This window comes from Nelumbo nucifera, chromosome 3 (genome assembly GCF_055504915.1).
Source record: "Nelumbo nucifera cultivar China Antique chromosome 3, China Antique-T2T, whole genome shotgun sequence".
Classification (NCBI taxonomy): Eukaryota; Viridiplantae; Streptophyta; class Magnoliopsida; order Proteales; family Nelumbonaceae; genus Nelumbo; species Nelumbo nucifera.
Genome location: NC_142651.1, coordinates 46,320,609 through 46,464,787, shown reverse-complemented (window position 1 = coordinate 46,464,787; position 144,179 = coordinate 46,320,609). Strand labels below are relative to the sequence as shown.

The window sequence follows — 144,179 nt, the reverse complement described above, 5'->3', positions numbered from 1 at the left end:
ATGAATACTAGCACAAAAATTTTTTAAGAATAAAAATGAACAACATGGGACACTTATTACTCTGAAAAAAAAAATCATTTTTAGGAAAAAATGTTTGGTTCATGACAATATTTTCTCATATTGCCTATTTTACCCACTCTTGTCCATTTTAGAATTTCATCTCGAGTAAGAATGAGAAAGAATGAGAATTGAACCAAACATGGCCTTAATTGTAACATTATGGAAGAGCTTTGTCCAATTAAAACCCCCGGTGAACTTTGATAAATACCACTTAATAGGTTACCACATTTATGATACTGGTTGATTGGTCAAAAAGATTTTTAAATATCATGTTTCTAATATCATAGTCAAACCATACCCTAGATAGAATGGTTTATATATTTCTTACCTGATTTGACCCTAAAGGCTTAGTTTGTTTGTGGTGTGGGTTTCATGTGAACTCGTGTAAATGTGTGAGATTAAAAAGAGGCTGAGTGTAAATTATGGTTTACTTTTGCTTCAGATTTAACTTTATCAATTTATCTTATTTGTTTGTAAAAAATAAAATGGTATCCGCTTTAACTGAAAGAAGAATGGAGGTAGGAGGATGGTATCTATTTGGGAACGAGGTAGGAAGTAACATGATGTGGTCCTCAATTTACATACATGAGAGAGAATTGAGGTAGGAGTAAGATCAGCTTTAATTTTGAGATGCAAAATTTGCACTGGTAATGGGTGAAAATAAGACAAAAAGTACAAAATTTGTATTGAATAAAAGAGCAAATGGATGCAAAACTGAACTGGGTGCAAAATTTGTATCCAATTCAACTTTGCAGTGCAAATTAACAAATAGAGACAAGGTCCTAAAAACTTAGTTGCAGCTAAAACTACGAATCATAAGCAGCACATATGCATTATTTGTAATAGGGATAGCTAGACAATATACCTTAGTCACTGTTGTTAGACGTAATGAAGTCAAAACTAGGTTAATTATTTTGGTTATATGTGGCAAGTAAATATATACTTAAGGTTAATAAATCATTTTTAATAGAAGATAACAAAGAGTGATCAATTATGAAATAAGTCAAGGGGGTTAAAACTTTATTGTTTTATTTCATACGACTTTTAATAAAAAGTAGTAGTATTGTAAATAATTCCTTATTGTGACTAAGATAGGAAATTAGTATCCATTACTAATAATTCCCAAAATCTTGGATCCATTATTAATATAGAAAAATAAATAAACTAAAAAGAAACCATCAATCCATTGATTGGTACTTACATCTCTTATTACTTCTATAGTGGATATTAATGAAGGTATGGAAACCTTGATGACCATGATGATGTCTAGATATCTATCCTCCATCTGGGTCGCACATAATATCTCTATATCTTTTAGGAGAACATCCTCTAATACTTAAATTTACAAATGCATTTGGTACACTAATGTGATAAAGAAGTAGTAATCAATAGAAATTCTTGACAAATTATTAGTTAATACAATTAGAGAATATTAGTTATAAACCATAGAACCAAGTTCATTTTTAAGTAATAAAAATTATTCATTTTATAAAAATAGTAATTATAAGGGAATAGTTTTCAGTATTTAGAGGGAGGCTCAAAACTTAATTTTTTGTATTTTCAAAATTTAAAATATAAGGGGGTGTTTTTTTTTTTATTTTGAGAGGAGGAAGTTGGTCAATGAGATTTTGGTTTCCATTCATCAAGATTTTCATGTTTTTTTTTTTCAGATTTATGTGGGGAGTAGGGAAGTTGATCAGTGGGTATTACATTTCTAGGTATTAGTAACCCAAGAAAGTAATACCCATCTCCTAAGTGGATAAATAACTTCCCCACATAGGAGAAAAGTTGCCAAAACTTGATTGAGACAAAAATGCCCCTTTTAATAATAAATTTCTATGGCTAAAATAACCATTGCCTTATTAACCTCAGAAATAAGAAATAAAAAAAAAACATGGGTAAATGCACTTACTGGGGTAAATGTTTCCTAGGAAAAACTTACCCAAATAATTACATTTATCCGGATAAATAACTTACCGAAAAACGAATGAATCTAAATAATATTTTAAAAATACTTGATATATTACTAGAGGTCAAGTTGAGGTGGGGAATTCACTCCTCATTCCCGTCCTCATTTTCAATCAGGTCTCTGAATTAATCCCTATCTTTGTCCTCGTTCCTATTAGAGCAGTCTCCATAACCAACCCAATTGGGTCGATAAGGTTGGATACCCAATAGGTACTTATAAAATTATATTAATATATATATAATATAAAAGATAACACAAAATAACCGACATAAATACCTAAAAATAATATATAACATATATAAATAAATTGTATACTGAAATTTCCGGGTCGGATTGAAAATCATCACCCATTCACCCACTGATACAGGCTCAGCAACAAATACTAGGGAAGTAGGGAGAGAGGAAAAGAGAGGGACTAAAACACTTGAGCTACAAACCCTATGCATGGAAGGAACCGTACAAAATAAGTGCAGCAGGAGAGACAGAGCGGAGACTCAAATTATTTAATAATGATTACACTATCATTTATACTCAGTCCCCATTCTGAGTACACGTGCCAATACCCACTCATCTTGATCTTTGGGATCCTGTCATCCGTCAGATCACGTCAAGCAACAGTTGAGAAAAGGACTCGTCAGAAGTGACTCACGTATTTTTGACGCCTTGTTTTCACCGAATCGGTGCCCAATTTGCAGAGATGAGTATCTCGAGAAACTTCTCCCCCTGGGGAAAGCATTCCCACCGTCAGATGTCCCCTCGATATCCGTGCAGTGTCAACTTCGAGGATTATCCAACGGCGTGGATTACAGGAGTACGTGCTTCTGTGCTGCATATTTTCCAAAATGTTCTGCCTTTACAGAGGGTCCAGGGTCCAGGGTCCCCACTCAATCTAAGGGAGGTGGAATTAATTGGGTACAAAAAGCCTTTGACATCCGTTTGGGAAATGTGGCCTAGGGTTTTGGTGGATCCCACTTAACCCATTTTTTTTCATTTCTGTGCTTTTGTGCTTTCTGTTGGTTCAACTTTTGGGCCCTGTTAAAAGAAAAAAAAATATATGCCCAAAGTTTGACCCCCCAAGTAGGCTAGGACAGAATAAAAGTGTACATCCGAGCCTGTGAAACTCACTTTATGGGCCCACTACCACTTGGTGGGTCCAGATTCCAGACTAATTAAGAGGTGTCTTTGGCTGAAATTTGATCCAACCATTGATTTTTAGTTAAATGATCTGCAATGTAAATCTATTTGGAATGGTTGAAAAGTTCTTTTATCAGGGTGATATAGTACATAGTACCACCACTAAATCAGTTCCATTTTGAGCTATTTGGTAGGTTGTGGCTCTTTACATTGACAACTCAGGCCCAAGGATGTCTCAGACTTCCTCATTAAGAAATTGTAAACAAAATAACAAATGGGTCTTAATTGTGTGAAAGCTACTTATCAAAAGCAGTGAAGATACCCAACTTGTATATTATAAACCCAATAAATCATTTTGAAATTAGGGCTTTCTTTCTTATCCCAAAAGAAAAGAAAGAAATTAGGACTCTCTTGATTTCTTGAACAACATTAACTTGTTTACAATGGCCACAATGATAGAATTAAAGAACAGAAGAATGGATGGTGACTTACCTCATTGTGTTGTAAGAAATTATAAGAGGGAAAAAATTAAAATTAGAAGGAAAGTGTATAAAAGTTCTTCAAAAGCAATATTAAAACTATGGAAGATGTTTTTCTAGTCTTTGAGCTTTCCTTCATGAAGCAACTAACATTCTTGAATAGTTGAATTACCCAAAATATTAGCATATTTTTTAAGGCATGAGAGATTTCTTAAACCAAACTTGTCTGTATTGACCAGTTACACACCAGTTGAGCCACCTTCTATAGGTTTTAATCATGAAAATAAAAATGGTGGATAGCCATGGTTATCAAATCAATTCAATGTTCAGATTCTGTTTATATTTGGAAAATGATATTTGATTGAATGTACAAGAGTTTTCTTTCATGCCTTGGAGATAAAGTTCTTAACACATGATGTCATAAGTACTGTGGCATGTTGAAAAGCTATAAACTTACATTTAATGTCCACAGGTTTAAGGCCACCTGAATTTAAACTTGCATATTTTAAAAGAAAGAAAGAAAAGGAACTCAGAGATAACAATGGAGAAACTGAGATGCTACCTTAATTTGAACATCTACTGCACCAATTGATTCTTACATGAATATGGACTTGATTTCATTGAAAAGCACTGCACTATTCAGGACCAGTCCTATTGGTCATCAACTCATTCTATTTGATCCACATAAACCATTGGGTTTAGTTCCTTTTAGGAGTGGTCCCCTGGCTACTAGTCTCATTTCCTAGAAAGTCTTTTGGCTTAAACTCATTGTTACAAATCAAGCAAGTTGTGGGCACAACAAGATAATCTTCCAACCCATGGAGGCTGTTTCTTTTAACACAAGGATGAGATGAGAATACAAATTTCAAATTATATATATATATATATATTAATTTTATGAAGACTTCACAAGCTCTTCTAAAAATTTATTATTGGAATCCTTTAATATGGATATCTTACCAACACCTGACCCCTTTAAAATATTAAATATAACAAAAATAAAATAAAATAAAAAGCAAGAAAAGTAGTCATTTTTATTTATTTTACTATACAAACATATTTAGGGTGCCAATTATTTTAATATATAAATTAATTATAGAATGATCCAAAAAAGTAGCTCTTTGTGTTTATGCCATTAAATAACTAAACTTAATTTTCAAGAATATCTAAGCCCCAAATCAATGACATTGGTATCCAACAGATGATTACTTTTGTATGGATCACTTGCCAATAACATGTGAAAGTGATATTTAATCTACCCTAACTTGTGTCACAGAAACAGACACATCTCCACCTAATGTGCTAACATAAGCATCCATCATCATCAACAGAATGGACAACACAAAACCAGCCAGAGTTAAAGAAAGGACCCTCACTGAAGCTGTCGTTTTCTTTAACCGTTGGATCAATATCCGAGTCGGATCATGGTCGGACATGTGTTGGTTGGCTTTCAGCCGGTACGAAAAGGCGACTTGTCAAAGCAAGGGACCCCTCATTGAACCCAAACCCATGTCTCATTTCTTCAGCCTTATTTTATAATGCCATGACTATTACAATGCATTCTCTCTTTTTCTCTTAAACTTTGTTTTTCTCCTTCATGTCTCTTTATGTTAACAATTATGTATGAAGCAAAGCTCTCAAACGTGACATTTTTCTAAATCTCCTTTCTATAACGAAGAATAAGGCGGGAATCTCGCGGGAGCCAACGGTAATATTCCTCTTGACACACACATGCAAACGAAGGTTTGTAGAAAGAAGAAAGAATAGAGAAAGAGGGAGGGGGCGAATGAATGTATTTGAGAGCTGAGAGAACAAACAGCATATGGGCATAAACGGTCCTTTTCGTTTAAATTTTTACTTTACACGTGTCAAGAGCAGATGAGGCGACGACGTCGGTATAAACGAAAACAGTCAAGGAACGAACGGTCAGACCGGGCAGAGGGAGTGACCAATTGGAGGAGAGAGAAGGCGCGGGAATCGAGCAATGATTTTGCACTCCATTGCTTTATGATTGACGCCTCGCTGACCGGGCGGTCAGCAATGGTGTCCTATCAAATCAGACGGGCAGGTCGGGCAGCCATCCCTTTGGGGATGGGACTCGGGAGCCGGGAGGGAGGATAGCGACCATACTGCCCTTCCTGTCGTTGTCTGCCCGGCATTCAAGGCGGGCTCTTAGTGGTCTTCTTTTATGGGTTTTAATATATATATTTTTTTTCTAATTTCTGATTTGAATCATTCAGCCCATAATTAATTCGACTTTTGCTTCCTGAACGTACGGTGATAAGCAGGCCCACGATGTGACAAGTCTGTGGAAGGTTTTGTCAGTAATATAAATAGCGCTCGAGTGAGTCAAGGTTTTGCCGGGAATTCGCGATATTTTGAGGTTTTTTTGGTTTGATGTAATATTTATTCACGAGATGCACGAAACTGAGTTCTTTTTTTCTTTTTTTTTACATGTAATTTATCAGTTGGTTTAATCGTGTAAAATTGACTTTTTTTTTTTTTAAAGAACAAGGTCTTGGTAATTTCGAGTACAAAATGTAGCTTGGTTTATGTAGACTTTTTTTGATAGATATGCAGATTTTTTGTTAACAATTCACTTTCTTTGAGTGGACCGGGACCTGAACCTGGTCTGGTTCATTAGGGTAGATTTGTGGTTGGACCACAATAACTCTATACTTGGTTCTCTTTGTTGGAATTTGATTAATTAAATGGTCTACATCCAGATATGTTTGGATACATTGATACGAAAATTTATAAAAATAGTAGGTAGGAAGGACCCTCTAATATTTATAAGATTAAAAAGAGTAAATATCAAAGGGTAAGTTATATCAATACATAGAGATACCGACTTGACATATCAATATTTGTTCAAAATAGACTTTTAATGTCTTTTATTATGGAAATTTTGATTTTATTTTTATGATTCCATATGGTCATTTAAGGTTAAATCATTATATTGGCCAATTAAACAAAAGAGAACATATTATGACAAACAGGAGACACTTTGTTTTATTTTTTGAAGCAATGCAAAGCAATAGTTCATGTCTTGCCTCAAATTTGCTTTTACAAACAACCCTTCAACTTCAATGGGTCTGTTTAGAAGACCATCTACAGAGCAGTGAAGTAAGAAGTAATCTATTACGATTTGAAAGGACCAAGGCTACATTTGACATTCCTTATTTTAAGGATTTATCTCCTTTTTGCATGTAAAATTCCCCTATGAACACTAAATTTTTAGATGCAAAAAGGAGATAAGTCCTTAAATACCATATGCAGCCTCAAAGAGTGAAGGACAGGCGGAAAAGGACATGGATTGAAGTATTGAGAATTAATGACCCAGTAGTTGAGACGGCGACTTGGCATCCTTTCGATTATGGAGGTGTAAGATCAAACCCATATAACTGAAGGCTATCCATGGTTAATGTTCCCACCCATAATACCAAAAAATAAGTAATGAGAAATGATTTAAGAGCCTATAGTTAAGAAATGGACATGGCACTTGATAATATGGAATGATTTAAGAGCCTACAACATGATGATGACCTAACTAGGATAGCAATTGCTGCCCCTTTGAGGCATTTTGCTGAGCTTCATTTTGAAACAAGGACCAGGGTTAGAAGAGGCCCAACAGCCCATTATCTACCATTCCAAGGATGGGTTTATAGTTGAACATGGGCTGAGAATTAAGGGATTTTAGATTTTGATGAAGGTCAAGCATGGGGCAAAGGACCGTATGCAGTTGAAATTCAAGATTTAAATTGTTAATTTGTTCATAGAAATCCCAGTAAACCCGTCTTGGTCATGCAAATCTGACATGGTTATTAGAAGCGATTTCCCGCATCGCTCTTTAAGCCCACATACCGAGTTTAGCTTGGAATATCCAGGAACTTTAAGCCCAAATACCGATATGTTCTGCCCAGCCCATAGAAGGATCAGGCTGGGCTTCCATCTAAGTCTTAGTACCCCCAGGACCCAGGTTGATCCCATATTCCTTATATCCATCCTTGGCTTTAGGGATGTCAATTGGACTGGATTTGGTCCAATCCAATCCAGTCCAATGTGAGTCCATAACAAATGGACCAGGGTTCAATCCAATCCAATGGATATTTTGGATTGGTCCAATTCAATGTCTAGACCGTCCAATCTGTTCAAATTTGTTTTAATTTAGATTAATTCTAACTCAAACCTGGTCTATTGACACCTATATCCCTATCTTCTATCAATGGACTAGATATTAGCTCAATCCAATATAAATTCATTATGGATGGACTAGGTTCAATCCAATCCAATAAATACTTTGAATCATTAAGTCTGGATTAATCCAATTTAATATGTCTTGTTGGCCCGTTCAATCCGTTCAAATTGGTTTTGGTTTGGACAGGGTCCAATCCACAACCAATCCATTGACACCCCTTAGTTGGCTTGATTGGATTGACCCATATCCACTAATTACCAGACCCAAAACCTCTCTCTCTTATGGGTTTCTTAGTATTTATGCCTCCATTATCAATATGAATAGAAAAAGTAGCACTTAGTTTTCAGAAAAAAGATCATATACCTTATCAACTTTGTCTCTTTGGAGTGGACTATGTCTGTCTCCCTCTTCATATTTTCCCAAATTAAAAACAGATTTCGAAAGTCGAAACCTTCATCCTAACTTGATAGGCAGAAAGTAAGTTATGCCTAAAAATTCAATGTTTCTAAGTTTCTTCTTCCAATCAATGATATGTCATCTCCTCTTTCATTTGTTTTAAGTCAAAAGAACAATTCTAAGAATTCTATCACACACATCCCTCCAAAATCCACCCAGGAGTCCATTGAATTGGAATTATCTACACATCCAAAAAAAAAATAACATAATTAAAACTAAGCAATATCTCTATAACTAAACCAGGAGACACTAGGAGTCTCTTTTCACTTTTCCATTTCACAATAATTTTCTCAAAGTGCAGTACTCATCCATCATGTTTAGAATGGGATGATCCAATTAAAATATGCCACGTGGAGATGGACTATGATCGGTGGAAAAAAGAAGCGGTAGGGTTTTTTTTTTCAAATAATTAAATCCATCATCTTTTGTTTGCATGTATAACACTTTCCCATTAAAAAATTACATTTTGATTTAGGAACTTCAGCATATGCTTTGGAATAGTAACATATTCCTAGCAAAAGCAAGCTTGTGTGGAGCCAAATTTCAATATCAATCTCCATAAAAGTAAGAAAGTTAGACTGAAAACTTGCATGCTAATATGAATTGATTAAAGCAAACCCAAGGTCCAAGCTGTCTGGCATGGCCAAGTGCTGTGAATATAGCTTGGACCTTGGGTTTCTTGTATGTTTTGGCTTCTTATATATTCAACATTATCCTGCTCCATTGGATTTCTTGTATGTTTTGGCTTCTTATACCTCATTCTGGTGTGGTCGATCACATCTACCTGTTATAAGTTTTTAAAAAAGTAATAGGCACGTGTCTATGTTTTAGGGAAAATCTATGATGTTGGAAAGACATTTTTTTAAAGCCAATCTATGCTGCAAATTGGCTTATTAATCATGCTTATTCTAATGAAATCTGCAATAGTTTCATTCCTAGGGATTTAATTGATATCTACTGTTGTGACTTTTGAGGACGTGCTACCCCCCATTCTGTGTAGCCCCCCCTTTTAGTTCTATCAAAAAAAAAAAAAAAGGAAAGATTTGTTTTTTTAATCCACTGGAACACTAAATAGGGGGATTTAGGGCATGTGGTCATTTCTGAAGGTTAATATTCTCCCCAATGATGCCCTGGTTCAATTCTTGAAATTTGAAACACTTTTAATAATATCACTCTTTTAGGGAGCATTCTACAACATGAATGTTTTTGTTTTCATTTGTTTTTGGAATCACCACATCAGTAAAAAGACATATACATGTTCTTGAACTGTTTTTGTTTTCAAAGTGAAAAATAAGTTGGATTTGTTTTGAAAAACAAGACATGTTTTTGAAACCAAGAAAATATTGGTTTTTAAAACGAAAACAAATCTTTTAGTATAGAAATTAGATGATTTGTAGAACATGATGCTGAATAATCAGATGAAAACATGTTTTTGAAACCAGATTAAGAACATGTTTTTTGTTTCAATTTTGAAAACAGAAAACATGTACACAACCAACAACATGTTTCTTATGTTTTTGTTTTAAGAAACAATTTGTTTTCAAACAAAATCGTTTTGATTTACTTATAGAACCAGTAACAAAAAAAACAATTCATGTTGTAGAATGCCCCTTTAATTTGCATGATATGCAATTTTTATATACATGCTTGATTGGTCAAAATTCTTTCGGTACCACATCTTTCCGGCATCATAGATTTCCCAAAAAGTTGTTAAAATCTTGATTTTCTCTTAATCATTCGTTTATTATGTGGACAATGTCAAAAAAAGTTGTTAAAATCTTGATTTTCTCTTAATCATTTTGAAATATCTATAGATGATATTAATACCATATAGGGAAAATCTATGATGCAGAAAAGATATAATATGGAAAAAAATTTTGACCAATCAAAACTCACTCATGATTTTTGATAAATAACACCATTTTCCCTACCACGTTTATGATTCTGATTCATTGGTCAGTTGTTTTTCAGATATCATATCTTTTCCATATCACAGTCAAACCCATATTATATATATATATATATTAATAAATGACTTGGCATTCTATGTCCTTGGGAACAGGGATGTCAGTGGATTGTGTTAACTAATAAACCCACACTGACCCAACCCTCCCGGGTTAGGGTCAGGTTGGGCTTACTCAAATCTTTGGTCAGGTTTGGGTTGAGATGGGCCAGTGTTAAATCTGACCTGTTTGCATTGCAACGTTTGAATATTTATATATATAGCCTTGGTTGAATACAAGTGTATCATATATGAGATGGGTTGGGTTGGGTTCAATATTCCATCGCCTTTTAGTCGGGGCAGGGCGAGTTCGGATTGAGGTTGCATCGGGTCGGAATTTGACTACTGAGTCAAATCCATACCAAACCCCACACCTTGACATCCCGATTTCTGGATGATTGATTCAATAGTGAATCTACTTATTGGCATGAAGAGAATGTCAATGAGGTTTTCACAAAATTGGGATTTAGAATATAGGTGGAATTATTTTGAATAAATGATTTGATTTATGATAACACTTGTGGATATTAAGGTTGTTTTTTATAACACTTTTCAGACGTCTGGTGTCTAGAAAACTTGTTTTGCAGACATCAGACACGTTTGGTGATGCATTTGAAAACAAATTTGAATCTCGTTTTTATATCTGAAATTTTAATCGCATGGGCTGGCTCTTAACACGCTCATATGTGTTTTAGAGCTAGTAAAAGGTTAAAACTACTCCCCTAGAATTTTCTAAATGACACGTAGATGCCCCTGTTTACCCCCAAACCAAAAAAAAAAAAATAAACCTAGACCATTTTGTTTCAGATGCGAAAGAACTTTGCGCTCATGAACATTGTAGAAGGTATGGTCGTAAGAACTTTTCTAACATGTTTGTTGTTTCTTCTTTGGATTTCTCACCGTAAAATTTTCATTTTTTTAGGGGTTATAGTTGCACCAGGTGCCTAGTGATGGTATCTTCTTTCCTATTTACAGTTTATTTATTGAATATCTTAACCATTTTGTACGATGCCTTGGTTGTTTATTGAATCTGAAAACATCCATGCTTTGCTTATTGAATCTCGACTCCTCTTCTTTTTCCCATTTCCCCATCTAGTAGTCTGGTTATGGACCAACTCCATTACATCGTCTTCATGGGGTTACACAAGTACCCATAACACCCACCCCCACCTGATAGATAGATCATACAATTCTTTTCTCTTTTGCTTTTCAAATTACAAGTTCATTATACCATTTTCTTCCTAATTGGATCTTTATTGTCCTGTTGAAAGCTAAAATGTTGTTATTAGTTGTAGAAACTAGTTAATTTTTATGTGTAAATTATTAATTATTAATTATTTTTTATTAATTAATAATTATTTTAATTTTTAGTAAGTATTAATTATGTAAATATCTTTTAGTCATTAATTTTTTTAATTTTAATTGTGTTATTTTTAATTATTAATTTTTTATTTTTTATTTGTATTATTTCAATATTATTTTAAATTTCATAAATTATTTGATATGAAATAATGCATATTGAACCCAAAACTATCAAATAGTATGTTATGGGGACAAAATAGTAAAATTAGAAAACTTCAAATATTGAAGGGTTAATCCAACACAAACAACCTTATCTATTCAGAGCATCTAAAAAGTAAAAAGCATCATAGCTCTTTTCAGATTTCAAACACTTTTAATATCTTTTTAACTTTTTAGATTTCAGATTTATCAAACACTACCTAAGTTTTGAAATGCTTTTGCAAAAGCAACTTTTCAGAATCCCATAAGTTTTGCAAAAGGAACTAAGCTATAAATGTTTAGTAGCTTCACAATTTTCAAAAGGCTTAGGTGGCATTTGATAAATCTAAAATCTAAAAAATTAAAAAGATATTAAAAGTGTTTGAAATCTAAAAAGAGACATAGATGCTTTTCGACTTTGTAGAGGTTCTAAATAGAGAAGGTTGTTTGTGTTGGATCAAACCTTCAACATCTGAAATTCCCTAATTTGATTATATTACCCCTAAAATAGACTATTTGGTAATTTTGAGTTCAATTTGTACTATTTAATAAAAATAATTTATTAAATTCAAAATAATATTGAAAAATATGAATAAATTATAAAAATAAAAAAAATAATTTATAAAAATAAGAATAAAATTGAAAATACATATAAAGTTATAAATTAAAAATAAATTATTGAAGTTAAAATAATAATGAAAATAGTAATAAAGTCCATGAAGCAATGAAAAAATATTTAATAATTAGCAAATTAATAACTTAAAACTATTAAAATATTTAATAATTAATACAAATTAATAAAAAATAAAGAATAATTATTTATTAATATCTTAAAACTATTAAATACAAATTAATTATAAAAATAAAAAAAAAATATTTATTAAAATAAGAATAAAATTGGAAAGTATGTATAAGAAGACAAGGGAGAGGGTGTTAACTGCCATTGCTAAGAATTGTAGCAGCGGTGGCGAGAAGACAAGGGAGAGAGACCACAAGCAGCTCATCACGGAAGAAGTGTAGATTGATTTCCCTCTTTCATTTGCATGGGATATAAACTCAACTGCAAACCAATCGAAGCCATCAACCCCCACCAGAAGAAGTAAAACCCTGCCAAAACCCTAAGGAGTAGAAAACACAATGTCCACTTAAAAAATCTATTCCAGCAATCAAATGGTTTTCTGGTGATTAACTAAGAGCAAAAATCTCCATTTCTCTCTCTCTCTCTCTTTGCTGTCACAGTTGTTGGGTCAACAAAAATGTACTAAGAAATGAGTCACCAATGGTCACCAGGAGAACGGAATATAGATCACCTAACGGTCGTTGATCGCTGGAATATAGATAGCCAGGAGAATGGAAACCTAGATTGTTTGGAGACTTGTCCATTATGTCACTGATGGTTAGGCATTCATCGGCCAGGCAATGTGATGATTGGATAGTGTGAAAAGTCCCTTTGTCATTCAAGAGCTTGAATGAGAAGAAATTTGGGTTTAAAAAGGGACATGCATTGTCTATTCGAATATTATTAGGGTCATTTTAAACTTTTGTCCCACAGTTTAAACATTTCAGATCTAAAATGCAATTTCGTATCAACTTTCAGACACATACCCAAACACTTTTGGTGTCTGAAAAGAAATGTTTTCAAATTTCAAACCTCTTAAAAGCATTATCAAACGCCACCTTAGAGGCAATGATTATTAAGCTTCTCTTAAATTTTAGAATGGTTATAATCTTATTAGAAAAGAATTATATGTTTCTAAGGCTGCATTTGACATTCGTTATTTTAAGGACTTATCTCCTTTTTGTGGTTAAAATGCCCCTATGAACACTGAGTTGTTAACTATAAAAAAAGAGATAAGTCCTTAAAATAATGAATGCCAAATGCAACCTAAGGTGGCATTTGATAAATTTAAAATATAAAAAGTTAAAAAAAATATTATTTGTGTTTAATGGTGCTTTTCTACTTTTAGAGGCTCTGAATAGGTAAGGCTATTTGTGCTGGATCAATCCTTCAACATCTAAGATTCTTTGATTTTACTATTTTACACCTATAAGTATTCTGCAATTCATCCATTAACAACCGCTAGTCAACTAGAACTCCATCCATTCTTTGGGAAATAACAAATAACCACTTAAATTATATACTGAAATAGCATAAACGGCAATTAAGTTGTTGCCGTTCAACGATCTTGTAGAGGATAGCCTCGTAGGGAGTTTCAGCATTGTCTCTGACATCAATCACCGCTGACTATCGATTGGTTTTATACCGGAAATTTAGTAAAGAAATTTACTCGAAATGCTATTGTGGTGCAGGTTTGGAGATGGTGTGAATCATTGATGATGGACAAGAATAAAACACTAGATTGATGTATTGGTTGATCAACTGAGGTTTTGGACTTTCTTCACAAAGGGCCTAGACTCCATTGAGTTTCTCAAGGATGATTGAACCATATCATAGCATCTAACCAGTTGGTAAAAGGTCCAAGATGAAACCAGATAGTTGTAGTGGTGGAATAGTAGCGGTGACGACAAAGGGGCGATGGGAACAAGGGGAGTGATGAAGGGATATTTCAAGAAAAATGGTCAAAGCCGGCGGTCTTTGTGACCGCCACTATAGGGATAGGCAGTGGACTTTCAAAGACCGCCGCCTACATTCGTTTTAAAAACTGGCGCGGCGGTCATTAACGTACATTCGACGGATTTTTATGGGAACCGGAATTAAACCGGTTTAACCTTATAATGGACCAGTGTGGAGAAACGCAAGTCGGCAGGGAGGAAAAATTTTCATTCTCCCGCGCGCGAATTCCCCTTCCTGTTCGACCAAAAAATTTTTTCTCCCGCCTACAAGTTATTCTTCACGAGCAAGAAAATCTAGGTTTTTGCTATTTTATGGGCGATTCAGAGCAAGAAAGTTGGGAAGAAAATCTCGTTGTCACTTCAAGAGTCCCAAAGAGGAGACTGGTTCTGAGCCCTCTTCGAGAGTTTCAGAGTTTGAGAGTTTGAAGGTTCGAGAGTTTGATAGAGGTCTGCCTTCGAATTTGATTTTTTTTCACTTCCAGGTTGCTTCCCTCGTCAGAATAAATCTTATTCTTATTCTTATTTCGATCTCAACTTTTCTCATCACAAACATACTCAAATCTGAGCCTAGAACTTCACTATCGTGGTTCCATTCTCAACGGTAAGTTTGTTAGATTTGTTTCATTGTTTTTTGTTGATGGTTCTTTGTTTTTCATTATCGTGGTTAACCGGTGGTTGTTTTGTTTTGTTTTAGTGTGGCAATTGTTTTACTATTCACGATCTTTTTGTTTTGTTTTCTTTTTACTATTCACGAATCTGTTCCCAGAAACCTTGTTTGTTTGATGGTTAACCGGTGGTTCAATCATTCAACCCATAACATAACAATGTCCAAAAAAAGAAAAATGAAAAACAGAAGTTGAAAAGCTCAATGGATCACCCCTCATCTGTTCGATCTTAAGTTTAGGTGAATTGCCTGTATTTTTTGGGGGATTTAATTCTTTTGAGACTGAGAGTTTTCAAACCACCCAATGGCCTCCCATTGTCCCAGTTCAAATTGGCAATCCGTCATTTAAGGCACTCAGAGATATGATTGCAAGGGAAACATCATTGTTTATTTTTCTTTTATTTTTCTTTTCCTTTGTTTGCTTCTTTTAATTTTGTGCTATATCATTAAGTTTTGTTTGACATTGTTCTGATTATCTGCAACCATTTTTTGTATTTTGCACTTCCACAAGATGCACCTTATCTTATTGCTTGGAGTTGAGTTCATCAATTTTTCTTTTTGATAATTGGGTATGTATATGAAGTTCCACAACAAACCCAACCTCTTCATTGGCCTCAAGAATTACTAATTTTCTGATTGCTTACATTTTTTGGCCAAAAACTACAACAGTATGGGTTGTCATTGCAACGATTCAACCTTGGACAAAACAGAGAGCACCTGATTACTCTCAAATGAACATAAGCAATGAACGATTTTCGGGCATGACGGCTCAAATGAACATAAGCAATGAATGATTTTCGGGCATGTCGCCAATGAACCCTTGCATCATATCTGATAAGCTTTAAAAATATTGAAAATCAACAGCTTCTCACAGATCATCCAATTTAATGATAAACTCATTATTCCAGCATATCCCCTGGGGTTCTGATCTGGACTTAGCTACCCAGTCATGAGGGTACTCATCTGACAATGCCTTGTCTAATGAGTCAGCTAAATGCAACTCCCATAAACGCATCCTGCAGACTCTCTTGTAAGCCTCATAACCAGCTGCTCTTAGTCCTTCTGAAATCATGAGGGTACTCATCTGACAATGCCTTGTCTAATGAGTCAACTAAATGCAACTCCCATAAACGCATCCTGCAGACTCTCTTGTAAGCCTCATAACCAGCTGCTCTTAGTCCTTCTGAAATCATGAGGGTACTCATCTGACAATGCCTTGTCTAATGAGTCAGCTAAATGCAACTCCCATAAACGCATCCTGCAGACTCTCTTGTAAGCCTCATAACCAGCTGCTCTTAGTCCTTCTGAAATCATATCCATCAAAGCACTAGAACCAACTCCCCCTGAACTGATTACCTTGAGTAACACCTCAGCCAAACCAGGTGTCTAGAAAACTACAACAACACAGCTCTTATCAACTAACTTGACCTCAAAATCTTCAGAGAAAACATCATGAGATGCATGGAGGATCTTCTTCAACACTCCAACAGTCATCCCAGCCCTGAATCCCCACAAGAAAACCAAATCCTCTGTGATCACTTTTCTTGTTTTATTTGTCAAGACCAAGATGTCTGTCAATTGGTTCTTTGAGACTGGAACAGCAAGGATAAAATATGTTACCATGGTCTTCCATGACTTTATCTATATCACCATTCATGGTTTTGCAAGAACCATGAGTTATTTTCAGTATTGAGCCAAGTTTAGCAAACAAATGTGTGATTCTTAACACATTATGTCCGTGCTTTTTGCTTTCATTTTCTTCAGTTGATATGCGCTTAATTAACAATTTGTCTAGATCAAGGTACCTGATGCAAACTTTTTTTTTCAATTTTTTATTCCATTTGATAACTAAGTCCTTGATGATCCCAACATGATATGATTGTCTAAGCACATTTTGTCCTTATTATCACTTTAGTTATGAATAGACTATTGGACTTCAGTGGTAAATTTATTGATTGGGATTAGAGGATTCTCCTTGTACTGTATTGAGGACCATATTAGTTCTTTGTCCTTGTGGCTTCTACAGATTTTGTGGATTTCTATGCGTACGTTATGCCACATTTATCAATATGAAGGTTGTTTCAAGGAAGCAGTGGAATCCATGGAAACTTATGAAACTTATTTTCATAAAAAAAAGAGATTGTAAAAAATTCCATTGTTAGTTCCATTTACCATCATAGTTTGAGACAACTAAATGAAACTTATTTTCAAGTACACACAATTGGTGGCACGTTGTTGTTTGTTGCTTAGAATGTCATTCCCCAATCAGCAAAGTATTAGAAGTTTATGACAAATATATGGAAAGAATTCATGAAAGTTATCTTAATTAAATTGGATCAATATGCAGGTATATGTCAAAGCAAAGGAGCATGGAAGTTCTTTCTGTGGAAGATTTTGCAGTTGAACTTGGGCAGCACTTCACATCATTTTATCAGCAGGTATATTCCATTCCGACTTTGTAGCTATTGAAAATTTGTCTCAGTCTCTATACACACAGGCTGGCTGTCAAGAAAGGGTGTTCCAAGGTTTAAAACTTTATTGGAATTTCTGGAATGCCAATGTTTCTTTACAGTTTCAAGCTAAGTTCTCCCTCTCTCTCTCTCTCTCTCTATCTATCTATCTATATATATATATATATATATATAATTCTGGTACAAAATAAAGAGAGATGGCAAGAAATCATAGGCAATTAAAAAGATAAGATAAACATGAAAATTCTGGAATTCCAATATTTCTATTTTGGTTTTGTTGAATTTGAGTGCAATTGAGGTATATGCTCTGTGCTTTCTCATTTTTATCTGTGGTTGCTTTTAGAATTTCCTCCTTGGTATGGTTTCAAAATCATGATCATTGGATTTGAACTCTTTAATAAATTACATACTTCTCAGCAGCTTAGTTAGAGTAGGGAGAGCAAGTTTTGTTGGGATGATTCAATACCATAATGATAACAGAATTCTATTTTCTCTTTTGCTACTACTGTTCTATTTTCTATTGTTGTTTCATCAATACTAAGACTTCCCAATTTCTTGCAGAGTATTGGATATGCTAATTTAGCAAAGCTTGATCCTCAGTATGGGCTCTGTAAGTATTGGATATACTAAGACTTCCCAATTTCTTATTTTCTATGCTTATGTAACTAAGATTTTATTTTAAGTTAATAGCTACTTTTTCTTTTTCCTTTTTTGGGCTGGCTAAAATGTAAGAATATCTATAAAGATCTGCATGCTGCACAAAGTTTTTGTTAGAATAAGGTTCAAATCAATGAAGTTATTTTACTCTTTGGTTTATACTCTTGCATTGTTATGTGAAACTAGATGTTTGTTGTGGTTTCTTATCTACTTCTATACTAAAAGTTCTTAGATTAGTGAATATGTATATTTAATGAGGCACCAAGTGATGTGGACCAATTATTTCTAAGAAAACATCTCAACTTCAAGCTCTTTACATGTCCTTCAAAGTTTAAACAGGAAGAAGGCATTTATGATTTTCCATATAATTAATGGAACAGGAAGGGGGGGGGGTGAAATAAGCATTAACAATGTTTGATGTCTTTTGGTTCATTGTTGTTTATAAGAGTTGATGATAACGAAACCATGAAAGTATATAGAAGTGGTGGATCAGATCCTGTAGGCAATCAACCCGGTGATCTTTATGCTACAATTAAGGCAAGCAAATAATTTCTTTAATCATCTGTTATATTTCAGCTTGTTGCCAATGGTTTATTGCCATACCTTGTTTGGTTCTAAGAGTTTGATGGCATTTTTTTATAGTTGCATTGCTCTTCTTTCAGGGAAAGGGACAAGTTGCTATTTATTATCTCCCATTTGGCTATAATTTTAGGCATTTAATGAAAAGCTGTAAATAAAAAATCCTTCATTGTTTCTTAATGAACTAGAAAGGACAGAATCAGAATAAACTTATTTAAAGGAGCCTAAGAGTAGCTTCAATAGGTGATAAAATGAGGAAACATAGGACAAGATGGTTTGGTCATGTCTAGATGACTCCATATACAGCATGAGTAGAAGAATGATCTATTACAAGTTTATGATTCTAGAAGGGCAAAGGCAGACCAAAGAGGACAAGGTTTGAAGTAGTAGGAAATGGTAGGAAATGGTTTAACGGCCCAGAATTTAGCAATGGATATTGTACTGAATAGAGTAGAAAGATGGAATAGGATTCATATAGCCGGTCCCATGTAGTTGGGGCTGTGACTCTTGGATGTTTCTTGGCCTCCCAATTGGTGCTAAAGCTTATTTAGTTTCTACATGGCAACCTTTATCAGTAAGTTTGGAAAGAGCTGGTTGGAAGTGCAAGCATCTTTCCTTGGTATCAAAGCTACTGTTATAAAGAATGTATTGACAATAATGTCCACCATTACCTATCTCTGCTTAAAGTTCTAGCCTCCATGGATGATACGACTAGAAAAGGTTCAATTCTGTAATGTCAAATAAAAGAGAAGGTAAGATTCGATAGTGTTTAGAAGAATTAGGGTTGAGTAAAGCTATTTTGGGAAAGTGGCTTTGGAAGTTTGGGTCGAAATGGGAAGCTTTATGTATAAAGGTATTGATCCGCAAGTATAGGTTGACCTGATTTGAATGGGACTCTAGGACTCTTGCATGCAGTTGTGTGTTTCATGTTTTGAAAGTTATAATAAGCTTTTATTTTTCATTAGTTGAATGAACTATTTTATATTTGCAGTTTTTCTATATTTAGATTTGTTTCAAGACTTTATTGTCTTAATTCCAAGGATAATTCTGTTAGCAAACACTTCCAGATTGGAAATGAGCAGGTATTTTTCTGATGCAACAGGTTTCATATAGTTCCTTTGTTTATTTATTGAAGCTATGTAGATCTGATGCAATCTATTGGGCATTTTGGTTCAGGTTATAATTTATGCAGTACTGTATTTAAAGCTCTGAGCAGAGCTTGTCAATCAAGCGAATAAAGAACAAAGATTATTAGATATCTTAAATTATGATAGAAGTGGAAAGAAAGGAAGATGTGTTATATTATTTGACAAATTGATTTTTTTTAAGTCCTTGGTATTTTTTATGTCAATTGGATATTGTATCTGAATAATTCTTTTGGAAATAATAATAATAACTAGTTTTTTAAATTTAATACATTAATATTGTTTCAAATTACATTTTTATTTAAGGTATTTTTAATTATCATGAGATTTTCACTAAGCAGGTATTAAAGTGATGAATTAGTAAAAGTGCTAGTGCAAAAAAAAATCAGAATAAATCTGATATAAAAATATAAAAAAAAACACCTAAGCCGGCGGTCATATAAAATCTAACCCGGCGGTTTGAACCGCCACCTAAAGGTGGCAAAGATGTTTGAAAATAGCTAAGGCGGCGGTCTTTTAGGACCTAAGCCAGCGGTCCAAACTGCCGCCTTAGATCAACTTGAACTGCCTTTGCCCAGTCATCAAAAGCGGCGGTCATGTTAACTTAAGCCGGTGGTCCTGACCTAAGGCAGCAGCTTTTTAGGGGGTGGATGCATGACCGCCGCCTTAGACCTAAGCTGGCGGTCATAAGATCGTCGACTTTGATCTTTTTTCTTGTTGTGGGAAGAAAAGAGAAACAAAGGGAAGAGAGAAAGAACGAGTGGCTAGAAGTTGCAACAGCGATGATGTGAAGAAGAAGAAGAAGAAAGAAAGAAAGAAAGAAGAGAGAGAAAGAGAGAGCCGGAGGGAGAAGCTTGTCGCTATGTCGAGTGGAGAAAATGAACAATGGCAAAAAATTTCAAAAAGGAGATCGATGGTGGTGGATCTCCTTTCCCGTTCCAGCTGAAGAGTTTGAATGGATTGATCTTTGAGTTAAAAGAGGGGCATAACGAGTCATTTTAAAAATAAATAAGGTTGTGTTGGACTTTCAATACTTGGCTTGCATCTTACCTATTCAAATCTAATAGTTCGTTTCAAATTCAAACACACATCCAAACACATATGATGTTTGAAAAGCAAGTTTTTCAGACGTCTGACATCTGAAAAGAGTTATCAAACTCCACCCAAGTATTCTCTAATTTTAAGCCTTAAGTGATAATTTGGTATAGGCTATTACAATTAGTGGCAAACCAACATTAAAGATACTTTCTCTCCTAAGACTAAAATTGTTTGAGAACAATTAAAGAGGTTATTGTTACAATAAAGCACAATGATGATGAAATACACCTGGGAATCTTAGGCTGGTGGGTCCTTCACCATCACTAGGGATGCCTCTTGGGAGAGGTGGGGCAAAGATTAAGGTCGCATCGGAGTAGGGGTGTCCATGGACCAGTTTTGGGTTGGACTCCCCTCCAAATCAAAATCAATTTGGACAGATTGGATGATCTGAAGGGATGAGAGATCCATCCCATGGACGTCCAAAGATTGCGGAATAAGGGGTGAATTTCAAAAATTTTTCTCTCCCTTCAATTGGGAATCATATTCCCTATTTAGAAAATCATATTCCCTATTTAGAAAATCATATTTTCAATGATCATTCGTGAACCTTAAATTGAACCAGATCTAAACCAAAAGGAGTAGGTGAGAATTATACCTGATATGGAGAAGTAGAATCTCCCAACGAAGGTGTTCACGCCCAAGGAAATCCAAAGACTGCTCCCACTGAAAATGGCGCAGTGCAGGTGGAGCAGAATCAGTAGTGTTCTTCTCTAAGAACTCTGTCATTCGCAAGAATCAGCAAGATGGTACGTGAGCACAGCTTCCTTTCAATCCTTTCTCAAAGAACTGATGTCAAGATCCAATCTTGACTTCTCCCACAACTGGAGATCGAACTGGCAAACAGGGCAGCAAGAACAGGGAGGCGGCAAGAGAGTATTCGCAGGGAGCAGAGTTCTCTCTTCTTGATTTCAGCACTAGAGAAAATTTGTTGTTGTGTTTAAAAGTTGCCGCCCCCTTCTTCTTTTATAATCTTAAAGGGATCAGCTCCTAATCAGATTAGGAGTTGCTAATCCAAATCATATTTGGGTTAGAAGTCCCTTTAAGTGATAAGGGATAATCCTTATCTTATCTGCAGATCAGATCAGCCATCTCCTAATCTAATTAGGAGGTTTCCAGATCTAAATCTTATTTAGATCTTGGACTCTCTAAGTGGATAGGGTCTAAGCCCAATCCTATTAGTTGATCCACTTCAGAATTCGCCCCTTTATTAACTAAATAAACAGCCCAGTTCAAAATGGGCTTTAGGCCCATTAAGCTTATGTGCTCACTTAACCTTCTTAACCGCTGCCCAGTTGGGCTTCCTTGTATGGCGTGGGACCCAAGCATTGATCTACACATCAGCCACATGGGTTCGGCCCAACCTTTGTTACAAGGCCTGGCCGAATACACTATTAAAGACAATGCACCCCCTGAAACCCATCGAATGGGCTCTATGGGCCCAACACTTACCCTAAGTGGTCCCTGGGCCAAGCCACCTTGTAACACCCAGGGACTGTGGGCAGATGCAAGATTAGCTCATCAGGTATTATCCTCAATGGTCTTACACTTAACCTCTCAGCCCATAATGATCATACACTGCCCGACAAGAGAGGACCTCTCCCTCGGCTGCAAGGAACAGTGTTGCACTCTCCACTTATATGGATCCCGGGAATTAAAACATTTTGCAAACATTTTAGAAACCATAATATATATACTTTTATATCTCATATAAAATATACTTTGCAAAAACAAATCTCAACGGTTGAAATCGGCTGCCGGTAGTCTTAGTTTCCATCAGTGAGAGTGCATCCCCGATCATTACCTTTGTCCGACAAAGGGGCTGATCCTTTCACTATGATCACCCACTCAGATGAATTCTCAGATTGTCCCAACATACCCAGGTTTTGACCTTTGCTAAGGATCTCACTGATTGGTACATCAAAGACAACCCGATCCGACACCTAGTGCAGTATCATAATCGAGTCTAGGGGTTGGGTGTAACTTTCCAGTTTTGCCCATCAATCTCCAAGGTCCAGGGCAATACTGGAAATCTGGTCCAGTTCATAGATTCAATTAATCATACATTGTATGTTCCTAGGGTCTCACCCTGGCAGCTGAGACAGGCCATCCCAACCGACTTGGTGGCACCACAGTGTCAGCCTTGCCAGGATAGGTCTCCCCAGACCGATCCACTGGCTGTGAACATTCTAAACTAACACGAGTCTCATTAAGTGTCCAGTTTAAGGGTATTACATAGAAACATACCAAGGGAACATGAATCAAATATGTACTTTTATTCATTTGCAATAAACTCATAAAGTACATCATTCTGATTGAAGCTAAGGGCATACAAAACTGTCTAACATGATCTCATTGCCATGTGGCATTTGTCCTAAAATACTATATGTAAGTAAGTTTATCAAATAAACATTTGTCTTGATTTATGTGTAAGTCAACTGTTGGGGAAAGCTTCATTTTAGCTATTCCCCAACATCAAGGCGTTTATTTATTGTTTTGCATATATGGCACCTAATGGCCTCTAATGGTGCCTAACTGTCAAGTAATAGTAGAAAAACGTTTATCAACCACTTTCTCTCGGTTTTGATGATAAATCAAGTACAAATGTTTTTCAAATAAATGGAAACCATGCCAAACATTAGGGGTGTTCACGGGTCGGTTTATTGGGGTTTTCCCAACCGACCCGACCTGGTCGGGTTACCTAAGGAGGAAACCGAAACCGACCCACTGATAGGCCAAACCGACCTAGTCGGTTTGAGTCGGGTTGGGTCGGTTTCGGTTGGTTTCGGTTTTGCTCCTGTACAAAAGGACACCTAATTGAATTCTAATTGTACTTGCTTAATGGGTTGCCTATTTGGTGTAAAAGATTATAGAAAGTTAGAAACTATGATAGATTGCCTATTCTAATTGTAATTGCCTAATGGGCCTTCTAGTTCTAGTAGAAGACTAGTTATAGTTAAGTAGGAAACTACTCAAAGTAGGAACTACCGAACTAGTAGAAGACTAGTTCGGTTCGGGTCGGGTTGGTTTTGATTTTCACACAAGAAAACCGAAACCGACCCGATATATCGGTTTATATATTTGCCCAACTCGAAACCGACTGGTACTGATGAAAACCCGGCTGACTCAGGTTGGGTTAGTCTGGGTTGGTCGGTTTGGTCGGGTTGGGCATTCTTATGAACAGCCCTACCAAACATCACCTTAATGGTCCGAAGTATTTATTGGATTAGATTAGACCTGGTCCATCCACAATGAATTTATATTAGATTGAGTTGGATTGGACAAATATCTAGTCCATTGATAAAAAATAAGAAGACGAATGTCAATGGACCGGACCGGTTTGGGTTGGAATTGGTCTAAATTAAAACCAATTTAAATATATTGGACCAAATTCGGTCCAATGGAAACCTCTACACCCGAGTAAGTTCTATGCATTATCGGAAGCTAATGAGAAAATGGAGACAGAGGTGAACTGATTGGTTAACTGAATGCCCAAAGCATCCTGAGTGCAAAATTGGATTTTTGAAAATATTTTACCAGTAGGTGAGATAACATCCATGACAGAATTCTAACTGAGGGCATGTTTTTGTGTGACGAGGTCACCCAAAAGGGGAGGCATTAGTCATTTTGAGAAAAAGAAAGGTCGGTAGTGTTCAAGTCTTTTATTCTTAGGGTCTATTTGGTTTAGAATCGGAATTAATATCTAAATTCTTCCAAATTGGAATTAGAATGGTTTATTCCCATAGTCTGTATAGGAATGGGAATGAGAATTAGAATCTGGAATTGGATTTCATTCCCAAAGGAGAGAGGGAATGAGTAATGACCATTCACTCAAATGGGAAAATGCATTCCACCAAGAATGGAAATGGGATTCTGATTCTGCCCAACCAAACAGTTGAATCAGAATAGCCCACTCCTGCGAACTAAATGGGACCTTAATTAATTTGTTACTTGGGATCCAAGGTCCATCATAAGGAATGACTTGCCGACCAAACTAGATCAGCATCTTGACTTTGATAATTAAATAAACTTGGCGTCCACCTACTGAGCGCGTATACTTTAATCTCATTCCTCTTGTTATATAGTTGTAGGAAGTAGGAAATTTGTACAATGAATCCAGAGGAGAGTTGTTTCATCCTCCAAACCATCACCAAAACAAGAGCTAGCAACCCAGAAGCCAGAACTCTAGCCAGTACACTGAAATCATCAACTGAATCGATGGCTTCATTCAGTTCAAAAGCATCAAACATGTTCTCACTCTCCAACCTGCCTTCGGCATCAACAATGTTCTCCACCTACGCCTCCTTGGCCACTTCCACCATGCTCATTCGATCCATGGTCAATGACTTCATACCCCACCAACTGCAATCCTACATTCTCTCCGCCCTCCGCTCCCTCTTCGCCCCCCGCCAGGCTTCTCAGCTCACACTCATCGTCGAAGAGTATTTCAGTGGGATGAACCGCAACCAGGTCTACGAGGCCGCCGAGATGTACGTAAGCGCTATAGTCTCACCCTCAGTCGAGCGTCTGAAGGTGTGCAAAGCTCCGAGAGAAAAGAACTTCACCTTCACAATAGATAAAGGCGAAGAGGTGGTTGATTGCTTCGAGGGAGTTCAGCTCAAATGGAGGTTTGTCTGCTCTGTTGACGAGAAGAGTAGCAGCACAGAGCAGCGATACTTTGAGATTAGCTTCAACAAGAGAGACAAGGAAAAGGTGTTGGGTTCCTACTTGCCACATGTCTTAAACAAATCAAAGGATTTGAGGGAAGAGAACAAGGTGGTAAATCTCTATACTCTTGGCTGCTTCTACGACGACATGGGAGGAGGAGGTGGTGGTGGTGTATGGGGATCAATCAATCTGGATCACCCAGCAACCTTCGACACACTGGCCATGGATCCTGAGCTCAAGAAGGCTCTGATAGATGATTTGGACAGGTTTGTGAAGAGAAAAGACTTTTACAAGAAAGTGGGCAAAGCTTGGAAACGAGGGTATCTGTTATATGGTCCACCGGGCACCGGAAAATCCAGCTTGATTGCTGCCATGGCCAATTACCTTAAGTTCGACATCTATGATTTGGAGCTTTCGCAGCTCCGGTATGATTCAGAACTCAGGAGACTGTTGGTTGCCACGGCGAATCGATCCATACTTGTGATTGAAGACATTGATTGCAGTGTTCAGTTGCATGATCGGCAGTTTGATGGGACATACGAGGTTCCAAACGATCAAGTGAGCTTCTGGTTCTGGGCATTCATATTAGACAACTGACGATTATGGCTTGACGTATTCTTTTGATAGCTTCTGATTGAATTAACGATTTATTTGTTTTTGCTGCTGCAGCTGACTCTGTCAGGGGTGCTGAACTTCATCGACGGCCTATGGTCGAGCTGCGGGGATGAGCGGATAATTGTCTTCACAAGCAACCACAAGGATCGGCTGGACCCTGCACTGTTGCGCCCTGGTCGCATGGACATGCACATCCACATGTCCTACTGCACCATGGAAGGGTTCAAGCTTCTAGCCTTCAATTACCATGGCGTGAAGGAAGATCACCCCTTGCTTGGAGAGATTGAAGGCCTGATGGAGAACACAGAGGTCACTCCGGCAGAAGTGGCTGAGGAGCTAATGAAGAGTGATCAAGCAGACACGGCCCTCAATGGGGTGATCGATTTTCTTAGAAGAAAGAAAATGGAAGAAGAAAAAATAAAGGCGGATGAGAAAGGAAAAGAACCAGCTGACTGTCAAGAACCGAATAAAGAGCAGAAAAGTGAGAATGAAGGTGGAAAGAAACAGGAAAAAACAAATAAAAGAAGGAACACAAAATCAAGAAAATCGTATTCTAGGAACCGCCGCCGGCCGACAAAGGCGAACCCAGAAATCTTTTCCCAGTGACAATCCGCTGGCATCGTTATCATTCAATAACAATGAAAAAAAAAAGTTCTTAATTTGAATTTTTGTGCCAATCAATGAGAGACACCACAGCGTTCCCAATGGTTGTCCAGTGAGGTTGAAAGCTTTTCCATAAATTAATGATCACTTTTTTCTTTTCCGGTCAAAACACAGTAACGTTTAGTGAAATTCCTGATTTGGGCTAAAAGGAAATTGAATTTGATCCATGCCATTTATCATCAATTTGGCAGAATTTTCTCGGAATCATCATTACAGATCAATTCGATTGTGTTTAGTGGCTGTGGAATTGATTCCTATTGAATCAGATATTCTAATTCCATTGTCCAATTTTGAATTCTAATTGATCTTTCACAAATCCGTTGGATATACGAGGGATACATTTATTGAACTGAATTTGAATATACCCCTATTAAAATTAGGGCTTCAAATAATATCCATTTGTCTAAGTTCATATTTGTTCCACTTAGAGGGTTGATCCAAATTTTATCCATCAATACTTGGATCGAATATGTACTCACCCCACCTGAATATACAAAATTAATTTATATTTTATATTGTATATAGCCTTCACCTAAGGGATACACCACCTTCACCAAAAGGGCATTATGGGATTGGGGGGATGGGATACGCCCATTATGTAGCCTCATAAAACTAAAAGAAGGTTCAAACAAGTTATTTTCAATTAATCTTGTTTATGATATATAATAATAAAGCTATTCTGGTTAATTTTATCAATAATAAATAAGTTGAAATTATCAATACTATTTAATATCTAAACTAGATTCAAATTCGATGCATTTGATAAAACTGAATTCTCATGCATCTGAAATCAAAAAAGATCTAGGGTGGCTTTTGCTTTTTTTTGTTTGTTCTTTGATATAGTTTTAAGCGTTTAGAATATGATCTGAATGTAGTGATTTCTGAGAAAGAAATTGTTTTTACATGTGAGTAATTTTTATAGATATGAATAAAAAAAAAAGAGGAAAATGATATTGATTCCATTAAATGCAGATAAAGAGAAGCAAAAGATAAATGGTGGTGTGAGAGAGGTATGGTTTTAAGTAAGAGTAAAAGGTAGGGGTGCAATCGAATCTGATATTATACGATTTGAGGTGTGCTGAACTAAATACGCAACAGATACATCCTACCAACTAGATGAAGCCAAGATGGAAGAACGAAGTCGTACACCAAGGAAATTTGCAATTAGAGAAGAATCAGAGGCCCGAGGATGAGGTCCCCAGGAAGGCACTTCGATGCTCAAGTCAGTAATAAAATGATGAAATCAACCGGGTTGAGTTGTAAATGACGAGTTAGAGTTTAGAAAGTTGAAGATCCTTTACAATGAGGGGGAGATGCCTTTAAATAGAAAAGTGTCCGAGTTGTAGTTGGACAAATCCTTGTGTGGTTATCAGGATGAGGCCACCCATCGAGGTCTTCGAGAGGCTTTGCCTTTCCCAACAAGGGCATTTCTCCTTGTCCATGTAGGAATCTACTTCTCTATGATATCTTCAATGATGTAGTTGTCCACTTAGGTGGGCAACGTGATGATATGGTCCGAATATGTTGACCACGGAAGCATCCACGTGGCAGCTTCGGCTAGCTAGGACACCACCCGAACAGAACCAAACTCTAATCAAATAGTTTTGGCTCAAGTTTGATTCTAATCAAGTTCGAATTGATCTCAAATCTCAAGGTAAGCTCAATTAGTTATTTGAACCCGAGTTTAACCAATAAAAAGTTTGCGACCCTGGCTCGATTTATATGTATAGAATATAAAAATATATTTTATGAAAATATTTTTAGGTAAAATATAATATAAGAGTATTATATTATAAAAATATATTCACTTTCAAGCTTTTGAGCTAGATTCGAGCTCATTGGATATTTAATTAAATCAAGCTCGAACCTAATGGTATTTTAGTTGAACTGAACCAAGACATGCCAAACGTTTGGTTTAGCTCGGCTTGATTGCACCCCTAGTAAAAGTTATAGGCATTTCTATCAAAGTGTGAATTTACTTTTCAATACTTAGTTTGGAAAGAGTATAAATACAAAAACAAGGTTTAGAAATAATGCATATTAAGCTTTTGCACCATACATATTTGTATTTGTTGTTGGAGATGTAGTTTAGAAGTTTGGTGGAAAAATTGTGTATCTAAAGATACTTTTTAGAACACTATTTGTCTCTACTCAAATGATTGAGTTTGTTATTTGGTTGTAAGTAAACCCATTCCCAAGATACAATAAAACCTCGGATAAGAAATTGCAACCAAGAAAATTAAAGGATTTCTAGGAAACCTCCTGTGAAATGATAGCAATTTAGATTAAAAGAGACAAGAGTGTGTTTGTGTTGTGAACTTGTGTGCAAAACAGCTTGCTTACACTCTTTTTATAAATTTTGGAGATTCACCACGAAAATGAATAATTTTGTTTGAAGAGGCTCTTTGTACAATCACATATTTAAATTATATAATTATTCATAGTTAGTTAATAGTTAATGAATGTTGGCATTTAAATGATGTTTTTTGGTCATATTTGATCAAGCCATGACTATTGGATTTAACTTAAAATGTCAACAATCATAATTTAGCCTCCCAAAAGTGTTTAGTTGCAGCTTTTGTGTAAGTTTGTGCGTTTCATAACCCAACTCAAATGCGATTTACGATTTGTGATTTCTATATCACAATGAAAATCTCACTTGCGATTTGTGATGAGATGGTTGTGATGATCATCTCATCTCACCTGTGACATTTGGCCTACCTCATCGCACTACACGCAGGTGCAAGTAAAATGTGCCTCATTGTGCTATACGCATGTGTGCTTGCATTGTGTGGTAGCAAGTCTCTATATTCTTTTCGTTATATTTTCATTTGCTAATTTCACAAGGAGTATAAGTTGGTCAACCAGGTAATTGACTAGCTTCCCATGTTCTTGGCCATGGGTTCCACAAAAAGCTAGCAAATATTTCAGAGAGTATTGGCTACCCTTCTTAGAGGGTAGCCACCCGCCCCTCTTTTTACTCGAGTAAGTGAAAGCCATAAGAACACTGGCACCAAAATTATTCAGAAAACTATCCAAGTACATTATCCAAGGTAAGTGCATTATATGGGATAAAACTACCCTTCCTAGGTAAGTGCATTATCCAAGTACCAAAAAATGAACAACGCCTAAGGAGTATAAGTAAGCTTCTACTTAAAAACGACAAGTTTTATAATTTTTTAATATGGGATAAAACTCCAACAAGAAAAAAAGAAAACAAAACAAAATAATAATTTTGATGAGAACTTTGAAAACTACCAAGTGCATGCGTTAAATGTGCTCAACTATATAATTAATTAATCAAACCCATTAAGATGCAATTGGGCATCTTAGCCACAAGGAATCTTCAAATTTAAGAATCTGGATCTAGATTGAGTTGGGATTTCTCAAAACTCTTCTAATATGATTTGTGTTCACACATCTCACCATAAACACTCTTCACTATGTCCACACATCTCACCATAAAACTAGGACCAACCATGTATAAGATGTGTGGGCACGGATTGTGTTGGAACATGTTTTTGTTAAGAAGAGATTCAGACTCATTCAGTTGTTGTGTACCAATGGGTTTGGGTGTTTTCTTCTCAAACTTCATGCATCCATTCAATACAAACAAACGAATCCCAAGTAAATTCGAATCTACCTATATGTTGTTTAATCCAATCCATTTTGCAGCCTTAAACAAATTCAATTCAACCCATTTACAGCCCCTTTCTTCCTAAGGATGCATGCTTGGATGATCAAATTGAAGTAGGGCTGCAAGTCGGGCCAAGTTAGGTCGGGTTGAGCCCAACCCTACATTCTAAACCCCCAATCCAACCTACCTAACCCTAACTAAATTCCTTCAACCCTAGCCCAACCCAATCTTCTTCCCATCCCTTAAAATCTCGTGCAAACTTCTTAATCTTATATTTTAATTCAACTTTCACTACATATATTAATCATATGTTTTATTAAATGTTTGTTGATGTTTTTATCGGTTCTTTAAATACCACAATTTAGAAAAAAAATGTGTTGGAAATGACTATAGTTTATTATGAGTTATGACTTATAATAGGTCTTTTTGGGCAGCAAGCTATGGGTGGAAAATAATAGATAAGTGATAAAGAATAAAATATTCAAAAAGCATAAAATATGTTACTAAGGTTTCAGTATTTCTGATTAGGATTAAGGGTTATTCGTTTTTTCTTAACTCTTATTTCTTAAAAAGAATTTTTTAATTTTAAGAGAAAAATGGTTGTTCGCTTCCTCTTATCACTTATCTCTTAAAGTGCAATCATACAACTTTTTGTTTTCCAATGATATCCCCAAAAAGATAAACAAAAACTCTCATATATGGGGTCAAAATGGATATTTGATCATTTTCATAATTCAAAATTCAGAACAATATATCTCTTAATGTAATTATTGCATTTTCAGATATCAAACTTCAAAGTGATTATCTTAAAAGAAATAAATGATAGTATGTGGTGGGAGTTATACAACTATCATACATATAAACAACTCAATGTATGACATATCATATATATATAACATATATTTATATATGATATGTACTATAAAATAGGGTTTCAAGCAACCCTAATCCAAACTGAAGTAAAATCAGTTCATAAATTTCAACCCTAACCCGAACATCAACTAGACTGGGGTTGGGTTTGGCCAATTCGGCCCAAGTTGCAACTTTAAATTGAAGAATGAAGAATTCAAATTCGTCTAAGACACAATTTTGGCCTTGCTGGTTCAAAATTTTTCCATGATTTAACAAATTCTCAACGTACCCGGACTCTTATTTTTTTTTCTTTTTGTGACTATAAAAACTCCATTACCATATTGGCGCTTACCCGAATTTCACAACCGGGAAGCAGTTATAACTTAGAAACCGGATTGGATATGGGTCGCGGGTTACTTGATGGATTCTCCGATCCGATACCGCACTTTCTTTTCTGGCGATATATCATTTGAGTCAAGAATCGCTTCATGCTCTGCAGTTTGTTCTTGAGTTGTTGGAGTGAAGAAGGATGGGTGGTGAGTTAAGGTACGAGATCGGACAGAACGCTTACATCAAGCTCGTCCTCCACGCCCTAAAGCACAAGACCTCCGCCACTAATGGCGTTCTCCTCGGCCGTCTCGTTGACGAGGACCTCGTTCAAATCTCGGACTCAGTTCCTCTTTCCCACTCTCAGATCGGTCTCCTCCCAGCTCTCGAAATTGCTCTACTTCAGGTCAGGTCTCGCTTCTCTACTCAGTAATTTCTCACTCCTCTAATTCGCAATCTAAGCTGTATCATTCAATGACGTCGAAAGATGCTTGATTGCTGCTCATCAGATTGAGGAGCATTTTGGTGCGCAAGGGTTGAGTATTGTAGGCTACTATCATGCGAACGAGAGGTATGATGATTTCGACCTGGGGAGTGCAGCCAGGAATATTGGAGATCACATACATCGATACTTTCCCCAGGCTGCGGTGCTTTTGGTACGTTCTGCTGTGGTATCTGCCTATCCTTCTTTATTGGCTTTGGGAATTTTGATCTGCTTGGGGTCGATTAGTAGTTTTTAGTTGGTTTCTTTCTTTTGATTTCTTCTATTTCGTTTTTTAGTTGGATAACAGAAAACTTGAAACGCTGTCGGAGGGGAAAGACCGAAGCCCCGTTGTGCAGGTTTGTTTTCATTCTTCCCTTTTTTTTTCCCAAAACTGGTGCTTTTGATTTTTAGAAAAATATACAGAGCATGGTTGTTCCCATGCACTGTAAAAAAATCTTCACAAGTTTTAATAGTGTTTTATAATAATTACAAACTACGTCTTATACTTATAAAAAAAAGTTTGTGCTTAAAGTTGCAAATTCTATCGAACTGATCTTACTTTGAGTCATTATAATGCTTTACTTGCCAGTGCGGAGTTAGTTATAGATACATTTTGTAGGGTTGCTTATCCAATTTGCAAGGGTTGTGAATAAAAAAAAAACCATCTCAGTGGTCATCATGCTATGGTGAATATATGGTTCTTATTGAAAAGGAAGATTGAAGCTGGGAACAGTGGGGTATTGTTCCATGGTGGATTTGATAGGGTTTTACATAAGGAGATTTTCGAAGTGGTAAATAACACTTTATGACTTTTATAAATAGGAAATGGTGGCATTAGTTGCTTGGAGTAGTAGACATTTTCATTAGGACAAGTTGAAAATTTTCAGTGCCTTCTATTGGCCAAAATTTTGTTGAATGATATTCACAACCAAAAGAGCAACCTGAACCTATGTAATGATCTGGTGCAAGAGAATGTTGTTCCATGGTGATTTTTAACATTCAGTGCTACACTGTAAAACTAACTTCTGTATCCCTCCCATCCCAGTGTTTACAGACAAATAGATGATAAATGCATCGAATAGGTGCAATTTTTCTCTCATATTGATAATAAGGTGCCTTTGATGGCAGTTTCCTAGGAAACACCTGGGTTATATTGTGCCCAGGATTGATGTTTTTATATCCGGTGTTTGAATTTTATATATGGTGCAGCAAAGCTGTATCATATCATAAAGATGAGGGTAAAGAGTGTAAAAGGACTATCCTACTCTTGATTCTCTTTCTCATAAAAATAAAATAAATTACATGTGCTTCTTTATCTAGGATTTTGTGGGATCTCGAGTTGAGACAATGGCTAAGAGAAGGTGAAATTTTGCATGCACTGAACCTTACTCAGTTCTTTAGAGTGTTTCTCCTGACCATTTTGTTTTGGACGAACATCTGTGGCTCCCAAACTCTTAAGAAATTTTATCAGCTGTATTCTTCCTTTACATGCTATCTAGGTGCCATTTTCCCTTTTCTAGCAAAAGCTGATTGGAAAGGGCCGATACTTTGTTGGGAAGTGGTTCATATGAAAGTAAATACTTGTGAAATGCTACAAAGAAGACAATGGAAACTAAACTTTGATGACCAGGTTATATTTAGCTGAACTGGGGTCAAGTGATGTAGTTGCTGTTTCTGTTTCTGTATTGGGGTCAAGCATGTACTGTTTCTTTTTTTTTTTTCTTTTCTGTTCACCAATAGGTGCTAGCCAAGGCTAACCACTCCACAGGGCGTATTATTGAACTTGTACTTTTTAATTGTTCAATAAAGAATCTGTCAGTTACTCATAAAAAAACCCAAAAAAAAGAAGACCGTGCTTTTATTTTTCTCTCCATATTTGCTTTCTATGCAAAGCAAAAGGTGAAACTACTTCCCATCTACTAATCTTTTCTCCTTTGACCACTTGCATTTGGGAGTATGTCTTCTCTCTGTTTGATTGCAGATGGGACCCTCTACATAGCATGGGCAGACTGTTCTAAGGGGCTGTTCGATAACAGCTAAAAGTGGCTGAACTGAAAAGCTTATTACTTTGTCTTTTAGTGAATAAGTTTTAAGGAGGTTGTGGGTTCTTTAATGGCAGATGTTGAAATTTGGTAGATTTCCATACCCTTGATTATTTATCATTTCATTATTTTATCCACTAAAAGACAAAGGAAAAGAAGGAAGCCTTATCAACCTTCGGTGACAGGGGAAAGAGAAGAGATAGTAAAAGTTTTGCAGGGGCTACCGGCGCCAGGGGACGGTGTTGTAGCAGAAGGTAGGAAGGATGTTGCGACGCAGGCTTCGGGCCCGTTTGGCGTGTCTTTTTGGTAAGATCTTCTGGTAGCTCTAATAGTCAAAAGACACATTGAGCTTTTGCATGATGATCTGAGCAGCCCGAAGCACGTTTGGCAGATGCACGTCTTTCCGTGTGTCTTTCCGCATGAGAATAAAACGCGAAAGATGCGAAAAGCTTCATTTGGAGCTTCCCAAAATGGGCTTTTCACGTCTTTTCGGCGTTTTGGCTTTTGGTCTTCTGCACGCCAAACGGAAAGAAATCGAAAATCGATCTGCTTGGCTTGTAAACAGCCGAAAAACAGTGCGGAAAGACGCACCAAACGGGCCCTTTGATAGGCACGACAATGGAGCTGATTTCAATGGAGGACTAGCCGCTAGAGAAACTAGAGACGTCGTTCTTCACAACCCAACGTTTGGTGGGCATTTGAAAATTTAAGAGATTCCCGCTCTTTGCAGGAGGGCGGGTGGGAACAAATGTTTTTTTCGAGTTGGGGCACGGGTAGATTTCTATGGGTCAACCCAATTACATCCATTAACTCGACCGAAAGCCAAGTTAATGATGGGCTAGACTTGGCCACTTCAATGGTAAAGCCCATGGCGCCTAACTCCCCATACATAGTTGTCCCTCTCAAACCAATTTGGCAAAGGTTGGAGAGAATTAAGAACCCTCTGTAAACAATGGATGGCTTCTTTAGTTGCCATGAATATTCACCTAGGCCTAAGTTTAGCAGAGATGGGCCACTTATCCCTCCCCCTTGGAGAGAGGCAATTCCAACCCAGAGGAGGTCTTGGTGTGGGAGGTTAGGATGGGCTCTCAAGAGAAAAAAAGGTTGTGTGGAGTGGGAAATCGTTCAAAGTCAAGTGGAGAACTTTTTGGATTTTGGGAAGCTTCTAAGGTATCCTTCTTTGCAGAGCAAGAGCCTCAATTGTGAGATTGGATCAGCTCCTCTTTCGTCTGCGATGTAAAGGATCATAATCCTCAGTTTTCAAGGAGCTCGGAACCGGAGTCAAATTTGGAGACAAAAAGTTCCTAGTCAAATGTATCTTCTATACCATCAGTTCTGCGATCGGAAATGGGAAATCCAAACTATTGAGGGGATGTTATGATCTACCGGTTGTTACCCCTCCTCCTTAAGGAGCCCGTTGCATCAGGGGAAGGGGTAGAAGGCGTAGAGGAAGAAATAGCTTGGGCTGTTAAATTGAGGGTCTGTTTGCTCTTTCTTCTTTTGGAGGTCTCTTAGGCTTTGAGTTTTTCGGCTAGGCTGAGGAGTTGGTTTCAAATCTCCTTGTTGGTGCATGTTGTGTTGTTTTGTGGCCCTTGAGCTCTGTGCTCTAGGCTTCAACTTTTGTATACCTCTTGTATACTTTTCTTTCTTTTTTGATAAGTTTTACCTTATCTTTTCAAAAAAAAAAAATAGAAATCTCTTAAGAGACATAACTAAGTTGCTAGGGGAGTTGAGAGCTTACCTTTGGTGGATACCAGGGGAGGAAAACAGTTTAGCAAATTTGTTAGCTAAACAAGGGATGAACAGGACTAAGGGTCCGTTTGGTTTGCGAACAAGGTCGGAATCAGAATTGGAATCATAATCACCTATTCTTGGTGCCTGTTTAGTTCAGTGCAGAATCAGAATCTGATTCCAATTGTTGCTGTTTGGTTCAACTAGAATCCAGAATCAGATTCATCCAAAATTTCCAATTTTGCCCCTGTTAAAAGAACTTCCAAAACAACATTCAAAACACATTTTCACTGTTATAGGTCATAAAAAAATTATAAACATCTTTAGAGGAGGAAGATAGTAGGAAGAAGAGGGGTGGTTGATTTGGAAGAAGGAGAGTGGTTGGTGGCAGTTTTACCTCGTTGGAGATGGAGTTGGCGGCAGTGGCGGCTAGTTGGATGGAGGAAGATATGGAAGCAAGAAGGAGATGCTTAGAGCCTTCAGGCTTAGTCGATTAGGGATGTGAAATCAAAGGGGGTGTTTTTGTCATAAAAAATAAAAATACATTAGACATTGATCAAAAAAATAAAAATACATTAGACCGGAATGGGAATCATATTCCCTGGGAGGGGTCGGAATCCATTCCGCCTAGAATGGGAATGGGATTCCCTTGAACCAAACAGACCCTAATATGTATTAGGAGGTAATTAATAAAAACCCAGATGACTAGGAAAAAAGGCCATTACCCAATGTTGGTCCAAGTAATGGCTCTTAAACCCACATTGTCATGCTTTCCAGCTTATGATTTTAACATTACCCCAAGTAATGGCTCCTAAACCCAGCTGATGGGTCTTGGGAGGGGTAGACTGGATGCAGTCCTAACCTTTGCATTTTCTTTTGCACAAAGTGGCCACTCTCACACTTATACCTGCATCCTCACACTTGCCAACCTATGATTTTAACATTACACCAAGTAATGGCTCCTATGCCCAGCTGACTAGTATTTACGGATAAAGTAGCATTTTCTTTTAGAGCATTCAAAAGTTTAAGGTAAGAAGGTGTATCCATTTGTCTTCTCCAACATTTATGGATCTTAGGCCTCATAGTCAAAAGTATCATCATGACCAAGTGTAGTTCCAGGAATTTGGAGTGGTATCTAGGCAAGAACGACACCTCTTATAGATGCATTTTGTGGAAAGAAATAGAAAAAAACATATAATCAGTTCCAGAAAGGGTCAGATTCCAAATTGGCAATGGGAAGGGTGAACTTTGGAAAATGGAAGGACTTGCAGGTGGGTGATTAACTTAAGTGACCGTTTCTCTTCCTTGTTTACAATTACACGAGAGAACACTGCAAGGGTGGCTGATTATTCCATTCTAGATAACAAAGAGGTAGGTGTCTTAGAGTCCACAGTTCAGAAGAAATATGAGCGACTGGGAAGTTCAGGCTTTGGTGGAGCTACTGCCTTTGATCCAGGGAGTAAAACCTTGGCCAGCAGAAGAGGACAGAAGAGTCTGGACTTGGGATAACAGAGATCTTTTACTCAAGGTTTTTTAAATGTCAGTGTAGGTGGAAATGTTGGTCATCCAAGTATAGGAAACATGTCGGAAATATCTCATGGAGATATTGTAAAAATTATAGACATGATGGAAACATTGTAAAATATGCAAAGATATAGATTGGTATTTTATAAAATGATGAAAAAAGCATAGGCACACCTTTTTAAATTATTATTTTGTTCCAAATCATTAAACAAAGTTAAGAAACTAATTTGTAGACAAAAGAATATGTTCTGAATTATCAAAAAGAAAAAAGAATATGTCCTGAAGTTGTCCTGTAAACCTTAAGATTCAAAACTTCATGATAAAATGAGTTAAAGCAAAATTTAAACTCATAGAAAATGTACATGGTCGTAATAGATCAACCAAATAACCTATTACACCAAAAAAAAATACTAACATTTAATTTCATGTTTAAAATGAATATTGAGCTAGCTCAAAGTGGTAAATAAGAAGAATAAGCTAGGTGGGCAATAACGTTGTTACTCCACATATCTATAATATTGTCACCAAGTTATGTCATAATACTTTCTCTTATACTCTGTATAGTGCTGGTAGTGTTCACTAGGGAATATGTTGATTCCAGTAAAATTTCATGTTGCTACCAATGGATGTAGAAATGGAAATATGTCGTGGAAACTATCTCTTATACTCCACATAGTGCTGGTAGTGTTCACTGGGGAATATGTCAATTCCAGTAAAATTTTTTGTTGCTATCCATGGAAATGGAAATATTAGGGAATTTAGGGACATTTTAAACCATGCTTTTACTGTGAGATTTTTTCTTCAAAAATTTGGATCCAATGGAGGGAAATCTTGGAGTCTACAGTTCAGAAGATATACGAATGGCTGGGAAATTCAGACTTTGTGGAGCTACTCCATTTGATCCAGGGAGTAAAACCTTGGCCCGAAGAAGATAATAACACAGAATCTTTTACTGTGGGATTTTTTTTTTCAAAAATTTGGATCCAATGGAGAGAAATCAATTTCTTAGCTTCACTTTTTGGCATTTAGGCATCTGTTGTCCTCGGCTTTTTGTCATTTTAGATGGATTCCTAGAGAGCTGAATAGAGTAGCCGATTCTCTAGCCAAATCTGGGGTGGTGAGGGATTTTTTGCACAGTGACTCCTCAATGCCTCTGTAAATCCTTGGGATTCTTTTTTGGGCTGTTTTGTCTTGCCTTTTTCTTTGTACATCTTCTCATGTAGATCCCCTATTTTTAATGAAAGTTATTCTTTTATCTCAAAAAAAAAAAATATTTGACATTTAGGTGTGCCATGGAAGATGGCTTTTCTGACTTGGACTGCAACAGAAGTACTTAACAAGGGAAAATAATAGCAGAAACATGGGACTGGATGATGAAGTTGGTGGTCTATGTGCAACCCAACCACAATCAGTGAATCATCTGTTCTTGCACTTTCAAGGGGCCAGAAATTTATGGGTGAGGTATCTTTGTCTGTTTGGGGTTGAAGGATTCTTTTGGAGTTTTTTTTTTTTTAAGATGGTTGTCCGATTGGGCTTGACTCTTAGGGCAATTGTTGGGGCAGCGGAGCACCGGATCGTTATCCATTCTTTCAGAGATAAATTGAGGAAAATGATACCCCTACCATTTGTTTGGACCTTGTGGGGTGAAATGAATGCTTGAATTTTCGAGCATAAAAGCAGTTCTGAGGAGATATTGGCAATTTCTTTTGAAATAGGAGGTTTATTCGTGAACAGAGTTTTTCATTGATGCATAGGGTTGAATGTATATCCCCAATGTACAGATCTTCAGTGTACATGGTTCATTGTAATTTTTTACACCGTGTCAATGAAAAGTACAATACTTAGAAAAAGTGAATCTAAATCAAATGATCAATCTAAAGATTCTAAACATCTTCAGTATGCTAGAGCAATCACTCAATTCTGTTTCTAGGCACTCAGTTCCTGGAGAAAAAGGGGTCATGTGGACATGCATGTATATGGCGGCATCCTTCAATTTTTTTTTTTCTGAATGGATCATTTAACAGCTTTGGTTGAAGACAAGGAGATCATTTGTTCTCATTCTTGTTCACTGTAGTTGGGGATAGGGCTGTTCATAAGAAGGCCCAACCCAACCAAACCGACCAACCCGGACCGACCCAACCCGAGTCGGTCGGGTTTTCATCAGCATGGGTCGGTTTCGGGTTGTGCAAATTCCTAAACCGATGATTCGGATCGGTTTCGGTTTTCACTCAAGAGAACCGAACCGACTTAGTTCCTAGTTCAAACATGAAGTTCCAAAGCCCATTAGGCCACCTAGTTTTTGAATGGTTGCAAGAAACTTTGGATTAGTGAAAAGTGATTAATGAACAACTTTTGTGATTAACTTTTCATTTAAATTTTATCATAGGAGATGGCTGAAATGATGTTCAATTTATGATTGTTTTTAAAATTAGCAAGATTTTATCATAGGGATCAACTTAGAACCGAAACCAACCCAAACCGACCCAACCCGACTCAAACCGACCAGGTCGGTTTTGCTTAACACTGGGTCGGTTTCGGTTTCTATGTCAGGTAACCCGACTAGGTCGGGTCGGTTGGAAAAACCGCAGTAAACCGACCCAACCCGACCCGTGAACAGCCCTAGTTGGGGATGCTCTAAATAGACTACTAATCTAGTAGTTTAGAGAAGAAGGTATAGGATAAGAAGGTAGGGTTTATCCGTTTATCTTCTCCAGTATGTAGATGACACCATTTTCTTTGAGGAGGAAAGAAACTGAATCACCAGTATTGAAGAATCATTCAATGTCTTTAATGGTTCTTAGGCAGTTAGGCCTTTAAAGTAAATTTAAACATCTGAGCTCAAAAGAAAAAGGTGAAGCTAGTGGAAAGTATTCATGGGGTGGTAGACAATGGATGAGACTCTGGGATTCTAGCAAGGACTACAAGAGCATCTCCCTGGAAAGCTATTCAAGCTATTTTGCCCTTGTTCTCTCCCTAGATCAAGTATGACTTGCACTTAGGCAACCTCATTAAATTCTGGTCTGGGAACATGTTTGGGTTGGGGATTCCTCTTTGAAAGATCAATTTCCAGCTCTTTTTGCTATCTCTACCCTTAAAAATGAACCAGTTTCCTCTTTCCTTGTACCTTCTAATTCACCTTTTGGATTCAGTTGGAACCTGGGTTTGAGAAGAGATATCAGGGACACAGAGTTAGACTGTATTTTAGCCTTATTATCCATTCTTGAAGGGGTTTTCCTTGAACCAACAAAGGCAGATAATAGAATCTGGATACTCACTCCCTCGGGTTTGTACACTTGTGCCTCTTTCTTTAAGGCCCTTTTACCTCCTTCTGTTGGATTGTCCTTCCCTGTTAAAGAGGTGTTGTGTCAACCTATACCTCCAAAGGTTGGGAGTTTCTATTGGGAAGCCTTTCTGGAAAGAGTTAATACAAGGGGATTTACTTCAAAGAAAAAGACCCAATAGTTGTTTGTCTCCTCACTGGTGTGTCCTCTGTAAATCTGATGGTGAGTCTGGATACCATTTACTAATTTCTTGTCAATTTGTTAAAATTATTTGGGAATGGTTTGCTTCTTTGTTTGGGTGCAGATGGACCACCCCCCCTGAATGTGCAAAGCTTATTCACCTCCATGCCTAACTAGCCAACAAAAAGGGCCAAGATCATGTGGAGATGTGTTAGGGCTGCAGTATGTTGGACTGTTTGGGAGGAGAGAAATTCACAGATTTTTCCAGATAAGGAGAGAAGCTTGGAAGTAATTTTGGCGACTATTCACATTAGGGTGATACATTGGTTGAAAACTTTGGAATTGTTTACAGATTTCTCAATTGATGAGATGATAAGAAATTGGAAGGAGATTGTAGATTCAGCTTCAATTAAGAAGATTTCAAGTTCTTGCTGGACACCTCCACCTCACGGGTTTACCAAACTGAATTTTGATGGCAGCAGCATGGGCAATTCAGGGCCCTCCGGAATAGGGGGAGTGATAAGAGATGAAAAAGGGAATCTGTTAGCTATGTACTTTAGTCCAATTGGGGTGGGAGATTCCTTGAGGACTGAGATACTAGGAGCTCTTGAAGGGATACAAAGGGTCAAGGACATGCATATTAAAAAATTGATCATAGAAGGTGATTCTGAAATTGTGGTGAATTGGCTAAAAGATGACAACTCTAAGCTCTGGAATAACAGCAATTAAAAGAGGAAATTCAAGTGGCAGACTAAGGACATTGAATACATGCAGTATTTTCTCATTCATGTTCTTTGCATCGATCATTTTCCTAAGCATCAAACCTCCAACCTTTTTCTTTTTTTTTTTTGGAATGCAAATTGTATTCTAGTTTTCCAGTCTGTACAGCTAGATCTTCTGTCCAAGTGCAAGTACTCAAATCTTTCCTTGTGCTATTCATGTTATCTATAGCTTTCCAATTATTGTTTAGACATTATTATTTATTTTATTTCAGAGCCTTTACTGTTTTACTGGGAAGAAGGAAAAGAGATCCCCCTGAACAAGGTTTCACAACATTAATTGCAGTGGCACCCTATCCTTTCAGTGTTTTAGTTTTTTCCAATTAAAAAAGAGGAAGAATGCTTAGAGGACCAAAAGTAAAACGGAGATGTAGTGAGTTGTATGCCAGACCCTGCAACTTTTTTGGCTTTATGCATAAATAAGAGATCAATGAGCTATGGGTTTAATATCGGAGGTCTTTTCATGCACAAGATACGCAATTACACAGTTTGTCTTGTAATAATTCATTTCTCTCCCGTTTGATGATATAGCACGTTTAAAGTTTAAACTATAATATGTAGCTAATCCATGGTACCAGGCAAGATGTTGTGTTCTTCCACAAAGCTTATGTTTTCCTTTCCCCATGGACCAGCTTTATACAAGGGATGCAACCAGGAGTTGGAAGCAAACTGGATCAGATGGAAATAGCCGATTAACCATCAAGGAACCCTCAGCAAACATAGTTTTGTTGGATTATATCTTGTCTGAGAAGTGGAAGGGCATTGTAGATTTTGATGATCACCTTGATGACATTGGCAAGTAAGAACCACCTCTTTCTCTCTATTCGCTGCTCTTTCCATAAGTCGGTACCATTGTCTCAATTGCATTTATGCTTTTCATTGCTTTCAAAGTTTGATTATTACCATCTCGTCTGTGTGTGCAGGGATTGGTTGAATCCGGATCTTTTCAAGTAGATTTTCAGATAGTTCTGAGCTATTTTTGGTGCCTGTTACTGTTTCTTATAATCAGCCCTTGGAATTATTGTTTGTTACCTGGACTTGCTTGTGCTGGGTTGGGAAGACATGGTGATTGCTCACAAAGCAAGAATGGAGTTTTTACAGGCCGAGAAAAAAACTTTTAGCCTGGGTGACTAGGAATGGTCTTGATCAGAACTGGCTGTATATTTCCAGTCCTTTAGACAGTATGCCCGGGCAGTTAGTTTTCTCTGTACCAAACACAGAGTAGCCACAATGGTGGCCCATTATTTTGAAAAGCCTAGTGTTATTTGAGTCATAGATGCGAAAATAAATGCAATTGTAGAATGTTGTTACGGGACCACCTATGCTGCTGTTTGTTGTGGGCTTTAATCGGCTCTGGACCCGGATTTACAATTTCAACACTTGGTCTATTTTGTCAAGCGTATCTCTCGTGTCGTGTGTAAGACTTGGGAGTGGAGGTTTCCCCAGTTCAAATCATCCCCCATTTAAACTGTTGGATGCCGGATATTGCCCAACTGGTGTAGTTTGGTCTTATACTTTTATTGGTAAAGCGTTTGCAAGGAAATCTGGAAAGTTGAAGCCGTATTGAATATTATTATCATATCCAATCATCGTACACACGTATATAGGCCCAATTCATTGTTCCCCGTCAATGGTGATATGACAGTGCTCGTATGAATGTAAACCGTGTCCTTAGAATTGTTACTTCATCTTTTGGCTAAAACACATCAAATCTTGTCTAAACGATCAGTTAATGATAGTAAGCCTGTTTTTCTCCCTGAAGATCATAATTCTGCTACTTATCTGTGACATGAGTGATGTTCAACTAATTTGGTAGCATAATTGCCTTCCAAAAATCAATTTATTGATGGTTGCATACAACCACAAGTCATTGAGGGGGAAAAAATAAGGAATTGTCAATTGAGAGAATAAGATTGTCCTTTAGTTAGGGGTGAACCGCTGATTATCAAAAATCGAAAAGCCAAACTGAATAATTTAGTTACCGAACGGATGCAGTATGAGAAGTTTCACTCGTGGCTTGAGACATGGGAGATTCTCTCTCCTCTTATTTGTTTATTTCGGCTATGGAAGGCTTTTCTACACTTTTAGTTCCTGCTGAAAATTCTGGTCTTATCCATGAGATTAAGGCCTGTAGGGATTCTCCCATCTCATTTGTTTTTATTTTTCTGATGATGTTTATTTTTCTCAAAGCTTCTAGATAGGAAGTGGCTTATTTGTTAGATGTGATTGATCAATTTAAGTCCATGTCGGGTCAATTGATTAATTGCAGTAAATTGGATCTTTTTTTGTAGAAGTACTAATATCATAAGGGTGAAAAGCTTTTGAGAAGGCAGTTAAGAATGGGGAACTTGGATTGTCAATCGAAATATTTGGGTGTTCCTTTGTTTTGGGCTCCTAATAAGGCTCATTCTTTAGGCCTATATTTTGGATAACTTGAGGAATAAGCTTAATGGGTGGAGAGCATTTAATCTGTCACAAGCCGGTTACCGGTAAACTGGTTCTTTTGAAGTTTGTGTTGTAGTCTGTATCCAATCATGCTATATTTTTGTTCCAGTTACCTTCCTTGATTAATAATTCCGTTGACAAAATTCGGAGGAATTTCTGGTGGGGTTCTGGTAAGAATTAGTGCTTTTAGGTGGACAAATTGGGTTCGCATCTGCCCCCTACAGACTTGCCCCCCAAAAACGTCCCACGAAACCTAAGCGCGGCACATGTCATGACACACGCGCTAGGATGACTCGTGCAGTTTCTATTTTACGCCGTTTGTATCATGTCCGTTAATTCTTTTTTGCCAAAAGGGTTTATTCTCCCATTCTGGGTATTCTTTCTCCTATTCTATTGTGAACTGAAACCCTTGTGCCTCTTTTTGTAACTCACCCACCGGAGATAAATTCTTTTGAGTTCCGCCGGCTGACGCTGACGGCCATACAAACGGAGAGAGAGGAGAGAGAGAGAGAATTAAGAATCGTTGTTGTAAAATCAATAATAATTTCACAGTAGAAACAATTCAATGTAGATGATTTAATAGATACAGAAGAAACTTAAGAAAAAAAATTATAGATGATGAATACGAAAAAAATTAATGAACCTAAGTAATTAATTTCTTTTATTTTTTTACCTGGGTCTTACTCTTTATTTTCGTAAGTTTGAATTAAACCCTCAACTCCACGAATACGGAGTGGTGGTCGCAGGTCGCCACCTTAAATCAGCACGCTTTGAGAATGACCTCTGTATGTTCCTACACTACCTTCCATGCCAAGTTCACATGGCGGTCCTCCGTAAGGCTTGCACCAACAGCGAACCTGATCATGTAAACACCCCCAACCACCGCATGCGTCATGTATATGCGCCTAGCCGAGTTGATCGACTCTAGCAACTTACGGTTGATCTCGTTTGCACTTTCCAACTCCGACAATTGCCTGAGCGTCTCATCCTCGTGATCCTTCATTCCATTGCAAAATTCCTCGGCACCACAATCTCAATCCTCTTGTCCATGAGGGTGGATTTGGCCCTCCAATGATATTGTGACACATGGCACCTCAGAACAACTAGGTGACACCCGAAACCATTTTGGCAACAACTTGCCTTAGCCAAGTTGATGGTGTCCCACCTGACGGCCTGGCACAGGCGCGAGCTGGCATAGGCACGAGCTGGCACAGGCACGACCTAGCATAAGCACAAGCTGGCATAGGCGCGACCTGGCACAAGCACGAGCCGGCAACCTGGCCCAGGCATCGACTTAGCGACTTACAAGACGTGCTCGCCGACGAATTCGACATGCATATCCTAACACTCCCACGATCTTTGGAAGTTGGCCCACGTGCCGAACGACTTAGAGGGTGGTTAACGTGCATGGTGGTTACCTCCAGGAATCTCGAACCACTTAGACGACCTCGCAAAAATCTCAGATATGGTGCATGAAGCCCACGCCAAACAATGCCTATATAAAGGCACCAACCCCAAGGGCAAGGAGAGAGCAAGTAAGCATATTCTAGTTCTCATACTTTATGATTTTTAGCTCGCAATCTACTATGAGAGTACTGACTTAAGCATCGGAGCAACCTCGCCGGGTTAGCCACCCCGGGTCCTCTGACGTTTGGTTCCTTGCAGGACACTAAAGAGCAAGGAAGCTCGTCACCTAACCTGCCCAGCTCGGCACCTCCCAAGTAGCTCGCCACCAAGCAGTTCGCCACCAAGTAGCTCACCACCAAGTAGCTCATCAAGGTAGCTCACCACAAGGCAGTTCGCCACCAGGTAGTTCGCCGCTAGGTAGCTCGCCACCAGACAACTCGCCACTAGGGAGCTCCACTTCAATCTCTGAGTCACAGCCTCACATGCCACTTGGAAACAGACGTCACTGACGAGGTACTTAGCCAAAAAATTGATACATCACAAAAAAATTGATACGTGACCCGGAACGGTTACATTAGTTACCTTCTCTTCGAAGTGCTTAGCCATTTTCACGTGGGTCCGAAGGAAATTTCTTAGGTTCCACACCATAGCTCCAAAGCACCATCCAGAGCTTCATGGCTCGGAATCGACGAGTAAGGGCTATTTTCCAGTCTTTGTAGTCTATCACTTTCTTTGATTCAGTAGCTTTGTTCCTCAAATAGTCAGAACTGGTTGACAGGGCCTTAACAAGGGCGCTAGGGTCCTTGACCCAAAGGCAGCAGCAACCGAGAGTGGTGAAGAACCACTTGTGTGCATTGAAACTAAATGAGTCTGCATCATCTACCCCATCGATGAAGTGTTTGAACTCGGGACATATGCATGCACTTCCAGCGTATGCTGCGTCGATGTGAACCCAAACTCCATACTCTTTGGCCACTGCGCATAGAGCAATTGGGTCAACGGCTGTCGACGATGTAGTACCAACAGTAGCACAGAGGAATAATGGGATGAGCCCAACTTGTATATCTGTTTGGATTGCAGACCGAAGAGACTCGGGGGCCAGCCCGAATGAGGTGGCCTTACTCGTTGCAACGGCACGGAAGTTGTTTGGAAAGATCCCTGCAATCTGGGCAGCTTTCCGGAGTGCACAATGGATCTGATCTGATCCACAAACCACCAACTTCCCTATGTTCTCCCTACCAATTCTGTTCAACATCCGATCTCTGGCTGCCGTGAGCGTGCACAGGATGGCTTTGCAAGTAGTCCCTTGTAGCACACCACCACCATTTCCAGAGAAGAGGTGTTAAGATTGAATTAGGAGTCTCCGTTGTGATTGAATTAGGAGTCTCTGTTTATCTTTTTGTATACATCTTCTTATCCTTGTCATGTATAGTTCAGTTGGGAAAGGTAGTTTGAGTCCTTGTAAACGTAGGAGACTCGACTGTATTCATGTATATATATATCGGCATTCTCAATGAATGAAAACATAGAAAAAGAACAAACCAGAAAGCTCTGGTTTTACATGGTATCAGAGCACCGAAACAGGAGCAAGAGGTCTACGTTCCAAGACCTCAGGAAATTCAGTCCGGCGCTGTGTTTCTTTTCGCAGAGCTCTTCCGACGGTTCTTCTTGTGTGCATAACAGAGAAGACTCCGGCGAGTCAACATTCTACTTGTGCGCATAACAGATTCAGTCTGGCGCTATGTTTTTCACTAAGCAGATTCAGTTCGGCACAGTGCTTTTCACAGACCAGATTCAGTTCGGCACTATGTTTTTCGCAGACAAGTTCAATCTGACACTGTGTTTTTCGCAGACCAGATTCAGTTCGCCACTGTGTTTTTTTCGCAGAGCTCTTCCGATGGTTCTTCTTGTGCGCATAACAGATTCAGTCTGGCACTGTGTTTCTTTTTGCAGAGCTCTTCCGACGGTTCTTCTTGTGCGCATAACAGATTTAGTCCGGCGCTGTGTTTTTCGCAGAGCAGATTCAGTTCGGCACTGTGCTTTTCATAGACCAGATTCAGTTCGGCTCTGTGTTTTTCGCAGACCAAGTTCAGTTCGGCATTGTGTTTTTCACAGACCAAATTCAGTTCGACACTGTGTTTTTTTCGCAGAGCTCTTCTGACGGTTCTTCTTGTGCGCATAACAGCGAAGACTTCGGCGAGTCAACGTTCTGCGGTAGTTTTTTTTTAGACATCCGGAGATCGGTTCTCTGTCTTTTGTGGCGATTCTGCCGCTGATTGTGGGCTTTTAGACACAATAGTCGGCAATGACTGAAAACAGAGAAAAAGGAGCAGGGGCAGGAGGAAAAGGTCGTGGCGGCCAAGTCAAGGCCAATCCAGCCAAGACTGGGATAAATGGACTGAGTAGTGAGCAGTGGAGCATGTTGCTCAACCTTTTGAACACACAGAAAGAGGGGAATCAACGACTAAGTGGTAAGCAAAAATTGTCAGAATGGAAAATAGATACAAGGGCCTCTCATCATATGACAGGAAGTCTCGGGTCGATGAGAAACATAAAGAATGTCATTCCGTGCTCTGTCGGGCTACCAGACGGGAAAGCGACAATAGCAGAGAAAGAAGGCACAGTTGCACTAGACGATCATCTGAATCTGACTAGTGTTTTATATGTGCCTAGTTTGCATTGCAACTTATTTTCTGTATCGCAATTGATTGCGGAATCAAATTGTATTGTCCAGTTCACTAATAAATTTTGTGTGATATAGGACCGCACTACAAAGATGTTGATTGGAGCGGGTGAGCAACGAGAGGGACTCTATTATTTCCGAAGCATTGCATCAACAAGAGCAATGAAGACTACAAAGAGCAGGACGTGTGATATTTGGCATCAAAGGTTAGGGCATCCTTCTTATAGAATTGTTAAGTTGCTGCCTTTTATTAGCACTAAGAATAATAATGATGACAGTATTAAGGGTTGTGATGCATGCTTCCGAGCTAAACAATGTTGAGAAGAGTTTGTTTCTAGTAATAATAAAGCATCCGATATTTTTGAGTTAATTCATTATGATTTGTGGGGTCCTTATAGAACTACAGCTTCTTGTGGTGTTCATTATTTCTTGACCATAGTAGACGATTTTTCTAGAGGCGTTTGGATTTATCTTCTGGTTGATAAGACGGAAGTGGGACGAGTTCTTCAAAATTTTTTTGCTATGGTTCAAAGGCAATTTAACAAACCTGTAAAGGTGATCCATACTGATAACGGGACTAAGTTTGTATATTTGGCTAGTTATTTTGCTGAAAGTGGTATTATTTATCAAACCACTTGTGTCGGGACCTCTCAACAAAACGGGAGGGTTGAACGCAAGCACCGCCACATACTCAATGTTGCCCGAGCTTTGCGCTTTCAAGCCAGCTTGCCTATTGATTTTTGGGGGGAATGCGTCCTGACCGCATGTTATTTGATCAATCGGACACCGTCTATTCTGTTGAAGCGAAAGACTCCCTATGAAATGTTATTTGGGCGACCTCCTTCTTATGATAATGTGCGAGTTTTTGGTTGCGTAGCATATGCGCACAATCATGGACATGGAGGGGATAAATTTGTCAATCGAAGCAAACAGTGTGTTTTTGTTGGGTATCCTTTTGGAAAGAAAGGATTAAGCTTGTATGATTTAGAATCTGGCATGTTCTTTGCATTAAGAGATGTTACTTTTTTAGAGCATGAATTCCCGTATGCACACAAGGAAGATGCACAGTCGAACAAAGTACAAGGCCAATTTAATTGTGGAATAGGTGGGACAAATGAGGTGTTGGTACCATCCACTTATTTACCTGGACTAGCAAATGGCGAGATGGAGGCTAACCAGCAAGGTGAACCCGCTGAAAAAGGAGTCCGTGTAGAAGAAGGAACCCGCGTAGACCCGAATGCAAATGTTGGTGAACCCATGCATTCTTGTGATGCCACTACAGAAAAGGAAAGCGAAAACGGTCCTGATGTCAGGGGGGTGGCGATATTGAGCAACAACAGCACTTCGAATTTCAACAACAACACTCTAAATTTCATTTGGGGCGTGGGCATCGACAGAAACAGCAGTCCACAAGGTTGAGAGATTATGTGCTTCACACCACACAGCACTTGAGTCCCTCTTTGCGTCCCTTTGCAAGATCACTTGGCCAATCACATTCTGCAAGTAGTCCTTATCCCATAGATAACTATGTGAATTGTAACAATTTTTCTTGTCAACATCATGCTTTTTTGGCAGCTATTACTATAGGAATTGAACCTATTTCTTTTGCTAAGGCCGTAAAGGATGAAAAATGGAGGGATGCAATGCAGAAAAAAATACACACTTGAAAATAATCAAACATGGACTGTGGAGCCTTTGCCATCCGGAAAACGAGCCATAGGATGCAAATGGGTGTATCGAATCAAGTATAACACTGATGGGACAGTGGAAAGATACAAAGCCCGTCTTGTAATTTTTGGTAAACAAGCAGGTTGAGGGAATTGATAATAATGAAACTTTTGCCCCAGTTGCAAAAATGGTTACTGTCCGTACCTTCCTTGTAGTCGCAGCAACTAGAAATTGGAAGCTTCATCAAATGGACATACATAACGCATTCTTGCATGGTGACCTCCATGAGGAAGTCTACATGCGAATGCCTCCTGGTTTTCAGTCGGATAAACCAGGTATGGTGTGTCGGTTGTGAAAATCTCTGTATGGGTTGAAACAAGCGCCAAGATGTTGGTTTGCTAAATTAACCGCAGCCTTGAAGACATGGGTTTCAGCAATCATGTTCAAATTACTCTCTCTTCACCTTTCATCGAGATAGGGTGCATGTGTTTGTTCTCGTGTATGTGGACGACATTATCGTGTCAGGTAATGATCGTATGGCAATTCAAGTCTTCAAGAAATATTTGAGTGATTGCTTCCATATGAAAGACTTGGGACCATTGAAATATTTTTTGGGCATTGAAGTTGCCCGAAACTCAACAGGAATTTTTCTATCTCAACGTAAGTATGCTTTGAATATTATCTCTGAAGTTGGATTACTTGGTACAAAACCTACTCTTGTTCCTCTGGAGCAGAATCACAATCTCACATTGATAGATGGGCCCCTCTTATCTAATCCTGAGCGATACAGACGCTTGGTGGGGAGGCTTATTTATCTCTCAGCAACGCATCCAGAGTTGTCTTATTGTGTGCATGTTCTATCCCAATTCATGCAACAACCGCAAGAAAGACATTGGGAGGCTGCATTAGGAGTGGTGCGCTACTTGAAAGGCAATCCTGGTCAAGGAATTCTCTTGCGTTCAGATTGTGACTTGTAGTTATTGTTATGGGCCCGAGCGTAGGATCGCGTCACGGGTCGCTCCACCGCAGGAACCTCAGATCTTTCCTTGCCCTTGGCCTTGCGTACAGGCCCTATTTTGACTATCTCAAGGGTGATTTGTCCAAGAGATCACCAAACTCTCCTTTACTCTCTTTCTTGACTGAATATTCGATATCCTCATTCAATAATAGCGTCTCCTTAAATAGGAGATTACAAGAGGAGGGTTCCTTGTTGGATTCGGCTAGGTTAGTCCTAAACGGACTTAAACTCCTACTTCTAATTAGACTACTTACTTTTAATGGTACTACAATTCCTTCTAAGGATAAGGGGATAAGATAAGAGAGAATGGGATAAGGGATAAGGCGCGTTCTCTTGTCGTGTCCGGCTAAGGGTGGGCCCACCCTATGAGCTGTCGTGTGGGCCCCGCTCTGCTGCTGCTGTTGGTGTGCGTGCGCACGGCTCATGGTGCCGCCGCCGCGCGGTGCTGCGCGCGGCTCATGGTACTGCTGCTGTGCGGTGCCTGTCGTGTGCGCGCTGCTACCTCAACTACTGCCGTGTGGTGCGGGTGCTCATAACAGTTAATGCATGGTGTGATGAGCGAGCTGTCCTTTGTCCCAACGTTCTTTGTCTGGGTGGTTTATTATGCTTAGGAAATTGCCGATTTCCTAGAAAACTATGAAACAACACACTGTGGCTCGTTCTTCAGCGGAAGCAGAGTATTGGTCTATGGCCACAGCCACATGTGAATTAAAATAGCTGAAGGGATTGTTATTGGCTCTTGGAGTTACGCATTCAAACCCAATGCGATTATATTGTGATAGTCAGGCAGCCTTGCATATTGCAACAAACCCAGTGTTTCATGAGCGTACGAAACATATTGAAGTTGATTTCCATTTTGTACGTGATGAGATTCAAAATGGTTGCATTCGTCCTGCTTATGTGTCGACTATCATTCAGCTGGTAGTCGAATTTGAGTACTTTCTCCGCAAGTTTGGCATTCACAATCTGCATGCTCCAACTTGAGGGGGGTGTTAAGATTGAATTAGGAGTCTCCATTGTGATTGAATTAGGAGTCTCCGTTTATTTTCTTTGTATACATCTTCTTATCCTTGTCATGTATAGTTCAGTTAGGAAAGGTAGTTTGAGTCTTTGTAAACGTAGGAGACTCGACTGTATTCATGTATATATATATATATATATGGGCATTCTCAATGAATGAAAACAGAGAAAAAGAACAAACCAGAAAGTATGCACTCCAGCTCTGTGGCCGCCGGCGCCGACATCCAGTTGAACCCAACGACATTAAATCCGGTGCTAAGCATTTCGCCGAGAAAACCAACGACACGACCGCTGGAAGGGAAGTAAGCATAGTAGTTAGGGGGCGCCAAGAAAACCAGGACGCTTACTTCCCTCCATTACAGAATACTTACCTTCTCGCCGTTTGTATGGCCGTTGGCGTCAGCCGGCGGAACTCGAAAGAGTTTATGTCCAGTGGGTGGGTTATGAAAGGGGGCGCCAAGGGTTTCAATTCACAGTAGAACAGGAGAAAGAATAACCAGAATGGGAGAAGAAACCCTTTTGGGCGAGAAGGAATTAACAGACGTGATACAAACGGCATGAAATAGAGATGAATAGGTGGTTCTTCCTTGTGGGTCAGAAATCTTAAAGCTAAATATTTGATGGTGTAGCTTTTCTAGTCTGATGGGTCCTGTAGATAGGCATCATAAAGATTTGGTTGCCAAGGAATTTTTGAATAAAAATGGTTCTTCATATGTTAACAAGATTGTCGAGTGTTTTACTGGTCACTGGGTCGATCTTATTCTAAACGCTCATGTTTTTAGAACTTTGCCCAGTAGCCCTTTTGTTTGGATCAAGTCTATTAATTGGTCCTTTTCGATTAATGCTGCTATTAATTCCATTTGACCTCTTCGATCTAATCCTCTGCCAATTCCAATTAAGGCCTTGATAAGAAGGGTTTGGAAGTTGAAAGTGTTGCCTAGATTCAAGCTTTTTCTTTGGAGGATTATTAGAGGCTTTGTCTCCGGGTGTTCTGTTTTGAATAGTAAAGGTTTTAGTAAATCTCAAGGTTGTGTTTTCTGTTCACAAGAGGAAGAGTCTTTGGTTCATCTTTTCTTTACTTGCCCTTTTGTTCGAGCTGTTTGGTTTGCTTCCCGGCCTTAGGTCTATTGTAAATATTGCTGATTGAATTTCAGATGTAATTATAGTTTATGTGTTTTTACTACACTCTAGAGAAGAGAAAGATGTGTTTCTCTTGGTTATCTGGTCTCTGTTATACTTGGTTAATGAGAAATGCAGCCTTGTTTGGGGGAAATTGTAGATTTATATAGGCTTCTTTATAGAATTAGAAGTTCTTTTGTTGATTGTATCTCTGTTCTAGATTTTGACTCGACTCTATCTGCTTTGGGGTCTTATACATCTTTTTGTATTCCTCCTTCAATGAATCATTTTGTAATCACCTTTTGTGATCTCTTGGATCTTATGGGATTATAGGTTTTCATAATACTAATTCTGAATTTTTGTTTGCCTTAGGAGGATAGTGTTTGATAAAGCATGGGCCATTTGAAGCTGAACTTTTTGCAATTAAGTGTGCTTTGCAATGGGCCGTGGATAAAAACATTAGCTCTGTAGTTGTTAAATCTGACTCGTTGATTTCTCAGTCTTCAATGGGGTCTCTTCTTCTATTCCGTGGACTTTTAGTACTCTTTTGGATACTTTTCTTTCTTCTAAACTGAGGACTGTAGCTTTTTGTCATGTTAATCGGAAACATAATGGTTTAGCTCATTTGATACCTTGTAAAGCTGTCTTTTGTTCGAGAGGTGGTCTGGTTGTCCCCTCCTTTTTTGGACCTTGCTTGCATTTCCTCTTTTCCTTAATAGTAATTGTTTTTTCTTTTATCTATCTATGATGTGAAAAAGATATGGTATGAAAAAAGTTTTAACTAATAATTTTCAGATATCATATCTTTTCCGTATCAGAGTCGACCCCATATATATATATATATATCAATTAGTTAACGGTTCAAAAAAAGTGACTAAGCCCTACTTGGGTTTGGTTTCAGGGTTGCTCCTAGGATATGCAGCTAGGAGCTTTCGCCATGAACCTCATGAGAGCTGTGTGACTAAACCGGCCCCAAAGAAGATTTCTTGTTGAGATTATAACGTATTCAAGGGAATAGAAGATTTTCTGGTTGAATTAGTAATATGATCCAAAGAAAAGGACAGAGCCAAGTTTAAAATATTGATATAATAAAGCCAATACATATTGCGACACACGCGGTGGTGAAGAGAAGTGTTGTAAGACTAACCGGACCAGACAGTTGAACTGGTGGCCCGGTGGCCTTTCTGATTCCCCTGTTAAATAACAGCTTTCATGCTTTGAATGAACTAACAAACCCGTTAACAATAAAACCATGAAGGCATGAACCAGTGAGCATTTAGGCTTATTGTCTGGCCCAAGACTTGTAACATTAAAGGAGCACTAGTCCACGAATACTCATAAGAATCTCAGCCGACATAACCCAATACTTGTATTATCCAGAAAACCAAAACAGAAAAGGTAAACAAATAAAAAAAAAATCAATTCACTATTAAATTTTGTTTTTTTATGTCAATTAGATTATATTTATTTCCTATGAATAACCATGTATATTTAATTCTTCCACTATTTCTCTAAGTTTATCCTGATAGCACACACTTTCACATAAACTTTAAAAACGCCTATTTCTTATGTTTATACCTTCTTTACATGAGTTCCCTAGCGTGTCACGTTGTCTCCTGTTCATTTCACTGTATCATTGTGTTAAAAAATTATTTAAAAAAAAAAAAATGCGTCTTGGTATCAGGCAATACAGGGCTGATAGCCTGATACTCCCGTGATACAATACAAGCCAATTAATACCATGCATGCGACATAAGTGGAATTGCGTAGATAAACCAGCGTTTCATCCGTACTAGCCCCGATACACCATATATTGGCCGTTAATACGAAACTATAATTAGGGGTGTTCATAGGTTGATTCGGTTTGGTTTCAAGATATTTGGCCAACTGAATTGACCTGGTCAGATTGAAAAATTAGTCATCCAAAACCGACCAATAAATGTTAAAAATCAACCAACTCAGGTTGTATCAATTTGGGTTGGTTGGTTGGTTCAACAAATTTAAATTAAAAAAATAAATTTAGAAGTTAAGTTTAAATTAAAAAAATTATATTGGTATTTTAAAAAGTAGATTTAAAATAACAAAATTTACAATATAAAATATTTTAAACTAAAAAATATAGAAATATTTTTCACTTTCCCATATTATATATATATATATATAGTCAGATCAGGTTGTTATTGGTCAACTTACAAATGATCAACCGAAACTGACCCAACCTCTTGCGTTAGCATAAAAACTAGTAAAAACTAAACGGAGATTGGGTTGGGTTGGTCGGTTTGATGAACCCTAACTGTTCTATCAAAATAAAGTATATATTTTTAATTACACACAACATTTGATGTTGGTATTACTTTGTTCTGTTTACCTCTGATTATTTTGTAGGATGTGTATATATACTACTTAGGTATTGCCGTACCTAGTACTTCTCATGTTGGCGTAGCCAATCCCAAATGGTGGTTGGGATGAAGGAAAAGCCAAGTTAGAATTTGGAGGACAAATGCCATGGTGCAATTTTTGCACAGTGAAGCAAAAATATGAACCTACGAAAAGATAATGTGAACATTGAAAATGCAAATAGACATGTAACATCTTTAATGTAATTGGTTCACATTTTTGCTCCATGATACAGTTTCTGCAGTTACACTCTTAATATCTTATTACCATATAAAAACAGATACTTGTAGGGGGTGCAAGTCGGATGGGCTGAGCTAGGTTTTAGCTCAACCCAAGCCCTACCCAATGTCAAGTCTAAACTATTCAACATGAGCCCACCTCGTACTAAAATTTGATGCACTCAAGTTAGGCTCAGGCTTAGGGCTTAAGCCAGACTTGGGTCTGTCAATTAGCCGAAACTAAAAATTGATATACATGTATATATATGTATGTGTATGTGTATATGCATGGCTTATTAAGAAAATTATTCAGATTTGTATGTATGCATGCAAACATGTCTATAGATGCATATATACATGTATATAATTGGGCCAGCCTTGGGCCAGGTTTGGGCTACTCAGGGCTAGGGCCCAAACCCAGCCCAAAAACTTTAAAAGTCCAAACTTTTGCAATCAGACCCAGCCCAAGAGCCAAAATTCCAAGCCTAGCCATGTAAAATTACAAGCTGGTTCGGTCCAAGGTCAGATTGAGCCCACCCAAGCCTTTTGGTGCAGGTCATAAAAGTTGAATTTGATTATATAATATTAACTAGTACCTTTACCTTTTATTTGTGTGCTCATGCACACACACGTGTTAACACGTGCCCTTACACTAGTTATATAAGAACATTTACAATAATCAACTCAAAAAGGTAAGACTGACTGATTAGTCCTATTTAGCTAGTGAGTAGTGAAATGATGTAACTCTCACCTTAGCATATACCAAGTACAAAAGCTATAAGATTTTTAAGTGACTTCTGGGAGTCATCTCCACATAGAGAAAGTGATATTACTTGGTATAAGCGGGTTTCACCCCAGAATCCAATGGCAGGATATCCCAAATAGGAGACTGGAAGGGCGTCCAAGGGAGATATGATATCCATATATATGTTTAGACACGATAATTAAAGGATGGTTAATAGTGAACAAAGGGGATGTAGGGTTAGAGAATTCAACCTCTTCTTTTCTACAACTTCACTTTGTTATAAATATAATTTGCTACGAGATATCATGTATCTATAAGGAATTCATGCAAACCTTTATAGAACAGATTGACGATGGATTTCACCAATGTGGATTCGGCTATCTCTTTAACAGGTTGTATGCCGGTAATTCCTTCACACTGGAGACATCTTCAAGTGCAAGTTCACGCTCCAACTGCGTTCTCGTAGACTTCAGAACCTCCTACAAAAGAAAACCAAGGGATAAAAAGATCAGGCAAGGTATGGCCATAATATAGCATTGAAGTGAAGGAACCCATGAGTTGATCAATTTACATTGAATTCCATATAAGAAGCACGCTTTGCAAGCCATTGAGCATCCAACATTTGAAATGCTACACAGTACAGGTTATCAAAAGCCATTTCATCTTCACTTAGCAGCTCTAAGAACCGGATTCCAGCCACAGAAGCTGGTTTTCCTGCAAAGAAAGGACTACCATAAGTTTTCTTTTCCAGTAAAAGTTTCTTTCCTAGATTCTCTACATTTTATTTATTTTTTCTAGAATATTTTAGACACCTGATTGAACAATTGATCACCTGTGTGTGTGTGAGAGAGAGAGAGAGAGTAGACTTTTGTAAGAGACATTTCACATATGACAATACAAGGGGAATGGGTGTCAATTAGATTTTGATTAGGGATTAATCCGTCTCATGAGGGGGGGGCCTTGCTAAATTTTATCTTTGCAGGTCTAAACCTCAAATAGTTGTCAAGTTGATGCTCATATGCTTAGGTGTAAGGTGTTTTTTGGGAATGACTTGTATCTCACCTTGATGTTTCCTAAGGCTCAGTTTGGAAAGAGTACAAATACAAATATGTACAGTGCAAATACATACAAAATAATACTAAATACAAGGTTTTGCACACTACATATTTGTATTTTTACTCTTTCCAAACTAAACCTAAGTAACAGGGAACTCCATTGTCACCCTGCCTCAATTTAGTGCCAACTATGTAACCTTCTTTTTTATCCTTCTCTTTCTTTTTGTTTATCTTTAACTTTTTAAATATGTGAAAATTTCCAAGAAACAACAACTTTATGAATACGTTAAAGCAGGTGAGAACAATTTTATGAACAAATGCTATTGATATTTCAATGGAAATTACATTACAATATAACAAGTAAAAAAATCATAATAATGGACTAATGTGTGATGTTAAGTGCTTGTAAGAAAATTTTAAGCAAGTCTCAAAGAAAAGAAATTGAAGAAGGGTCAAATAGCAAACCAGTCAAACCTTGTTTGATTTGGCTGAAATTTGGTGGCATTAAAGTACACTTATAGTACTCCAATACTATAAAATTTTAGCTCAGTCCAATATGTGGAAGTGCCCCAACTAAAGACTTCAAGTTGGTTGGTTTTTGGGTTCTGCGAGTCATGGTCAAAGTCCTAATCAACAAGTTGACCAGTAGATCATATTAGCATTTATAGTAATTGTCGTCATTACTATTTACAGTTAAAGATGACTTATTATTTTTAGTAATATCTAGTTTCTTATGTTTAGTGGAACTAATCAACTAGAGAGTCGGTGTCCTAGTTTGAAAAGGAAGTTTCTTCCTTTTTTTGTAGTTTGAATACAAGTAGGAGTTAAGAGTCTTAAGAGTCCAAGTAGGAAATTGAAAGTTGCTATTTTAGATCAATAAAAGAGTGTCAACATATCTTATGGAGAACAACCTATCCTATTCAATTGTTTTCCCCCTACTAAGGGCTGAATAAAGAATTTTTCTGTTTCTACCATAGCAAGCAGCTATAGTAGAACTTAATTCTTGCTTCCTTTTCTATTGTCTCTTCTTTATTTGCTTATTAATACTTGTAACTGAAGCCTATTGTTGCATGTTAGAAATTTTCTGCTTCGATGTGCCACTAGGTTTCAACCTACAATTTGGTCAACTATGACACTAAAGAAAGGTTTAAAATGCCAGTTTTAGTGAAAATGTTGACCCTTAAAAATAAATAAAAAATGCAGAAACTATCAGAAATTTCATTTTGAATTATTGTAAAGATTTTAGAATGTTATATCAGGGGGTGTTCTTTTCATGGTTGTATTCGTGTTTCATTTGGCTCACAAATACAACCAACATTCTGGAAGGCATTTGCAGCTGGTTCTAGAACCAGTAAACCATGGGTTCAGAACCAGCAAAATCCCCATTTTTTGAACACTACGAAGGATAGCTTTTTGGAAACAACCACATGGTTTAAAAAGAAGGCTGATGTGGCCAAGTGATTCTATGTATCTCAGACCATATTTTTATATTGTATAAAATGCAATATATATTTTATACATGTGAAAAAAAAATTATGATTATATATACTTGTTAACAAATTATATGTACTTTTACATATTATATTATATTATACTTTTAACATGCTATATATTATTGTTCACATATGATAAGCAAATAGTTGTATAACCAAAAGTGAATTACGGTAGATGAATTGCTTCTATACATGTGAGTCACACAGAAAAGCTGACAGTCTGTTGAGTCCAATAAATGAACCACGAACAGAACAGTGGTCGTGGTTCTATGTGATTCAGAACACAACACAACCATACATAACAAAATGCCTATGATAGTTCAAGACCAATATTTTCATTTTCAAAAAGAGGAAGTATTGTTCTGAAACACAACCACCCTTTTTCTGAACCACTATAAGAACACCCCCTTAATCTTTGAAAACATTTGTTATTATTGTTTGGAATCGTAAAAGTGCATCCTCTTTTAAACAAACTTTCACTATAAAGTGATAAAAGTAATGTTCATATTACTTTTATGGTCTCTTTCTCCACTAGAAGGGATTTAAGGGTTTAAAAATCATTATACCACTATATCCTATTATACAATATACAAAAAAAAAATGTTGATATGTAAATATGTATAATACTTATGCTATTATATGTTTGACCTTTTATAGGAGTTTAAAATATTAAAAATCAACCATATTTAATTAAATTCTGTACAGTTAAAAATATTTCACAACAATAAAATAAGGAGCTGTCTATAATGGTAAACTTGCAAAAGAATAGATAAAGTTAAAATACATTTATGGATGATATCTATGTATACGTAAACATGTTAAAACAATGCAAAAGATAATAAAGCACTGGAGAATAATTCAAGATATATTCGAGTAATATGTCATATTGGAACTCATGAAATAAAAATGTTTCATTGAAATATTAGAAAAATATGCTAATCTTTTAAGCCATGCAGTAAAGTCCAATCTCTTAATTTTCAGATATGATGGGTATAAAATAAGAATGAAAGGTGAAATTTGTTAATGATCAAGGTCTTCATCACTTCAAAATCAACATGTCACAGGAGTGTACATACAACTCTTTTTTTTCATTATTTTGTGTACATACAACTCAAGCAACAAAGTTCTTGAACAACATGCAGTGAATGAAGCAAGACAAAGGCACAATCTGTTCTGTATACCTGAGTGTAGGTCCAACATTTGTACCAACATGAAAGATATATTGATACCAGCCACAGCAAAGGGATACTCCCACTCAGATCTCCTCCCTTCTTTCTTGTGTACTAGACTCTGGAACGAATCCTGCACAAGGACAGAAAACAAGAAAATATATTCTAGGTTTTTATCTTCTCCTGTTTATGTGAAAAAAATACTTTACTATAACAGTCACAAAAAATAATAATTTAAAACATTTTCTTCTCAATTAGAAGAATTATATTTCTCATTTTTTTCAGGACCACTTCAAAAGTTGCAGGCATAATATAGCATAAACTTGTATTAAAGTATAAAAAAAGGACTATTAAAACATTCTAACTGATAAATAGATAAAAAATTATTAATAACATTTTCTGTTATTGATCAAAAAAATAAATGGACAAAAGCTTTGATTTGACTTAGGACACTGGAAAGTAGATAAAACTTGAAGTAGAAATAAGTAAACTTCTGCAAAAACATGTAGAGCCAAAGCACAGGCGTGCAACTGCAGATTGGAAACTCAGGAAGATCACTGTTTGGAAAAGGGGAAATAACTTAAGGATTAACCTTCAATCTTAATGGTCGACAGATTTTCAGGTTACTTGAAAATTTAAAGGTAAAGCCAAAGGTTGAATTCATGGACAAACACAAACCCATTTCTTAAATGAAAAGACACTAATTTAATACAAAGAATCCAATACAAATCCAATTTGACACTTTGACTTTACAATAAATCACTACTTGGGAAATGACTTTGGAGGTTAGCAAATAAAAGAGCACTTTGCAGGAAGGTTATTCCCAAAGGTTATTACTTTGGGAAAGTATTGATACTGTTAAAGTGAGCCGAATAGGGGTAGTTTAGTCATCTCATGTTTGTTAAGTACCTTGCTTATGTGGCAGTTTTATTAGAGATACTCTGCCCACACTTAAGTAAGGGCAGTTTAGTCTTTGTAAAGGTAAGGTTATTAGAACCTAATAAACATTACGGGGTCGAATGAACAGTGAACGAATTAGTTTTGACTAAACCCTCCTGTTCTCTCTTTCTCTTTTCTTCTTCTTCCTTCTCTCCTGGTTCGGGTCACTGTAGCTGCATTTGAAACATGGTATCAGAGCGAGGTTCCTGACCTGCTTCAGTTTGTAAAGCATCTCAGCTGTGTTCGTGACACCTTCTTCTTCGTTTCTGGTTAGTTAATGGAGATAACTGGTTCGCCCTAGGTCTGAGACATCACAGCTCATTTCTCTCTGCTGCGCACAGTCTTCTTCATCAAGGAAAGTGATTTCAGCAGTGAATGGTTGGTTGATACTCTCAAAGGAAGGTTGGTTATCTAGTCCTTTTGTGTTGCTGATATTTCTGGGTAGAAACCCTCCAAGAATCAGTTAGTACTGATTAGAACCTAGAGAACTAGGTTCATTCTTTCCCTAGAACGGGCTGTGTACAATAGCCGAATGGTGTAGGGGCTGCTGTAAGTGGTTGAGTGGGTTAGGGCTGTTGTAGGTGGCCGAGTGGTGTAAGGTGTAATGCAGTGACCTAGTCGAGTTCTTTGTGGTTGTATAATGCCCTCTTAAATGTGTTAAACAAGTCTGAACTGGGTGTAGCAGATTTGACTGTGTTATGGAGCTTGTGGTGCACAACTTCTATTGAGTGGTTGTAAGAGGGCCTACATGTGATTAGTGAGTGCTAAATTGATGCTTATGTGGTTCGTGGGTTTGTGAAGACAGCAGTAGTGTGAATGAGAACAAGGCGTGGGCTCTCACTGTTGTGTTTAGGGGCTGCAATAGGTGCTGAAATATCAGACTGTGAATAACATTAGTCAGCTTGTAGCTGAGAAGTCAGGTTAGAGGCAACTGTGAAAGAGTACAATGGCAGCAATAGGAGATGGGTACAATGATCAGAAACCTAGTGTGGTGGTTTCCCCCGACTACCTAGGGGTACAGATGACCTCAATTAAACTGAATGGGGAAAATTACGTTCCATGGACTAAATCTGTGGAAGTTTTTCTCAAGGCAAAGAGGAAAGTGAAGCATGTAAAAGATGAGAAGCCACCGGCTGACTCTCCAGGGTTTGATGATTGGGAACAAGAAGATGCTCAAATCATGACTTGGTTGTGGAATAGTATGGAGCCCAAAATTAGTGCCAACTTCATGTTCCTTGATACGGCTAAGGATATATGGGAGCATGCTAAGAAGCTATATTCTGGACAAGATAACACAACAAGAGTATATCAGCTTTATCAAGAGTAACTTTGATTTACAACAAGGAACCAAAACACTAGAAGAGTACTATGCCTACATGAAGAATATAAGGAATGAACTCAATGTCTATCATCCCCTCACTCCAGATATTAAAGTTCAGCAACAACAAAGGGAACAACTAGATGTTACAAGATTTTTAGTGGGGTTGAAGTCGGAGTATGAACCAGTTAGAGCCCAAATATTAGGGGGCTCTTCTCTTCCTACACTTGAGGAAGTATTCGCAAGGCTTCGTAGAATTTCTTTGGGACAGACAGAGAACTCCACACAGTCTGATAGATCAGCACTTGTGGCAGCTAGAAGAGGTGGACATAGTACAAGAGGGGGAGGTCATGCTCCCCGAGGAGGCCGTGGCAGTTCCATGATTGGTCGGGGTGGTCGTGACTCAGAGGGAGGCCGTGGCAGAGGGAAGAATAACTCTACAAGGAAGTGTACTCATTGTGGTAGGGAAGGACACAGTGTGAATTTCTGTTATGACCTACATGGCCCTCCCTCTAAATGGGCTAATCATGTTGTAGCAAGTGAGGTTGATATCAGTGACAGTAAACAGGCAGACCGAACTCCTCCCACATCTACATCTACTTCTGGGAGGGAGATGGTGAGTGTACCGTGTGATGAGTATGAACGGTTCCTTCAAACTACTTCACAGCATACCACTGCCACACTTGCCCAATAGGTATTGCTTGCATGTCATCTAAAACCCCTCCCTGGATTATTGACTTTGGAGCCTCAGATCATATGACTGGGACTCCAGGTGTGTTCTCTTCTCTTTCTAAAACCTCCACATCACAAATTGTTACACTTGCCAATGGGTCCTCATCTCCCATCTGTGGTGTTGGTAATGTTGACATGGATTTTGTGCCCTTATCATCTGTTTTATATGTACCTAAGTTTCCATTCAATCTTATGTCTGTTAGTAAAATAACCAAAGCTCTTAACTGTTTTGTTACCTTCTTTCCTTCCACTTGTGTTTTTCAGGATCTCAAGACGGGGAAGAAGATTAGTGGGGGGCATGAAGCTGGTGGATTGTATTATCTTGACGGTGGTGGATCATCAATTGCTCTTCAAACTTCACTTACTCCTCTACAATGGCATTGCCGACTGAGACATCCATCTCTCAAGGCTCTCAAGATTTTGGTCCCATCATTGAGTCATTTGTCAATTTTGCAATGTGAGTCATGTCAGTTTGGGAAACATTGTCGTATGTCCTTCAGTCCAAGAGTTGAGAGTCGTATGTTGAGTCCTTTTTCTTTGGTTCATTCAGATGTTTGGGGTCCAATCAAAATAGAATCTTATAATGGGTACAAGTATTTTGTCTCCTTTATTGATGATTATTCAAGAATGACATGGATTTACTTAATGAAAGAAAGAAGTGAATTGTTTTCCATTTTTCAAAAATTCCATGCTGAAATACGCACACAATTTGGTGTTCCAATCAAAATTCTCCGTTCAGATAATGGTCGTGAATACTTTCTTACTTCATTTCAACAGTATTTAGAACAGCATGGCATTATTCATTAGACCTCATGTGCATTCACCCCTCAACAAAATGGGGTAGCTGAACGGAAGAACTGTCAGCTTCTTGAAACTGCTCGGTCTATTCTTCATCACATGAATGTTCCTAAACGGTTTTGGAGTGATGCTGTACTCACTGCATGTATTCTCATTAATCGGATGCCCTCTTTCATCCTTCATGGTCGGTCCCCCTTCTCTATCTTGTTTCCCACTTTATCTCCATTCCCATTAACTCCTCGTGTCTTTGGTTGTGTGTGCTTTGTCCACAATTTGAGTCCTAGAATAGACAAGCTAGATGCACGCTCAATTAAATGTGTCTTCCTTGGCTACTCACGGACTCAAAAAGGGTACAAGTGTTATAATCCCATTACCCAGAAGTGCCAAGTCTGCCCTGATGTCACCTTTTTTGAGTTTGTCCCCTTCTCAAGTCTTGAAGCACCTTCGTCTCCACCCGTACTTCCTATTCCTCTTCCTGTCAGTGATCCAGTTCCAAATGTTGTTGTTGGAGTAGACTCATCACCTCACCCAGTGCAGATCACCACCAAACGACCACCAATCTGGCAAGTGTATACACGTCGAACGACACCGGCCCCTCCTCCAGCTTCTACCTCATCTGCGGATCCTCTCATGGCTCATATTATTGAACCTTCAGACCTTGAACTACCCATTGCCTTACAGAAAGGCAAACGCAGTTCTACCCTCCATCCCATTTCCAATTTTGTTTCATTATCTCGTCTTTCTACTTCACATCGCCAGTTTGTTTCACTTTTGTCCTCTATTTCCATACCTAACAATGTTCAAGAAGCTCTTAGTTCACCTGGGTGGCGGCGGGCAATGGAGGAGGAACTTTCTGCTCTTCAACATACTCAAACGTGGGAACTTACTACTCTCCCACCTGGTAAGCATGCTGTGGGTTGTAAATGGATGTATACTGTGAAATACTTGCCAGATGGTAGTGTGGAGCGTCTGAAGGCCAGACTTGTTGCTAAAGGTTACTCACAGTTGTATGGAGTGGACTACATGGAGACATTCTCTCCGGTGGCTAAGATTGGTTCTGTTCGTGTACTAATTTCCCTGACAGTTATGTATGATTGGCCTCTGTTTCAACTTGATATAAAGAATGCCTTCCTCCATGGTGATCTTGTGGAGGAGGTATATATGGAGCAACCACCTGGGTTTGTTGCTCAGGGGAAGGATAGTAAAGTATGCAGATTGAAAAAGGCAATTTATGGGTTGAAACAATCGTCGCGTGCTTGGTTCGGGAAGCTTAGTGAAGTGGTGAAGAGTTTTGGAATGAAGCAATGCCAGGTTGATCACTCGGTGTTCAGCTTTGACTCAAAAGCTGGGAAGATCCTATTAGTGGTCTATGTGGATGATATTGTCATTACTGGCAGTGATAAATTAGGGATTGGCAAACTAAAGGTATTTCTGCAAAATCATTTCCAAACAAAAGATCTTGGAACATTAAAGTATTTCTTGGGAATAGAAGTTGCCAGGTCAAAACAAGGTGTAAATCTGTGCCAAAGAAAATATGTTCTTGATCTATTGGAAGAAACAGGACTATTAGGTGCAAAACCGGTTAAGACCCCTATGGAACCAAATGTTAAGTTGAGCAGTGATACAGGAGAAGTATTTGAAGATCCTGGAAAGTATAGACGACTAGTGGGGAAGCTAAACTATCTAACTATCACGAGACCTGACATATCCTTTGCAGTCAGTGTGGTGAAGCCAATTCATGCAGAACCCTCGTATACCTCACTGGGATGCAGTTCTTAGAATTGTAAGGTATCTGAAAGGAGCTCCAAGTCGTGGACTATTGTATAAACCAGGAGGAAAACTTGAAGTAGTGGGGTATACAAATGCAGACTGGGCAGGCTCAGTGAATGATAGAAGATCTACTACAGGCTATTGCACATTCCTTGGAGGAAATCTTGTGACGTGGAAGAGTAAAAAGCAAACAGTTGTGGTCAGAAGTAGTGCTGAAGCTGAGTATAGGGTCATGGCACATACTACCTGTGAGTTAGTGTGGTTGAGGAATCTTCTACCAGAAATTGGGTTTCACATGGATAAACCTATGAGACTGTATTGTGACAACCAAGTTGCACTCCATATCTCATCCAATCCTGTATTTCATGAGAGAACAAAGCACATAGAGGTTGATTGCCACTTTGTGAGGGAGAAGGTCTTTGCTGGAGAGATAAACACAGAACATGTGGGCTCGAATGATCAATGGGCAGATTTGTTTACAAAAGCTCTAAGCTCAGGGAAAGTGAACTATCTATGTAACAAGTTGGGATTATATGACATATATTCTCCAGCTTGAGGGGGAGTGTTAAAGTGAGCCGAATAAGGGTAGTTTAGTCATCTCATGTTTGTTAAGTACCTTGCTTATGTGGCAGTTTTATTAGAGATACTCTGCCCACACTTAAGTAAGGACAGTTTAGTCTTTGTAAAGGTTATTAGAACCTAATAAACATTAGGGGGTCGAATGAACAGTGAACGAATTAGTTTTGACTAAACCCTCCTGTTCTCTCTTTCTCTTTTCTTCTTCTTCATCTTCTTCTTCCTTCTCTCCTGGTTCGGGTTACTGTAGCTGCATTCGAAACAGATACATATCATACCCATATCGTACAATACATATCAATTTTCAGGGTCACTGAAACACTACATACTAATACTTAGGAGGTTTCTATATGTTTAACATTAGAATCCCTCCTAACATATTTATCCTTGAAACACTGAACCAAAAAAAAAATCACTGTTTGAAAACTCACAATACACAATTTTTGTGTATTATGAGTATCAATACTTTGAACCATGATCGGGATTCAAGAGAGGCTTGATTCAGTACAGAGTGTTTGGAAAGGGATTATGCTTTTTCATGTGTTTTTGTATTTCACAAAGTTCAAGGTGGGGGAAGGTTCTAGAATTCATTTCTAGGAAGATGAGTGTTGTGGAGTTGGAAGATTATGCAAGGTATACCTTAGGCTCTACAGATTATGCAAGAATTCATTTTCTTTTTAATTACTACCAAAAAAATAGTGTCCAAGATTTATAATACCATAGTTGGATAGAGAAGTTACTAGATGTATTTCTCTGTTTAGCAAACTTTTTTTTGAAGGATAAAAGAGAATTTCATTAAAACTGAAAAAAGAGGTACAATATACATGACAGTTGGTTGTCAAGTTGACACACCAACCCAAATTCCAAATAATCTCAAATTAAAAATAGTTCATTGTTACAAGTAGGGGTGCAAATGGATCGGATCATGATCCGATCCGATTCGAGATCCAATCCTATTTGGTCGAATTCGGATCACCCTTGATCGGATCGGTTTCGGATCCCCCCTATCCAATCCGATATATTATATATTTATAAATATAAATATATATAATACATGTATATATATGTTATTTATTTACAAATATATTTTTATATTATATTTTTATAAATTTGTTATATTATTTATTTTTTTATAAAAACATGTATATATATGATGAAAATAATTAAAAAAATACTTGCATTTTTGTTTTTACTTTATTTAAATTAGTATATTTTATTTTTCTTTTAATAATTTATTAATTTTTAAAGAAAACAAGTTGGATCGGATCAGATCCAAAGATCCAACTTAACGAAAGGCTTCGAATTCAAATCGAGTCCTATCAGATTGGATCGGATCGGATCCGACATGAACAGTGTCGGATCGGATTCGAATATACCGTGATTCAAATCTGATCCAATACATTTGCATCCCTAGTTACAAGGACGCAAATCTAGTGTACTCCAGAAATTCTCTAACAGATCAGTTCTTTTCACTTGATTGAAATCTGGAAGATGAACCCAATCTGATACAAGTTTACCCACTGTTGCTACCAGAACACCAATGCTCTTTGACCTGCCCTCAAATACTCTTCTATTCCTCTCATTCCAAAGTGACCAGACTGCAAACGGAACACAGCTCCACAGGATCCTGGCTTTCTTGCTCCCTTTGAGTTTTGGTCTTTAAGAGAATAGTTCTTCTGGAGAAGAAGGTTGAAACAAACTTTCTCCAAACAGAAAGAAGTAGAATTTCCAAATAAAGTTTGCCATAATACAGGAGAAAAACAAATGAAGAACCGTCTCTTCCTCCATGTGACATAAATAACAGTAGCTCGCCATTTTAAATCCTCTATCCTTCAAGTGATCCATAGTGAGAATGCTGTCATGGGCTACCAACCAAGCAAAAGGCCTCCACTCTTGTGGGTACCGGGTTACCCCACACTCCTTTTATCTGACCTGACTCTAGGCTATCTCTTACTAGTGTCTTGTATAATGACTTTACTGAGAATCTTCCATCTTTGCTCTCTTTCCACCACAAACCATCTTTCTGGCAATTGAAATATTTATTCCTTCTAGTTTTTCCAGCAGCATAATACACTCTTCCACTTCATGGTCCAATAAAGGTCTTCTGAATTTTGGATTCCAGATCAACTGCCCCCCTCTCCTCTCATAACACTGATCAATTGTAACTTGTTCAGTCAGCCTGCATAACCTTGGGCAAACCTCACACAGTTTTCCTACTTCAGTCCATTCATCTTCCCAGAGCCTAACCCTATATCCATCCCCCACTTTGAATCTAACCAAGCCCCTGAACTCCTGATTAAACCTCATAATTCCTTTCCAAACACTTACTCCATAAGGAGCTCCTTACTTCTCTTGGTTCCCACCCAAGCCTCACTCCTCCATAAGGCTTCCTTTTCTCTCTCTTGCCAAAACCTCCACAGCCATTTCCCTAACAATGCTTTATTAAACACTTTTATCTTTCTCAGCCCTAACCCCCCCCTGCCTTTGGCTCACATACCTTTCCACATTTTACCAGACGGAACTTCTTGGATCCCCCCACCCCTTCCCATAAAACTTAAAGATGAGAATCTCTCTCCAGAATTCTCAGATGCAAGATGAGTGGAAGGAATCAACAAATGGACATTTTACTATAAAATCATTTTACATACATTTATATGCAATCAGGTAAAGGTATTTGGCGTAATTCCACCCCACCTAGAGTGGAACCATTTGCATGGCTAGTGGCACTTGACGGTACTCTTACAATGGATCACCAAAAAGAGAGGAAATTTTCACTAAACAAATTTATGTTATATGTGCAAGAGCAATGAAAAGGATGTTAAACACCCACTATTAAAAAATGATACGATCCTTGATGATTTTCTTTGGGCCTAATATTCAAAGTAAGAAGACAAAAGATTTATGGAGTCACATTAAGGATCATTTAAGGCTTTGTGCAGATATTGGAAATATGATTGGATTGAATTTTATTAGTCAACCCTAAGTAGTTGGGATTAAGGCTAGTTAAGTTGAGTATTGGATTGGATTTTAGTACAAGAAATTTTTAATTTTACTGAAAAAAAATGACAATTTGCAGTCAATGGCACAGTGACAGTGCTCATCATCATCATCATCATCTAAGCCTCATCCCAACTTCCAATTATATGGAGTTGGCTAGGCACAGTGGCATTGCTAAAGCCACAAAAACCACAGAAACCCACACCTTCAGAAAAAAAGCAAAAATGATTTATATTCCTTTAATGATGACTACATTATGGGAAAAAAAATGAAAGTTACCATGATTCTTAGACTACATTTTACAAACACAGTTTCTGAATTTTTGAATAGTTAGCTTCCAAATACATTTTGCTAGAACTTAAAAGAAATACAAAGACAGATTGCTCACCGGATATTTTTTGGCAAAAAAGATAAGATTCTCCAGTGATATAAATCCACCACCCCTGAGGAGAAAACATAACATTCAGATATGATGTCTTCAGAAGATGAGCATATGAAAGGTAGCATTTCAAGCCAAGTTATTACACCTAAAATCTGTTGAAGGATCTGAACCTTGCCAGCCCATCTCCTTCCAAAGCTCTGATTTTAGAGATGGGAGTTCTCTATTAGGATAAGCCAATTCCCACAGTTCTTTGAGTGCATCCTGCAACCAAATGCCATTTCAGATCACTATCATGGGTATCATGGGGGGAATGGGTTATAGAAATTGGTTTGCATGCTAGTGTTTTATCATAATGTAATGGAAACAAATACCACACACAGACACAGCATATGTGTGTGCATGGGTGAAGATTCTCCACCCAACTCTTCATCATAAAATTTTCCATTTTTGCTATGCAAAAGCAGCAACTTTGTGCAAAACAAAGCCAGAAGTTATCTAGTTTTCCACTCCCAAGACCACAAAATGTTGATCACATAGGGGATCCACTAGATTAACCACATCTTCAGTGCACAAATCGCATCACTCTAGACACAACTACATGATGAATTACTGAACCTTTTCCCCAACAACATTTTTCTTTTGATTGTTAATTTCACATTTTATTAATTGGTGACAAACAAAAGAGAGTAATATATTAATTTATTGTACTTATTGGATTTACTGTATTTTTGTTATAAATTTATTTTCAGTAATTATGTATTTTCATTATAATATATTGATTAAAATTTATTAGAGATTAAAATTATTGGAGATTACACTATTTATTGATTAATTTAATATATTTTCAGTATTTATTGTATTTTTGTTATAAATTTATTTTTCAATAATTATTATTTTTTCTATAAATTTTCAATGATTATTGGAGATTAAACTATTGTTATTTATTAGCCAACTAAGAGGTGGCTTGGTAGGTTAGCTGGTTTGTTCCAGAATAGACGCGGATTAGATTCCCGCAACAACCAACGTTTTTTTTTTTTGGGGGGGGGGCATATTAGTCTGGTGCATATCACTAAATACCAAAAAAAAACTATTGTTATTTATTAAAGATTAGACTATTAATTTAGCTGAAATAAATTATTGTTACTTTTGTACTATAAAAAAAAAATTGTTAAAAGTAGTATATAACATAAATAATTATAATTATTTAAAACATTAAAATATAAAAAAGTGTCTACTCTTATGTGTTTCTATTGTTTCACTTTCGCTTACCAAAGCCCATGCATCGCACGGATCCCCGCTAGTAGAAAATACTATGATGCAAGGCATGCAGCTCAACCTTATTATAATAGAAGTTAAACAGCTTGTGATGGAATAAAATCAATAGCCTACATTCACATTTATTAAGTTTCTGTTCTTAATTTTGTCAATGCCCAGGTAAAATTTTGTTATTTTTCAATAAGAAACAAAATGCAGTTCAATAAATTCAGTACCAAGGGAACAAGGACATTTTCAACTCAGATCTTAATAGACAATATGAGAATTTTGGAGATTAAGTTGGACAAAGGATTACTTGGTGTTCCACACAAGAACCATCAAAAGGCACTTCCAACCTATGCTGTAGATTTCTGAGCCTTTCTTCCTAGAAAGATATCAAACCAAAGCATAATATGTTAAATACATTGTAACAATAAGGATGTGTCATTTTATCAAAACATCAGCTGACATAGAAAAAAGATAACAAGCCAAATCCTATAAAAAATAGAAAGTAGATAATAGGCAAAATGGAAAATATTAATAATTCGCTCCTAGAATGAATCAAAAGAAAGTACAATTTCTTTATTTTGATAGTATCCAGCCCTTATATACTCATTATCCAAGGCAACAAACCAATATAGGATCATACAATAAACTAATCAAATATATGCATCTATTATCCATAGGCACCAAATATTTAAAAGAGAATGTAGGCTTAACACCTCTTGGGCATGCCTCAAGATGCAACCTTACTTAGACCTCAAAAGTATGTCTCATATCAAGCATAACCCCTTTACAGAGGGTGTTCAAGATCATGTATTAGTTGAAAATATGATTCACATTATAATATTGAGACTTCAAATTGTTCCTTTTTAATTTCGTTCACTTTCTATAACATATTGTGTTTTTCAAGACATTAAAAGTTATCTTTGTCAAATCTATCTTTGACATTTTCTTGCATCTTTTTCACTAGTTGAACCATTTAATTTAGAAGTCTGAAAAACAACCCAGTTTGTTGTGGCAGCATGGTTAGGAGCCCAAAAGGGCTTTAGGTGTCTTCCTAAAAATCCTCTTATCTTTTTTTAATTATTGATACTTTAAATGGAGAAAAGAGCTTCGATAAATGGAGAGTATAGTCTATAGGGAAATGTTCAGTGGGTGAGTGAACAAATGGAGTGATGAATAGTTCAGATTGGCCACATCATATCTTCAGTTCCAGAAACTGAGTGGGTCTGTTAGGGCAAGCTTAAGTAATCCTATTATGAAACATTCCCCCAACCACACACACGCAAATGCCCAAAGGCACAGGCAAAGAAGTCCCAAAAAAAAATAACTTAGACTATCCATCAAATAGGGGAACCATTTTGGATTGGCCATGTGCACACACCCCCAGTGCAAGACAGCCCTAGTCACCTGCATTTATTGGATCTCTGCCTTAGAAACATTGGCCACTGAAAAACTCTTGTAGTATTTAAAAATTCCCACATGGTAGGGGTGGGCTGCTGGCTGAAACTAGACATGTGAATGAAGGTAGATACTATGACATCAATATACCTGGATGAGCTCCCAAGTTAACATATATATGCATCAACAATTCTAAGTTCAAAGACTAGGATTTTTTGTGTATAGTAAGCCAACCGTAACTGGTTAACCCTCAATCTGAGAAGTGAGAAGATCATTTTTAAATGCAGAAGAAGTGAAGAAACCACCAACTAAAAGAAAAAATTGAAGAAAGTGGACCAACTGCAACCCAACCTAACCTGATTTCAACTTCAGGTTGGGTTGGTTAATGCAGGGATTGAAGAACTCCAGGTCTGACTAGGTTAGGGTTTGACTACATCAGGTTGAAAGTTGGGTTGGGTGTTCCAAACCTCAGGTTTAGCTAGGATTGACCCTAATCCAGCCCAACTTACACCCCTAAATATTAACTGCCCAGTGAGAGGTTGTGAGGTTTCCTCTTTCTTCCCCCATTTTGGGAGTGAGAATATCCACTACTTCCTTACCTTTTGATTGTTGATAAAAGTTTTTGTTGATGCAGTTGTTACCAGTTAACGGTTCTCGTTTATTACCTTGATGATAGGCTACCTAATTGCCAAACATCATACAGACTAGTTCATAACTTCATATAATCTCCTTGTTCATTATATTGCTTCCTCTTCAATCACAAACCAAAAAGGATATTATAAATACGTAGAGTATAGCAAACTGCTCTAATATAACAAGGGAAACATCTAGTTAGAAGGTTTGAAGGTTTGGACTGGCCGAAACTGTCAGAGGAGAAAAAGAGGTGGCTGGAAAGAGAGTTTGAGATGGTGGAAATTAGGGAAGAAATCTTCTCAATGGATAGATCTAAAGAACCTGGACCTGATGGATTCACCATGGTTTTTTACCAGGACTGCTGGGAGATTCTAAAACAGGATATCATGAAAGTATTCAATGAGTTCCACCAGAGGGGGTGATAAATCCGGGACTAAATTCAACCTTTAAAGCTTTGGTCCCAAAGAAAGTGGGAGCAAGTCAACCGAGAGACTTTAGAAACATCAGTTTGGTGAATAGCTTATATAAGATAATTGCCAAGGTCATGTCTATAAGAATTAGAGAGGTGCTTCCAGATTTAACCTCAGAAAATCAAGGAACCTTTGTAGGAAATAGACAGATTGTGGATCAAATTTTAATTGCCAATGAATGCATGGAGGATCTGAAGAGAACAAGGAAGAAAGGGATTGTATGCAAGTTGGACCTAGAGAAGGCTTATGATTGATATGGTTGATTGGTCTTTTTTGATGCAAGTGTTGGATTGCTTTGGCTTCGGGAAGAAATGGTGCAAATGAATACTGGGCTGTATTGAGACTTGTCATTATTCTATCCTAGTGAATGGAACTGTAGTGGACCACTTTCCAGCTTTAAGGGGAATTAGACAGGGGGACCCCCTTTCTCCTTTCCTTTTCACCTTGATTGCAGAAGTGTTGGGGAGGTTAATTGAGAGAGCATATTAGTGAGGTCTAGTGAGGGGATGGAGGGTTGGAAAAGATAGTATGCCTATTACTCACTTACAATTTGCTGATGATACTATCTTGTTTTGTGAGGGGGGGGATGTAAGATGAGCTAGAAACTTGAAGTTGGTGGTTCAAGTATTTGAGAAGATGTCTAATATGAAGATGAATTTTGATAAGAGTTGTGTAATGGGGATTAATATGGAAGAAAGAGCTATAAGGGAAAGGGCTGAAGCTTTGGGGTGTGTGATGGCTCAATGGCCTATGAACTATTTGGGGATGCCCTTAGGTGACAACCCGAAGAAAGAAAGTTTTTGGAACCCTATAATTGATACGTATCAAAAGAAGCTAGCCACTTGGAAGAAGAACTATGTATCTCTGGGAGGCAGAATCACATTGATTAAGTCTACATTGGCAAGTTTGCCTGTGTATTACTTATCAATTTTTAGAATCCCAGTGAAGTAAGTTACTGGAAAAGTTGATGAGGGACTTATTGTGGGAACCAAGGAAGGAGAAGAATGATCATAAGGTAAATTGGGATTTGGTCTCTAAAAGTAGGGCTGGTGGAGGGTTAGGACTAGGTAATGTTCGAAAGAAAAATGAGGCTTTGTTGGGGAAATGGCTATGGAGGTTGGAAGGTGGGAGGGGGAAGCTGTGGAATAGAGTTATTTTCAGTATTTATGGTCAGGCAAAGGATGGTTGGGATACAAGGTCTTTGGCAAGGTCAACTAGAGCTTCTCCTTGGAAATCCATTCATGCCATTCTACCTTCCTTCCTACAACACATCAAGTATGACCTTTGTTATGGGAATCAGGTAAAATTTTGAGAGCACATTTGGGTTGGTGATTTTACCTTTGAAAGACCAATTTCCTTCTCTTCTCTTCTCACTTTCTCGGTATTAGGGCAAGTTTGTGTCTAGTTTCCTGGTTCTTCTCAGTCCAACTTTGGGTTTGACATGGATCTGGGGTTCAGGAGAGGCCTAAGGGATTCGGAAGCTGAAAATGCAATGAATCTGATTCAAATCCTAAATCGGGTGGTGTTGGATCCCTCTAAGAGGGATAAGAGACTGTGGACTCTAACTCCCTCCAGGACATTCTCTTGTGCTTCCTTCTTTAATTCCCTTTTGCATTCTACCAGTAATTTTGCACAAAATTTCCCAGTTAAGGAAGATTGGAGTAAGCCAATTCCTCTGAGGGTTGGAGCTTTCTATTGGGAAGTTTTCTTGGAAAGATTTAATACTTGTGATTTACTCCAAAAGAAAAGGCCTTATTGGTGCTTTGGTGCTTATGTCCTAGTTGGTGCATTCTCTGGAAGGCTAATGGTGAAAGCTCCTACCACTTATTAATTTCTTGTCATTTTGCTTTTGTTATTTGGGATTGGTTTTCTTTCTCTTTTTGGTTGCAGGTAGAACCCCCCCCCCGGTCAAACATCCAAAGCTTGTTTAGCTCATCGTTCCTTAGATGTCCAAAGAGAAGGGGAAGGATTATGTGGAGATATGTGAGGGCTGACTTGCTTTTTTTCTGAAAAGGAAAGAAGTAAAGAAGGTATTATTGAGGTCATACAGTTAGGGTGGTGCATTGGATAAAATCTGTACAGCTATTTGATGATGTTTCTACGGCTATGTTGTTGAACAACTGAATAGAAGTGGCTGGCTCTGCATCAGCTCGATTTTCTGCTGCTCCTGTGTGGTCACCTCCTGTCAATGGATTTATAAAGTTAAATTTTGATGGGAGTAGTGAAGCTAGGTGTCTTCAGAGATGAGGAGGGGAAGGTAGCAATGTATTCGTGCTCCATTGGGGTTGGGGACTCTCTTAGAGCTGAGATCTACACTGTACTGGAGGGTATTAGAAAGAGTAAGGAACTGAATATACAGAAGTTAATTATTGAAGGGGACTCAAAGTTGGTGTTAATCTGGTTACAGAGGGGAAGCAGTCTTTCAAAGTTTGCTAATGAAAGAAAGGAAATCAAATGGCTAACTAGGGGGATGGACATCCAATTTCAGTGGGTGAAAAGAACAGAAAATGTGTTTGCAGATGCTTTGGCAAAGCAGGGAGTGGATAGGGAACAATTGTACTGGGCAAAGCAGGAAGCGGTCTTTCGAAGTTTGCTAATGAAAGAAAGGAAATCAAATGGCTAACTAGGGGGATGGACATCCAATTTCAGTGGCTGAAAAGAACAGCAAGTGCGTTTGCAGATGCTTTGGCAAAGCAGGGAGTGGGTAGGGAACAATTGTACTGGGCTGTATTGTGAGATGTTATTTTGCTCTCTTGTAGAGAGTTAAGTCTTTTTAACTCTCTCTGGATTTCTGTACCTATTTCTTATTAATCTAATGAAATTCTGTTATTGATCAAAAAAAAGCAAGGAAAACATCTTGTTTACATCATACGTCCATGTATTGACAGAGCTGCAACTTGGAAAATAATAGTTTTGGCACTACTTTGTTATGCTTTCAGAAACACAGTTGTGATAAGAACAAGGAAAAGACACATTATAGTTTTGGTATTTATTTTCCTTACAATTACAATAAATGAATAAATAACCACAGGAAAGTTTAGGGTAAAATGGTAGGGTAGTTGAGATTGCATAGGAAAGGTTGGGGATCCTCATGGTGGATGCACAAATACTCTGTTCCTTTGTTAGACAATTTTTAACACAGATAGCACAAAATGAAAGAAAATGCTCCTCACTAAAACATACAAGACAGAGACAATCGGATAACACTGAAATAGAAGATAGAACAGCAGGAAAAAAAAGAATACTCTTAATGTAAAGCATCAACTATGAGCCAGTCGGTCTTACTTGTAAAGGACTAAGAAAAAGTGGAACATTCCTCTTGTCTTGTCTAGAATTAATGTTGGAAGGAAGAGGTAAAATCCTTCCAAGCATTGATCCAGATCCAAGGACAATGTTTGCTGCAAAGAACAAGATGAACAATCAATTTATGAAAAGAACCACTCTGTGGAAGGTACTGAAAAGTATCCAAGCAAATAATATGTTATATAATAGACTTACAGCCATGATTGGAAATGGTGATGTGACATGATGATTGATTAATATTGAGTTACTTAATGAAAAGATTCAATATAGTCCATTCTAATATAAAAAAAAAAAAATCCATACGGTACAATTAATCTCTGAAATACAAAGCACGACATGTAGCTCACTGAGTTCTTTTTCTCATCAGATTGTTCACTGGCTTCTTTAATTATATTCTACCACAATAGAAGACTAGCTGTTCCCTGAAGCTAGTACTCTTGCAAATCCTTTTCCATGTCTTATGGATCAATGTTCCCCTCCCTTATTTTCCTTCTTTTTACCTCAACATGGTAACTTAGTTAATCTTTAATGCATATGACTCAATAAAAATTCCATACTAAAGAAAGACCACATCGTGTCTTTCAATAAAGAAAAGAATTATGCTCTAGAGCTATTCTACTGACTATCTGACAGCCATGAGGTTGATGTGATCAGATCTACACTAAGATCATGTATTATCTTTTTAGGTAGTTATGTCTTCTTTCAAGCCTCTGGCAATCCAAAGTAGTCTTTCATACTCCATGAGATAGGGAACAGGAAAAAGAAAGTCAATAAAAAAAAAATCACCAATGTGTCATCTCACCTTGTATGTTTTTCTTTCAAACCCATTTCAAAAGGACAATCAACTTTATGTGTAACTATGTATCTTGTACACATGTACCCTAAGCATGTTATGCAATCCAGGTCTCTGTTTTTGAAGTGTAATAGGCATCTTGATACTGTGTGTTAACACAACATGTTCAAAAAAAAAACACTGAGGTGCATGAACTCCCACATACTGCATGCATCTCTTCGGTGCTGACAGCAGAAGAACTGGGGGGGGGAGTGGTAATACAGATTTGTTTCTAATTACCGTTACTTGTTTAGAATGGGTTATATTAGTCCATTCAGTTTTGTGACTTTTAGTAAGGGTATTATGAGCAGTTCTGTATTATTACTCAAGGTTATATTTGTAACCTTGCACTGTACAATTCGGATACTTGCTTTTCACATCAATCAGCAGACTCCATCTCCAGCATGAGTGCTCTCTTTCTTTCTCTTCCCCTCTTTATCTTCTCTTCTTTTGTTCACATAAACTATACCATATTCATGGTATCAGAGCAAGGTTTGTTATCAGATCGGGTCAGAGTTCACTTCTCGCTTTATTTCAGTTTTTCTTTTCCTTGAGAAATATTGAGGGGAATTTAGGTCTGCCTCCTCTTCATTATTTCTCTTGATGTTTCTTTCTCCTTTCTCAAGTTTTGTGATGCTGAACTGAGGTATATTCTATTTGTTCAAGACAAGGAGAAATCAAGCTGATCAAGTATGATATGTTGATTATGAGTCAAGGCAATGATAATGCAGAATGCGAGGGGTGAAAGTTGTGAAGTGATGATTATTCAGTTCCTACTCTTGGTTCTGTGATCCACAATGGAAGGAAAGTGTAGTTGGTGAATTCTTGGAGCTGTGGATTCTCTTGGGAAGGTTAATGAGTGATGTTTACGTGCTGAGATGGTGCTGATGAATTTGTGACTTTAATACTTGTGATGATAGAATACCAGATTTTGGTGTTAAATATTGTGTTCAACCAAGTGGTGAATAAAGATAGATTCTAATTGACGCAGCGTGGAAGCAATGGAAACCGGAGCTGGCTATGCAAGCACCGGGCGATCGCTAGTGTCTAGCGAAAAATACCAAATTCTCTAGGAGAGAGAAAAGGTGGCGAAAATTCAAGAAGAGAACTTGAAGAAATTCTGAAAATATGAAGTATGAATTGATTCATAATTTTGGGAAAATAGCAGTATTTATAATACATTTGGAAATTGTAAAAGAACTAGGAAATAACAATTAGGATGGATCTAAATATCTAATCTGATAGGATCGAACTCTTCTTGGTTTGATCTCCACCGTCTGATCTCCCTAGATGCATGGATCTTGGATTATCTTGCTAATCTTGATGCTTCTTGGAATCTTTCTTGATAATCTTGGAAGAGTCTTGCTTTATCTTGCTAATCTTGGAAGAGTCTTGCTTTATCTTGCTAATCTTGGATTCTTGGATCCCTTGCTTATCTTGAATTCTTGGATCTTAGTTAGACTTATCCTTATCCTAGGAGCTGCTGCCCCTAGGGGTGAGATGGGCCTTGTGATGGGCCTCCATCATTCTCCCCCACTTGGAAAGAACTTGACCCCGAGTCGTGACTAGGATAGGCAAGTGTTAATTCCGGCAGGTACCGATGAAGGTCAGCAACGTTGAAGGTCTTGGATATACCCATATGATCTGGTAAATCCACTACATAGGCATTGTCATTAATCTTCTTCACAATCTTATATGGACCATACTTCCAAGGCTTCAACTTGTTGTAAGTACCTACGGGAATCCATTCCTTCCTTAAGAAGACCATAACCTCATCACCTATATCAAACACTTGAGGTCGACGGTGCTTGTCTGCGGCCATCTTGTACTTGGGGTTGGATTGCTCTAGCTTCTGTTTCACGGCCTCTTGGACGGACTGGATTTGTTCTGCCATCTGCTCTACTGGATACTGGCGCTGGGTACTTTGGGTAGCTTCACTAAATCCAGTGCATGGTCAAGGACCTTCATGTATACGATGGAGAATGGGGATTTGCCTGTAGAACTGTGCACTGCATTGTTATAGGCGAACTCAGCCTGGGCAATGGCGAAGTCCCACTGTTTTGGCCTCTCCCGGCATATGCTGCGAACTAAATTCCCTAAGGTCCGGTTTACCACTTCTGTCTATCCATCTGTCTGTGGATGGGCTGTACTGCTGAAATTAAGTGATGAATCAAACAACCTCCACAGAGTCATCCAAAAGTGACTGAGGAACCGTGTGTCACGATCTGATGTGATGGTCTTGGGTACCCCATGCAAACGGACAATCTCCCTGAAAAACAATTTGGCTGTAGCAGATGCATCTGTTGTTTTCTTGCATGGAAGGAAGTGAGCCATTTTTGAGAATCTATCAACCACCACGAAGACGGAGTCCATGTTCCTCTGGGTCTTTGGCAAGCCTAGCACAAAATCCATGGATAAGTCTTCCCATATAGCAATAGGAATGGGTAGGGGCATGTAGAAACCAGTATTTTGGGTTTGTCCCTTAGCTGTCTGACAAATATAACATCTGCTTACAATAGTGGACACTTCCCTTCTTAACTTCGGCCAGTAATAACGCCCTTTAACTACTTCAATGGTCTTATCCCTTCCCAGGTGTCTTGCTAATCCACCCCCATGCAGATCCCTGATGATCTTTTCGCGGAGGGAGGTGCAAGGGATACACAGTTGTTCCCCCTTCATAGATGTAAAAGTCATCTGCTGGCTGTCTATTCACACATTTCTCCCATACTTGTTGTATGTCCTCATCCTGGGCATATAAGTCTTTTAAGCATTCAAAACCCACAATCTCAACACTGAGGGTCTTGATGAGAGCTACACGCCTACTAAGTGCATCAGCCACTTTATTTTGTTGTCCTGTCTTATACACAATTTTATATGGGAACTTGTCTAAGAAAGCAGACCATCTGGCATGTAAATCGCTTCTTAATTGCTTTTGCCCACTAAGATATTTTAGGGCCTGGTGGTCAATATAGAGAACAAATTCTTTTGCAATTAAATAGTGTTCCCATGTCTTCGAGGCTCTAACCACAGCATAGAACTCCTTGTCATAAGTAGACCACTTTCTCCTGGCTTCACATAATTTTTCACTGAAGAAAGCAATGGGTCTTTTCTCTTGAGACAATACAGTCCCTATGCCAACTCCACTAACGTCACATTCAACTTCAAATAATTTATTAAAATCTGATAAGGCAAGAACAGGAGCAGTACATAATTTTTCTTTTATGAGAGCAAAACTTTGCTCTTGTTCTTCTCCCCATTGAAATTTACCCTTCGTTCCTCTGGTATCTCCATGTAATCAAAGAACCTATCGACTTCTTTGATCCAATCCAGAAGTCCCTCAGATCTCCACTAAAAGTAGGAATATCTACCTTGAGTTTAAATTCATCATTATTCCTACGGGGATTGAAATTACCTTGATTGTGCCAATTTCTACCGTTTCTGTCGTTGCTAGGAAGAACTGGAGCACCACCAAATTCCAGATCATCATCATTGTCGTCGTCTAGGACAGGTCGTCGTAGCACAGTATGGACGGGTGGTCTGTCGTGGTCGTCTCCCTCGATTTGCTGTGGATGTTCCCGGTTCCGTGGAGCAACCTCCCGTAACAAGGTTCGTAGTTGTTCAGCCATCTCTGCCAACTGCTACTCGATGTTACGTGTGGCTGTACGCTGTTCTTCGATTGCTCTCCAAACAGCTGGAAACCCCTGATCTCCGTCATGGGGTGGGTTGCGACTGCTACCGTCTTGATTGGCCATCTGACTAGGCGAACTCCCGCTCTGATACCACCTGACGCAGCGTGGAAGCAATGGAAACCGGAGCTGGCTATGCAAGCACCGGGCGATTGCTAGTGTCTAGCGAAAAATACCAAATTCTCTAGGAGAGAAAAAAGGTGGCGAAAATTCAAGAAGAGAACTTGAAGAAATTCTGAAAATATGAAGTATGAATTGATTCATAATTTTGGGAAAATAGCAGTATTTATAATACATTTGGAAATTGTAAAAGAACTAGGAAATAACAATTAGGATAGATCTAAATATCTAATCTGATAGGATCGAACTCTTCTTGGTTTGATCTCCACCGTCCGATCTCCCTAGATGCATGGATCTTGGATTATCTTGCTAATCTTGATGCTTCTTGGAGTCTTTCTTGATAATCTTGGAAGAGTCTTGCTTTATCTTGCTAATCTTGGAAGAGTCTTGCTTTATCTTGCTAATCTTGGATTCTTGGATCCCTTGCTTATCTTGAATTCTTGGATCTTAATTAGACTTATCCTTATCCTAGGAGCTGCCGCCCCTAGGGGTGAGACGGGCCTTGTGATGGGCCTCCATCACTAAGTCATCTGTGTCTGTAACACTTTACCTTGATTTCCTATCCACTCAAATGATTTCTAACAAATTGCCATGCAGTGCTCAACCAAGTGAGTGGTTAATAATTTGACTAATAAAAAGCCAAAATCAGGTAGTTCTACCTATTCTGAGTGGATACAGGAGGATGCATAGATTAAACATGATTATGGATCTCATTACCCATGAAATCAAAGATTAGAACTAGCTTGACTTTCTTTGATGTATCCACTCAACTTCTTGCTGGCTTATGTCAGACTTTAAATAAATCCTAAGCATCTACCAAAAAATGTAATGGTTAAGAGATTATCTATGGTTAAACTTTTCACAAATTGTCAATGGATATAACCCTTTTGGTATGAATAATTTATCAGTCTAGGCATGGATGTTCCTTCTTGGACATCTTGTTTGGGCTACTGGATTTATGTTCTTAATTTCTTGGTATCATATCCTGTGGATGATATTACCATGTGCAGCCCTAAACCAAGAAGCCAAAAAAAGAGAAGTTTCACGGGACATAAGCTCATGTTCAAGCTTAGTCCCACTGTAGAGAGTTGATTATAAACATCTATAATCTGGATTTTCTATACCAAGGGTGATCCTATTATAGGAATAGTTTCAGGTACACCTATCACAGATGAATCCCACTGAAAACCCACAACCATTTTCCCAACGCCCTGTTGAATATCCTCACCTTTCTAATTCATAATCCTCCATCCTTCTAAGCCTACATACACAATCCCATTTCACCAAATGATACTTTTTTCTTTCCCTTTAACACTCCATAGAAAATCCCTTTGCATCTTCTCAATTGACTCTGCCACTAAGTTGAAACTTTGAGTAATGACAAATAATATACTAGACGATTAGAAAGAACACTCTATCAAAGTAATCCTTCCCCCAAATAATAAATACTTCCCTTTCTACCCTGTCAATCCCTAATCAATTCTGTCTAACATCAGTTGCCAAGTAGAAGAAACAAAAGCTTTTGCACCTATTGGTAAGCCTAAATAGGCAAATACATAAATGGAAATTCTCCCACAACACCTCAAAACATTTGAGAAATATCTCCAACCCACTAATAATGACTAAGAAATATCTCCAACCCCAATCATAAAACTCTTATTCAAATTGATTTTCTGACCAGCTAGCACCTCAAAACATTTGAGAATAGCCCTTAACCTTAACACTTGTTCAATTGAAGCATTCAAGAAAATCAGTGTATCATCTACAAACTGAAGATGGGTGATGGATAAATCTCCCCGACCAATTCTGAAACCCTCTGTCATTCCCCAACCATGCCCCTTATAAAGATGGGCAAAAGATTAAAAATGGAGAAAACTAAGAAAAAATATAAAAGCATAAGGAAATTAAGAAAAACAAGCAAAGTTAAATTTAAGACATATGATGGGCTCTATCATAAATTAGGCACTAAGGAGGAAGAAAACTGAATTTACAAACTAACAAAGATGAGAGGAAGAAAAGTCGGAGACTTAAACCATGTTAGGTGCATTAAAGAGGAAATTGGTAAAAGATGAGAAAATCGAGGAAAGATGGAAAATTGTTTTGGAAATTTATTAAATGAACATGTAGAGGGTGTTAATGGAGAAGAGATTATTAAATTACTGAAACAAAGGAGATACTAAATGAGATGAAGAAAGGAAAGGCATTAGGACTGCATTGGAAAGGTATGAGAAAGGTGGGCTTATTATGGCTAACCAAGTTGTTTAATAAGGTGCCGTTTGGCAAGTCTTTTTAGAAAGATCTTCCAACAACCCAGATGGCCAAAAGACATAGTGATCTTTTGGGGCCTTGTCTTTAAAGACAAAGACCGTTTGGTAAGCAGCTCAGTCTACCGGGCTTTTAAAAATGTGTTTAGAGGTTATATATCACGTAGAAAGACCAGAAAGCTTCATTTGAAGCTTCCCAAAATTTGGCATTTTCGGTCTTTTTGGGTCTTTCCATGCACACATCTTCTCATCTTTCCGGCTTTTGGTTACCAAACAGAAAAACTGATTTTCAGTCTTTCAAGCTTGCCGAAGCCCAAAAAACTACACGGAAAGACTTGCCAAACGCTGCCTAAGATAATGACAGAAAAGAAGATGCTTGATGAATGGGGAAAGAGCTTATGGTGCCTATATGTAAGAATGAAGGTAATATACAAATTTGTAATAACTACCGAGGGATTAAAGTCATGAGACACATTATTTAATTTTGGGAGAGAATATTGATCAAAGGTTACAACGTGAAACAAATAAATCAAAGAACCAATGTGTGTTTATGACAGGGAGATCAACCATGGAAGATATCTTTCTTTTGGGATAATTGATAAAAAAGTTTAGAGATAAAAAAACAGATCTCACTGATCTAGAGAAAGCATATGAAAAAGTGCCTAAAGTGATAATATGGAGGGTCATGAAAAAGAAAGGGGTTCCAAATAGGCATGTAGACCTAATTAATGATATGTATGAGGATGAAACAACTAATGTTAAAAGTTAGAACACCTGTGGAAGAGACATCAGATTTTACAATTAAGGTGGGCCTTCACCAAATTTCAGCACTTGGCCCTTATTTATTTCCACTGATCATAGATAAATTGACTAAACATATGCAAGAGGAGGTCTCATGGTGCTTGTTGTTTGCTGATGACATTATTTTAATTGATGAAACCAATGAAGGATTAAACGCAAAATTAAATTAATGGAAAAATACCTTAGAAACAAGAGGTATTAAAATAAGTAAGACTAAAATAGTATATATGACATGTAAATCTAATAACTCAACATGACCTTTTCTAATACCTTGGTTTGATAACTCATAACAAGGTGGAGATTGAGAAGTACAACACCCATAGAATTAGAGCATGATGAACAAAATGGAGGAAAACATTTCAAGTCTTATGTGATAGGTAAATACCACTTAGATTGAAAGGAAAATTCAATAAAACAGTTGTAAGACCAGCTATGTTGTATGGAGCAAAGTATTGGGCAGTCAAGAAACATTATGTCCAAAAAATGAGTGTGGAAGAAATGCATATGCTAAGATAGATGAGTGGAAAACTAGAAAGAATAGGGTTAGAAATGAAATCATTCAAAGGAACCTAGGTGATAAAATGAGAGAAAGTAGATAGAGATTATGTGGTTATGTGCATAGAAGACCACCAATAGCACCTGTGAAAAGAAATGATTTGAACGCTCATAATCTTACCACAGATATAGCATTAAACAGAACGGAATGGCAAAACAGGATTCATGTAGTTCACCCCATATAGTTGGGAAAAGACGTAGATGATGATGATGACAACGACGATGACCCATAATCTATATCTTTCTCCATTATAGACAACCAAATACATTAAACCTATCACCCTTTATATACTTTAACTTCATAACCATAGCCAAAGTTTTATTAATGAAATCAAGCGAATTTTTCTCAACTTGCCTTCAAGATGCCCTTACCATAGTTAAGATAACTTTTAATGAATCCTCCTTACAAATAGTTTAGAGGCAGGAGCAAGGGAGCTATGTACAAATTTTACAAAGTTCCAATTGGTCTCGGTAGATGATATTTTACCAAGTTGGAAGGAAGTAGCACATTCTACTGTGATAAAAGACAAAATTGTCATGGAGTGAAAACCTCCTCCAAACAATAGAATGAAGCTGAATTTTGATGGCAGCTCCTTGGGTAACCCAGGAATTGGAGGTGTTTTCAGGGATGCAAGGGGTACAGTGGTAACCATATATTCAGGTCCATTGGGAGTGTGGGAGTCACTAAGAGAAGATGAGATAGCACTACTCCAAGGAATGAGGATAGCAAAGCAATGTGGTTTCCAACAGATATAGATAGAAAGGGAATCAAAATTGGTATTGTCTTGGACTAATAACAGAAATTCTGGGGATCTAACTCTCTAAAAGAGAGAAAGAGCATAGCCAGGGTGTTGGGAGCTATTTTTAGATGGTTAAAGAGGACAAAAAATGGGATGGCCAACTTCTTGGCTAAACAAGGGGTGTATAGGAAACAACTGTTTGGGCTGAGTTGTAAATGGGTTTGTGTAGCTTGTAAAAGGAATGCATCACTTGTATCAACATCAATATGTAATTTGCTCTAATCTAAATGAATGAATTAAATCATTTTACCGATTAAAAAAAAAAGAGCTATGTACAAATTTGATTCTAAAAAGGCTAATGATCTGTGAAGGAATTTCTTTATTACATATTGCAAAACAAAGATTTGTTTAAAAGCAGTAAGATGGATAAAGAATTTGCAGGCGAAACACTTCTAAATTTCATTAAACAAAACAGAGAAAAGTTTCTTTAATTCCTTGGAAGAGAAAATTTTCAAGTCATCTGAACTTGGGAAGCTATTAGTTGCAACTTCCAAAAGATTTTAAGGACATGAAAGAAAACAATCTTCTGCTGTATAGGAATATCATCTCATAGAATCCACAAGTTTCACCTCTTCATATGCTTATCAATTTTTTAAGTGGCAAAAAGTCTGGTGAACAAATAAAAAATGACAACAGAAATATAGAAGCAGGAATGAGTGAAAAAGAAAGCACAAATTAATCAAGTAAAAACTAAGACAGGAACTAATGAAAGAGAATAGACCTAGCAGATCTGTTCTAGTGATTCTTACAGCAAAAATCACCCAAACTGATTGAGAATTCAACATAAATTAAGAAAATAGAGTGGACAAAGAAAAAAGAAAAAAACAGCTTTCTTAAGATAGACCTGTTCATGGGCCAGGCTCGGGCTTGGCTTTTTTTTTATCAGAAGAAAGAATTTTATTAATAACAGAGAAATATTAAATTACAATAGATATAGGTTGCAGTAATGCATTAACCCAATCTACAAACACATACAAGACAGTTACAGTTCAGCCCAGTACAAGGTAGATCTATTTGCCCCCTGTTTTGCTAGGGTATCCACCAACCCATTTGCAGTCCTTCTGGCCCAACCAAACTGAGAGTTGAACCTCCTTGCAAGTGTGTCAATTTCTCTGTAGATAAATTTGAGCTTCCAAGGTGCTGACATGATGTTTTTAGCCCAACCAGCCGAGTGACTAGGCATCCTTGGCTGGTTGCGTATGCTGGTCAGCATCTAGGAATTTTCTTGAGTTATGATGTTGTAGTTGTTAAAGTGAGTTTTGGCTCCTTGTCTTAGGGGCCTTGGTTGTAATCTGCCATTTTTGGCTTATTTGAATAAAATTTTACCTTATCTTTTATCAAAAAAAAAATTGAAAATTAATGAAACTAATATATTTAAAAGATTTTTTATCTTTTAGTTATGATGATTTTCCACATTTTCAAAGGAAACTTAACGCTTTTAATGAAGAGAATTGCTATTTTTTTCAATTAATATGCATGCTGAATGGTATATAAAACTAGGGAACTAGCCAAAAACTACTTCCTTATATTATAAAATTCTTATCGCATAGAATCACCTGTACACCTTAACAACTATGCTGGTCAGTTGCTTCCTTATACTTAGCATTGGCCTTTTCTAGTTGTTTCAAGAGTTGATATGATCTTATCAACAAAATGGTCTACCACAACACTATATCACAGAAATTTTGGAAGTGGCGCCAAATCCAAAGTATTTCTAGAAGTGCACCCAAATACAATATCAAATGGAGATTTTCCAGTAGATTTGTTCACCATGTTATTATAGGCAAGCTTTGCTTGTGCAAGAGCTAAATCCCATTGTTTAGGTTTCCCACTGGATAGACTGCGTATCATATTACCAAAAGTCCTATTCACCACCTTTGTCTACGTACCGGTTTGAAGATGACAAGTGCTTCTAAATTGTAGTTCGAAGTCAAATCGGGACCATAAAGTTCTCCAAAAGTGACTAAGGAATTTTATGCCATGATCCATAGGCTGGCTACACATGTTGCATCAATTGTCTTCCTGCAAGGAATGGAATGAGCCATCTTCAAGAAGTGATCCACTACTACAAACATCATATCTTGTTGCCTCTAAGTTATAAGGCAACCAAAGTACAAAGTCCATGGAAAGATTCTTCCAAGGACCATCCAAAATACGCAATGGCATGTACAAACCCCTGTTTTGGGTATGCCCATTAGATGTCTAGGAAACATAGCAACCTTGTATAAACCTCTCAACATCTCTCCTAAGATGTGACCAATAGTAACACCTCTCCACCATTTCAATGGACATGTCTCTGCCCAAATGACCCCCATTATGCAATTCTTTAATCATTTTCTCCCTTAAGGATCATTTAGGACTGCGTAATCGAGCTCTTAGAAAGAGAAAACCATCATGCAAGACAAATTCATTATGTTGTCCATTTTGGAGTATTTCCCATTCAACTTGGAAGTCTTCATCTATAGCATTGAGTTCTTAGGCATTTGAACCTTATGACTTCAAAGAAAATCCTCCCGCTAAAAGCATCTGCTGCTTTATTTTGTTCTCTTGATTTATGCTTGAGAGTAAAAACTCTTGTAAGAAGGCTATCCATCTGGCATGCATACGGTAAGTAGTGTTGGTGTTATTAATATACTTCAAAGCTTGATGATTGGACCAAATAATGCTTCCAATTCAAAGCCTGGACTACTGCATATAGCTCTTGCTTGTAGATAGACCATTTCCTTCTTGCTTCATTTAACTTTTCTCTATAAAAGGCCATAGGTTGATTTTCCTGAGACAGTTACAGTACCTATACCTATCATAGAAGCATCACATTCCACCTCAAATAGCTTATCAAAGTTAGGAAAAGTAAGTATAGAGCTTTCATTAGCTTCTCTTTTGTCCATTGGAATGCCTTTCCTACCTCCAGTGTCCATTGAAACTGCCCTTTTTCAAGCAATCTGTAATAGGATTGACTATGCTGCTGAAATATCGCACAAATCGCATGTAGAAAGTAGCCAAACCATGGAAATATCAAACCTGATGTAAATTTTTATATGTAGGCCAATCTGTAATAGCTTTAACCTTTTCCTCATCAACCATAATGCCTGAACCACTGATCACATGCCCAAGAAACACAAGTTGTTTGGCCATAAAACTGAACTTTTTAACATTGGCATAAAGCTGCTTTTGGTGGAGAATCTCAAATACTTCCCGCACATGTTGTAGTTGTTCTTCCTCATCCTTTCTATACACTAGGATATCATCAAAACATACTACATACGTACCTGCCAATAAATTGCTTCAAGACATGGTTCATCAGACTCGTGTATGTGCGAGGGACATTAGAAATTCTAAAAGGCATAACTTTCCGCTCATACAACCCTTCTTTGGTCTTGAAAGCCGATTTCCATTCATCTACAAGGCAGATTTTGACTTAATGATAACCAATCTTCATATCAATCTTAGAAAACGTTGTTGCCCCATGAAGTATATCTAACATATCATCCAACCTAGGGATCAGATACCAATATCGAGCAGTTATTTTATTGATGGCCCTACTTCCATACACATTCTCCACCTCCCATCCTTCTTTGGTGTAAGGCTAGAAAAACACAAGGGCTAATACCAATTTGCATTATCTCTTTCCTTATAAGTTCATCCACTTGCCCTTGGGGTATCTCATGCTCCTTAGGGCTCATTCTATAGTGTGGCAAATTTGGCAAACTAGCCCCCAGAATCAAATCAATAGCATACTATATTTCCCTCATAGGACGAAATCTACCAAGTAATTCCTTGGAGAAAACACTTTTATATTCTTCAAATGATGATTCCATGGCACAAATACAATGGTAGGTGGGAGACCTTCGCCCTTGGAAACAATAGCATGGATTTTCCCAATCTCCTTAGATTCTTCCAAGAATCTTTGAGTAAGAAGGGTATGCCCCTCCACTTGAGAAGTTTTGGGTTGTTCCTTCATTCCCAAAGTTGCAAGAACAAAATTTTGTTTATCTTTAGTGAAAAAATAAAGGTTATCTTTGCCCCTATAAGTGACATTATAACAAAATTGCCAAGGTCTTCCCAAAATAATGTGGCTAAAATCAAATAGTTATTCATCAACATATACATTAACAATAGAGAAGACCACCTTGCACTATTGTGAAACCTTTTCCAGCTGAATCTTCTTCACCCAACCAGCAATGAACAAATCGGTGCTAGGTTTGGTTGGCAAGCCCAACTGCTATACAATTGATTTGTCAATGGCATTTGCCTCTGCCCCACTATCAATGATGAAGTCACACACCATATCTTTTATTCTACATCATGTCTTGAAGGCTTTCTTCTCTTGTGTGTCAAGTATTGGTTGCTTGGCTACATAAGAATATGCTTAACCACACCAAAAGATCTCACTTCTTTTGGAAAAGCCCAATGATCATCATCTCCTAAAACATCTTCTTCATTATGAACAATAGACTCTTCATTTTAAGGTTGAAAAGGGTTGTCTTCAACTTGTTCAATCATATCTACTCTGGTGCGTGTTTGTGGGCAAGAACTAGAAGTATGACGCACTTTTCCCACACCTATAGCATTTACTCCCAAAAGGATATGCATAAGGATTGTTGTTTATAGGCTGATTACCTTGCTAAACAAGTTGATTTAGTTGCATTTGAGGCCAAATTGGCTGCCCTCTAGGATTGTTCTTTTGTTGGAAAGTGTTATGGAATGGAGCAGTGGGCATTCCAGCCTTAGAAGCATTCAAGGGAGGGTGTTGGTACTCCGTAACAGCTGATTTTCCCTTCTCAACAATAGTCTCGACCCTAGATGTCTCACCTAAGTAGTCTCTTCCCAAGGTTTGGTTTCTAATTGGGTACCATTCGAAATTCCTTTCAGCATCAATAGCTAAATGAATAGCCTCATTTAAATCCCATACATCTTGGCCAGCAACTCTTTCTTGTATGATTGGTTTGAGACCCCCAATAAACCGAGTAGCCCTTTGTGATGAAGTTTCAATCAACTCATTACAAACTAAAAGCGTGAAAAATTCAGATGGATACTTCCTAACCCACGTATACCTTGCACATAACTCTGGTATTGTTGTAACAAGTATTGGTCATAATCATGTGGAAGAAATTGAACCCAAAGTAGTTGCTTCATTCTTGGCCATGTCCTAATAGGTTGCTTTCCAGATCTAATTCTCTCCATCTAATTTTGATCCCACCAAGCGGAAGCTCCCCCTTTCAGCTTATAAGAAGACAAATTTCACCTTGTTTTTTGTTGCCTTTGCAAAATCAAAGAATTCCTCCACCTCAATAATCCAATCAAGGAAGTCTTCAATATGCAACTGTCTACTGAAAGTCGGCATCTCAATCTTCATCTTGTAATCCGTATCAGCATTATTTCTTCTTCTAGATTGTTTTCTAGCATCAATTGGCCTTCCCATACCCTAATTTTCATCTTCAAAATCATCAAAGTGTCCCTCTTCATCACTAAATCAAAGGCTGTTGCTAGGGCTTCGAAACATTGTTCTTCTTAGGGCTGAGTCACCCCTCATGGCTGAAACTGATTCCCATGATCTATTCTCCTTGCTGGTACAGCAAGCAAACACTAGTTTCTTCTTGTGTTGAAGTTGTACTAGGTGGCTGAAATTGGTCCTAATGATTGCTTCAGTCAATTGCCTAATAGCAGCTTCTAAACCTTGAAAGGATGCAGCTTGTTGCTACTGTTACTCTCTAGTGGCTGAAAGAATCTCAAACCCATCGTTGGAAACATTATTGTGGTTCATGTCTGAGAGAAAACTCAGGCTCCGATACCACCTAATTCAAACTTTGCAGTAACTTCTCCAACTACTACCAAAACATACAGCAAAAATGGTACTTAAAATATTGGGTTTAGGATGTACAACATGGGAGGTGGATGACCAACTAAATGAACTACCACCAATAATGGCAACTTTAATACAAGTAAGGAAAGAACCAATATATTCATGAACACTTAGAACCAAGAACCTATTAAAACCAAACTGCTTACCTAACCACTGTGCCCACTGAGCAATTAATTGTGAGAAATAAAATGTCCAGTGTAGGTGTTCTTTTCTTTGTTCATCATCCCAAAGATCTTCAGGGGTCTTTTCCTGTGTAATTAACATATCAACAGAACAAAGTAAGAATGTTTAACCACAGAACTTCCAACTTTTGATCCACCAATTATGGGAAAAAAGAAGATTTTACAAGTGATGGGAAAAAAGAGGATAGTAAATCAGGAAACCTTACTTGAGAGAAACTATCATCATATTTATGATTCCCTAAAAGAGGTTCATTCAAGTCATTGAACTGCGATGCCTCATAATGCTCATGATTTTTCCCATCAACATCACGATGATGGAGTCTTCTCCTCAAAGTTCTTGATGTCATGGGGTAGGCTTATTAATCGTCAGTAATGATTCCTATGATAAATGTAGCAAGGATTTGTTATCAATGATGTTTCAAATTAGTGAGCTAAGAACTTTGATGAATAAAAAATTTAAAAAAAAAAAAAACATTAAATAAAAATTCTATTTTACATTTCACCAAGAGATAGGTTCACCAGAAATACAAACTACAATATGCACTGAATATTCATGAAGTAAGTTGAGTCCCACCTTGATCTCATCAGATTTAACGTTGCATGCAACTTTTGCTGTTTTGCACTAATCATAGTCCAATAAAATGAAGTAACAGAAGATTAAATTTGCACAACTTAGAAGATTGTGTGGTAAGATGGTAAAACAAAACCAGGAATATCGAAGACCTGATCTCTCATATTACCTCCTTATGCAACATTCGGGCTATCAATTCTGAAGCTTTAAATGACCTTCAAAGAAATTTAGCAGAAGTCCTCCACTACTCTCCTGAAAATGGTTTTACTCAAACAATTCATTCTAGGGAGGAGGATCTGATAACTCTAAGCTTTGAAGGTAGTGCTCAAGGATCCATAGGTCAATGAGGAATTGGAGGAGTAATCCATGGGAGAGGGGGGAACATCTTTTGGGCTTTCAGTGGGCCGATTGGGAGAGCTGGCACTACCAAGGCAGAGATCTTAGCTGTTCTCACAGGCCTCTGTTATGTCAAAATGTTAGGCCTTTCTTCTCTATCCATTGAAGGCGATTCTGCTAATACGATAAAATGGCTAAGGCAGAAGAGCAGAGGACCTAGGAGGCTTGCTTACCTGCTGACTGAAGCTAGATATATTTTTTGGATTCTCTGAATGTGAAGTTGGTTTGGATTCCTAGGGAACTAAACTTTGTAGCTAACAGCTTAGCCAAATCTAGAGCCCATAGAGATTCTATGTTGCTGATACTTCTTTCCCTGTGAAATTCTGCTCCTGCCTCCTAAGGCTCCTGTACTTGTTAACTTTTCTCAGTTAACTTTTAATAAATTCTCAGTTAACCATTCTCAAAAAAGAAAAAAAAAAAAAAAGATGTTAAAATCTCAGGCTGACAAATGTGAGATAATGGGTTCAAGTCTGAGAGTGTGCCAGAGGTTAGGTCCAATCGGGTCCACTCTTCCCAAAACCCCAGATAAACATCTAATAGACATCCTAATGAGTAATGACCAAAAATAAAGAGAACACAATACCTTCTAAGAATGCCAATTAAGTCAATGTTCTTATAATAGATGAGATGGAATAAGTTAGACTCTGTGAAGATAGAACTATATGTGCAATGAAAAAATAGTAACCAACCAACAAATGTGGTAGCTAAGCTATTCTTCATGTGCTTAAGTTTACCAGCTTTCCCTAACTATAATTTTGCAAATGATCAGGGTAAGACAACAAGTTATATAACCAAGAGGTCAATAAAGCTACTTACACCCAAACTCCCAAAGGCCAACCAATTTGCCTTCTTCGCCTTCTTAATACAATAACACATAATGAGGTTTCATGAGAGTTAAACTTGACGAGAGTCTAACAACAGCACTTCCTCCAAGTAAACAGAATTACAAGTGCAAACGATTGTGGCCATGAATCCCGCCATAGACTCCATCGCATTAAAGGATATTTTCCCCTTTGCCCAAATCCATCAAATCTCAAGCCATTAAACCAGTCTTTCTTGGACAGTAACCAATTAAGAATCCCCTTGCTTTACAGGAATGCAATTGAGCAATATCTTATATTTCAAACGATTTGACTAATCTTCGTAGAATCCCCTTTTGAAGAATTGTTCCCAGTGAACCATTTTTACTGGATTACAAAAGTAGATCCGGAGAACATATTCAATATACTAAAGAGAATTTCGGTCCTTTCTTGTTTTTTGTTTGTGAATTCCGTTTGAGTTTATTAGAAAAAAAAATAATGAACAAAGGTTTGAGCAGGAAACTATTACCTCTAGAGTCTAGATTTTCATATATTCAACCTTTGCCCAATAGCATTCGTTCTCTGCTCTGCACTTTTGGAGATCCGAAATTCTGAAGTCGAAATAAATCTGATTCGAGCAGGACGAATTACAGAATCGGCTTGCACGAATTCAGAAACTGTATGAAATCGAATTAAAAAACCTAACAAAGAGATTTCCTTGCAGCGCAAGGTTTCGGCAACTGTAAACAGAACAGCGAAGCGAAGGACGATTGAGAAGCAAGTTTATACTTCTACTCTCGTTTCTTCCTTTACGTTTGTCCTATACTCCTCTTTATAAGCTTTATTAGAGACGTTTTTCGTGTAGCTTAGAAAACCGAATCGGATTCACCGTCCACGGTTTAACAATTGCGGGCCCACCTGACCTACTGACTCGATTCACGACAGCTTCTCCACAGTCAAGCGCTCCTTACACCGACCTCACAAACACAATTGACTGTGTATTCGAAACATCTCCCATGAATAATAACGTTTCGAATGTATATCAGCTGATACAGGTTGGTGTAAGGAGTGATTTGTTAAAAATAACATCTTGGTCAGACGATATCTTTTTTGGTTTAAGGGAAATTTTATGATAATGAAATACACGAGTGCACATCTCCGCCCCACAACGTCCACAGCACATTCCGGTCGTGTATTAGGAACATTAGTTTGGTACTATAATCGGGAGATATTCCCAATATAAGGAATTGGTTTTAAGAGGGCATGAAGAGCTTCAGAGTGGCATCTCCATAGGGCGTCTGCAGCAAGGTTCTCTCTCCCCTTCTTGTATTGTACCTCAAAATCAAAACCCATTGCTTATGAGCTTTTGTTGGGATGGTGTGTGGATTTTTTGTTCCAACAAATAGACTAAGCTACGGTGGTCAGTCCGGATAGTGAATTTCTTCCCCAACAAATATGACCTCCATTTTTGAATGGCCATCACAACTAGGAGTTCCTTGTCATAAGTTGAGAGTGAGAGGGCTCGACCCTGTAGAGCTTTAATGAAATGGGACAAGGGTCGACCATTATGGGAGAGTACCGCCCCAATTCTATTTCCTGATGCATCACATTCAATGGTGAAACGAACTGAGAAGTCTGGAAGGAACAGTAGGGGTGTTGTGGTCATTGCCATCTTCAACCCTTGAAAAGCCAGATCAGCCTCTTTTGCCCAAGCCCAAACCTCCCTTCTTAAGCAACTAGGTAAGTGGTCTTTCTAGAAGCCCATACCCCTTGATAAACTTGTGATAGTACCCTGTAAGACCCAGAAACCCCCTTATCTTTTTCTATGTCTCGGGCTTGGGCTAGTTCTGAATGCTTTGTATCTTGTCTGGATCCATGCTCACCCCGTTGGCTGATATGATGTATCCTAGGTACTCAACTCGGTCTATGGCAAACCTGCACTTCTTCATCCTGGCATACAATTTATTTTTTCTCAAAACTCCCAAGGTTAGTCTTAAGTGGGTTATGTGCTCAGTGTAGGATCTGTTGGAAACAAATATATCATAAAAAAAAACCAGAACAAACTGTCAGAGGTACTCACTGAAAATCTTGTTCATTAACGCTTAAACAGCATCACAAGAAACTCATAGTGCCCTTCGTGAGTTCTGAAAGCGGTTTTATGCTCCTCGCCTTATTTGATTTGGATCTAGTGATAATCAGAGCTCAAGTCTAGTTTGGTGAAAATGCATGCTCCCTGCAACTCATCAATCAGTTCATCCACTACCATGATGGGAAATCTATTGGGAATGGTCACCCTACTCAGGGCCCGATAGTCCACGCATAATTTCCAAGACCCATCCTTCTTCCAAACCAAAAGCATTGGAGCTGAATATGGACTAGTGTTAGGGCAGATTATACCTTCACAAAGCATCTTTTTAATAAGATCCTCAATTTCTTTCTTTTTGGAAGTGGGGGTACCTGTATGGACGAACATTTATGGGTCCAACTCCCCCTTCAAGGAGCCTTGGTAGTGGTTGGACTGGCTACAGGTACCTTGGGTTTCTGGAACTTTATCCGATTGATTATCCTTCTCGCATTGCACTCCTCTTCCTCGAGAAGAGCAAGTCGTATGGCCTGGGACAGGGTGACGGGCTCGAATTTCTAGACATCAGCTCTAAGGTCGCCTCGGAGTCCTACCACAAAACAATCGACGAGGAACTCCTTTGATAGCCCCTTCATGCGGCTTGACAACCTCTGGAAGTCCTCCAGATACTCCTAAACTCCGGTCACCTGGTGATTTTGGATAGCCTACCAACACAGTTCAATCCCATGGGATCGTTGAACCTCCTGTCCAATGCCTCGACAAATTGTCTCCAAGTGGGTGAGGGATGGAGGTTTCGAAACCAACAATACCATTCTATCACCTTTCCTTCAAAACTTAAACATGCCACTTCTATCCACTGTTCCTCATAAACTTCTTGAATTTTCAAAGTATTGGCGAATCTGGAGGAGCCACCCGTCCAAGTTTGTACCATTAAACCGGGGAAGGTCCAACTTAAGTCACCTCTCAAAGCCGTCATGAGAGCTTCCACCCCCACCATTCTCCCCGCCCTACGTCTATGAGGCTTCTGGAGCACTCCGTCTAGATCCACCTTTGCCTGAGGTTAGGAGATTGAGCTTCTGGATGACCTCATCCAATCTTCCCGGCTCCTTTCGATGTTGCTGAGCCGAAGTTCCACATCCCCCATTTCTGGTTGCCGAGGATTCGGTAACTTTGATACCAAAATGGTATCGATCTCTTTTTTGATAAGAGAAGAGATCTTCTTCTTTCCCCGAGCAATGGTGCTCGACACCACTCACAGAGGAGATAAGATTAGACGATAAATTTGGATATCAATTCACTGCATACTATTATTCTCAGATGAAGGTGTTTATATAACCCAATCCGTTACAACTAGTAGTGGAGAATCACTGAATATTCTACTCTTAACCAATTTGAACTCCTGTAACTGAAAATATTCCCTCATGCAAGGTGGCAGGCTGCATGCGAGACTCTCATGCAAGGTGGTGCTCAAGTGGCGGGTGGTCTAGCTGGGATGCATTCAGAGCAGGATCCGAGATCCAATATCAGTTTGCTTTGGATTTCTCATTCTCTTTGAAGTAGATTGTCCACATCCTCCATAAAGGCTGGTTAAGCTCCAAGGTAAATTGTCGGTGTGGTTGAGGAGTTGGGTTGCTGTGGAAAGATAGTCAAATTCCATAATGACTTTCCTATGCCCTAGATTCCAAACTAGCTTAAGACCTTCGCGGATAGCCCAAAATTCAGCCTTATCATTGGTAGCACTGCCGATGTAGGCAATGAAGATATCTTTCCACTTCCCCAGCTGATTACGAAGGACACCACCGACCGGAACTCCACCATTGTTGCCTTTGGCAGCATCGTCAGTGTTGAGTTTAACCTAGTGATCTTCTGGAGGTTTCCATCTGATATCTTTTCCGAACTTTGTTGGTAGCACTATTCTCAATAAAGATGTTAGAGTCTAAAGCCGTAGTCTAATTATCAACATAAGAGATTGCAAGAGATATCAAATCAGTATGCCTTGTAAATTTGCTATTAAAAATTTTTTTGGTTCCTTGAATTCTAAATTAACTAGATAACATAACAAAAGATAGAAAGATCACTAGTTCTAAGTCGATGAAGATTAAGACTTAAAGGGGGGTCTTGAATAAAGTTAATGTGCTTACTAATGTGTGCACATACACGAAAAATGCTGATGGAAATCACCTTACCAAACAACATTTACGCTTAAAAAGCTTTGTTTACTACCTACGTGGTAGAAACAATACCAAACATAAGATGGTGTTTATTTGTGAAAACCGGTTTTTTTTGAAAACCGGTCCCAAAAAACGCCCACGCTAGCAAACTCCATCTAGATGCGTATGCTAACCCCACAACTTCTGAACATGTGTTCTAAAGTTTCCATGTTATGAGTGCAAAACTCACGGTTTGTAGGGATCGCTAGACCTCTCTTTACAAGTTTATCTCTTACTCAAATTTTACCAAGGAAGAATTTGACTCTTGATTAGCAAGGGATTGCCCAAATCTATATATAAAAGTGTGTATACAATGTGAAAATTTTTTTGGACTAAAATTATCCTATATTTCTTTGTTTGAGAAAGGTTATAAAAGTCATTTTATTATATCTTTAATGGTAGCTTTAATGGCTAATAAAATGCCTATAATTGTGTATTTAGTCCATGTCTAGTTGTAAGGGATGAAAAATGTAACTTAAATTATTACTTTTCACCTCATTGAATCCCCTCTCATTAAGTCTTATTTTTAAGATGTTCAATTCCATTTTCTCTTATTAAAAGTTATTTTTCACTAATAAATGCTACTAATTAGATCTATGTCAATATTTTTTATAATATAATTCCATATATTTCAAAGTTGACTAAAAAACAAAACGATTTTTTATCCAAGTGGTGGCTAACCAAACCAACCATCCCAAACAAATTGATCAAATTATAAAGTCATAGTTAGGTAATAAAATTTTTAAAATAGAAATAAATATAAAAAAATTACAAAAAATAGAAAAGTTAGACACATCTATGATATTTTTATTAATAAAATAAAAATAAGTGTAATAAACAAGAATTTTTTTTTTGATAATGAAAATGAAATACATATTTTATAACTGACCAAAAATAAAATTATTTTACGATTTGGCAAAGATCAATAGTTCAAATGTGTTAACCTTTGATGTCATAAATAAATAATAAAAATTAATAAAATATAAAAGTATAAAAATGAAAATAATGCATAAATTTTGCAAAGAAAAAATTCAAACACATGTATAATATCATATATTTATAAACAAAAAGTAAGTGTGACATATCATAATTATTTTTACACACAGAAATAGAAAAAAATTATAGGCAAAAATGAACACATCTTTAATTCTATATTTACACTACTATAAAAAATATGAATAAGATTGCAGAGCTTTCTTTTGACTAAAGTACTCATTTTTAAATTTACTCCCTTTTTAATTGGGAGGTTTAAATTGTAAATTAAACTACCACTTTTCACCAAATTCAATTCCCTTTATTTAAATCTTACTTTTTTTTATAAATGAACAACAAAAATATACTAAAAAGATAAAATATTACAAAAGGAAGAGTTTAACCAAGCAAGTAGACTTGTCAATGATACTTGAAACTTTAGAACTCAATTTGATTATCACATATTTTGATGAGATGTATATGTAATTACACTTGGATTGTGCATTTTGCTTCTAATTAATAAGAAAAAATATAAAAACAAAAAAATAAAAAATAAAAAATACATAAAGTTTATAAAAAGTTTTGGATACATTATCATCATCATCTAGAATTGTCACGTGTAAAGCACATGCACACTTACTATTAAAAATGTTAATTATGAGTGTGTAAAACTTTTGTTTGACTAAAACAACCTAATTTTTTAATTTGGTTCCTCTATAATTGTAAGTACACAAATGTAATTCGATCACTTTTATCCTTATTCAATCTTTATAATTAAGTCTTATATTTAAGGTATTAACTCCTATTAACAATCATTAATATTATTCTTGACTAGAATGCCCTTATATTTAAATTTTATACTACTCTCTAATTATGAGGGCACAAAATATAATTTGAACTACTACATTTTTCCTCATTCAACTCCCTTTCATTAAGTCTTATATTAATTAACCATATTAAAGAAAAATATGTGTGATAAAGAATAATTGTTTTATTGGTGATAAAAATAAAATACAAATTTAAAACTAACCTAAAAGTGGAATGTTTCTTATTTGGTGGAGAATCAAAAGTTCAACCTTTTCGATCAAAATATGTCAACCTTTCATGTCATAGTTAAGTAATAATAAAAATTAAAAAAAAATATGAAAACACACAAAAGTATAAAAAATAAAAAAAATGTAAAAAATGTTTCATCATATGTGACAAATAAAAATAATTTTTATAGCTATGGAAATATAAAAAAAATTGTGAAAAATTTTGGAAACATATTTTTTACTAACATCATCATCATCGCAAAAAAACTTTTCACGTACAAAGCATGTGTGTATTTACTAGTGGGTTTAAAGGCAGTGTTGGAAGGGCTTAGATTTGAGTTAACTAAAAACTTATAAATAGATTTGGAATATACCTTGCCATTTTTTGTGTCACGTAAGGCTATAAAACAGGATGTGCCAGGCCAACATGGCATGGCCCGCCTGCGGCCTGGGCTATACCGGCCCACGGACCATGCCTCCCTCCCCTGGGATATTTTGGGGGTTGGCTCGGCATGGCCCACGGCCCGAGCCCGCATGAGTCCGTCTCGTGCCCTGTTGTGCCACAGACTAGGCAGGTCCATGGGCCGATCCTTAGGCCAGGTTGGGCCGTGGACCGGGCTAAAGCTATTTATTTAAAAATCAAAAAAAAAAATCTTAAAATTTTTATTTTATATGAATTTTGATGTATACAATTTTTTATTTTATTAATATATTATATACTACCTTGTGGACTTGAAACCCCAAGCCCGACACAGCTCATCCAATCGTGTCGTGCCATAGCATGGCCCGTGAACCATCGGGCCGGGCCAGCTCAAAATCGTATCAGACCGCGGATGGCATAGCCCAATTTACACCTCTAGTGTCAGGCCACACCCAATAGTCTTCTCTTTGATTACTCACACTAATTGGGGCTGAAAAAATCAGGTCTTTGTAAATTCGGGGGATTATAGACTCAATACTACTCAAATCCCAATCCCCTTTGTTGGACAAAATGTCACTAGCCCTAGCCGAGTTTAATTGGAGGAGGGTCCCAGGTAATCTAACTTCAATCAAAGCCCTTCTACCAATCCGGTGGTCTTCCCAAAGCTTCGTATTTTCACCATTACCAATGGCCTTTACTAATCTCTCCTTTAGCACCTCAAAACCTTTAATCATACCTTTCCGAACCCATGAATCACCATTTTTGGAAACAGGATCCAACAAATGCCGATTTCTTTTGTATTTGCGGAGCATTACTTTGGTCCACATAGCTGTTTGGTTTTCAAATAAGTCCCAACCCATTTAGCTAGAAAGGTTATATTGGTTATACCCAAATCCTTGATACCCAAGCCGCTGGAACTTTTAGGTTGAATGAGGTTATTCCAGGCTACCAAGTGAACTTTTTTCTTGAGTTGATTAGAGCCCCATAAAAAATCTCTTATAATTTTATCAAGTTCTTGGCAAGTGGCATTAGGCATGTGAAAGATCTGCATTGGAGGAAAGGGTTGCTTGAACCAGTGTATGTCTACTTGCTAGACTTAGAGAGGAGACCTTCCATCCTGCCAATTTTGATTCATCTAATCAACTAGAAGTTTAAAGGTGTTTCTATCTATCGAGTTAAAGATTAGAAGGTGTTGAGGGGAGTGATTCGACCGACCCATCTGAACCTCTTGATTAGGGAGGCCAGATAAGGATTCGAGGAACAATAGAAAAAATATAGGGAGAGAGGGGGTCTTCCCCGTCGAAGGCCCCTAGATGGTTTAAGAGGGTAAAGACTTGAACCATTGAACCTAACAGTGATAGATGGGGAGGTGATGCAGTTCATGATTAATATGCTCCAAAGAGGAGGGAATTCCAACTTTTTGTGAGAAAGACCATTCAATTTTTTCATATGCCTTTTCAAAATCCAGCTTCGTACCCAAATAACTATCATTGCCATTCCTCTTTTTAAAGGAGTGCAGAATTTCATGTGAATTATTACATTATCCCTGAGTCTTTTTGCTTTGGGGTAATAACGGCTTCAACCTTGCTACTATTATTTTTGCAATAACTTTGTAAGTTGAATTACAAAGTCTAATCGGCCGAAATTGACTCATGGATTTGGGATTGGAGATTTTGGGAATATGTACAAGGGATGTTTGGTTAAAGCCAACTGGAATTTTGCCACTTTCGAAACATTCGTTAACAGCCCCAAGGAAGGTCCAACTATGTTCCAATATTTCTTGAGGAATTCAGCCGTAATACCACCTGGTCCTGGACTCTTGTTGTTTGGGAGGGACCAGATTGTTTGTTTGATTTCTTGGTCTAAAATCTGGTGGAACCAGATGTTAGAATTCCTATGGATCTTGTCAATGATAGGATGCAAGAGTGTTTTTATCCCTAGGGATGGACGAGGATTAGGGACGAGCATTGTTCGGTTAAAACCAAAAAACAAATTGAAATTTTTGGTTTCGGTTTATTTGGTTTATTTTTTTGGATTTTGATTATTTTGATTTGGTTAATTTAATTTAAAAAAATTGGTTTTGATTTTCAAGATTAGAAATTTAGTTAATCAAAAAAATCAAATTAACTGAAATTTATTATATACATAATATAATATATATATATATATAATATCAACATACATAATATTAATAAAATTTGATTTTAATCAAAATAACCGAAGGAGATCCCCATGCCTCCTCTCTTACCACCTCTAAGAAAGAATATTTAGTTAGCCACATGTCTTCAATGCGAAACAAAGGAGTTGGCTTCGAGGACATACTTGAGATGTCCAACAATAACAGGCAATGGTCCGAGGAGGTTATGGGGAGGTGGACAACTTTTGCATTTGGAGAAAGTATGCCACTCAGGATTTGCCGTTGCTCAGTCTAGCCTAGCTTTCACGTTTCTTAAACCTTGTTGGTTGTTAGCACTGTTTTCAAAATCAGACCAGATCGGACAGTTGGATCAGAAAATGGGATTTGACCGGTTCTGTTTTCCTCTAAAACCGTTAATTTTGGTCAGTAAACCGTTGAACCGGTCAGTTAACTGTTTGAACCGATAACCAGACCCCTGACCGGTTTGTTTTTAAAAACCAGAGTTGTTAATCCATATAAAGTGTTGGCCACAATAGCCCAAGTCCATCATGTTACAAGCTTGAACTATGTTTTTGAAAGCCTCAATTTTCTGAATATTTAGGGGTCTACCACCGTGCTTCTTTTAAACATCCTCATTTTTCCAGAGAAGCCATAGGTCTCTAGAAAAACCCTTCGGATCAATAACTATAAGAACCTGAATACCGCAATTTAGATACAATTGCTGAGGAGCTCTTGTTATTTACTAGTTTCGACTATAATGATGATAGTTGGCTTATGGATTCTTGTAATGTCAAGAAAATCTCTCTTAAAGTTATCATTACCCGCATTGTGGGCATTCCAAAATAACATTTTCATGGATGGACATGGCGGGTTATTAACTTCTTGGCGCAAGTTTTTACACCTAGTCGTTCTAAGATTTCAATTGGGTTACCATTCCAAAATAACCCAATTTTGTAGTCTGAATAACATTTAAAGAGGTGGCCGATGTCTCTTCAGGTTATTGTGGGACCAGAACCCATGCAACAGTTGGGGGTTAATGTTATGCACCAATGCATCTTGTTCGATGTGGCTCTCTTGCATTCTTACATCTTTCGGCGCCTCTTCGTCTTCCATTGAATCCATCCATCTACCATAACAAAGCCATAAAGCGGTTATTAGATTTTAAATAACCACTCCTAACCAGTTGACCGGTTCGGTTCGTCAGCTTTTTGTTTTTTTTTATATTTACAATATATATTATAAAAAGTATATAGATATATAATAAAAACTAGAAATATATATAAAATATTATATTTTAAATAATAAATAATATATGATATATTATAAATATATAATGCATATTTATTAATTTATAATATTTAGAAAATATAAAATATATGCAATATACATAAATTATATAGAAATATATGTATGTTGGTCAATTCGATTAACCACCGGCTTTCTATATTGGTTAACCGAAACCTAGCTGGTACTGTCAGTTTTTTAAAAATACCGAATCAACCGATTTAGTTAACCAAATTTCTGATTCAGTTTTAATCGATTTTTCTTGTTCACCCCTAATTATTGGAGTCTAATAAAATTTGCTTTATGAAATGAGGTCCTTTTTCATAGATGAATAAGTAAAAAATAAAGAAAAAGCATACAATAATGACACACATGTCCCTGTTCCATGTGCACCATGTTATGATATGAAGTTTAGGACTTAGGGTTTTAACGTTACATTATTTTGCTTTCTTTTTCTTTTTCGTCTCCTCAAACCTACAAATGGAAATATTCTCCATCCCTATTGGGTACCCAACCTCCTCCGACCTAATTAGATTAAGGATGGAGATTAGGTTGGTAGGGAAGGGAATTAATAGGGTACTTGATCAAGGTCAAGGATTTGGGTCCCCTATGGAAAACTCGTTCGGGCTTCCTGCCCTGAACCTACCTTGTTATGACTAAGTTGATGTTATGCCTTCCCTTATCGGTCAAAGGTCCTATATCCACCCCTGAAAATTTGTCAACATAAAATTTTTTTAAAAGGGGAAAACTAAAATTCAACCTAAAAATTTGTTATTGCCTATTCACCAAACTAGAGTTGAGCCTACATTCCTATTTTTAACAACCTAAAAATTTTATAAATGTTGGAAAAATAAAATTTTAACCTGAAAATTTGTTATTACCTATTCAACAAACTAGAGTTGAGCCTACATTCTTATATTTGTTAACCTGAAAATTTTAACACTATCAAATAATGCCTTCCATAAAATATCTATTTAAGAAAGTGGGAAAAACAAAAGTAGTGTTTTCAAAATTGGACCGGAAAATCGGGAACTAGGGTCACTTGACCGGTTCCATTTCACTCCAAAAACGCCTTTTGGCCAAAAACCGTTGATTTGGTCTACGAACCATTGACCCAAACAATAGTTTTTGGCCATTTTTTAAGTTTTTTAATTTTTTTTTGTTAAAGTGGGCCATTTGTGTTGGATTGGACAGTTGAAGCATTTGACTTGGGAACCAAACCCCAAAACAGCTCCCTGTTAAGTCTGAATAAAAGTTTATCCAATTTAGTCTGAACAAAGGATCTTGGGAAGGGTGGATTGGGTATAGACTAATCTTTCCACCAAAATTAAGTACTAATGCACGAGCTTGGATCTTCTGCCCACAAAAATCCTACCCATGTCTACCCACATCCCAATGTACAATTGTAGTGTCATGTGGGTAGGAGATCCAGAGTCTCAATGCACCATGCACAACCAACATAATTATGAGAATCGAAGTCCACTAGTCTAAATCTGCTACCCACAATCAAAGATCAAAAGTATTGATACTTTAGCAGTGCATATCGTACAATAATTTTGGAATTCATTGACGTATCATACAATATTTGAATTCACCATACACTAAATTCTGAGAGTACATGTGAGTATGTGGCCATTTTTGAACTCACTGAAACCTTGCCCACAAATGTTACAACCACACATCTAGGATATGTCCCTTTTTTATTTCTAAAATGGGAAAATTTCTTAAATTACCTCTAAGATTTAGGAAATTGACTAACTATACCTCTAATGTTTTAATGTTGTCTTAAAGTACCCCTATTGTTTTTGACAATTATTGCCATCATTAAATTGTAACGAAGACACAAGAAAAGTCATTTTTGCCCTTACACAAGAAAGTGCACCAAATAGTAAATTACTATTTTAACCCTATATTTAACACAACAGGTGTAGAGATGATCCTGAGTAGAGAACATACGCCCCTGCTGGAGTAGAGAAGAACATTGTCACCCACAATGGAAACCGCTGCAACTTTTGTCTAGCGGTGCGACAGTGAGAAACACCTAGTCATTTACATTTTTTTTTTATGTTGAAGTTTGTCTTTTAGCCTTTTCTTATGCTATTTGAATGAGATTAATTGTAATAGCGTTAAAATCTAATACGAGTTTAGCTGTAATGGCATTAAACCCAATCCGAAAGGACTTTTGCCTCCTTTGTTTATCTTACATGCATTTTTTATATTTTTCTTGCAGTGGGATCAACGGAAGTTAAAAGTTGTATATTGTTTCCAATAATCTTCGAATAGTAAGGTATGGATAGAAATTTGTGTACATCATTTTCTAATGCGTCTCATTCTTTAGTTCAGTGATGGGGGCACCATTTCATAGATATTCGTATCTTTCATTGCCCCTTTCACACTTCTTTTTGGTTCAAGTAAAGTGGCTAGGGTTATGGGGATCGAACAAGTGCTAGGGCACAATTGCAACTTCCAGTTCATATGTGTACGATCTCCTTCACCTAAAACAAATTGTTCGTCTGCATCTTTACAGACCTATTTTTACCTTAAATTTCTACCTCATTGTTGATTGACACAAATTTCCATCCTCCTTTTGTTATTGTGTTATCGATAATCCCAGTTGCACAGCTCGACCTTTAAGTTGCCGTCAATAAACCCACTTGAATGGCCCGTTCACACGATTCATTGATGTGCATGCTGAGGTTCGTCTTTATCTACATTAGACCCAGTGTTCTTGTGATGACTACCGAGTACCGATGGTAGAACTAGCATAACAAGTTTTGGTCTTATCTCTTTGTGCGTAAGTGAAAAGGGCATTTACGACTATTAAAGGGTATGTTTGGGTATAATTTAAATTAAATCAAACACGTAAAGTCATGTGTAAACGGTTTGTGACAAAGAGTTAACGGGAAGGGAGTTGTGTGACAATTGTCAAAAACAATAGAATACTTGAAGAAAATAATGAAAGTATAAGGGTATAGTTAGTCAATTTCCTAAACATTAGGGGTAGTTTAAGAAATTTATCCTTTCTAAAAACTTATTTCCTATTTTTTTGTCTCACTAGTAATTAAGCACATGTGTTGCACGTAATAAAATTTTCTTCATATTAATTATTTGAATTTTATATATATCATAGTTAATATAGAAAATGAAAATAAGCAAAAGTGACAATATGATTAAAAATGAATTTAAATGCTTGTAGTAAATGTACACTTGCATTGTACATGGAAATCTTAAATAATAATAATTATTATTATTTTGTACTTCACTTTTGTCATTATTATTGTTATTATTATATTTTGTATTCCACTTTTGTCATAAATAAAAATAATTTTTATTTTAGCAATTATTTTTATTTAACATGACGGATATATGAATCATGGCATCATGATTTTCTTTTAAAAGTTGGACCATTTATCCACCATTTGACCCAAACTACTAACACACCATCAAAAAAGAAAAATAGTTTGATTTCTAGGTTGACATTAAATTTTGTATTACATTTTCATCAGTGATAGAATTATTTCTTATGTATAACACTTATTTTTGTTCAATGTAAGGAATTAATAATATTAGAGATGTACCCAACATTTTATTTTTTATAAATATGTAGCATTAGATATGTGCCCAAAATTTCTCTATTTTTTATATTTTTGTGATTCTTTGGATTTTCTATTTTTAAATATCTTATTATTTGATTATGACATCATTTCATTTCTAGGTTGATTTTAAATTTGGAATTCCATTTTCATCGTTAATAAAAATACTTCATACATTACATACTTATTTTTGTTTTATATAATGAATATATAGTGTTAGAGATATACCCAATTCTTTTTTTATTATATATTTTAATTATTTTAAATTTTTATTATTTAATTAAGGTAATATTTATTAACCCATTTGACCCCAAACGGTTGAATTGCTTACTCACCACTAGAAGCAAAGAAAAATGGTTTTGTTTTCAAATGATTTTTTTTAAATATTTATTTTTATATTATTAAAATTAATGTTGTGACTTTAATTAATAGAATTTAATGATGAGATAAATATATCTTAAAAATAGGATTTAATGAGAGAATATACCTTAAATATGAGATTTAATGAGAGAGAATAGGAAAATAATTTTTTTCAATTGGTTTTAAATTTACATTCCATTTCTATTACTAATAAAAACATTTATTTTTTATCATACTTATTATTGTTTAATATGTCGTATATATGTTAAAAATGTTTTCATTTTTTTAATTTCTATATTTTTTGCATGTTATCTATTTTGAATTTTATTATTTAATTGTGGTAACATGGATATGCCCATTTGACCAAAAATGGTTTAATTTCTTACCATCTCCTAGATGAAAACACTATTTTTAGGTAGATTTTAAAAGTATAAGTTTTTATGTTATTAGAATTATTAATTTATTATGTATAATTTAATTAATTGAATTTAATAATGAAAAAAATGCCTTAAATATATGATTGAATGAAGGTGAATGCAAGTTAATACCTTAAATATTGGATTTAATAAGAGGGAATTGTATGTTATGTTAAAATTACCTATTTCCAACTCATTTAATATCAATAACCAATTATTCTATTTGTGTTCATTTTTTATCAATAAATTTAAATATAAAAGGGGTAAAATTTATCCTGAAAATTTTTCAAAAATACTTTTGAGGCTATTCTTGCTTTTTAAAGTAGTATAGATATAGATTTGAGAGAGATATTGACATATTTAGGGTTGTAAACGGATTGAATTCAAATCAGATCAAGCAATATCTAAATTCAAATCCGATTCGATATCCGATGGATGTTGAAAATTAATATCCGAATTCTAATCTGATTATATATTTGAATATTCTATTCTAATCAAATTTGATTAATTAATTATTGTAGATAATTAATAAATATATAAAATAAATATTTTGTTGATATAAAGTATATAAATTATTTATCTAAATCAATTATTATATAAAAATATTTTATATATTATATAAGAATTAAATAATTGGCCGAATTCGGATATTTATCGATCCGAATAAGGTCATATATGAATTTGACGGATTAGATATTCAAATTATCTGAATTCGATTCGATTATGTTGAATATCGAATTCAAAATTGGATTTTCGAAAACCGTTGACACCCCTAGACATATTGTGTCTTTTTGATAAGGGTTTAGTCGAAAACAGAATATATATATATATAAACAAAGCAATCAAGAAATTTTCTATTTTTTTGAATTTTTTATTTTTTTATTCCATGTCATTTTTTAAACATCCAATGAGATGCACTTCCCCAATAACTTAAATAATATCTTCTCATAAAATTTCCCCTAAACTACTTCCTCCACTATCCTCCACTTTCTCCAAAATTATCTCTAATTCCTATTTATCTTCTAAATTATCTCTAATTCCTTTTTATCTCCAAAATTATCTCTAATTTAGTAGAGAGTTTCTCCCCTAAATTATCTCTAATTCCTATTTATCCTCTCCCATACTTTTTATCTATATCTATCTAAAGAAAGTTTAGATTAAAAAATTTAAGATTTATTTAAATATTTTAACAAAATTATATAATAACTTTAAAATATTTATTAAAAACATACAAAATATTTTTATATTTTTATAAAATATATCACGAAATTAATAAATATTTTTTCAAATATTTAATAATATAATAGATTTAAATAAATCAAATTCAAATAACAAAAAATTTAAAATATTTTATAGATTATTTAAATATATAAATAACTAAATATTTATCATAACTAGATTTTAAATAGTTAAAATAACGAAATTATGTAATAAATTTAAATAATTTCTTCAAAGTAGAAAAATAATTATAACATAATATTGAAATTAATAATATTTAATATATTACAAAATTAATAATGAAATTATGTAATAATAGTATAAATTATAATTTTATGGATAACTAAATTCATTAAATAATTAATATTTTAAAATTTAAATATTTAAATATTTAAATATTTTACAAATTTTTTAAGTATTTAATTAACTAAATTTTTTAAATAAAAATATTTAATAAAACTAGATTTTAAATAGTTAAAATAAAGAAAATATGTAAAAAGTAGAAAAATACTTATAACATAATATTGAAATTAGTAATAACTTAATATTTTTACATAATATTGTAAATAATTAATTTCACTTATATCAAGTAATAACTTGAGAAAATAACTTTCAAAAAATTAATATTTATTAATAACAATTTTAAAATCTTAATCTATATTTATTATATAATTATATATACACAAATTAATATTTATTGTTTTTAGTAATTTTTTATTGTTTTTGTGATAAATGTATTTTCAATAGTTATGCATAAATTTATTTTGTTTTGTTATTTAACAGAAAACGTTTAATAATTATTGGAGATTAAATAACTGTTATTGAAATTTTAAATTTAATTTATTATACTTATTGTATTTTTGTTTTAAGTTATTGATTAATATTTATTAGAGATTAAACTATTATTTGAAATTATACTATTTATTGACTAATTTAATATATTTTTAGTACTTATTGAATTTTTGTAATTTCTATAATTATTGTAGTGTTTTCGCTATAAATTTTCAATAATTATTGGAGATTAAACTATTGTTATTTATGAAAGATGTGACTATTAATTTAGTTGAAATTATGAGTGTTCATGAATTGGTTCGATTCGGTCATAGGCTATTTGGCCAACCAAATTAACTTGGTCAGGTTAGGGAGTTGGTCAGTTGAAACCGACTAACCTTTTGTGAAAAGTGACCCACTCAAGTTGTATCGAATTTGGTCGATTTTTTGGTTTGGTCAGTTGGTTCAAAAGATTTAAACTTAAAAATTAAATTAAATTTTAAAAATTACAATGAAATTATTAAAAATAAATTTAAAAAGTATATTTATGATATAAAATATATTAGACTAAGAAATATGAGAAATTTCCCACTTTTTTCATATTAAAAATATAAAATATTAATATATTCTCATGGTTAGGTCGTTCGATTTTGGTCAGTTTACAAATGGCCAAAGTGAAACTGATCCAATTTGGTCGAATTGGGAAATTTTTGAGCCAAAGCCAACATAAAATACTAGAAAACCGATTAACTCATGTCGAGTTAATCGGGTTGGCCGCTTTTATCAATTTGTATTATAAAAATTTCATTAAGAGTAGTATATAAAATATGAATAATTATTAATTATTTAAAAAGTTGAAAATATAAAACAATTGTGTACTCTTGTGTGTTTCTATTAGAGATATTTCTTATAACACACCTTTAGGGATGGCAATTTTCTCCATCCCTGACGGGGACCTGACTTCCCCGACCCGATGGGGCTAGGGATGGGGATTGTTTTGGTGGGCGAGGGGCAAGGATGGGGATTAATAGGAATCCTCGGTTGGGGTCGGGATCGGGGATGGGGATTGAGGTCCCCGCTCTGCCCCGACCCTAATTATATATATATATATATTAAATGTTATTTATATTAAACATACTATTATATTATTTATATTATATATCAAAACATATTTAAAACATTATTTATAATTTATATTTATTTTAACTAAATTTATTTTAAAAAATGCTATTATCTGAAAACATTTTTGGGATTCGGGTCCCCACGGGGAACCATCCCCATCGGGGATCAGGGGTGGGGGTTAATTTCAAAATCAGGGTTGAGGACGGAGAATATGATTTTCGCCTTGTTGCCATTCATACACACCTTATAGTTTTATATATTTACTTAAACGTACCTTATAGTTTTCATTTTACTAAAACATCCCATATATTTTACAACTTATTTACTTAATCAACCTTTCATTAAAGAGTGTTTGTTTTGACATTAGGTCCATAATCTTTTATTCAAAAAATACCCTTAACACTTTTTTGGCATAGAAAACCAAAATGACCAAATATAACCAATAGAGTAGTTGCCCGTGTCTTATTAAGGATAAAAAATGTATTTTTATTTTTATTTTCTTTTGATTAAATTTATTTAAATGAACATTAAGGTAAAGACTATCATTTTCCAAAGTCCTCTAACATAAGATTGATTATTGATTAAATCCATTGCAAAGTATAAGTGGTGTTTTAGTAAAATGCTAATTATAGGGTAAATTTTAATAAATTTATGAAATTATAAAGGATATTTTAGTAAATATTCATTTATATTATTTAATTTTCGCTTAATAAATCCCGTGCATTGCACAAGTCCCGCTAGTTGTATTTATATAACATGCACTTTTTCTTATCATTTTGATAGCTTTCCGTCTCATTAGTTGAATTTTGAATGGACATCTTTTTCTTTTACCGTCAATCCTGATAACGGAATGGGGGAAAATGTTAGAATTATGAAGTTCAGTGAGTCTTTGTAACAAAATAAAATTCAGGTGGACCAAGTGTCATCACTCAATATATACAGGGCGTCATTCTCTAATTTTATATTTTATATAAAGAAACTAAAAAGTATCAGCCGTTGCGGAACAGGAACTCCTAATCTCCCATAGTAACTGTTCAGGTTCCTTGCTCTCAATGGATAAAGGCTCCTGCACTAGTCTTATCTCTCACATTCTCAGCTGACACTAATGGCTGCTTCCATGCTCTTCATTCCCTGCTTCCTCTCCGGAAACGTCATCAAAGCCCTAGAATTTTCGCTCCCCAAACTCTTTATCTGCAAATGCGCACCTAAATTCGCTATCAACAATGCGCTCTCGTTGCCGAAGCGCCATCTTCTGCCCACAGGAGTCGCTCTCTCTAAGAGATTCGGCCGTGTTTGCTGCAGAAGTCTCTCATCGGGCATTGTTGACACAATAAGTTACGAGGTATTTCATGGAGTATTTCTCCTTATCCATGTTCCCTCTCTCTCTCTCTCTCTCTCTCTCTCTCTTATACTTTCTTGTTGAAGATGAAGACGAAAGATGAAAATGTGAAAGTCGTTTTGATTTTTAATATTAAAGTACCTTCGGATACATTTATCTTTGGATTTAAGGGATTAATTTTATTATAAAAACTATCTTTGGGAGGGCATATGATTAATTTTGTTGAAAAACTATTTCATGGAGTTTTTCTCCTTATCCATATTCCCTCTTTCTCTCTCTTATGCTTTCTTGTTGATGAGCTTATTTTACTTTGTAAGGAGGAGGTGAGAAATGCTGGTAGCGCTCCATTTAGATTTGAAAACATGTGGTTAGAGCACCCGAGTTTCATTAAGAAAGTAAAGAGCGGTGGTCATAGAGTAATCCGGTAGTGGTGTGGTGTGGGATGCGGTTTCATAAAAAGCTCCAATATCAAAAAGGAAGAATCAAGGAATAGAATCTATTAGAGGATAAGGAATAAAGATGGAGATTAAGTAAACAGTTAGAGGATTATATTCTTCACGAGGAAATAAGCTGGACGCAAAAGTCAAGATGCAAGTGGCTAAAAGAGACTCGTAGGAACACTAGGTTCTTTCATGCTTTGGCAAGTAGCAGAAGGAGAAGAAATTTTATTACCAGTTTGGAGATTGAAGGGGAAACTGTCACAAGTCAAAGAGAAATTGCAGAAGCATTTGCAAATCATTTTAAGCATATATTTAGAAGGCCCCTAAATAAATGGTGTGGCTGGAAGGTTTGGATTGGCCAACACTGAAGAGAGAAGATAGGGAGTGGTTGGAAAAGAAGTTTGAGTTGGAAGAAATAAAAGAAGTGGCTTTCTCAATGGATAGATCAAAGGCATTGGGCCCAAATGGTTTTACGATGGCTTTTTACTAGGATTGTCGGGAGATACTAAAGGAGGACTTAAAGCTGGTATTCGATGAATTCCATACCAGAGGAGTAATCAACCCTGGGTTAAATTCCACCTTCATTGCTTTGGTTCCCAAGAAAAGTGATGCAAATCATCCAAAGGATTACAGACCGATCAATCTAGTAAATAGCCTTTATAAGATCATCATTAAGGTGCTGTCCCTTAGAATTAGAAAGGTGCTTCCAACTATCATAGCAAGCAATCAAGGAGCTTTTGTGAAGGGGAGACAAATAACAGATCATATACTTGTAGCAAATGAGAGTTTAGAGGACTACAAGAGATCCCTATTCGATTCTAGGTTAAAGTAGAGAAGAAGAAGAGAAGAAGAAGAAAGAGGAGAAGGGTTCATCCAGATGAGGAAAAAATAGTCCTCTCTAGTCGACCCACTTGTATTTATCTCAAAATAAGTTTGGTTACAAGAAAGACTATATTGCCCCTCATAAGTGATGGGGCACACAACTTGGACCTGAATAAAATAGACCTTTCACTCTCACACAGATACACCCAAATGACCAAAATACCCCTGTTTTGTGAACTCTAACACTCCTCCTCAAGCTGGAGAGTATATGTCATATAGTCCCTGCTTGTCACAAATATAATCTACTCTGCCTCGGAACAATCCCTTTATAAAGAGATCTGCCCACTGATTTCCCGAGTTCACATGAGATGTGGCTATCACTCCACTGATCACTTTCTCTCTTACAAAGTGACAATTAACCTCAATATGCTTGGTTCTCTCATGGAAGACTAGATTGGAAGAGATGTGAACAACTGCTTGGTTATCACGGTATAGTCTCATAGGTTTGTCAACTGAGAACCCCATCTCTTGTAGCAAGTTCTTCAACCATACCAATTCACATGTGGTATGAGCCATAGCTCTGTACTCAGCTTCTACACTACTCCTTGCCACCACTGTTTGTTTCTTGCTCTTCCAAGTTACAAGATTGCCACCAAGGAAGGTACAATACCCTGTAGTTGATCTCCTGTTTGATACAGAACCAGCCCAATCAACATCTGTATACCCTACTATCTCAAGTGGCCCTCCACTTTTATATAGAAAACCACGACCTAGAGCACCCTTCAGGTACCTAACAATCCTTAGAACTGCTTCCCAATGAGGAATCCGAGGATGTTGCATAAACTGACTCACCATACTCATAGCAAATGATATATTTGGTTGGGTAATAGTCAGATAATTCAACTTTCCCACCAACCTCCTGTATCTTCCAGGATCATCAAACTCCTCACCTGCATGAACACTCAACTTGACATTTAGTTCCATAGGATTCTCTACTGGTTTAGCACCTAACAACCCTATTTCTTCAAGTAAGTCAAGAACATATTTTCTTTGACATAAGTTAATTCCATGTCTTGACCTTGCAACTTCTATTCCCAAGAAATATTTTAGCTTACCCAAATCTTTCGTATTGAAGTGGTCTTGTAGAAATTTCTTCAACCTGTCAATCCCATTATTGTCACTCCCAGTTATGACAATATCATCCACATACACCACTAGCAAGATTTTCCCGTTTTTTGCATCATGGCTGAACACAAAATGGTCTACCTGACACTGTTTCATCCCAAAGTTTTTCACTACTTCACTGAACCTGCCAAACCATGCTCGTGGAGATTGTTATAGTCCATAAATTGCCTTTTTGAGTCTACAAACCTTATGATCCTCCCCCCGAGCAACAAACCCCGGTGGTTGATCCATATACACCTCCTCAATGAGATCACCATGCAAGAAGGCATTTTTAACGTCTAGTTGCAAAATAGGCCAATCATACATAGCAACTAAGGAAATCAACACCCGAACTAAACCAATTTTAGCCACAGGAGAAAATGTCTTCATATAGTCTACACCATACAACTGAGAATAGCCCTTGGGAGATACTTCACTATGTAGACCCACTTACACCCAACAACATGCTTACCAGGAGGAAGAGTAGTGAGTTCCCACGTGTGGTTGTGTTGTAGAGCAGATAGTTCCTCTTCCATTGCTTGCCGCCACCCTGGGGAGGTAAGGGCTTCCTAGACAGTCTTGGGAATGGAAACAGATGATAACAATGATATACAGTTGCGATGAGAAGCAGAAAGGTGAGCAACAGAAACATAATGTGAAATAGGATGAGAAGTACAAGTGCGTTTACCTTTCCGCAGGGCAATAGGAAGATCAAGGTCCGAGGGAGAAGCAACCATAGGATCTATTGACGAGGGCTGGATTGGAGGAGGGGCCGGTGCGCTTCTGTGAGTATACACTTATTTGATTGGTGGCCTCTTAGTAGTAACTGGCACGGGTGGAGGAACTACAACTGGAATGGGGACCACGAGAAGATGATCATCAACAGGGACAGGAAGAGGAACTACAGGGGAAGGAGAAGGAACCACAGTGCCCGAGAAAAAAAGGAACCGATTCAAAGAAGGTGACATTGGAGCACACAAATGACTTATAGGAGTTAGAATTATAGCACTTATACCCTTTCTGAGTCTTGGAGTATCCAAGGAAGATACACTTAGTAGCTCGTGCATCTAACTTGTCTAAACCAGGACCCGAATTTTGAACAAAGCAAGCACACCCAAAGACTCTCAGGGTAAGAGGAAATGGGGACAAGGTGGGAAAAACACGGAGAAGGGGGATTGACTTCCAAGGATGGACATGGGCATCCGATTGATCAGAAAACATGATGTGAGGACAGCATCACTCAAAAAACTCTTTGGGACATTCATATTAAGCATCATAGACTGAGAAGTTTCAAGGAGATGTAGATTTTTGCGTTCAACTACACCGTTCTGTTGTGGGCTGTAGGAACACGAGGTTTGATGAATTATCCCATGATGCTCTAAGTATTGCTGAAATGGTGTTGAGATGTACTCTTGTGAAAACGAGGTTTGATAAATTATCCCATGATGCTCTAAGTTCTGTTGTGGGCTGTAGGAACACGAGGTTTGCATTATCGGAGCGAAGAATTTTAATATGAACACCAAACTGTGTACGTATTTCAACATAAAATTTTTGAAAAATGGAGAACAATTCACTGCGATCTTTCATAAGATAAATCCATGTCATTCTTGAAAAGTCATCAACAAAAATGACAAAATACTTATAGCCATTGTATGACATCACTTAGATTGGATCCCAAACATCAGAATGAACTAAAGAAAAATGACTCAAAACACGACTATCATCTCTTGGACTGAAAGAGACTCTATGATGTTTCCCAAGCTAATATGATTCACAATCCAACGATGAAAGATGACTCAAAGAAGGAACCAGCAACTTCAAAGTTTTGAGAGAAGGATGGCCAAGTTTGCAGTGCCATTGAAGAGGAGTAAGAGACGATTGAAAGGCTACTAGAGGACCACCACCATCAAGGTAATACAATCCACCTGCCTCATGCCCTCCACCAATCTTCATCCCCGTCTTGAGATCCTGAAACACACAAGAAAAGGGATAAAAGGTTATGGAACAATTAAGTGACTTGGTTAATCTACTAACAGACATTAGGTTAAAAGGGAACTTAAGAACATATAAAACAGATGATAAAGATAAGGAGGAGAGATCAACATCACCAACACCACAAATGGGAGATGTAGAACCATTAGCAGGAGTAATTGTTTGAGATATGGAGGATCGAGAAAGAGAAGAGAAGGCTTGGAGTCCCAGACATATGGTCTGAGGCTCCGGAGTCAATGATCTAGTGTGAAGGCTTGGAAGCCAAGCAAGCCATACCTGAATGGGCAAGGGTAGCTGTGTTCTCCTGAGAAGATGTCAGAAGGAACTGCTCATATACTACATGAGGTACACTCACCATCTCCTTCCCAGAAGCACCAATAGATGTGGAGGGAGTCTGATCCGTTTGCTGATTTTCACTAACTATACCACTACCCCTAGTCACAGTATGGTCAACCCAAGTGTTGGGTGGACTATGTAAATCATAGCAGAAATTAATAGTGTGCCCCTCTAATCAACAGTATGTACACTTCCTAGGAGCATTACTTCTTCATTTACCACGACCTCCCCCTAAGTCTCGACATCCACTCCGGTCACCAGCCCGGTTAAACATGGGACCACCTCGGTTTCCTGGAAGTCCACGGCCACCATCACCACCACCACCACCTCTATTTCCACAACCTCCACCTCTAGCCACAACCAAACCAGATCTATCTAAGGAGGAAGAATGCTCTGTAGACTTAATAGATGTCCTCCTAAGACGGGCAAACACTTCTTCAAGTGAGGGAAGGGCAGACCCCCCTAGTATTTGTGCACGGATATGTTCATATTCAGCCTTCAAACCCACCGGAAATCTCGTTACGTCAAGTTGCTCATGTTGTTGTTGCTAAACTTGAACATCCGGTGTCAGAGGATGATACACATTAAGCTCATTTCAGATATTCCTCAAACTTGCATAGTATTCTTCCAAGCTTTGCTACATTGCTTCAGATTGAAGTACTCTTGGTACAACTGATACACCCTAGTTGTATTGTCTTACCCGGAATACAGTTTCTTAGCATGATCCCATATCTCTTTAGCTGTATCTAGGAACATAAAGTTCATACTGATTTTTGGCTCCATGCTATTCCACAACCATGTCATAATTTGAGCATCCTCCTGCTCCCCCCAGTCACTAAACCCTAGAGAGTCAGAGGAAGGTCTTTCCTCTCTCACATGCTTCACCTTCTTCTTGGCTTTTAAGAACACCTCCACTGACTTGACCCAAGGCACATAGTTCTCACCATTCAGTTTAATGGATGTCATTTGAGCATTCAGATAATCTGGAGAGATAATCACCCCAGTTTTGTTGTCACTACCATCTCTGGTTGACGACATTTTCAACTAAATTTGCTCACCTCACAAGGAAGTATGAACATCACCACAGAAATCAGTATGAACACCACCACACAACACAAGGTTTTACTTTCAACTATTCAGAATCATCCACACACCATTCAACACAGTACAACCACCACCACACCACTGCTGTTGTGAACTTCAGCAGTCGAAAAACCTTACTTTCAACACACATACGAGGTAAAAACAGAGGAGAACAAGGCTGATATGCATACTAATCACTTCAAACCTCCACAAAAAAATATTTTGAACCAAAACACAGCATTTACAGTCCACTATTTGGGCGAAAAACAAAACTGTTCATACCTGTCCACAAACAACCCTCTTCGTATCACAGAATAGAGGGCATCTAGTACACCACCTCAACGACCACCACCACAGTAACTGGAGGCATACTTACCTCCAAAACCACAAAACGACCACTCCTTTTTGGCCTCTTGTCGAGCTTCCACTCAGGCTAGAAGAAAATCGAAGAAAACTGAAATCTCCATCCTCGACCCCATCGGGCCGGGGATGGGGAAATTGCCATCCCTAAGAGAGAGTGTGGCATTCTTGTAATTTGAAAGAAAAAAAAGCAAGAGAGAGAGAGTTGGTAGGAGAGAGTGGCATTCTTGTAATTTGAAAGAAAAAAAAGCAAAAGAGAGAGAGTTGGTAGAGAGTGGCATTCTTGTATTTCTATGAGAAAAAGGCAAAAAATACTGTTAGATTCCATTTCCCTCATCCTCATGCCTTCTTACGTACACATTTCATGTTAATATATTTATATAAATATTTGATTATTAATAGAATTAATGTTACTCAATAAAGAATTCCCTGAACAAATGCTTAACAAAATGTAAAGATAGCTTTTTTTTTTGAATGTCATAAGCAGAAAAGAACCAAATAGTGAAGCAAGAATTGTGTAGGCTAAAATTATTATTTAAATAAATAGTTGTAGTGATATTTGGGATGTAAATAACTTAGTGTGGGTATTTATATGATTGCATTCTATATTCTGTTAAGTATATAATCTAATGAATTGGTTGGGCAATCCTTACCTTTCTTCCCCCAGACTTCTCTCTCCCCCCTTCCTCTCTCCCTTTTCTTCTTCTTATTGCAGGTACAGATTTCTAGTGTAGTAGCTTTTGAGGAAAACAAACCCAAATGCTACTATTAAGCAGAAGTCTCTTTTAAAGTAAGAGACTTGGAGAAGGCATCATATATACTTTAAAAAGTGTTTTTTGCACATACTATATGTAGGCCAGATAGCTTCCAAATGAATTGGGAATATGAATTTGAATATCTATCCTAACCTTAAAAACTTGAGAGCTACGTTTCAATCCATCTAGGTTAATGATTCAAATAGAGACACTAGAACGTTTAGTGAAATTATTGTATATCTGATTGTAGGACTTTTGAAATTAATGAAACTTTGATGATTTCATTTTAACCTCTCAATTTTCTCGGTTGAACCTTTGATTTTAAACGAGCATTTGGTTTTACCCTATGTAAATCACTAAGCACCTTTATACAAATCTTTATGCAGTTCTCTGATAGTGCTACAGAGGTAGAATTGAGATTAAAGCTAGGGTCTGGAGATATTCAAAGTTCTAGAGATATTTCCGTGGATGCTGATGAGAGTTCCTTAACAATAAGAAAGCACTGCACTGAGTCTCCCATAACTCTTATAGAAACTAATAATCTGTATGGGAGGATAAAGCCTGCTGAAACTATATGGTTTGTATGATCTTCCTTACATGAATTTCCTTATTCTTTAAAAGAAAATGATCACATGTTAGCTTGGGCTTACTGTTTCCAACAGGTACTTAGATGAGGATCAACTTGTAGTCAATTTGAAAAAGCAAGATCCAGACTTGAAGTGGCCAGACATCATGGAGTCCTGGGAGTCGCTTACAGTAGGAGTTGCACAACTTCTTAAAGGAACTTCAATCTACATTGTTGGGGAGTCGACAGAAATTAACCAGAAAATTGCTCAGAAACTTGCAGTTGGCCTTGGGTATGTTTTCCTCTAGGTAATAGGAACTGATGATTTTAAATTGATTTCTCTCATTGTTAATATCTGTTCCATTTTATTCATTTGCTATCTTACTGAATTTACCAAAAAAATTCAATGAGTTACACATTCATATTATTCAACTCCAAATATTTAAAGTGGAGAGGCTGCTCGTGTAGGATATTGACCCATATCAAGATGACATGTGTTGATGTGTAGTGGACACATGAAAATGCTCATCTTTATTTACTTCTAAAATGCACATAAAGATACATTATTCGTTTTATATAGTGCAAATATAGTTGTTCTTTTATTATTTGTTAGTTACAACATATACGGATACAGAGATACACATAGGACATACGTAGACTTAAATTTACCTGGAACTTCATACTTGGATTAAAATATTGGTTCTGGTGTTGTTGAAGGCATTTTTTTTAAAATCCAAATAACATTTAATAAATTAGAACTCAAATAAGTGGGTTAGCTAGTCTTAGATGTAAATCAGTTTTCTAATATCAGGTTTAAAATTAGTAATTAACAGTGCAAATCAGATCTGAATAATAGTGCAAGAGCTGTGTATGTTGAAGAGAAGAGGTAAGAGAAGAAGTCGAATAATTCACCATTCTCCTCTAACCCTATTTTATTAATCTCTAAAAAATAATGATGACAAGTATGCCCTTAAGTGGGCGGCCAGCTTGACAATTACATAAAGAAAATAAAACAAGAACAAATAACAGGCCCATTAAGTGAGGCCCATCAACATAAAATAAAAGATAAAAATAAAGGATATCACACAAGCAGCTGTTAGGGCCCATTCGGCCTAGTCTCTTTACACTCCCCCTCAATCTGAGCATAGATGTTAATCATGCCCAGCTTGCTTATATAGTGTGTCAATTTCCCTTTGGAAACTCCCTTGGTCAAGATATCAGCCAGTTGCTCTTCTGATGTGATAAATGGCAAACAAACTTCTCCTGAAGAGACTCTTTCCCTTATGAAATGCCTATCAACCTCAATGCGCTTAGTTCTGTCATGTTGAACAGGATTATGTGCAATGTTGATAGCAGCTTGGTTGTCACAATAGAGCATCATTGGTTTCTCATAGTCCACCCCCAATTCCTCTAGAAGGGATCGTAGCCATAGTAGTTCTGACACACCATGAGCCATTGCCCTGTATTCTGCTTCAGCTGAGGATCTAGCAACTACTGATTGTTTCTTACTTCTCCAAGACACAATATTCCTAGCAACCAGAGCACAATAACTAGAGGTGGACCTTCTGTCATCAATACATCCTGCCCAATCTGCATCAGTAAAGGCTTCCAGCTTCATGTGACCATGCTTAGCAAATAGAATACCTTTCCCTGGAGTACCTTTCAAGTAGCACAAAACCCTTTCTGCAGTAGCTAGATGAGTATCTCTGGGAGAATGCATAAACTGACTAATAACACTTACTACATAGGAAATATCTGGCTGAGTCATGCAAAGGTATAACAACCTCCCAAGCAGTCTCTGAAACACTCCCTTATCAGACAAAGGTTCACCATCTGTGGCAGAAAGCTTATGATTAGGATCAATGGGAGTGGAGATAGGCTTAGCTCCAAGTTTACCAGTTTCAGCAAGAAGATCAAGGACATATTTGCGCTGAGATATGAAGATACCATCTTTAGACCGAGCAACTTCAATGCCTAAGAAATACTGAAGATCTCCCAAGTCTTTGATTTCAAATTCAGAGTTGAGAAATCCTTTTAGTTTACTGGCCTCTTCAATGTCATTACCCGTGACCACAATATCATCAACATAAACAATCAAGAAGGTCACCAGAGTGTTATTTCTCTTCAAGAACAATGTATGATCAGATTGTGTTTAAATGTAGCCAAAGGAGACAAGAGCAGCCCGAAATCTTTCAAACCAAGCCCGAGGAGATTGTTTGAGACCATAAATGGATTTGTGTAGTTTACACACCTTGCCTTTCATTTCTTTCCCATACACCCCTGGAGGTAGAGACATATAGACTTCTTCATGCAAATCTTCATTCAAGAAAGCATTTTTAACATCAAACTGGTGTAGGGACCAACCAGTCAAAGGTAGCTGCTAGAGAAAGCAAGACCCTAACTGAAGTCATCTTAGCTACAGGAGCAAAGGTCTCAAGATAGTCAATGCCATACATTTGGGTGTAACCCTTGGCAACCAACCTAGTCTTATACCTCTCAACCGAGCCATCAGAGTGATATTTAATGGTAAACACCCATTTAGACCCCACTGGTTCCTTCCCTTCTGGCAACTCCACAATATCCCAGGTATGGTTCTTATATAATGCTTCAAGTTCAGCCATCGTAGCATCCCTCCATTCAGGTTGAGATAATGCTTCTGATACAGACCTGAGTATCACATGTGAAGAAACAGAAGCAAGAAAGGAGTAGTAAGAAGGAGAGAGAAGGCTGTAAGATAAATGTTTGGAGATGCAATGGGCTATACACTTCTGCTTGCCCTTGCGAAGAGCAATAGGAAGGTCAAGGTCAGGGACGGTCGAAGCTGGGCCAATAGAGGGTTGACCTGTTTCCTCCGGAACTATGGGAGTGGCAAGATGCTCTTCTGAAGGAGTGGAAACAACCTGCATATGTCTGAATCTCCGCCTTTGGTAACACCTTTGGAGAGTAGGAGCAGAAGCAAGAGGAGGATCAGGGGTGGGTCCAGTGGAAGAGGTGGACACCCCGTGATCAGACTCACAAGGGATGGGAAGAGGAACAACTGGAGACATAGCAAAGGGTTCATTAGATGTCTCCCCCTCAGGAGGAATACTAAAGAAAGGAGTCAACTCGACAAAGGTGACATCCCGAGATACAAAGCGGGTGCCACGAACTGGATCAAAACAACAATAACCCTTTTGTGTAGAGGCATATTTCAGAAACACACACTTATGAGCCTTAGGTTCAAATTTATGCCTTTGGTGACTATGAATATGCACATAACAAGTACTCCCAAATACACGGAGAGGGAGAGAAAAGAGATCCTCATCCGGGAAGAGAAGACTAAAGGGGGTTTTAAAGCCAAGGACCCTGGAGGGCATACGATTGATTAGGTAGGTAGCAGTATGAACAACATCTCCCCAAAACCTTACAGGAACATGGGATGCAAATAAAAGGGATCTGGCAACCTCAACCCCATGTTTGTTCTTTCTTTCCGCCACCCCGTTTTGTTGTGGAGTGTAGGAACAAGAACTTTGATGAATAATCCCAAAAGTATCAAGATAGGTGGAGAGGGTTTTCTCAAAATACTCCTTAGCATTGTCAGAGCGGAATATTTTGATACGGGTATTAAACTGGGTGAGGATAAGTTCATGAAATTTTTTCACAATAATTGGTACTTCATCCCGGGATTTCATGAGATAAATCCAAGTATAACGAGAATAATCATCAATAAAAAGGATAAAACACTTGTAGCCCCCCCATGGTTGGGATGTGATATGGCCCCCACACATCAGAGTGAACAATATGGAAGGGAGAAACAGATCTTTTATTACTTGTTGAATAGGAATGTCTACAATGCTTTGCTAACTCACATGACTCACAATGAAGACTAGATAAAGACACTCCTTTAAACATATCTGAGAACAGATGACTTAAAGCGGAAAAAGACAAATGACCAAACCGAAAATGACATAACAAAATTTTGTTAACAGACTCTGACACAACTGACTCTAAAGCAACTCCATTAGGTGGTCCCAAGCTTGATCTGGTGTGTCCAGCAGGTATATTCCGTTCGCCTCATGGCTACTCCCAATCGTCCTCTAAGACTGCAGGTCCTGAAAAACACAATGAGTGGGAAATAAGGTTATGCTGCAGTTCATGGACTTTGTTAAGCTACTAACAAATAAAAGGTTTTTGTTAAGCTTAGGAACATGGAGAATTGAAAATAAGAACATGGTGTCAGAGGTCTTTATATCTCCTTTAACAGAGATGGGGGCAAGTGACCCATCGGCAAGGGATATTTTCTCTTTCCTAGAGAGGAGATGATATGAACAAAAAAGGTTAGATAGGCTGGTCATATGGTCTGATGCACTGAAATCTATAATCTAAGGGAGTTTATGATTACCTGAAACTAAAGCATGATTAGCTGAGGCATATGTACCCGAGTGAGCAAAAGCTGATGAAGAGGATGTACTGTTGGAAGGGTGGGCTGAAGAAACTGTAGCTTCCAGGTGATTTAGGAGCCTCCCATACTTCTCAAAGTCTAACTTCATTGCAGCCAACTGCTCAATGGTTGATGTTTTCTCACTCTCCTTACTTCCCCCTTCAGGTACTGCAGCAGCATTAGCAGTTTTGAGTTTTTCCGCTTGACTGCCCTTCTTAGGATTGTTCTTAAACCTCTCAGGGAGTAGTCCATGATGAAGTTTCCAGTAGGTGTCCTTGGTATGCCGTGGTTTCTTGCAATATTCACACACATGCTCCCCCTTTTTAGTAGGCCCCTTAGATTTCATTCTCGCATGTGCAAAGTGTTCTATAGGTGGACTTTGCAACTGAACTTGTCGTCTACTTTCCTCACTACTTATCATGGCATATGCCTGTGATAGAGTAACTTCGTCTCTGGCCAAAATATTCTGTCTGATAATATCAAACTCAGGGTTGAGTCCAGTGAGAAACTCGAACACCCTATTTCTCTCCACCAACTTTCTGTACATTTCAGCATCCTTTTTACTCTCCCATACCACAGTTTCCATAACATCAATTTCCTGCCATAGGGATTTTAGTATAGAGTAGTAGATTGCTACACTCTTCTCCCCCTGTCTCAGGTTCTTCACATCACTTTTCAATTTGTACGCTCGGGCTGCATTCAGTTTCTGTGAATAAGTCTCAGTTACACTGTCCCATATCTCCTTAGCAGAAGACATCCAGAGATAGTGCTGGCTTATATGAGGTTGCATAGAGTTAACTAACCATCCTATAACGGTGTAGTTCTCTTGCATCCATCTCTCAAATTCAGGATCTGTCTCTTCGGGTTTCACCTTACTGCTTGTGAGATACCCGAGTTTTCCTCTACTACAAACATAAATTTTATAGACTGTGCCCAGGCAAGATAGTTCGTCCCATCTAGCTTAATCGTGGTAACACCAGTCAAAACAGAATCTACTGGAGCAGGTCCAGAAACCGACACCTACTTGAACTCACTTCCGTATGTCTCCATTAATCAAACGGAAATCAAAGAACTGAAATTTTAACTATGCAAACTTACTTGAAGTCAAACCAGAAATAGGGTGCTTGAAAAACTAGGGTTTTGCTCCGTCCAGCAGATGGGAGGAAGAGAGAAGATGGTGCCGCACCAACCAGACTGACCCAAACTCTTTCTAACCTGAACCGCCCTCCTTTAGCAGTCACAAGACACCTTCCAAGCACAGAGCGCCACACCCAAGCTTCACCTTTCCTGGTAACCTCGAAAATTTCTAGTTGGCTAGGGTTTCAGGCAGCAGCAAAACAACATCACTTCTTGGCAAAATTCGGCCAGAACTTAAATCTCCAAACCCTTCTACCAACTAGGCAAGTGATTCTCTATACTATAGAGAACCTATCTCTCCATATACTCTCTTGATTTTAGAGTGTACAGGAACGAAGAAAAAGAAGAAAGAAGAACTATACCCGCTCTGATACCAAGATGTGAATCAGTATTCTAATATCAGGTTTAAAATCAGTAATTAACAGTGCAAATCAGATCTGAATAATAGTGCAAGAGCTGTGTATGTCGAAGAGAAGAGGTAAGAGAAGAAGAAGTCGAATAATTCACCCTTCTCCTCTAACCCTATTTTATTAATCTCTAAAAAATAATGACGACAAGTATGCCCTTAAGTGGGCGGCCAACTTGGCAATTACATAAAGAAAATAAAACAAGAACAAATAACAGACCCATTAAGTGAGGCCCATCAACATAAAATAAAAGATAAAAGTAAAGGATATCACACAAGTAGCTGTTTGGGCCCATTCGGCCCAGTCTCTTTACAGTCTTCTAGCCAAATCATTAAAACTATAAAAAAGTATCCCGTATGAGAGTTCCCTCTCTTTAAGTGGGAGGGACAGGTGTCCTTCACCTAGGAGGAGGAGGTAGTTACATAACTACCCCACTCCCTATTTAAGCTCCTTAAAGGGAAGCTAGAGACACAGGGAGACTCTTCGGAGAAAATTTTCACAAGAGATTCTTAAGAAAAGCGAAGGTAAGGAGAGAAGAAAAGAGAAGTGCTCAAGGGAAGGCAAGGAAGGAAAAGTCTCACTAATACAGGTAGAAAAAGGAAAGTCCTCTCTGTGAATACTTCCTACTTATGTCTTTTGCTATGTATCCTTCTTTCTCTCTCTCTTTTATTTTTACTTTTGAGAAAGGAAATAGAGGGAAATAAACTATCTACAACCAGGTTCCTTTACTTGATTGATTATGGTCCCTCTTTCAAGACAAAGTTAGGGATGAAACCATCTACAGTTTAATTCTCGAAGGCTGATTATGGTTCCCTTTAAAGGAAAATGAATAGTAGAGGGAAATAAATCATCTACAACCAGTTGTCTCTACTTGGTTGATTATGGTCCCTCTTTCAAGACAAAGTTAGGGATTAAACCGTCTACAGTCTAATTCTCGAAGGCTGGTTATGGTTCCATTCAAATGAAAATGAAGAGCAGAGGGATGAAAACCATCTACAATCAAATATTCAGTTTGATTGACTACACTTCCCTTTTTGTATGCAAAAATCCAAGGATTAAGGCTGTCTACAATTAGAATTTCATTTGATTGACTACAACTTATTGGGAAGAAAGGAGTGAGGAGGAAATTTTCTTTGTATTAAAAAGAAAAGAGAAATGTATTGCTGTATAGTTTCTCAATTGTATTTTCTTATTCTTTCTTCTCATTATTGTACACTTGATGGAAAAGAAAAACAAATGAAAAGTTCTTTTTAAGTACCCTATGGTTCTTTTCTTTTGTTCTATGCATTCATTTCTCCAAGTCAGAATCAAAATGTGTTCTCTACTTTCTTGTGGAGATGTAGTTAAGGGGAACAATCCGTATGATTCCCTGAATGGGCCTTACCCAAAATAATAAAAACTCAATCACTTGATTGAGTGAATTATGTTGCATGAGAATTTATTAAAATTTTCACACCAACAGGTGTATTGTTATTTTCTTGGTTAATGTGGCACAGTGCAACTCCTCATATTGTTATTTGACTATCTCAAATATCAGTTATCTTTGTCCATGTTAATCATATTCACCACTGATACACGAGTTCTTTTTGTTAACTTATAGAAGTAGGGCTGCCTTATCAGGAAAAATATTCATTTCTTTTGGAGTGAAATACTGAATCACTGATCACCTTTTCTTTATATTCATGTCCTTCTAGATCTCATGATTCTGAAGTCTGGTTGATTAATATATTGGAAGAATTTGGTCTATATCATTTGCAGGTATACTCCACTTAATACAGGTGAATTGCTGGAAGAATTTTCAAAACAAGATGTTGATTCATGTGAGTATGATTTGATGTCTGATTCTGCTCAGTGGTCTTGATAATGCAGTTATTTTTCCTTATGAACCTCTTAGACACCCATATATTGCACACATGACTAAAAGCTGCAAGAGAAAATATACTAGCAAGAAAAGTAACTCTAAATCATCATAAACACATTTTGGAGAAAGTTTTTACTTTGAATTTCTCAAGTTTATTTGGTTGTATTGAATTCATATTTAGTTTCTTCATGTTCTTGCATACAAGTCCTGCAGAATTCTTGAATTTTACAAACCTAATCACAAGCTTTAATTTTGAATCCTTGATTGGCCGACCAACCCATTTATGCTGTCTAGATTGTGTTTATTTTTTTTCTTTTGGTTTATAACTCCCTTATAAATTCTCAAATCCATTCAAAATTTGTAGAATATTCACACTCTCTGATAAGACATTTTATTTTCATTATTTCTTGCCTTTTTCCTTTTCTTGAAATCCTAGTCTGTTCTAATAGTGAAACCCTGAAATTCTTCAATTCCATTCATTGGCCCTATAATACATTAACCTGTTTGTTGAATAACAAATTTAGTATTAGAGCAAACCTGATTCTTTTCTACGCCTCCACCGTGAGGGTTCAATAGGTCTAGTAATGTTGATGTTTCCGAAGCATTGGCGCAAGTAGAACACTTGACTAGTTAAATTTATTAATTCAGAAGCAGATTTAGAGTGAGTTCATACAACATCCCAGGGAGAGGCGCGAGCTGCAGCCCCTCCTTGAATCTTACAAGTAAACTAGGAAAGAAAAGCAAGAATCACAACTGAGCCCAATACAATTCTTCCCTATTTACCCCTTGCTTAGCTAACACATCTAACAAAGTATTTGCTGATCTCCCCACCCACTGTACAGTGACCAACATATTCCTTGTCAACCAACTAAATTTCTTCATTTCATTCTTGTAACGCCACATAGCCTCTTCAGGATTTTTCAACCAACCCACCACTACTTTGGAATCCCCCTTGATTGTTAGGTGTTGTACCTCCAGCTGGTTTGCAAATTGCACCCCTTGTACAACAGCTAAAAGTTCTGCCCTGATGGAGTCCCCAATTCCCAAGGGACCTGAGTAGAGCAACAAAATCTCTCCCTTCTCATTTCTCAAAGCACCCCCCATTCCGAATAATCTTGGATTACCCATGCTACTTCCATCAAAGTTCAACTTCAGTGAGCCTTCAGATGGAGGAGACCAGCTTGTAATTGATTTGTCCTTTAGAGATGAACACCTCGCTACTGCTGACCAATTTCTCCAAAGGTCATTAAAGGAGAATTGATGAAAGATTTCCAAGGTCTTCAGCCAAGGTATTGCCCTATTTAACACACAGTCTTTCAATTCTTGACTGTTCCTTTCCTTTTCTTGAAAAATTCTAATATTCCTTTCTTCCCAAAGAGTCCAAATCAAAGCATCACGAACACATCTCCACATAATTCTCCCTATTGTTGTAGGCCAATAAAAGGTAGAATGGTTGAAGAGCATGTGAACTTCTGCCGGTAGACTCCAACTACTCCCAAACAACGAAAGTAGCCAAGCCCAAAGGTTTGCAGAAAAGGGACAAGATATTAATAGGTGGTAGCAATCCTCACCGTGAGCTTTACAGAGGATACACCAATTAGGAGAAATACAAAGGAAATGTCTTCTCTTTTGTAGGTTATCTAGAGTGTTTACTTTCCCATGGAATACTTCCCAACAAAACGCCATAATTTTTTGGGGAACTGGCTTGCACCAAATTTCTTTTGACGGAAAGGGTTGGTGAGTAGAAAGTTGAGAGATGGACTTGAAGAAAGAAGCACAAGTGAAGGTTCCATTGGGTCTAGGAGTCCATACCCTCTTATCTGGCTTGGAGGGATCGAAACAAACCTGATTAAGACAACCAAGCAAGACAAAGAGATTCAATTTCATCATCCCTAAGTCCTCTACGAAACCCAAAATCCCAGGTAGGATCTAAGGGTATTCCCAAAGGTGAGACAAATTTTGAGACCACCTCTTTTTTGTACAAAGAAATAGAAAATAGCGATGGGAACAAATCCTTTAAAGGTGTGTCTCCTACCCAAATATCCTCCAAAAAATGAACAGTGTTGCCAGAACAAACTTCATACCTGATAAAATTGAGGAATTGAGGAAGGATGTTGTGAATGGCCTTCCAAGGTGCTGCTAGGTTAGCTTGTCTTGATACACCAGCATCCCATCCATTCTCTTACCTCCCATGAATGCTTCCCACCACCTCATGCCACAATCTCTCTCTTTCCAATGGCCATCGCCACAACCATTTCCATAACAGAGCTTGATTTTTTCTAGTTACCCTCCCAAGTCCCAAACCCCCCTCTTCTTTACTTCTGCACACAATTTCCCAATTAACCAAGTGATCCTTTTTTTCTTGTCCCGGCTCCCATAAGAAATCTCTCATCAACTTCTCTAGTTTCCTAGCTTCCCTAACTGGTACCCTAAATACAGACAAAAAATAGGTAGGTAAGTTAGCCAAGGTAGCTCTTATTAGGGTAATTCTCCCTCCTAAAGAGACATAATTCCTCTTCCATGAGGCTAATCTCTTCTCAAACTTTTCTATCACTGGGGTCCAAAATCTACTCTCCCTAGGATTTGCCCCTAAAGGAAGCCCTAAATATGACATAGGCCAAGCAGAGGTGGAACACTCAAGACACTCCGCAATAGCCTCGACCTCCCCTACCTCCAAATTTATACCCGCTATGCAGCTCTTTTCCAAATTTATTCTCAAATTAGAAATACTTTCAAATCCTTTGATTAGCTCGTTTAGGTTTGCTACCTTTTCACTAAAACCTCCTTCACAAAAGATCATTAGGTCATCTGCAAACTGAAGGTGGGTGACGGGGACTTGGTGTCTCCCTATTCTCCAACCCCTAATGGCATCTTCACTGTCAACCTTAGTAATGATCCTACTAATCACATCAGCTACTAAGGTAAAAAGGAAGGGTGAGAGTGGATCCCCTTGCCTGACACCCCTGCAAGCTGGAAAAAAGTCCCTCACCATACCATTTACCAAAATAGAGTAGTGACAAGTGCTAATACACCAAAAAATCCAACTACACCACTTGTCCCCAATTCCACAGTTTCACATAACCTCTAATAGAAACTCCCAGTCCACCAAATCATAGGCCTTTTCAAGATCCAATTTACAAATGAAACCTCTCTTCCTAGACCTTTTCATTTCCTCCACACACTCATTCGCAATTAAGATCTGATCTGTTATTTGTTGCCCTTGAATGAAAGCCCCCTAGGTTTCACTAATGATAGAAGGGAGGACTATTTTGATCCTCAACGAGAGCACTTTAGCTAGAATTTTATAGATGCTTGGCATCATTCTTCTTAGGTATCAAGGCCAAAAAGGTGGCATTAATTCCAGGGCTTATAATTTGATTGTCTGCAAATTCCTTAAAGACTTCAACTAAACCCTCTTTCAACACCTCCCAACAGTCTTGATAAAAACCCATTGTAAAGCCATCTGGACCTGGAGCCTTGGATCTATCCATTAGAAAGACAACATTCTTAATCTCTTCTTCCTCGAAATCCCTTTCCAGCCACCTTGCCGCTCCGCCATCAATTCTTGGCCATTCCACCCCTTCCACGACTGCTCTATCACTCAAAGGTCTTCTATAAATCGATTTGAAGTGGTCCACAAATTTTCTGACTATGTCATCCTGGTTGGTAATCACCTCCTCTCCTATCTCTAGCTTGGTCACAAGATTCTTTCATTGTCTCCCATTTGCCAAATCATGGAAAAATCTAGTGTTTCCATCGCCTTCCTTAATCCACTTGTGTCTAGATTTTTGTCTCCAACTGATTTCTTCCCTCATTACACCTTTTTCAATTGTCTCCTTAACACTCTGTCCTCCTCGGTCAACCCATTTTGAGATTCCTTTACATCCAAGTTTTCTATTCGAGAGATTAGGCACAATTTTTGCTCCTCATTTCTACCAAAATGATCTCTATTCCACTCTTTTATTTTGGCTTTCAACCTTTTTAATTTCTTATGAAACTTGATCCCCTTCCATCTTACCCCCCTCTCCTCCTCACCCCACCATTCCTTCACTTTTTTCACAAAATTTGGATGGGTGAGCCACATATTTTCGAATCTAAAAGGTTTGGGTCCTATAGGAAAAAACTCAGTACCTATCTGGATAGGACAGTGATCGGAGGTGACCCTTGGTAATGCTCTAGCAACCAAGTTTTCCAAACTATTCTCCCAGGCAAGGTTAAATAAGAACCTGTCCAACTTCGAACACAAAGGGGTTTCCTGAAGGTTGGACCAAGTGTAACTGGCTTGCAGCAGAGGTATTTCCTTCAGTTCACATTCTTTAATAAAACCATTAAATTTCCTCATGCTTGTTGTAATTACCTGTTAAGGATTACTGGTTTCATCAGAGAATCTAATGACATTAAAATTCCCGCCCAGGCACCAAGGGCCATCCCATAGCCCCTTGATTGCATATAGTTCCTCCCACATCTCATTCCTCTCTCTATAGGAATTAGGGCCATAAACATTGGTTAAGACCCATACACACCCATCCTCTACATTCTTACACTTAATGGAAAATGAGAATCTGCATCAATTCTTCCACTACTTCCATCACATCCTCCCTCCACAGTGTTACGATCCCCCCCGAAGCTCCCCAAGAAGGAGACGAGCTCCAACCTAAACCTCTAGACCTCCAAAAACTCCTCACCCATCTCCCATCTAATTCCAACATTTTGGATTCTTGTAACAGCACAATATCGGGTTTTTCCCTTCTGAGTAGGTCTTTGATCACCCTTCTCTTTCTTGCACTCCCTAACCCTCTTACATTCCAGCTAATAATTTTCATCGAGACAAAATAGCAAAAACTCATGAAAAGGCCATAATCTCCTCATTTTAGGTCCTTCCTTCTATCTCTTCTACCAATAAATTCTAAATCTCCCTCAGTGTCTGAGATTAGCCTTTCCACTTCAGATCTTTTTTTCTTTGTTCCTTTCCCCCCCCCCTTCCTAATACAACAATCATCCTCTTTCTTTTCTCCGTCCTTTCCAGCCAATGTCTGAGGAAGAATTTTACCCTGCTCACACTTATTTTGGCTACAACATCTCTCTAAGAATCCTTCCTTGTTTTTTAGTTCCTCCATCATTGTACAGATCAACTCCCAAATTCTGTCCGCCTCCCCCTTACTACTTCCTTCCATCACCCTCTCTCCTCCTTCCACTATCACTCTCTCTCTTGCATTGGAACCTCCTGGATGGGAAGTTGGAATATCTGTTACAGGCATAGCAGACAAGTCAGTACCTAAAAAAGAATTGACACCCATACCTGGTAGGACGGGGTAGGACTAGAATCACTGGAGTTGAGTTGTTGACAGGCGACAAATGGTTTTAAGGCCTTTCCCCGTTTTGGACAAAGTTGTGAAGTAGACATAGTGAAAGAATCACTTCCTGACGACCTACCCACTTGGATCCTTTCTCTGTGTTTCCGACATTGGAATACCCACATCCATCCTCACGGCTGATTCTTGTCCCCCTCCACCAACATCCTGTAATTCATTAGACTCAGGGTCAGCTCCCTCGACGAAGGGAAGAGGAGTTTTCACAGCTTTAGGACCATTTTTTTCGCCATTTCTAGTCTTCCTGCCACCTGCCACCTGCCTCTTCAATCTCTTCCTCTAAAAACAACAGCTTTGTATGCAAACTTTCTATTTCAAGTAAATCATTGTTGCTTTTCGGAGACAGACTTCCCAAACTTAAAGTTTCGTCTCTATCAGAATCGTCACTGCTGTTTTGTTCACTCAACCAATCTTCAAACCCTGTTCTGTTCAAATCACTAGGCTTCAGGTATCTCAGGTTGCGCCTATCTGGTGAGAGACGGTTCGCCAGGTTGGATGGGACCCACTGTAGAGAGCCTCGAGACTGAGAGTCTTGAGATTTTGCGCCTGAACTGTTTGACCGAAAGGAGGTATTTGGGGTAGAAGAAGATAGACGCTTAATTTCGTCTATTAGCTCATCCCTCCTCCCAGTCACGTGCTTACTTAAAGGGTCCCTTGGCCCATCTGTCTTGTAATGGGCCTTGGGCTCAAAACTTGTAATATAAGAATCCAGCTTTAAAGCCTTTACTTGAGTTGCCTTCTCCGGCCCACCAGAAAAGGGATCCACTCGATTGGGCCCATTTTCTAAGTCTTTTCCTCCCACGTGACCTCTTAACAAATCACACCCCCCTGTTTTAATGGTTGAACCAGCAACCCTCCCTGTCTGAGGTTGCTGGTTCAGCCCTTTCCCTTTAGACACTGGTATATTTTTGTCTATTTCCCCTGACACCACCTGCACAAAAGATCTGCCATTTGTCATAGCCTTTTCTTCTTTCTACAGGTTTGACCTTCCATCTGCCCCAAAGCTTTTTGGCTTCCCAGAATTTGTTGGCCCTTTTTAGTGAAACATTCCTTCCCATTTGAATTAACCAATCTCACAAGTCCACATAATGCTTCTTCGTCCTTCTCCCCTCCTACCATACGAGCCTCCTTCCACAGCCCTGCTTCAATGGAAGATGCTAGCCACACAGAGACAAAACTCCCCTCTGTTCATACCTCTACCTTTCGTGGAATGTCTTCTGGCTTCACACCACTTAGCAGGATTGCTACTGAATAAAGATCACCCCAGAAAGATCATTTCAAGATTCCTCCACACAATACTGCTATAGACTCTGCTACTTCTTGTTTCCACAGATGAAATGGAAAGCCTATTACACACACCACCACACCATCTTCGACAAATAAATCCTTGGAGTTGGATGTTGGATTCCATTTAAAAACTGTGAATGATCCGAAATCAGCCTGAACATTGATAGCTGATATTTCCAATTCATTCTCTACTGGATCTAGGAGGGCTTTACAGTTATCGAAGGGGGTTACTATGAAGACACTCTTCAGCTTCAACCTGGTTGCCAGTAAGTCAGCTACCCTCCTCCAATCATTAACCTTTTCCTTGGCTTGTATCACAAACTTACTATCCCACTCTTCTCTCTCTAGACCTCCCACCATTCTGCATTGGCCTTTTGTTTTTGCCATGACCACTGGCCCTTGTTCTACCCTGCTGTTGCTGAGATATGCCTTCTCCCTTATGGAGGCTTTTTTATCATTTGCTACTCTTTGAGCAAGCAGTCAACTTCCCCCCATCCTTGGTTCTGTTTTCCTGTTGGTAGACACACCAGTTGCCTTCGTCCCTTACCAAAAAATTCAGCCAAAGCTATGAAGAAGCCTTTTCTATTCCTCTTACATTCAACAACATATTTTCTCCCTTCTAACGTACTAAAATCCTGCCAGTTTATCTGCTTACCTTTTGAACAGGCTCCAGCTATGAACTCTCTTAGCCACTCGATCACTTCTAATCCTTCCAGCAATATTGTACCCTTTTTCGCTTCCCTTACCTTCAGTCTTACCTTCCCCTTGATTCTCATCTCTTCGAACAGGAAATTTTCTGCTTCTATCTTCAAGGATCTCCTCCACTGACCTGCCTGCATGAACACCATTTCTCTAATTGAATGCATCCTACTATTGCTACCCTAAATGACACAATAATCTTTTCAGTTTTAAATAATAAGGTTGATGAAAAAATGTATATACACACATACACAATCCAGGGTCTTGGGAGGCAGACTGAATATGGACTTAACCTTTGGCATTTTTTTTCCCACAAGTTGGATGCTCTCAGGGGAGTTTGTTTCTTTTAGAAAATTATAATAAAACTATTTCTGTAACATTCTATCTCTTCATGAATTTCAGTTATCTACTCATGCTATAGCTATAGCTTGGTAACTTTGTACCAACCATCTTGCAGTGCATTAACTAGTATAATCACTTCCAGGGGTGAAGTCCGAAGGGGTGGATTCTGTAGCAGAATTGGAAGCAGCCATATTAGAAAGCCTCAGTAGGTATGATCCATGGGTTGAATTTTGTTGTATCATTTTAAAAATGTAGGAAACTTGTAGACATTGCTTCATGCCTTTATGTTGCAGTCACGTCCGTGCTGTTGTTGCAACATTAGGAGGGAGGCATGGAGCTGCTGGAAGGGCTGATAAGTGGAGGCATCTTTATGCAGGGTTTACAGTGTGGTTGTCAAAATCTAAAGCTTCAGGCAAGTTTGTTTGTTTTGTTTCAATGTTCAACGTTATTTTTTTCATCACTTAAAACAGTTTTTACTATTTTTATTTCATGACCTTGTAAAACTTCCCCATTGATAAAAAGATGTTCTTATATCCCAGAGTGTATCTACGCTTCGATCTTTCTAAGGTCATATAGGTTCTGTTTGGTAGGAGTGCAAATGCATAACCAAAGTGAATTTGCACTCCGATTCAGTTTTGCAGGTGTTTGGTAAGAATGTGCTTTTATACTGAAAATGAAAGTACTTTTTTTCAACTGTTTTTGCATTCAAAATGGGATCAAAGTTTGCTTTGGAAAAATGGAAACAGACTTTGCACTCAAAGTTGGTCAATGCAAAAGAGGTTGGTTCCGGCCTTGAGATTCATGTTTGCACCCATCACAACCAAACAAGACACTGTAAATTTATCAGTGCACAACCGAACCAGGTTTTCATCTTTCTATTAAACACGTTTTTCATTCACGTCAGTGCATTCACTTTTTCCACTCTTATCAAACACAACATTATGTAATCCTGCTGCTTTATTAAAACTATTCTGAAATCAGAATATGGTATTGGTTGCTGTCTATGCAGGGGAGAGAAGAGAGGAGAAGAGTTTGGGAATGATTTGAATGGGAGAAAAGCTGTTCTTCCCTCCCAGTCGATTACTATAAATAGGATTGCATTAGATTATAAATATAAAAATGTCTAATATGCTCCTATTAAGTTGGGGGCAGATCTATAGAAAGATAAAACAGAACAAACTGACATGAACACCCATTTACATGTCACTTAACTTCCCCTCAAGCTGGAGAATATATCTCAACTTGTTATATATGTATTCCACCCTCATCCAACTTAAATTCTTAGACTAAGTTTGTTTGCAGTGTGGATTTCATTTGCACTGGTGTTAATGCATGGGAGTATAAAAGGGTTGAGTGTAAATTTTGCTTTAAATTTTTTTCAGATTTGCCTTTTGTCTTATTTGTTTTTGAGAAGCAAAATGAAGTTGTCTCTACTTTATATGAAAGAGAACGGAAGTAGGAGGAGGTTTATTTGTTTTGGAGAGAGGTATGATGCAAGATGATGTGGTCCCCACTTTATATGAGAGAGAATTGACATAGGAGGAGAAGAAAGTAAAAATTTTTTATCAGGTAGGAGTGCAAATCATAGTTACAGACAAACGGATGCAGAACTGAACTAGGTGCAAAATTCATATCTGGTTCAGAATTGTACTGCAAAAAAACAGCCTTAGTAAACAAATATTTCCACTGATTTTCAAATTTCACATGAACACTACATATAATTCCTTCAAGGGCTTTCTCTGTTACAAAGTGGTAATCAATTTCTCTTGTGCTTGGTTCTCTCATGGAGAATTTAACTGGAAGCTATATGGACAGCAGCTCGGTGATCATAATATAACTTCATAAGAGTAGTCAGTGTATCCAATTTCTTGAAGAAGATGCTTCAACTAAACCAACTCACACATGGTGTGAGCCATAGGCCATAGTTCCATATTCAGTCTTGACACTTTTTCTTGCAACAACCATATATCTTATACTTTCACATAACTAAATTTCCACCTAGCAAGGTGCAATGACAAGATGTAGGCCTTCTGTTAGAGATGGAGCCAGCCCAATCAGCATCTATATATCTGTCTACTTCCAATTTGTCACCTTCCCTATGTAACAATTCATGTCCCAGAGATCCTTTTAAATAGCATACAATTTTCATCAGTGCATCCTAGTGTGGAACCAAGGGTTCTGTATAAATTGTCTTACGACACTTCATAAAACACTCCAGTGGGTGGAGATTCAAATTCCCAAAAAATGCATGTATTGGAAACCTATGAACACCCAAAATTAGAATTCAAGTTTCTATAATTCTAAGGCACAATTAGGTTTTATTAAGAGGAGCAAAATATGTACAAGTACAATAACACTCCTCTTGGGCTGAAGAAAGAAAACAATATCATACCCTAGATGTACACTACTATGATACTCTTTTAAGTATGGAGCAATGTTTTAAAGCGCGGAGGCGTGACACAAGGTGTTCCACTACCTAGAGGCGTGAGGCGTAGTTCAGAACGCAAGAGGCGTAAGCCTCCCGAACACAAGGAGCCGTAAGCCTTCTTAAGAGGAGGGCGTTAGGAGGAGGATGAAGAGGAGGGGGGATCTCATTTTTTCTTAACTTTTATATTAAGAAGAATAAAGATGCATAACATTAGTTCAAAGGGGGGGGGGGTCTTGTTGAAGCGGAGCAAGATCCCCCTAACTCAAAAAAACAAATTGGGCTGCATCGAAAAGGGGGCGGGGGGTCTGGGGGAGTCGAAGGGGCAAGGGGCAAACCACTTTCTTTCTCCTTATCTTTTCTTCCCTTCCCTTTCCTTTCCTTTTCTCTTTTTTTCTTCTCTTTCTTTTTCTTTCCCTTCCCTTTCTTTTCTTTTCCTTTCCTTTCCTTTCCTTTTTTTTTCTTTTTTCTTTTTTCTTTTTTCTTTTTTCTTTTTTCTTTTTTCTTTTTCTTTTTCTGTCTTTTTATATCAGATGTGCATGAGGTGTACGCCTCTAGCACGCCTCATGAAAAAAGCGCAAGAGGTGTATGCCTCTTGCACCTGAGGCATACGCCTCAGAGGTGTCAACGCCTCAGGGCGTTTTGGGAGCGCCTCGCCTGGAGACGCGCCTCCAGGCGTACGCCTCCCACACCTTTTAAAACACTAGTATGGAGTATATGCAATCCCTCTTCTCACATGCCCCTGGGGCAGCAAGAAAAATTCCTAAACATGCCTCAAAATGTTAGGCAAATATAGGTCGTACACCTCTTAAATTAATTGAAATGGAGATTTTCGTCAAGATGGAGGCCTATGTTTTTTCACTTCTCTTTTACCACACTTAAATATTACAATTCACTTTCTATGTAAATATGATTAGCATACTGCTTTTAAATATTATAAAAGTTTCATTGAATTTGATGGTATGCTATGGTTGAAAGGCTAATTGTAAACGAAGGATGGCAACATATAACACTGCATGCTTTTCTCTGTATCCCTGTCTTTGAGAAATGAAAAGTTGTATTTCTTTTTCTTTATCTTTATCCTATCATTGTCTAGGAATTTTAGCTTTATGGAACTGGCATCTTGGAAGCTAGGAATGGCAATGGGGTAGGAGGCAGGGCTGAGTATTGCATGCCCTGTCCCCGACCCCGAACTAAAATACCCCGCCCTGTATCCCCATGGGGCTAGAAATCCCAATTCCATCCCCATCCCCATGGGGAATGGGGATCCCCGAATTTGCCTAGCCCTGCCCTGGCCATTCCTACTTGCAAATTTATTTATTTTTTATTTTTTTTGAAATCTATCTAGAACTATATTATATTATATTATGTAATTACATAATATAATATAATATAGTTCTAGATAGATTTCAAAAGGGGTGTTGTCAGGGAAGAGGATGTTTCAGAAGTTGGTGAAGATGAAGAGGAAGAGGAGGGAGTGGAACTGGATAGAGTTCGAAAAATTAAGCAAAAGGTGGATGGGGAAAAGGTGCTGGAAACTGGTCTCCAAGAGGGTAAGAAGTTGGGCTTATTGGCTTTAGGATGGGAAGAATACACCAGGAGCTTTTTGGGAGCTAGAGCTACAGTACTCGCTGAGTGCTGAAAGCCCTTGATATGTTTAGGGTTAGTTTAGAGTTTCCTGTTTGGGGGGATTTTTGGTCGGGTGGGCATTCTCGGTTTTGTTGACTGAGGATTGTGTTGCTTCAGAAGCAAGTTTTTTTTGGTTTATTTCTCTGAGTTTCTTAAGGGATATCCAACTGCCAGGAAGGTGTTACTTGTGTGGAACTGTGCAGGAGAATGGCTACATCTGTGCTTTGGTTGCTCTTTCTGAAAGCTTTTTTGGTATGTCTTTGGGCTGTTTCAGATCTAGTATGGTGAATCCTAGGTCTCCTGGAGACATTTTTTGCTTGTTGGCCTACACTGAAAGAAACTTTTTAGGCAAAGATGGTTTGGAAATGTGTTCCTTTTGTCATATGTTGGGAAGTGTGGAATGAAAGAAACAAAAGGGATCTCTGAAATCATATGTTGAAGAAGAGATGAGTTCACTATTTTATGCAGTGTTTAGAAAACTGGACTGGCTGGTTGGACTGGTTGAACCGTGATCCAGGACCTTGGCCGGTTCATTTCATATCCCAATAACTGCATTTGATCAAAAACTGGTGAAAACCGGCTGGCCGGATGGTTTAACTGGAAAACCAATGAACCGGTCCCAGTTTTGTGAACCGCCCGGGTCCTTAACAATTGAAATTTTAAAATGTATTTAGTAAGACCTGAACCCATGACCTCAAATTTCTATATATTACTCAATTACCATTAGGTAATTAAGAGACTTGAGCCCTAGTCATTTGGTTTAAAAATTAAGGAACTTGCCATCTATCTACTATATTTAAATATATCAGAAGTTATAAAATATATGATATATAGTATTTATATGACCCATAGTACATATCTATATGCCACGTCATCATGGTTCGACCCTGGTTGAACCTCTAACCCGTTCCCTTTTCCAGTTCTATGCCTGGCCCGGTTTTCTAAATTCTAAACATTGATTTTATGTGAGAAAAGGATAATAGTTTGGGTGCTTATAATACCAGAATTTGAAGGGATTTCAAAGGAGGCTCTAGTGTTGGTTTTATGGTCTTTTCTTGTAGTGGATTTCAAGCAGTTAATCTTGTATTTCTCTCTCTTCTTTGATGTCTACTCTTTTTGAGTTGTTTATAGAGTTTTAAGTTGTGGTGATTTCTCATCACCTTGGTTGATGTACTCTTCCTTTTATCAATAAATTTTTCTTTTTATTTATTACCAATATATATATATATATATATATATATTAGTATATTACATAATATAATATAGTTCTAGATATACATACATAACACACACACACACATAGGGGTGTCAAGTGGACTAGATTTGGTCCAATCCGATCCAGTCCAATATGAGCTCATTATAAATGGACCAGGTCCAATCCAATCCAGTGAACATTTTGGACTGGTCCAATTCAATGTCTGGACCGTCCAATCTGTTCAAATTTATTTTAATTTAGATTAATTCTAACCCAAACCCGGTCCATTGGCACCTATACCTTATCTTCTATCAATGGATCGGATATTGGCTGAATCCAACCCAATCTGATATAAATTCATCACGGATGGACCAGGTCCAATCCAATCCAATATATACTTTTGACCATTAAGTCTGGACTGGTCCAATTCAATACGTCTTGTTGGTCCGTCCAATCCATCCAAATTGATTTTTGTTTGGACGGGGTCCAATCCAAAACTGATCCATTGACACCCCTACACACAGACTTTTAGTCGGGCAGGTTTGGGGCTGGTGTCAGGGGTGGGGGTTGGGAAAATACCATCCCCGCCCAAAACCCGATCAGCAGTCAAAAAACCCACCATAACTGGGGCAAGGCAGGTCAGAGCCCTGACGAGGGTGGGTCAAATTGCTATCTCTACTTGCAGCAGTATTTAGGGATTTTTATTTCAGAATTTCCACTTCATACTTTGGTATGCATGGCAAGAATTGCCTCTGCATGATATCTCTTAAAAGTACACTGTCCTCGACCCTTTTCGAAGTCCCTCTAGCCTAATGATGCATTTCTTCGAGAAGTAGAGAAGCATGTGTGGTAATACACAATCTCCTTTGGGCAGGATAAATATTCTTCCACAATTGGTCAAATGAAGCCTTCTATTTATTAAAACCATAAGCTATGGCAGATGCACTGGTACTTGTTATCTATAGTCTCTCTTTGGCAGTTTGGCATACTATGGTTGCATAAACTTTATCTTCCCAACAATAATCTATAGACTGATGAAGTTTCTTCTCAGTAGGTTGGGTGACGGGGGTGCTTTTGGAAGGTTGTTTTCATAGCCTGAGCAACTTCTATGCAGGGGCAGGGGTGAGTCTTGTTTGACTGTCAGGCTGTTGTTCTTTGGTGTTTGTGTGTGTGTGTGTGTGTTTTGATTTTCTTTGGCTTTTCCCTGCTGGGTTTATCAATCTTTGGTTGGAGGTTTTTGCTATGCTTCTTTAATCTTTGGCTGGTTGCTGGTGTGGTGGGCCTTTTGTGGCCTTCCTCATACTTTTTCTGGGTTTCCATAAGGATCCAGTGGACTTGATGGTGTCACGTATCTTTGTAAACTCCTATTATAGAGGACATCAGGGTAGGGACTATTGAATGGCAGTCCAGTGTCTTACTAGCTACAACTATTACAAATGAAAATTATTAGTCTTATCTGATGAGTTCTGCTTTATTGCTTTCAACAATTTGTTAATGTAGATGAAGATTCTGCAAGGGAGGAGGCTCGGAGGAACATCCAAGAGGGAAGTCAGGGCTACTCAAATGCTGATGTGGTTGTCAAGCTTGGTGGATGGGATCCTGCTCTTGCTCAAACCGTAGCCCAGGCTTCCTTGAGTGCCCTTAAACAGTTAATCCTATCTGATAAAAAGCTTCCAGGTAAACAACCGCCTTCTGACGTACATCACTATCTAATTGTGTATATTTCAGCCATTCATAAAAAAAAAATTGTGTATATTTCAGTTCCACCATTTTTTGTTTATATTGAGTGAAAAAAATCCAAGTTATGATCAATTATTTTAACAAATTGTGTGTTCTACTCATGCTTGTCTCTGACTGGACTAAAATAAGTATCAAGAATTATTCAACTGGAAGAAATGGCTGAGCCTGCTCTTCCCTTAATGCATAGTTATATATTTCTTCATAAACATGTTTTTTCACAGCATAAGAGTAATGTAGTTTGATCTCCTGCTGACTTAAAGATCCCGCCTAGGAGGTAAAGTACTAATTTTCCTCAATTTGATAATCCTAATCATCTAAGCATTTGTGTGATGTTTGTGAATTTGATAAGCATTTGATAATCCTAACCATCAATTTGATAAGCATTTGATAATCCTTATGGGCTGTGAAGTTTGTGAATCCAAAATAGATACAGATTTATTGTATGGTTGGTAGATGGTTAGGATGACCTAGGGATGAGATTTCTGTTATGATCTTGGTAGAAGCTCACCAATTGATAGAGCTGTTCGTGGGCCGGAATTGGGGGATTTTGTCAAAATTCTAATGGGCCCGGCCCGAGAACAGGTCTACCAATTGAAACGGAAAAATGATCTTCATCCTGTATGTGTGTGTGAGAGAGAGAGGCTAACTCACCAGTTGCCAGTGCCACTAGCATGTGCTAATAATATTGTTTTTCAATTTTCAAATATCTGCTAATGTTTTCTATTACTTTAAAGGGAAGAAGAGTCTCTACATCAGATTAGGATGCCGAGGTGATTGGCCAAACATCAAACCTCCTGGTTGGGACCCATCAGCTGGAGCTAATCTATCCCCTGAGTAGTTTTGGAATGAGTACATGGATGGTGGACTGTTTCTACAAATTTAGGCAGTGCATCTCTGTAGACAAGCTCTTGGATCACATGGGCTATGGGCTCTTACTGCAAGTTCAGCGACCCGTCTCCAGAGACATATTGTCGGAACTACATGGTTGGTGGGCTCTTTCTGCAAAAAGCTTGGGTTCTTCCTATCTTTTGTACCATTATTGTGTGCATTGATGATACATCTTACAAACTCGTTGACATGTTGAGGATTTTGCTTTATTTAATTCTTATGTCCATGAGAAAGAAAAATATAGCTTGTTAACTGTTATCGATTGAAAACAGACCAGAAATAAAACCAATGTACGATATACTTGAAAGATACGAAAAAAGGAGAGAAAAAAAGTACTCAGAAATCAGCAGTTAGAGGAATTATTAGGAATCGACACCTAATAGTTTCTTGAAGGAATTGGAACCATCAAGAAAATTTTGTAGCAATACCAATCAAAGCAAAGCCAAAGGCAAAATTTTGCTTTTTAATCCATTATAAGTTTGAAAACGCTTTCTAATAAGGAAACAACTTACACTCCTTGACTAGACAAGGAGTGCATAGGGACCAACTATTTTGGGGGGATAGTTCGATTAGGGAACTAATTGTACGAATGTAAATTACAAATTGAAAATGGAGGTAGGCAAGATGGCCTACAATGGGGTGCATGGTACATAT

The 144,179-nt window shown here is 37.5% G+C and overlaps 4 protein-coding genes, 1 long non-coding RNA gene and 1 pseudogene across 8 annotated transcripts; 4 read left to right on the top strand and 2 right to left on the bottom strand.

Annotated features, from left to right (window-relative positions):
- The first annotated feature begins 14,052 nt into the window (after positions 1 to 14,052).
- On the top strand, positions 14,053 to 20,165 carry LOC104611465 (uncharacterized). 3 transcript variants are annotated; one of them, XR_016084616.1, is made up of 5 exons: positions 14,095 to 14,973; positions 17,384 to 17,474; positions 18,069 to 18,117; positions 19,735 to 19,825; positions 19,920 to 20,165. It is a non-coding gene; the product is annotated as an uncharacterized LOC104611465 (long non-coding RNA). The 3 variants fall into 3 exon arrangements; XR_016084615.1 differs by having other exon boundaries at positions 14,053 to 14,819; positions 19,735 to 20,165; XR_016084614.1 differs by having other exon boundaries at positions 14,094 to 14,973; positions 19,735 to 20,165.
- A 4,572-nt stretch (positions 20,166 to 24,737) lies between these two features.
- LOC148801189 (AAA-ATPase At2g18193-like) lies at positions 24,738 to 26,943 on the top strand. Its single transcript, XM_088902148.1, has 2 exons — positions 24,738 to 26,209; positions 26,321 to 26,943. Exons 1-2 carry the CDS (start codon positions 25,094 to 25,096, stop codon positions 26,870 to 26,872), a joined length of 1,668 nt encoding a protein of 555 aa, XP_088758274.1. The 5' UTR covers positions 24,738 to 25,093; the 3' UTR covers positions 26,873 to 26,943.
- Positions 26,944 to 31,901: 4,958 nt separating this feature from the next.
- Positions 31,902 to 43,309, top strand: EMB2731 (ER membrane protein complex subunit 8/9 homolog). The gene is made up of 5 exons (XM_010278524.3): positions 31,902 to 32,151; positions 32,255 to 32,401; positions 32,526 to 32,585; positions 42,399 to 42,565; positions 42,690 to 43,309. The coding sequence occupies exons 1-5, from the start codon at positions 31,948 to 31,950 to the stop codon at positions 42,718 to 42,720; spliced, it is 609 nt and encodes a 202-aa protein (XP_010276826.1). The 5' UTR covers positions 31,902 to 31,947; the 3' UTR covers positions 42,721 to 43,309.
- A 1,523-nt stretch (positions 43,310 to 44,832) lies between these two features.
- Positions 44,833 to 52,363, bottom strand: LOC104611495 (tyrosine decarboxylase-like; annotated as a pseudogene).
- Positions 52,364 to 56,524: 4,161 nt separating this feature from the next.
- On the bottom strand, positions 56,525 to 94,663 carry LOC104611463 (ELMO/CED-12 family protein). Its single transcript, XM_010278523.3, has 10 exons — positions 94,179 to 94,663; positions 92,089 to 92,261; positions 91,847 to 91,949; positions 76,762 to 76,874; positions 71,286 to 71,354; positions 69,861 to 69,976; positions 69,722 to 69,776; positions 60,216 to 60,336; positions 57,058 to 57,200; positions 56,525 to 56,965 (listed from the first exon to the last, which is right to left on the bottom strand). The coding sequence occupies exons 2-10, from the start codon at positions 92,227 to 92,229 to the stop codon at positions 56,864 to 56,866; spliced, it is 963 nt and encodes a 320-aa protein (XP_010276825.1). The 5' UTR covers positions 92,230 to 92,261; positions 94,179 to 94,663; the 3' UTR covers positions 56,525 to 56,863.
- Positions 94,664 to 112,262: 17,599 nt separating this feature from the next.
- Positions 112,263 to 143,823, top strand: SKL2 (shikimate kinase like 2). Of its 2 annotated transcripts, XR_016084681.1 has the most exons (9): positions 112,263 to 112,612; positions 119,948 to 120,138; positions 120,224 to 120,418; positions 127,849 to 127,910; positions 135,791 to 135,857; positions 135,942 to 136,060; positions 141,952 to 142,019; positions 142,398 to 142,574; positions 143,372 to 143,823. XR_016084681.1 is itself a non-coding variant. In XM_010278521.3 (8 exons), exons 1-8 carry the CDS (start codon positions 112,376 to 112,378, stop codon positions 143,473 to 143,475), a joined length of 1,152 nt encoding a protein of 383 aa, XP_010276823.1. In that variant the 5' UTR covers positions 112,263 to 112,375; the 3' UTR covers positions 143,476 to 143,823. The 2 variants fall into 2 exon arrangements, 1 of the variants encoding a protein (XP_010276823.1); XM_010278521.3 differs by lacking the exon at positions 141,952 to 142,019.
- The last annotated feature ends 356 nt before the right edge of the window (positions 143,824 to 144,179 follow it).

Excerpts from the sequence above, each read along its gene's own strand:
- LOC148801189 (XM_088902148.1), top strand. The coding sequence starts at position 25,094 with ATGAATCCAGAGGAGAGTTGTTTCATCCTCCAAACCATCACCAAAACA. Across the intron at positions 26,210-26,320 it reads ACGAGGTTCCAAACGATCAA|CTGACTCTGTCAGGGGTGCT; the intron begins GTGAGCTTCTGG and ends TTGCTGCTGCAG.
- EMB2731 (XM_010278524.3), top strand. The coding sequence starts at position 31,948 with ATGGGTGGTGAGTTAAGGTACGAGATCGGACAGAACGCTTACATCAAG. Across the intron at positions 32,586-42,398 it reads ACCGAAGCCCCGTTGTGCAG|CTTTATACAAGGGATGCAAC; the intron begins GTTTGTTTTCAT and ends CCCATGGACCAG. Across the intron at positions 42,566-42,689 it reads CACCTTGATGACATTGGCAA|GGATTGGTTGAATCCGGATC; the intron begins GTAAGAACCACC and ends CTGTGTGTGCAG.
- LOC104611463 (XM_010278523.3), bottom strand. The coding sequence starts at position 92,229 with ATGACATCAAGAACTTTGAGGAGAAGACTCCATCATCGTGATGTTGAT. Across the intron at positions 76,875-91,846 it reads TCAGTGGGCACAGTGGTTAG|CAAACATTGTCCTTGGATCT; the intron begins GTAAGCAGTTTG and ends TGTTCTTTGCAG. Across the intron at positions 60,337-69,721 it reads TTTTTGCCAAAAAATATCCG|GATTCGTTCCAGAGTCTAGT; the intron begins GTGAGCAATCTG and ends GTCCTTGTGCAG.
- SKL2 (XM_010278521.3), top strand. The coding sequence starts at position 112,376 with ATGGCTGCTTCCATGCTCTTCATTCCCTGCTTCCTCTCCGGAAACGTC. Across the intron at positions 120,419-127,848 it reads AAACTTGCAGTTGGCCTTGG|GTATACTCCACTTAATACAG; the intron begins GTATGTTTTCCT and ends TATCATTTGCAG. Across the intron at positions 135,858-135,941 it reads ATATTAGAAAGCCTCAGTAG|TCACGTCCGTGCTGTTGTTG; the intron begins GTATGATCCATG and ends TTTATGTTGCAG.